At 40.4% G+C, this 132,673-nt stretch overlaps 6 protein-coding genes and 6 pseudogenes across 6 annotated transcripts; 11 read left to right on the top strand and 1 right to left on the bottom strand.

Moving 5' to 3' along the window:
• The first annotated feature begins 17,944 nt into the window (after positions 1–17,944).
• LOC116894587 (vomeronasal type-1 receptor 4-like) lies at positions 17,945–18,862 on the top strand. The gene has a single exon (XM_032896306.1). The coding sequence runs from the start codon at positions 17,945–17,947 to the stop codon at positions 18,860–18,862; it is 918 nt and encodes a 305-aa protein (XP_032752197.1).
• Positions 18,863–20,085: 1,223 nt separating this feature from the next.
• Positions 20,086–21,639, top strand: LOC116893475 (annotated as a pseudogene).
• Positions 21,640–24,570: 2,931 nt separating this feature from the next.
• On the top strand, positions 24,571–25,382 carry LOC116894586 (annotated as a pseudogene).
• A 15,965-nt stretch (positions 25,383–41,347) lies between these two features.
• On the top strand, positions 41,348–42,264 carry LOC116894585 (vomeronasal type-1 receptor 4-like). Its single transcript, XM_032896304.1, is given in 2 exon segments — positions 41,348–42,128; positions 42,131–42,264. Coding segments are annotated over 2 exon segments (915 nt in total).
• A 1,662-nt stretch (positions 42,265–43,926) lies between these two features.
• On the top strand, positions 43,927–45,595 carry LOC116894584 (annotated as a pseudogene).
• A 17,511-nt stretch (positions 45,596–63,106) lies between these two features.
• LOC116894582 (caspase-3-like) lies at positions 63,107–63,939 on the bottom strand. The gene is given in 2 exon segments (XM_032896303.1): positions 63,107–63,783; positions 63,786–63,939. Coding segments are annotated over 2 exon segments (831 nt in total).
• Positions 63,940–69,912: 5,973 nt separating this feature from the next.
• Positions 69,913–70,833, top strand: LOC116894581 (vomeronasal type-1 receptor 2-like). Its single transcript, XM_032896302.1, has one exon. It carries the CDS (start codon positions 69,913–69,915, stop codon positions 70,831–70,833), a length of 921 nt encoding a protein of 306 aa, XP_032752193.1.
• Positions 70,834–72,588: 1,755 nt separating this feature from the next.
• LOC116894580 lies at positions 72,589–74,131 on the top strand (annotated as a pseudogene).
• A 2,900-nt stretch (positions 74,132–77,031) lies between these two features.
• Positions 77,032–77,838, top strand: LOC116894579 (annotated as a pseudogene).
• Positions 77,839–87,621: 9,783 nt separating this feature from the next.
• Positions 87,622–100,854, top strand: LOC116893474 (annotated as a pseudogene).
• An 11,515-nt stretch (positions 100,855–112,369) lies between these two features.
• LOC116893473 (homeobox protein ceh-37-like) lies at positions 112,370–113,862 on the top strand. Its single transcript, XM_032895230.1, has 3 exons — positions 112,370–112,586; positions 112,713–112,912; positions 113,350–113,862. Exons 1-3 carry the CDS (start codon positions 112,370–112,372, stop codon positions 113,860–113,862), a joined length of 930 nt encoding a protein of 309 aa, XP_032751121.1.
• A 10,906-nt stretch (positions 113,863–124,768) lies between these two features.
• Positions 124,769–128,051, top strand: LOC116893472 (homeobox protein ceh-36-like). Its single transcript, XM_032895229.1, has 4 exons — positions 124,769–124,825; positions 126,517–126,769; positions 126,896–127,095; positions 127,533–128,051. The coding sequence occupies exons 1-4, from the start codon at positions 124,769–124,771 to the stop codon at positions 128,049–128,051; spliced, it is 1,029 nt and encodes a 342-aa protein (XP_032751120.1).
• Positions 128,052–132,673: the final 4,622 nt, after the last annotated feature.

Here is a 132,673-nt window from a genome sequence, read left to right as displayed (position 1 = left end):
ACTTATTTTCTTGAGTATGAGATGAGTGCGATTCTATGAACAGGCCTTCTTACGATCTAATGTTGTATGCAAGTGAAAAAGTAGAGCCACTGCAGTGTTCACTTTTATACAAATGCTTTATCATGTGCGAATTGCTGTCAGCTTGACTTTGCTATGGAAAATCTGGGAAGAGGAACTTAATAGGGTAAGTCGTATGAGCATCATGTGTGTGTTATGTCTGGGTACAAAGGTCAGCAGCTCTACTCTCACGTGTATGTGTGCAGGCTCGGAGTCCTTGGAGACAAGTGCATAGAGCTGTACTCCATGGTATCTACCTCAGTTCTTGCCTCACGTCCTGTCTTGAGTTCCTGCCTGACTTCGATCAGGCTGTGACTGAGAGTAAAAGCCAAATCAAACCCTTTCTTCCCCAAGTTGCATTTGTTTGTGGTGTTTGGAGTCCCAGCAGGAGAAAGCCATTAATACAGTGTGCAGAGCCAGTGAAGGATAGCAGTGTGCAGCCTGATGTAATTTAAAGGACTCCACCTAGTATTGCTAAAGTGGAAAGCGTCTTTATTGGGGTTTTGGATATGAACTAGAGAGGATCACGATGCTTGAACATTGGTCCCCTAGCGTAGCCCTGTTTGGAGAAAAGTTAGCAGAAAATCTGGCAAATGTAGCCTTGGCAGGTCTCCACTGTCCCACGGCCCAGCCTTTCCTGTCTTGAGGATAGAATGTGAAGGAATCAGTGGGTTGTGCCCTGCCATCATTGCTCCATTTCAGCTCTGACCTCGAGAGAGAACCATTGATGAGGTCACGGCTGCCCACTTACAGCTCTGGCCAAAGAGGCTGCTCTCTGTCCTCACAGTGAGTGCAGGTGCTGTTGGTTGGTTGGAGAGCATTTGGGTTTCTAGGCTGGTGAGCCACTGCGCTTGAGATCTTTCGTGAGTTGTTGAATCTGAACACAGTGAGGTTTTTCATGTACGTTCCTATGTTTCGTTTAGAAGGGTTTCTGTTTTCTGCTACCCAAAACTAGCATCTTCTAGTTCTTCGTTGAAATATGATTGGGAAATTTTTTATTGTCTTTGTTAATAGTGACTTTGCTTTAGAAAATGTCCTACTACATGGCTCTAGCTCCTTTAACTATTTTGGAACATTAGTTTACACAACATGCTCATTCTCACAATGATATTTCCATCACGTAGCATGAAGAACTTTGATTACTTTCCCTCCCTGATCACGCTCTGTTGCCTGCCTTCCAGAGTCAGTGTTTCCTTTTCTGTTCATACCCTTACTTTCCAAGTGCAGCCCTAGTTATCAAGTTCTCCTATTCACGGACTGACTGGCAATGTGTGCATGGTCTCTTTGAGGAAGGGCAACAATGTGTCTCTGTGCTTTAGCAGAAAGCTTCCTTCTAGCTGGTTATCTTAGGATCTTCCTGGCAGTTCATGTTGGAGTCACTGCACAATAAGCCCAAGATGCCTGGGACACCTGATAACAAGGAAGAAAACCCGCATCGTGTCTTGTTTTCGGGCACAGGGCCATGACACTCTTTTGGGGTCGAGTATGAGTGCTGAGGCTTCAGGGTCTGCTTCTTTGGTTCAGAGCACCTACATGTTGTCGATTCTGCAACTATTCTGAGGTGCCTATCATCCTCCTGTTTATTTACTGTTCCTTCTCTCCTCTTTCCTTGATTATACCAGTATTTGGTAACTGGGCAAGACTTAGTAGGAGCTTGCTTGATGTCCAGAAGCTAGATGGTACCAATAGTATTAAAGTGAAGGCTGTTCATGAGTTCAAGAGAAATGTATGTTACACTCAGTCGAGGTGAGAAATGAGGGGTAACCTAGAGCCGAGGGCAGAGATGAGTAAATCTGCAGCTGATCCTCCAGTCATAGTCTAAATTCTGTACTGTCAAAAACAGGACATATTACAAAACTGAGGATGGAATAGCATACATGAATATTTTCGCGAGAAAACTCGACAATGGGTTCCTTGGGTTTAGGGAAGGTGGTGGCATCCCCCTAGAAATTTTCCATACAGGTTAAGTAAGGATGTTTTTGTAGACAGGTGGGGTCCTCAAGACTGTAAGGTTAGCAGTATGACCTTATGTTTGCCCTTTTATGAAACCATACTGTCATATCTGAAACATGGTGACTCTGTAACCGCAATACTGCTGCCCCTGACCTAATTAGAGACTGGTGATTGAGAGATATAAAAACATTGTGCTTGCTACAAAACATTTATGTTTGAGATTGTATAGTTCCCTTTTTTTCAATTCTCAATCTGTACAATTCTGTATCATAAGAAAATGTTGACACAGGAAAATTGAGAAGCATTTACCCAACCCCTTATAAATTTTGTAACCCAGCTTCCTTGTGTGATTGCAATAAATTACTGGGGTTGAGTTAAATCTGTGTGAGCATTTCTGACTCTTGAGTTCAGAAGCTCTCATGGCTAAAAAGAACAGCCTGTTAGCATGTATATGTATATGTATATGTATATGTATATGTATATGTATGTATATTCTCAATTGTGTGTTTTCTTGTGCACTTCCACCAAGTATCCCTGGTCGTGACAACTGACTCATGTCAAGAGCTGGACCATGTGCACGTTCAAAAGCTCATGACGCCATGCAAGCGCCAAAGGAATGATCTGAGTCCCAGTCTGTTCATGCACTAATCGTGGAAGTGGGCAACTGAAACGAGCTTTAAGAGACAGAATAAATGTAAACTCTCTCTCCTCTCATTAACAAGTCTTGAGAGCCAGATTTGTGCTTCCTTGAAGAACTTTCCTGGCTGGCACATACCATAGTTTGTCCTTCAGCTACTTGGATCCAGGGTCATTCCTTGCAGTGTCTTCTGTCTTAAGGTGGGTGAATGTGGCATAAAGCTGGTGATTTACCAGGCCAGGAGATGCAAGGGCTGATAATTTTGAAGCAAAGGATCAAGCTTTCTTGCCCTTGAGGTTGTGCTGTCCAAAGAACTCAAAGAACATGTGAAGGAACAAAACCTGCCTAGTGCTGGAATAGTCTGTCTAGCACTTCACAGACTCCTTACAGACTCCTGGCCTTTCACTGGGAAAACAGAGAGGGAATTGTGGTGTCTCTGGATCCTGGGCTTTTTGGGAGATGTCTCAGGCCTCATGGAGAACATGGGATGGATGGTGTCATGTCTTCCTCCTCAGCCCACAGGTGTTAGTCTCAAACCCTGGGGTACCATGGCAAACAGTATTTTGTCTTGACTTCCAATGTAGTAAGTAGCTACCATCCTTTAGCACCCATCGAGTGTTTCGTTTACAAACTCAAATAATACTCAAATGAGATAATTGGGTACTTTGAGAGTGTAGACTGAGTTGCTACTAAAGTTTAATCATAAAGGCTGGGGTCGTTAGCTGAACACTGTCCATCTAGTAAACTACGAATCACCAGAGCTTAACTGAGGGAGGACCAAAAGGTCTGGAGCCCATCCATCATTCTCAGGATTCGTGCTATCAAGGAAAGTGTTCTTGTTAAAGTTAGAGTGTCAAAAGTTCACAGAGCAGTCAGAGTGTTTGAACATAGTTCCCACCAGAGTGCGTTTGGGAGGAAATTAAGGATCTTATGCAGTGGGCTCAACAGGAAGAAGTGGATCACTGGGCAGCATCTGGGACAGATATTTGAGTGTAAATCTCAGGCTCTCTGCTTCGCACTGACAAGATCATCTTCTGTCCTGTCCTTGAGACGAAATGTGAGGAAAACTCAGTGGGTTGCCCAGACACCATTGGTCCATTTCCTCGCTCTTGCTCTGTCCTCGCGAAACGCTGTGAATGACAGACACTCTGCCTCACTTAGAGCTCTGACTGAGAGCTGCCTCTTGCCATTACTGGGTTGGAAGCTGTGCTGATGGGAAAGCAACTGGAATTTGATGCTGCTACGCAGATTATGCTTGGACTGTGAGGCTTTGGATCCGTAGTGCTTCTTCTCTCACTAGACGATGGTGGTTTTGCTTTGTGTATTCTGCTAGCACTTGTTTTATGCACTATACTTTTCCATGCTCTTTATTATCTCTCATTTTACTTTTTATTGTTTTAAGTTATATTTGATAAGTTAGAACATTTTTATGTTTTCACTTTACGTGTAGGTGTATTTTTGCCTTCATGTGTGTCTGAGCACCATCTCCCTGGTCCCTGCTGTGGAGGTCAGAAGAGGGACTCAGATTTTCAGGAACCAGAATTACATTTGGTTGTGAGCCTCTTGTCATACACCTGGAATTAAAACAATAACATGTTCACATACTATAACTGGGTTTTAAAACAAACCAAAAGTCTCACTACAACTACCTGTAGTTCCATTTCCAGAGAATCTGATGCCCTCTTCGACCTTTAAAGGTCATAAATAACATTATTTAAAGACTTGTATTAGTATTCTAAGTGACATGTAGCGTCTGTGAGTGTGTTGTATTGGTCTCCTTAGAGGCCAGAGGTGTAAGATGTCCTAGAGCTGAACTTACAGCAGTTGTGGGCCACCTGACCTGGGTCCTGAGAACCAAATGCAGGTCCTCTGCAGGAGTAGCTGTCATTCTGGACTCCAGAAATAGCTCCCCAGCCTGGACACTGTGGTTTTTGGAGGGCCTGTTCTCCTATCTACTCTTCTTGAGCCTGATTTTCTTAGTGCATTGGCTCACAGTGAATGCTGAGGTCAGGGGGTAGGATGGTTGTCTTTTCCAATGAGCAGCTCTTACTGTCTTTGATCCTTTGTTTTGTTTTTTCAGTTTGCAGTTGATCCCTATTGACCTGATCCTTGTCATCTTGGCATCAGCAGAATCCAAATCTCTCACCAAAGCAAATACTGGATACCCAAACACACCAGAAAAGCAAGATTTAGATTTAAAATCGCATCTCAGGACTTGAAGAGGGACATAAATAACTCTCTTAAAGAAATAAAGTACAACGCAAGTAAACAAGTAGAAACCCTTAAAGATGAAACACAAAATCCCTTAAAGAATTACAGGAAAACACAACCAAACATGTGAAGGAATTGAACAAAATAATCTAGGGTTTAAAAATGGAAATAGAAACAAAGAAAGCACAAAGGGAGACAAGCCTGGAGATAGAAAACCTAGGAAAAAGATCAAGAGTCATAGATGCAAGCATCTATATCTTGTATCACAGAATACAAGATAGATGAGAGAATCTCAGGAGCAGAAGATACCATAGATAACATCAAAATAACTGTCAATGATAATATAAACTGCAAAGAGCTCCTCGCCCAAAGCATTCAGGAAATCTAGGACACAATGAGAATAATAAACCTAAGGACAATAGGTATAGATGAGAGTGAACTCAATATAAAGAACAGAGTTCATTCTTTCACAGAAGGACATCAACATTTTCTTATTATTTCCATTTAGCCTAGGGACAATCTGGGAGCAGAGACCTAGGCACCAGCACATCAAAACCATGAGCCATCTATGCAGGAGTCTTGGAGTATCTGTGTAGATACCACAGTGTGTATAAAGAGACTAAAAGGTCCTTTAGATAGTGTGGATGGCCCAGGATGGAGAAGGTGCTTGAATAAGGGGGCAAACAAAGTCGTTGTAGACTGAGCAGCATGTTGTCTTCTAAGGCAAGGGAGGTGCCTAGTATGAGGAATAATGGTAGCACCCATGGGAGGAGACTGAATAGAAATCTATTTCCTGAGAAAGTGACTTAAGGATGCAGCCCCAATGTCTTCTATGAAGAAGCTTCAAGAGACACAGACCAAGTTTTGCTTAAAATTCAATCTCCACACAAACCCATCATCACCCTGTAATTGTTCTGGAACAGTGATTAAATCTTGAACATTGTGTGGACCCACACCTGTAATTAGGACTCAGCAGGCCGATCCAAGGTCACCTCTAGAACAGGCTAGAATAATAGAAAAACCATGTCTCAAAACCCAAACAAAAGATAATAAACAGGAATAATTAAATCTACAAGCCTATGCCTACATGAGGTAAGGTTGAATCCTGAGTGGCACCAAAGTGTGGGTGAGCATAATGGATCTGAGCCTTGTCTATCAATTGAGTTAAAGGACAGCCAGGAAGGTTATACTATGAAACCTTTTCTCAAAAACCAAACAAGCAAAGAAACAAACAAAGGAGAAAGAAACCAAATTACACTACCCACAACTAAACGATTGGTATTTTCAACCTGGCCATACATAGTGGTGCCAGAGTGCCAGACAGGGAGAGTATTTGCTGGATATTAGGGAATGAAATTGGAGCTGCTGAGATGATCCTGGGTGAAGATTCAATTTCAGCTAAGTCCTCAGAGTAGTCATTCCTTACCAATAGGAATCTTCTTTAGATCCTCAGCAACAAAGATAGACTTTATCTCAAATTAAAGGCATTAAAACAGTTTTTCCAAGCAAAGGAACCACAAACGGTGCAGATATCATACTAATATCTAATAAAAGCGAGTCTTAATCATAAGTAATCAAAAGAGATGTAGAAAGATACCTCATACCCTTCACGAAACAATCCAACAAAATAACATTTAAACTCTAGACATCTATTTTCCAAAAGCATGTGTACCCATATTTCTATGTGAAAAATTACTAAAGATCAAATAATATATCAAACCCTAAGTATTAAGTTGATAGAAGACTTCAACACCCCAATATCATCAACGGATAGATTATCCAGACAGGAACTAAACAGAAGTCATGAAACTAATAGAGGTTATGAATCAAATAGTCCTAACACTTCTATAGAACATTGCAAACACATAAGAATGTATCTTATAAGCACTTCATGGAACTCTCTCTAAAATTGACCACATACTTGGTCACAAAGAAAGTTGGAACAGATACAAGAAATAACCCTTTGTATCATATCATATTTCCTTGTATTAAAGCTTGGCTTGACAAACCAGTAGCTAATATTAAACTAAATGGAGAGAAACTTGAAACAATCCCCCTAAAATCAGGGACTAGACAAGGCTGCCCACTCTCTCCCTACTTATTCAATATAGTTCTTGAAATTCTGGCCAGAGCAATCAGACAACAGATGGAAATCAACGGGATACAGATTGGAAAAGAAGAAGTCAAAATATCACTATTTGCAGATGATATGATAATATATTTGAGTGATCCCAAAAGTTCCACCAGAGAATTACTAAAGCTGATAAACACCATCAGCAAAGTGGCTGGGTATAAAATTACCTCAAATAAATCAGTAGCCTTCCTCTACAAAAAAGAGAAACAAGCCAAGAAAGAAATTAGGGAAACGACCCCCTTCATAATAGTCCCAAATAATATAAAAACCTCGGTGTGACTTTAACCAAGCAAGTGAAAGATCTGTATGATAAGAACTTCAAGCCTCTGAAGAAAGAAATTTAAGAAGATCTAAGAAGATGGAAAGATCTCCAATGCTCATGGATTGGTAGGGTTAATATAGTAAAAATGGCCATTTTACCAAATGGGATCTACAGATTCAATGCAACCCCCATCAAAATACCCATCCAATTCTTCAAAGAGTTAGACAGAACAATTTGCAAATTCATCTGGAATAACAAAAAACCCAGGATAGCTAAAACTACCCTCAACAATAAAAGGACTTCAGGGGGAATCACTATCCCTGAACTCAAGCAGTATTACAGAGCAATAGTGGTAAAAAACTGTATGGTATTGGTACAGAGACAGACAGATAGATGAGTGGAATAGAAATGAAGACCCAGAAATGAATCCACACACCTATGGGCACTTGATTTTTGACAAAGGAGCCAAAACCATCCAATGGAAAAAAGATAGCATTTTCAGCAAATGGTGCTGGTTCAACTGGAGGTCAACATGTAGAAGAATCCATGTAGAAGAATGGATCAATCCATTCTTATCACCCTGTACAATGGTTAACTCCAAGTGGATCAAGGTCCTCCACATCAAAACAGATACAGTCAAACTAATAGAAGAAAATGTGGGGAAGAATCTCGAACATATGGGCACTGGAGAAAATTTCCTGAACAAAACACCAATGGCTTATGCTCTAAGATCAAGAATCGACAAATGGGATCTCATAAAACTACAAAGCTTCTGTAAGGCAAAGGACACTCTTGTTAGGACAAAATGGCAGCAACCTATTGGGAAAAGATCTTTACCAATCCTTCAACTGATATAGGGCTCATATTGAAAATATACAAAGAACTCATGGAGTTAGATTGCAGGAAGTCAAATAACCCTATTAAAAATGGTGTTCAGAGTTAAACAAAGAATTCACAGCTGAGGAATGCTGAATGGCTGAGAAACACTCAAAGAAATGTTCAACATCTTTAGTCATAAGGGAAATGCAAATCAAAACAACCCTGCCATTCCACCTCACACCAGTGAGAATGGCTAAAATCAAAATCTCCAGCGACAGCAGATTCTGGTGAGGATGTGGAGAAAAAGGAACACTCCTCCATTGTTGGTTGGATTGCAGACTGGTACAATCATTTTGAAAATCAGTCTGGTGGTTCCTCAGAAAATTGGACATTGAACTACCTGAGGACCCAGCTATACCTCTCTCGGGCATATACCCAATAGATGCACCAACATATCACAAAGACACATGCTCCACTATGTTCATAGCAGCCTTATTTATAATAGCGAGAAGCTGGAAAGAACCCAGATGCTCTTTAACAGAGGAATGGGTACAGATAATGTGGTACATCTACACAATGGAATACTACTTCGCTATCAAAAACAATGACTTTATGAAATTCATAGGAACTGGAAAATATCATCCTGAGTGATGTAACCCAATCACAGAAAAACACTCATAGTATACACTCATTGATAAGTGGATATTAGCCCAAATGCTTGAATTACCCTTGATGCAGAGAACACGTGAAATTCAAGAAGGATGACCAAAATGTAAATTCTTCACTCCTTCTTTAACAGGGGAACAAGAAAACCCTTGGGAGGGAATAGGGAAGCAAAGTGTATAACAGAGGCTGAAGGAACGCCCATTTGGAGCTTACCCCACATGTGGCTCATATACATGCAGCCACCAAACTAGATAAGATGGATGAAGCAAAGAGGTGCAGGATGACAGAAAGAGGATGTAGATCTCTCCTGAGAGACACAGCCAGAATATGGCAAACACATAGGCGGATGCTAGAAGCAAACCACTGAACTGGGAAAGGGACCCCCGTTTTTAGGAATCTTAGAAAGGACTGAAAGAGCTTGAAGTGGCTTGAGACCCCATATGAACAACAATGCCAACCAACCAGAGCTTCCAGGGACTAAGCCACTACCTAAAGACTATACATGGACTGAACCTCGGCTCCAACTGCATAAGTAGCAATGAATAGCCTAGTAAGGGCACCAGTGGAAAGGGAAGCCCTTGGTCCTGCCAAGACTGAACCCCCAGTGAACAGAATTGTTGGGGGGAGTGTGGTAATGGAGGGTGGATGGGGAGGAGGACACCCATATAGAAGGGGAGGGATAGTGGTTAGGTGGATGTTGGCCTGGAAACTGGGAAAGGGAACTAACAATTGAAATGTAAATAAGAAATACCTAGTTTAATAAAGATGGAGAAAAAAATTTTAAAAAATGGGGGACAGAGCCAAACCAGTAATTCTCAACTGAGTAATCTCAAATGGCCAAGGAGCACCAAAAGAAATGTCCAACATCCTTAGTCATTATGGAAGTGCAAATCAAAATGACCCTGAAATTCCACCTCATATCAGTCAGAATGGCAAGACCAAAAACTCAGGTGACAGTAGATGCTGGTGAGAATGTGGAGAAAGGAAAACTCCTCCATTGCTGCTGGGATTTTAAGTTGGTACAGCCACTCTGGAAATCAATCTGATGGTTCCTTGGAATATTTGAAATAGTTCTACCTGAAGGCCTGCTCATACCACTCTTGGGCATATACTCATAAATTGCTTCAACATGTAGCAAGGACACATGCCCCACTATGTTTATAACAGCCTTATTTATAATAGTCAAAAGCTGGAAACAACCCAGATGTTCCTCATGTAGGAATAGATATAGAAAATATGATACCTTTACACAATGGAACATTATTCAGCTATTAAAAACAATGACTTCATAAAATACTTAGGCAAATGGGTGGAACTGATAAATAATCATTCTCAGTGAATTAACCCAGATTCAAATGAACACAGATACTATGTACACACTGACAAGTGGATATTAGCTCAAAATCTTGGAATAATCACAGTACAACTCACAGATCATTTGAAGTTTAAGAAGAAGACCAAAGTTTGGATGCTTCAATCCTACTTAGAAGGGGAACAAAATAATTGTGGGAGACAGAGTGAGAGAAAGATGTGGGAAGGATCGAGGAGGGGAACAGAAAATAGAGAAGCAGAAGCTGGCATTGGAAGAAGTACAGAGGCACAGTAAATTGAACAGAAATATGTACCAATGGGGGCTGAGGAATTGTAGGTAGCCACTAGAAAGTCCCAGATACCAGAGAAGCAAGAGGTTTCCATGATACAATAGGGATGACATTAGTGGAAGAATGCAAATCAGGGAAATGTAGATCAAAACAACCTTAAGATTCCACCTCAAACCAGTCAGAAAGGCTAAGATAAAAAACTCAGGTGACTGCAGATCCTGGCAAAGATGTGGAGAAAGAGGAACACTCCTCTATTGTTGGTGGGATTGCAGACTGGTACAACTACTCTGGGAATCAGTCTGGAGGTTCCTCAGAAAATTGGACATTGAACTGCCTGAGGATCCAGCTATACCTCTCCTGGGCATATACCCAAAAGATGCTCCAACATACAACAAAGACCCATGCTCCACTATTTTCATAGCAGCCTTATTTATAATAGCCAGTAGCTGGAAAGAACCCAGATGCTCTTCAACAGAGGAATGAATTAAAAAATGTGGTACATCCATCTGCACAGTGGAGTACTACTCAGCTATCACAAACAATGACTTCATAAAATTCATAGGCAAATGGAATGAACTAGAAAATATCATCCTGAATGAGGTAACTCAATCACAGAAAAGCATACTTGGTATGTACTCATCGATAAGTAGCTATTAACCAAAAAGTTCAATTTACCTAACATGTGATCCACAGACCACAGGAAGCTCAAGAAGAAGGATGACCTAAATGAAGATAATCCCACTACTTCTTAAAAGGGGAAAATATCCATTGGAGGAGATATGGAGGCAAAGTTTAGAGCAGCAACTGAAGGAACGGCCATTCATACCCTGGCCCACATGTGGCCCATATATATACAGCTACCAAAACTAGATAAGATTGATCAAGCTAAAAATGCATGCTGAAAGGGACAGGATATAGATCTCTCTTGAGAGACACATCCAGAGCATGCCCAATACAGAGGTCAATGCTAGCAGCAAACCACTGAACTGAGAACAGGACCCCCTTGTGGAAAATTAGAGGAAGAATTGAAAGAGTTGAAGGAGCTTTCAACCCCAGAAGAACAACAATGCCAACCAACTAGAGCTTCCAGGGACTAAACCACTAACAAAAGACTATACATGGACTGACCCAGGGCTCCAACTGCATATGTAGCAGAGAATAGCCTTGTTGGGGCACCAGTGGAAGGGGAAGCCCTTGGTCCTGCCAAGGTTGGACCCCCAGTGCAGGGGAATAGTGGGTGGGGGCAGTAAGGGGTATGGATGGGGGGAATACCCATAAGGGGGTAGGGGGATGGGGACTTATGGACAGGAAACCGGGAAAGGGAATAACATTTGAAATGCAAGTAAAGAAATATATCTAATAAAAAAAGAAGGTAGCGTACTAATGTAAATGAGAAAGTGGCATGTTCTATATTTTGAATCTAGAGTTTAAAACAGAATAAAAACAGAATTGAGACTGCCAATCAAAATGTTAATGAGTATAAAGGTTATTTAAATGATCTTTTTTTATTAATCAGAAGAGCTATTTCTGTGTTTTGCTTTAAAAGTTAATAAACCACTGATAAATGGGCCAAAAAAAAAAGAATGCTAATGTTGCTCTAGAATGTTGGAAAGAAAACTTGCATGCCATTCTCTCTCCATGTTATGAAAATCTTAATGAGTTATAAAAGGAACGTAAATGGTGAGATGCAAATATGACATCTGTGACCTTAAAATTTTAAGACCAAAGGTCAATACACTAAAACCAATGGAGTCTATCAATGTATTGTTCTGCCCTTGGCAACATCAGAAATTGCCAAAGAAAAAATTGTAAAGAACAAAATCTTTGTCTTATAAGGGTTGGCTTAAACCTGTTTTTTGCTCACAACAATTAAAAATATCAGAGTTGGCTGTAGAGATAGTTTGGCAGTCAGAACCTCTGCTTCAGGGTGGGAGAGATTGCTCAGTGGATAAAAGCACTGTCTGCTCTTCCAGAGACCCAAGTTCAATTTCTAGAGCCTACATGGCAGCTCACTGAACGCCAGTTCCAGGTTATCTGACAGTCCCTATAACATACATATGGAAGAAACACCGATGATTATAAAATAAAAAGAAATAAATCATCTCAAACAAGGAGATGAATGAAAATTCAAAATTTCTTTTTTCAAACAGGCACTTGAGGCTCAGAACCAGAGGTGGTTTCAGGTCCAGGGGATCTAAGGCATTCCTCTGACCTCTGAGGGTAGCAGGCATTTTTACAGTGCACTTTCTTACACATTCCTGGAAATATTCATACAAGAACTCATAGATTTGTTGTTAGTAAGGGAAGGCCTAATCAAATAATGTAAAATACCAGGATGAAAAAGGGAGGGATGACAGATGACGACATCATATGAGGACAGAGAGAGGGAGGGAGGGTCATTTTCTTCATGTTATGAGTGACACTCTGCCCATGACGTAGTGCCTGACCAGGCACCCACAACACTATGGAGAGCACTTGTTGAGTGTAAGGTTCTTTTTCAAAAGGGAACATGAAGTTAGAAACAGAGCCTGAAAGAACAGACACAGGACCTGCACATGTCTACATCAGGCCCTCTGTATCTCTTTTATGGCTTCCACTTTAATATTATTGGGATTTGTGAATATATACAAGTGAGTCTCTCATTCTAATTCCTTGTTTGGGGCCCTTTTCTTTTGTTTGTCAGTCTTGTACAACTTTGATGTGTTAGTTTTTGTTTTATTTTATTTATTTTGTTTTATTTTATTTATTTTGTTTTATTATATTTATTGCTTTATAAATATTTATTATTTCATTATCCCAAAGAAGTCTGTTTGTTTCTAATGAGAGACAGAGAGGGAGTGGATCTGAATGGAAGGGAAATTGATTGGAAAAAAAGAAGAAATTGTAGCCAGGATATACTGTGAGAAAAAAAATCAATTTTTATTAAAAAAATAAAAGAAGACTTGAAGTAGAACTTGAGATATACTGGAGAAACTACTCTCTAGAAATGGGGCAAAATGAGTGGTGTATGTATAGTTTAGATTCATTTTTTATAAATGTAAGATTTTCTAAGAATAGAAAACAAAACTTGTTCATTACGTCTCAACTTTATGAGTTAGAACCTTGCTGTGCAGCAGTGCCTGGAATCATAACACTTACTAATACACATGATAACCTTTCACCATACCTTTCACATACTAGTATTACAGTCATGTGGCATTGCCTAATTTTCTACACTTCTTTATATTATTAACTTTTGAATTTCATTAAATTTGGGGTCATACTCAATTCACTCATTAAACTCGTTGTACATCTACTCTCTCAGTTCTACCCACCCAACTTTTGATTGTCTTCTGTTTCCATCATATCCATTCCTCTTCAGAATATGACCTTTTCCACAATGCAGCTAACTTACCAGGGATCCATTTAAAAACTGAATTGTTTTATCATCAATTATCACTTCATATAGCAGCTCTCTCAAAGAAAACAGTGTATTTGTGCCCCATTTCATCTGACTATGCTGGGATATTGTTAGTGTCTTAGTTCATGTTACTTGCTGCATACTGCACCACGAGTAACACAACCAAGGAAGAAAGCATTTATTTGGTTTACAGGTTACATCAATAACCAGGGGACACCAAGGCGGGATGTCAGGACAGGAACCTGATTTCAGCAACTGAAGCAGTTAGAGAAGGTTGGCATATTGGCTTGTTCCACATGACTTGCTCAACATAGTTTTTTATGCTAACCAGACAACCTTTCCAGGGTGAGAACCTCCTCATTGACATAGGAACTACTGTACCAACTATTATTAAGAAAATGCCCTACAAACTTGACTATAGGTATGTTGATGAAAGGATTTTCCCAATTGAGGTTATTCTTCCAAGAATACTCTATCTTCTATCATTTTGACAAAGATCTACCAATAACATGTGGGTTGAATCATGCGCATGACTTGTGAATTCTGTTGCAATCCATGTGGATTAATATCTCTGTCCCTCCTCTGTTTTGTCTGGAAAGCATTGTTTCACTGATATTATCAAATACCTCTGGCTCTAAAACTCTGTTCATCCCATGTTGTATAAAGACACCTAAGCCTTGATGAGAGAGATATGATATGTACATTCTAGTTCTGAGTGAGCATACCAAACTCATATAACTGTACAATGACCAGTTGAGAGTTCCTCTGTTAAGTAACATCCAAGACACTTCTCTGATGGGGGCCAAGACATGCACTGACCTACAGGTATAGCATTAAGTCATCAATAAATGTTTCAATTCTTTGTCCCTTAAGGAGAACATTACTACTAGGTTCCCTTCTAGGACCTATCTGCCCACAGGAAATTAAAACAGTGCTGTAATGAGTTATAAGTTGTGGTCAGGTCCTTAGGTCAAATAAGAATGTAGTTGGTTTCTTCCATAACATTTATGTCACTCTTCAATCAATGGGTATTCATCGTTCAGCCTGTAATTGCTGTATGTGGCAGGGTTGATAGAATAATGTGATTTCTGACTACATTTCTCCACCAATACTGTAGGTAGCACCATTTAAGAAAGTGAAAACTATATTTTCCTCATGAATTTTTCATCATCATTTCTAATACCATCTGTGGACAAATGGGTGACATACAGATTTTGAAAGTAAGTTCTAGTTTGATTTCTGCATTTCTTTGTGTCCAGTATTTAGTGCCTTCAGCCACCAGGTTTTGGAGAATTACTAGCACTGTAGGTAAATAGCCTGTTTGCTTGGGGTTTGGGTGAATTGTGCTTGGAGATTTGTCAAACAGTTAGAAAAAGAAGTTACCTAATCCTGGAACAGAGATTTAAATTATTCAATATGAAGTGTCTACTTGAGGGACTGTCTACCTAATATAGTAGAGGTTTATTAAAGCCCATTTGAAATATGCATGTGAACATATTACAGGATGCCCCAATAGCACTATGTTTCTGTACAGATTTTTAAAAAGATTTCTTCATTTATTATATATAAGTACACTGTAGCTGTCTTCAGATACACCAGAAGAGGGCATCAGATCTCTTTACAGATGGTTGTGAGCCACCATGTGGTTGCTGGGAATTGAACTCGGGACCTCTGGAAGAGCAGTTGGGTGCTCTTAACCGCTGAGCCATCTCTCCAGCCCTCTGTACAGCTTTTTAAAAAATGCTTATTCCTCTCCATATTTTCTTGTCTATTTTTCCTCCACCATTCATGTGTAATTCTTCATGTTCCATGTTCACTCTTAAACTTTTCTAACACCATTCTATCACCTATTTTTAACATGCCATTACAATTACAAATTCCTGATGTTTAAGGTTATTCCACATTATATACGTAATTTTGAATTGGCCAACATAAATTTCACAGTTGAAATCATGGTTGTGAGCTTGCCCTAGGCAAACATAATGTATCTGTACTACCAATGACCGTTTATTCTTTCTTTTTGCTTATTTCCATATATATATAACCTTCTAAATGCTGGTATTTTCATTATTAAAAATATTGTACAATAATAGATTGTTTCTCACACATCTAAGTACATAGTATTTGACTGTGTGAAGACAATCTTACAACAGGTTTGAATATCAATAAAGGTTTAGAACATACTATTATTAGATTTATAAGATGAGGTTTTTGCCTTTCATCATTGAAAATTAAAACTAAGTCCCTAGTATTCTATTATACCTAGAAGAGAGATCAGTGTGGTTTGATCTATTTATTTCTTAATGATTGCTCAAAACATGTCTTTGTTCATTGCATATCCAGATTCCTTCTTTACAGAGCAGATTCTCAGATGTTAACAAAATATACTAGGCTTCTGATAAGAATTCATGAGTACATCAGAAAAGAAGGCACATTATACCTGAAAAAAAGTGGATTTTGGACTAATCCCAAGGTTCAGACAGGAAAGACCAGCTACAGTTAACAAAATTGTCAGAAGTATGTGTTTGGGACAAAAACGGGAAAAGTTCAAATGAAACAACTAATTGGGCAGTTGCAGAACGTGAATGAAATGGTGCTGCTTTTCTGGAAAGATTGGAATCAGCATAATTTTACAAGAGTGAGATAGTAGGGAGAAAAGTATTCTGTAGAAATGCACATAATGAGTCCCTTGTTCTACCCTTGAGTGCCCAATTAGCATCTGACTACAAGATCAAACCAGAACTTAGATTCTCCCAAAATAAACATGAAAACCCTTTCTTAACTTCTGTCCAAACACTCATTAAATTCGATCAAAGCCCTAGACATTATCATTAAGCACCAGAAAGTAAAATTGGAGATTGGCTCAAGGGATAAATGATTTTTCCTTCATCAGAGATATTCCCAAAACACCATGCAGACAAATGCACTGAACCCAGAGGTGACACAGCAATAAACTCTCTGAATGATGTCTTTTCCACATACCTTTTTATTTTATGAGAAGTGAAAGCTGGTCTCTGTTGGGTTACCTTCTCAGCATTGCATGGAGAATAAGAAACCAGTCTGAATTTCCTTGTGTTCTTTCTCATGCAGAGTCACACAGAGAACTTCTTAAATGTAACAGGCTCTATGAGATGTGCTTCTATAGGAGCTGTGCTTTGGAGTTGGCCTTCAGATGAGTATCTTCATCCTGACTCAGAAGGTGGAATTCTTCCATCAATAGACTTCTGCTTAAAATTCTCTTCTCCCTTCTTCAATATACATTGTCTTCTGAAGCCAAAATGAATCATTATTTCCTTTTGGAGGCTGCAGTTGAACTCAAATATGTTCATAATTTGCTGTCATCTCAATGAAATATCTGTTTTCTGTATTGGCATTCAGCAGAAAACAGACTTCAGTGTGACATCTGTATGTGAGATGTTGAATTTTATCTGGTTAATGGAGGCCCTCATGTTCCTTTAGAATACATATAAACAAGTACAGTGCATCAGCTTTCAAAGTGTATAATTGTGATTGTGTTAATAATTTTGGAGGGAAGCTGGATATGATGCAGGTAAGACCCTGGCACGAGAACTTTTAGACCAAAAATTATGATTTGGAAAAATATGAATTAGTGAAACTTGTTTGTAAGTGGGCTTTTCCATTGGGAGGATACATATATAAACCTATGTTAATCTGTGTGATCAAAACACAGGTGCCTTTATCAAAAATATTTGGCATTTTGTTGTGTGGATAAATAGCATAAAAATTTCTCAGAAGGCAACAACTTAATTTTCTACAACTGAATTCAGTTACACAACCTTATTGATTATTATATGTAAGAAAATTTTATTCTTTTATGTTGCATTTATGTTTGCTTTTGTTATACTAATCTCTTTCCTGACTTTATTCAAAGGCAAGAGACCATAGTGTGTTAAAATATGTGTTATTTTGTAGGATATTGAACTACATGACCATAAAGATGTAATTGCAATATAAAATTTATCTTGAGACAGGAGTAATTCAATAAGCATAAAATTTTATTCTAAGTTACTCTTCATGCATTGTTCTCTAGGCAAAGTCCCTGTATTGTGGATAGAATAGTATCTCACTGATCAAGAGAAGAAATTTTCCCAAATCAATTTGAAAGTATGGACAATAGAACAAAGTATTGAACACAGCAGTATTCCATCTAATCATTAGTCTAGCGTTGAGTAAAGCCCTTTCAATGCCTGCTCCTGATAAATCCTTGAAAACCATTGAGGAAGTGGCTCTTCAGATCCTCTTGCTTTGTCAGTTTGGGGTTGGGATTGTGGCCAATATTTTTCTGTTTATCCATAATTTCTCTCCAATCTTAACTGGTTCTCAACAGAGGGCCACACATACGATTTTAACAAACATAGCTGTGGCCAATGCTTTGATTCTCTTTATCACTGTCTTTCCAAACAACATGATGACTTTTGTTCAAAGAAGTCCTCTAACGGACCTCAAATGTAAATTTGAATTCTTCACTCGCCTGGTAGCAAGAAGCACCAACTTGTGTTCCACCTGTGTCCTGAGTATCCAACAGTTTCTTACTCTTGCTCCTGTTCATAGAGGTAAAGTTTTGCTTAGAGCAAATGTCCCAAATTTTGCTACTTACTCTTGTTGCAGTTGTTGGTTCTTCAGTGTTTTAAATAATATCTACATTCCAGTTATAGTCACTGGTCCTCAGATAACAGACAATAACACTGATTCAAAAAGAAAGTTGTTCTGTTCCACTTCTGGATTCACTGTAGGCATTGTCTTCTTGAGGTTTATCCATGATGCCACATTCATTAGCATCATGGTCTGGACCAGTGTCTCCATGGTGCTTCTCCTCCATAGACATCGCCAGCGAATGCAGCACATCCTTACTCCCAATCAGGACACCAGAGGTCAAGCTGAGACAAGAGCAACCCATACTATCCTGATGTTGGTGGTCACATTTGTTAGCTGTTATCTTTTACATTTTATTTGTATCATCTTTCACAACTTTTTTATAGATTCACGTCTCTTTGTGAGGCATGTCAGTGAAGCTTTGATCTTAGGCTTCCCCACAATTTCTCCCTTATTGTTGATCGTCAGAGATCCTAAGGATCCTTGTTCTGTGTTATTCAGCTATTGAAAACTTGAGTCACAAAGAATGTCAGATATAGAAGACAACTTTCTTAATACCATTAAAAATTTTATTCTATAAATATGTGTTCAATGTCTTTTGTAAGAACGTGTATATTGCACACTACTGCTTATTACATCAAGAGTAAAGAGGAAAATTTGCAAAGGCAGTTCATGCTCAGGAGCCTTAAGAGGTTTGTTGTATCAGGACCAAGAAAGCATACCAAGATCCAAACTGGACATCCTCTCCTGAAAGTCCTTGGCAAAGTCTTCACTCTGGGCCATAGTGAAACTGTTTTTCCAAACATCAGAAACACCCAACAGTCAGACAGGAGACAAGAGTAGGCAAAACTGTCATTCTGTCAGTGTCTTCCTTAGTTACAAAATTATTTTCTCAGAAGATTAAAATCAAGCATCCAACCTCAACAGTTTCCTCAAAATGATCACAGACAGTACAGTCCACAAGATAAATATCTCAAGTAGGTATAACTATCAGTGTGATGAAGGTTAAAATCTGAGTGGTGGAACTTACTATTGTGACCAAACAACTGTTTTAGCATTTATTTTGCTTATGTGTACTGGATGTGTATATATTTATGGGGATTTCCTTCCCTTAAGAAAAATTGGTGCCATACCCCTAGAACTGGTGTTACAAACAGAGGTAATCCTACAAATATAGATTCTAAGACTCAAACCCTGATCAAATGTTAATGTGTCCAGGGCTCTAAACTGCTGAGCCATCTCTCCATCCTCCTGAGAAATTTATCTGATTCATTTGACACTTCATTTCCAAATTGGTGGAAAAAATCACTAATAACAGCTATAGTGAATGATCTTTAAATAATAGAATAGGAAACAACAGTTTGTATATTATAATTTGAAGACTAGAATCACACTGAGTTACAAAATTAATGTTGAGGTCTCATATACATTTTCTCAGACTTGGACCACCATTAAAACTGACAGAAATATTTCACCAGTTCTTGATCATGACACTGGCCAGAATAAGAGGCAACAAGATAGTTCAGCATGTAAAGCACTCTCCACTTAGAATAGATCACCTGAGTTCCAGCCCCTGGGTCAAAACAGTGGAGAGAACAAACTCCTACAAGGTGTACTCTGACTTCCTCAAATCTATGCTGGAGCATGTCCACACACAGGAAAGAAATAAAGTATAGGAGAAGACCCGCGTAGAGCACGTTGTTCTTGGCCTCTCCCTGAGCTAGACCAGCCATGGTGGTGGTGAAGACCTTAAATCCTAAAACAGAGGTAGCCCGAGAGCAGGCAGCACTGGTGGTGAACAGTAGTTCAGCATTGGTCCTGTAGGATGTTCTGAGGACCAACTTGAGCCTAAAGACACCATGAAGAAGCTTGTATCTGGTGCCGAAGACATCAAACTTACTAAAGATGGCAATGTTATTCATGAAATGCAAATTCAACACCCAACAGCCTCTTTGATCCAAAAGTGGCTACAGCCCAGGATGGCATAACTGGTGATGGCACTATATCCAATGTCCTCATCATCAGGGAGCTGCTCAAACAAATGGACCTATATGTTTCTGAAGGTCTTCATCCCAGAATAATATCTGAAGGTTTTGAAGCTGCAAAGGAAAAAGCACTCCAGTTTTTGGAACAAGTTAAAGTAAGCAAAGAGATTGACAGAGAAACACTCATCGATATGGCCAGGGCATCTCTGCTGAAGTTCATGCTGAACTTGCTGTCTTGACAGAGGCTGTGGTGGACTCCATTTTGGCCATTAGGGAAGAAGATGAGCCCATTGACCTCTTCATGTAGAGATCATGAAGATGAACCATAAATCTGAAAGTGATACAGCTGAATCAGAAGGCTCGTTTTGGATCATGGGGTGTGGCATCCTGATATGAAGAAAAGAGTAGAAAGTGCCTACATGCTCACATGCAACGTGTCCTTGGAGTATGAGAAGACAGAAGGGAATTCTGGGTCTTTTACCAGAGAGAAACTAGTAAAGACTGAAGGAAAATTCATTGAAGATAGAGTTAAAAGAAATCATAGAACTGAAAGAGAAAGTTTGTGGTGATTCAGATAAAGGATTTGTTGTTATTAATCAAAAGGGGATTGACCCCTTTTCTTTAGATGCCCTTCCGAAAGAAGGTATCATAGCTCTATGTAGAGCCAAGATGAGAAACATGGAAAGGCTGACACTTGTGGAGGGTTAGCTATGAACTTGTCTGTTGACCTGAATCCTGACTGTTTGGGACATGCAGGTCTTGTCTATGAGTATACACTGGGTGAGGAAAAGTTCACCGTTATTAAGATATGTGACAATCTCCAGTCTGTCACTTTACTGGCTGAAGGACCAAATAAGCACACACTGACTCAGATCAAGGATGCAATCAGAGATGGCTTGAGGGCTATCATAATGTTATTGATGATGGCTGTGCTGTCGTGGATGCAGGTGAAGTAGAAGTGGCATTGGCAGAGGCTCTGATTAAATACAAGCCCAGTGTGAAGGGCAGAGCTCAACTTGGGGTCCAGACATTTTTAGATGCCTTGCACATCATTCCCAAGGTTCTTGTGCAGAAATCTGGTTTTGACCTTCAGGAAAAAAGAGTTAAAGTTAAAGCTGAACATTCAGAATCCTGTCAGCTTGTAGGGGTGGATCTGAACACAGGTGAGGCGATGGTGGCCATAGAATTGAGTGAGTGGGATAACTACTGTGTAAAGAAGCAGCTGCTTCACTCCTGTACTGTAATCGCCACCAACATTTTCCTGGTTGATGAGATCATGAGTGCTGGGATGTCCTTCTGAAGGGCTGAAGAAGTCTGCCTGTGATGCTACAGAATGTTGTGGGGGATAGTTATTTTTGTCCAAGCTTCAGGTGATTTGGAAAATAATTTTCTCTCCCTGATAGGAGAAAAGGAACAGGATATTTGGCACCTATTCAAATTATAATACTGTAAATTTTTATTGAGCTTTTTTTGCATTTAGTGAACACATTCAAAGCAAGTCTTTTTAAATCCACTGAACAAGATGTTTTTGTTATAGTGATACAAAATTACACAATAAGATAAGCGTTGTTGTCTACCTTGTTCCTTAAGTGTTCTTTGAAATTTTGTAATGGTTTTCTCCTAAATAAGGCATGGTGGTGCATGCATGTAAGCCTAGAACTTTGAAAATAAAGTCAGAGGTTCTGCACCAACTCAGGCTACAGCAAAAAAAAAAAAAAAAAAAAGAAACGAAGTATAGTTTCATAGTGTAATCAGTTCAGTGTAACCTGTATCACTGATCTCTGCCTCTTAATCTGTATATTCCCTTACCTCTAGTCATACCTAAGGGGTAATTTATTAGGTTATATTATCTACTACCCTTATAATACTTATTCCAACCCAATCTCTTCCAACCACCTAATACCTGGTAGTATAGAAAATATGTTAAAGAGGAAAAGGAGTGTAGATGTCTTAAGAATCTTTCAGGCTGAATAGAGTTATTGGGTTCGTTGGGGTAAATTCAATTTCTATCATCACTATATCTCCAACCAGCAGTCCAACAAAACAGCCAAACAGAAGTCAGGCAATAGCAAAATAAGCAAGAGGAACAGCAGCAAGATGAATTGGCAGCAGCAGGCAGAGCAGTAGCCACCACAGGCCCTCTTTGGGATCTCAAATTTATATCCTCTCAAGAGTCCCCAGAAATCCAAACTAAAACTATCTGCTTCTGGAAAAAAATCATTCCCCTCCTAAAGCATAAGACACCAACAGTGGCTGTGGGCAATCTGAAACAGCCCCATACCCCACATCTGGGATTAAAACAAAATCATATTTGCATAACTGGGTTTCTCAAGAAATGAAAATCATCACTGTATGTACAGATAACGTGCTACACAATGATCTCCCTGATGCTCACATATTTCAATTGTAATCATGCCAGCATGACCAAACACTTTGGCCCCTAGATACAGGAATCTGTTCTTCATCTCTGCTAATTTGCCAATTGATCATATGAAATAAATAGAGCCACACTCTGATTCTATTTGGTGTTGATTTGACTGACACATTGCAAAACCCATGAATAACAACCAGAATGCTACAGGCTAAGAAAGAATTTTCGTTCTGCATATAGATTAATCTAGTAGATAATTTTTGGGGACATAAGATATACAGTAAACACTAGTGATGATCATATGTGGCCAGAGTGTCTCTTTTAATCCCACAACTCTTAAAACTCGAGGTATCATTTAAGTAAAATTTCTTATGAACAAGGAAAGGCCACTTAGACAATATAGAAATACAAAGCAGGAGTGAAGAACGTATTTAATGTACTGGCAACAGCTTTTGGGTTTTGGGGATAGCCCCCATGCCAGTTGATTGGACCCATGTGAAGACCAAGGTTCACAATGCTACATATGTTCAGAGAGGCCTAATTATGGCCGGTTTATGTTCTTTACAGGGTGATTCAGAATCTAAGAGCCCCAAGGGTTCAGGTTAGTTGATTCTATTGGTCTTTCTGTTGACTTACCCTCTCCTTTGGAGCCAGCAATCCATTCTCCATTTCTCTCTTAAGAGTCCCTAAGTTCCATCCATTGTTTGTGGGTGTCTGTCTTGTCCAAGAGATGCAACCCACCTGACAAACCCCTGACAATTGCAGATTTCCATTCGTTTTCATGGCCATCTATCCATCTGCCCTGTCTTCCCCACACCTAATGCTGAACCCTCCATCCCCTCTTTCAGCAGGGTCCCTCCCTTCATTTGCCTCTTATTCCTCTTTCTAACTGAGAATCAATCATGCTAGATTTTTGCCTTCCTTCTTGCTTAGCTTCTTTGTGTCTGTGGAATGTCACAGGAGTATCCTGTATTTTACGACTAATATCCACTGATAAGTGAGTACCTACCTGCATTGCTGGTGGAAGTGCAATAGTGCACAACTATTTTGGAAATCAATTTGAAAGGTTCTCAGGAAACTGGGAGTAGTTGTAAATCAAGACCTAGCTATACATCTCCTGGACATATACCCAAAAGATGTGCCAACATCCCACAAAGATATTTTTTCCTTTACATTTTTATTGGATATTTTTTAATTAATTAAATTTTTTCTCCATCTTTTTTAACTTGGGTATTTCTTATTTCGATTGTTATTCCCTTTCCTGGTTTCAGGCCAACATCCCCCTAAGCCCTCCTCCCCCCTTCTCTATGGGTGTTCCCCTCCCCATCCTCCCCTTATTACTGCCCCCCCCCAACAATCCCATTCACTGGGGGTTCAACTTTGCAGGACCAAGGGATTCCCCTTCCACTGGTGCCCTTACTAGGCTATTCATTGCTACCTATGAGGTTGGAGCCCAGGGTCAGTCCATGTATAGTCTTTGGGTAGTGGCTTAGTCCCTGGAAGCTCTGGTTGGTTTGCATTGTTGTTCATATGGGGTCTCAAGCCCCTTCAAGCTCTTTCAGTCCTTTCTTTGATTCCTTCAACGGGGATTCCATTCTCAGTTCAGTGGTTTGGTGTTGGCATTCGCCTATGTATTTACTGTATTCTGGCTGTGTCTCTCAGGAGAGATCTACATCCAGTTCCTGTCAGCCTGCATTTCTTTGCTTCATCCATCTTATCTAGTTTGGTGGCTGTATATGTATGGGCCACATGTGGGACAAGCTCTGAATGGGTGTTCCTTCTGCTTCTGTTCTACACTTTGCCTCCCTATTCCCTCCCAAGGGTATTCTTGTTCCCTCTTTAAAGAAGGAGTGCTCTCTCCTCCAGCCAAGCAAGATGGCCAAAGGAAAGAAGGTCAAGGGGAAGAAGGTGGACCCGGCCTCCACCGTGGTCAAAACAAGAGCCAAAAAAGTGGTCAATCCTTTGTTTGAGAAAAGGCCTAAGAACTTCGGCATTGGCAGGACATCCAGCCCAAAGGAGTTCTCCTATGCTTCATTAAATGGCCCCACTACATAAGGCTGCAGCGGCAAAGAGCCATCCTCTATAAGTGGCTCAAAGTAACTCCTGCCATCAACCAGGTCACCCAGGCCCTGGAGAGGCAAACAGCGACTCAGCTGCTTAAGCTTGCCCACAAGTACAGGCCAGAGACAAAGCAGGAGAAGAAGCAGAGGATGCTGGCCGGCGCTGAGAAGAAAACTGCTGGCAAAGGGGACGTCCCAACTAAAAGACTGCCTGTCTTCTGAGCAGGGGTCAATACAGTCACCACCTTGGTGGAGAACAAAAAGGCTCAGCTGGTGGTGATTGCCGATGATGTAGACCCCATAGAGCTGGTGGTTTTCCTCCCTGCCCTTAGTCGAAAGATGGGGGTGCCCTACTGCATCACCAAGGGAAAGGCCAGGCTGGGGTGCCTGGTCCGCAGGAAGACATGCACCACTGTTGCCTTCACACAGGCTAACTCGGAAGACAAGGGTGCTCTAGCTAAGCTGGTGGAAGCTGTCAGGACCAATTATAATGACAGATATGACGAGATCCACCGCCACTGGGCAGGCAACATCCTGGGTCCTAAGTCTGTGGCTCGCATTGCCAAGCTGGAAAAGGCAAAGGCTAAAGAACTCGCCACTAAGCTGGGTTAAATGTACACTTAAGTTTTCTGTACATAAATATAATTACAAAAAAAAGGAGTGCACCCAAATCCCATGGGAGGGAAAGCTAGACCTTCAGAGGGGCAGACATGCCTGGGAAGCCACAAAGATACTTGATCAAGTATGTTTATAGCAGCTTTATTCATAATAGCCAGAAACTGGAAACAACCTAGCTGTTCCTCACCTGAGGAAAATGAAGAGCAAGTAGTACATCTACACAATGCAACACTATTCAGCTATTAAAAAGCAAGGCATTATGAATTTTGCAGAGAGATGGATGGAACTTGAGAATATCGTCATGAGTGAGGTAACCCAGTCCAAAAAAGACATTCATGGTTTTTTTTTCATTTTTTGAGACAGGATAAACAGTGTACCTTCAGTTGTCATTCAACTGACTCACTAAGCCAGACTGGCTGACTGACGAGCCACCTGCCTCTGCTTCTCCCTCCATAGTGATGAAATTCAATAAATGCATGAGAAATCACTGCCATACTCCAACTGATGTATTTGTACAAAATTGACATCTATATACTCAGCAATGATATACTCACCTTTTCTCAGTGGTGGTGTACAGACTGCTATGCCATTTATATTCTCTCTCTCTCTCTCTCTCTCTCTCTCTCTCTCTCTCTCTCTATCTCTCTCTTAGTTGAGTATTCTTCTGTCCTTTGACTGAAAAGGATCTGAGAATGAATTTCACTGTGGATGAATTCAACTCAGATTCTGTTTTGGCTTCAAATATTTGCAGAGTAGTTGACACATATTTTGCACACTTTCACTTGTGTTATTTTAGGGTGGTTAGGTATAAAGGAGTATTAAAACCTAGTGCTTAAGTTCTTGAAGAATTTAGGTGCTTCCAGGCTAATTGGGTTTCAATGCTTCTTGCCTATATGACCCTTGCCAACCCTTAAAGCTTTCAACCAAACCCAAGTGTCCACAGATAAAATGGATGTGATATAGTAACTAGTTCATACATCTGTTTTCTTTGCCTTTGGGTTTTTATTTTTGAATGTACATGTCAGTTTCTGACTACTAATCTTTACACATGAATGCAGTGCCTAAGAAGGTCAGAAGGGTGAGTTGAATCTTGTGGTGCTAGAGTCACAGATAGCTCTCAGCCAACTAACATTGGAAACCAAACCCGGGTCATCTAGAAGAGTAATACATGTCCTTAGCAGCTGGGCTATCTCCCTATCCTCAAGAATTTGGTACTCAGTAAGACGGCAATAGGTCTTTCTCATTACTCTTGGGCATATACCTAAAGGACATTTTATCCTAATACAAAGACATTGCTCAACCATGTATCATGTACATGGAGGGATCCATGGCACCAGAGACATAAGTAGCAGAGAACAGCCTTGTCTGACATCAATGGGAGGGGAGGTCCTTGGTTCTATTGATGTTTGATGTCCCAGGATAGGGGGATGGTTGAGGAGCCGGGCAGGAGAGGATGGGTAGGTGAGGGACTCATAGTGGCAAAAGGGAGGGAGGAGAGGGAGGTTGTGGGATGGGGGACTTGTGGAGGGGTAATCTGGAAGATGTACATTTGAGATGTAAATAAATAGAATGGTTAATTAAAAAAGAAGAAAAGAGGCATCATGAAGTTTGTAGTCAAATGATTAGAGTTAAAAAAAATTATCCTGAGTGAGGTTGTAAGACCCCGACTCTCAGTCAGTGGTACTTACTTCAAGATGCCCCGAAGACACCAAGAAACAGATAGATGCAAAAGCAGGAGGTTTATCTTCCAGCACAATGGCATCGACCCTCAATCAGTCCTTCAAGGCAAGTGACTAGAAGGCAACCCTGAATGTCTATTACAAGCAGTTTTTATACTTTTTAGGGGCACAGGTGACATCAGCAAGGTTACAGTTCAAACTTATTGGCTAAGCATATTGTCCTTTAAATCTATTGGCTAAGAAGCATCAGTCAGTATATTCAGAGAATTTTCTACTCCAGAATGTTCCTGTAAGTGGAGAATGGAACTTGGCCTAGCCTTAACCCAAGGCGAAAAGCTGGAACCTATCCTAGATTTGACTGGAGGCAGGTGAGTATATGGCTGGTGAAAGATCCTCGGGTCCTTCAAGGTAATCAAGACATAGAAAGATAAATATGGTATGTATTCACTTATACTTGCACAGTAGGCATTAAATAAATGATAAGCTACAAAGGAGATTGGTATATAGAAATGATCTATTGAGAAACACATGGATTTCCATTGAATGGAAGGGGGAAATAGCTATTCTGATCATCTACGGTTGTGGGGGAGTTGGAACAGGACCAGGAGTGCAAGGGACCATAGGGTTGAGAGAGGGCATTTGGGGAGAGAGAGCTAGAATTGTGTGGATGCATATGAAAGATGTTATGAAAACTTATGGCCGTGAAAATTTACTAACATATATGAAAATGATCCTACTGAAGTTTTCTATTAGGTGAGGATATAGAAGACCCAACTGACCAACTCTTATCATAAAACAAGTATAGGGACTCTATTGCGTTCAATGGAATTGTTGGTCAAAGTTGTCCCACAGAAATAAGTGCCTATATATCCCAGGCTATTGTTAAGACAATGGTTTGTTCTCCATAAACTGAAAGTGGGATACCCTTACCTAGGACAACACCCATATACTCATTCAAAATGGAGAAATTGAGCTAATGGAGCCTTCATTCCTATATCAAGTGTCTTTCGTATGGAAAAGTACTCGCAGGAGACATAAACACCAACTCAGCCACAAAACTTTTGGCCTACAATCTGTCCTGCATAAAAGATATGTTAGTTCAATGGTGGCACAGAACTCATGGGAGTAGCCAACTAATGTCTGATTTGTCATAAGGTCCCACAACTCAGACAGAACACATACTCAAGCATTGTCAGGTGACCAAAACCAGAAACCAGATAGTGTACCTGCCTATGGTAAGATCAAATACAACATGTTAAAAGAAAAGCATTGATAAAATGACTTCTAATGATATTTGCTATACTCAGAGATTAGTGTATTATTCAGTTATAATCAAAGAAGATTCTTCCTATGGCAGACAGAAACAGATGCAGAGATTCACAGCCAGACATCATGTGAATGGAGAGTCCTTAGAACACGCAGCTCTAAGTCAGATGTCTTCATCAAATCCCACCTCTCATAGCTCTGAAGAAGAGGAGTCCAGAGTATAAGAGCCATGGGAATGAAGCACACTAGGAGAACTAGACCCACTAAATCAACTGAGCAAACTGTATATGAGTACACAGAGACTGAAATATCAAGCACAGGGCTCACACGGGTCTGCATCAGATTTCCTGCACATATATTAATGTTTTCAGCTTAGTATTTCTATGGAACACATGAGTGTGGGGATGAATGGGTCTCTGATCACTATACCTTCTCTCAAGGTGCTTTTCCTTCTATTAAGTTGATTAGTCCAATTACAATGTGACCTATATTCTATTTTGTATCACTTGGTTGTTATCTCTTAGAAGGCCATTCTTTTCTTATGAAAGGTAGAAAGAGTGTGGATCTGGAGGGGGTGAAGGACTTGGATGAGTAAGGGGAGGGGAATTGTAATCAAGATATATTGCATGATATCAGAATGTTTTCAATAAAATAAAAATATTTTATTTGATGTGTATGAATATTTGCTTACATATACGTATTTGTACCACATTCATGACTGATACCCTTAGTGGTCTGAAGATGGCAGTGAATCCCTGAGAACTGCAAACACAGATGGCAGTAAATGTCATACAGAACCTAAAGAAGAAAATTCCAGCACATGCTGATATGCCCAGCAAAACTGTCAATGTAGATGGAGAAACCAAGATATTCCATCACAAATTAAAATTTAAACAGTATATTTTCACAAATCGAGCCCTTCCAAAGATAATGGAAGGAAAACTCCAACACAGGAAGAGCAAGTAACCCAAAGAAAAAGCAAGAAATTGATATTCTCACAACAATCCCAAGAGAGCCACACAAACAATTTCAGAAGAAAAATAACAGGAAGAAAAAAATCACTGGTTCCTAACATCTCTTAACATCAATGGACTCGATTCCTCAATAAAAAGAACTAAAATAACAGACTTAATACATAAACAGGACCTATTATTTGGCTGCATACACGAAACACACCTCAGTGGCAAAGACAGACACTACCTCAGAGTAAAACCCTGGCAAAATTCTTTCCAAGCAAACATCCTTAAGAAATAAGTTGGAGTTGCCATAATATTGACAAACATTGACTTTCAATGAAAAGTTATTAAAATAGGCAAGGAAGGATGCTTCATACTCATCAAGGAAAAACACATACCAAGAGGTACTCTCATTTCCAAATATCTATGCCCCAAATGCAAGGGCACCCATATTTGTAAAAAGAAACATTGATAAAGCTCAAAGCATACATTGAACCTCGCACAACAAGAGTGGGAGAATTCACAACATTGGACAGATCATGGATACAAAACTAAGCAGAGGCACAGTGAAACTAACAAAAGTTATGAACAAAATGGATTTAACATCTATCTACAGAGAACTTTATCCTAAAACTAAATAATATACCTTCTTCTCAGCACCTATGATAACTTCTTCAAAAATGATCATATAATCAGACATACTATCAGATCACTACAGACTAAAGCTGGTCTTTAATAACAACAAAAGCAACAGAAAGTCCACATACACCAGGAAGCCTAACAACACTCAACTGAATGATAACATAACAGGGAGGAAATAGAGAAAGAAATTAGAATTTATCCAAAATTAAGGCACAACGTACATAAAGCTATGGGACACAATGAAAGCAGTGCTAAGAGGAAAACTCATAGTTCTAAGTGCCTCCATAAAGAAATTGAAGAAAGCATGCACTAACAGCTAGAATGAACACCTGAAAGCTCTGGAACAAAAAGAAGTCAATACACCAAAGAGGAATAGACAGCAGGAAATAATCAAACTCAGGGCTGAAATCGACTGAGTAGAAGCATATAGATGTATACAAAGAATCAACAAAACCAGGAGCTGGTTCTTTGAGAAAATCAACAATAAAGATAAGCCTTTAGCCAGGCTAACCAGAGGACACAGAGACAGTATCCAAACTAACAAAATCAGAAATGAAAAGGGAGACATACCAACAGAAAATGAAGAAATTCAAAAAATCATCAGATACTACTACAAAAGACTATAATCATCACAACTAAAAAATCTGGGTGACATGTTATTCTTTTCTAGGTGTGTCATGAGAGGCTTAGAAACACCTGTAGCTACAAATCATGAAAATCTCACTCCCTTTTCTGACCTCCACAGCAGGGACCATGGAGGTGGTACTGGGACACACATCAAGGCAAATACACAAACCATAACCAAAAAATGCAAACATAGTCACCAAAGTGAAGAGAAACCCTCTTTCAGGATCCAAAGCTCTTGAAGTCCAAATATAATCTCTTAGCAGCATAAATTCCCGTTGCTTTCCAACCAACCTACAGGTTTTGTAGTGTAAGAACAGGAGGCAGCGTCACCAGAGCTGTAAGTAGACAGTGGTCTCTTGTGAGCTCAGAGCAAGAACTGAACCAATGGTATCTAGCCATAAACCACTCATTTTTCTCACATTCTCTCTCAAAGGACAGAAAGGAGAATCTTGTTCAGTGGGGCAGTAGAGGACTGGTTCCTCTCAAATTTCTGTCCCCAATGTTGCCCAGTGACCCACTTCTTCCTTCAAGGCCCAATGCTTAAGATCTATAGTTTCTCACAAACCTCACCACCTGGTGGAACAATGTTCAAACACTTGATGCTCAGTGGAACTTTTGATATCCTATATCTAACAAGTACTCATTCCTTGTTAACAAGGAACCCTAAAAATGATAATGGGTTCATCATTGATAATGGGTTCAAAATGATAATGGGCTACAGAGCTTCAGTCCTCCCTCAGTTAATGGACTTTGATATTCACTGAACTAAACAAACAGTGTTCAGCTTTTCATTGAGACCCCAGCACTTATGATAATTTTGTAATTACTCATATCTATACTCAGAGTATTCAATTATGTTTCAAACACATATTGATGGGTACTAAAGGATGGTAGCTATTCATTACATTTGTAGAAGGCAAAAAATACTGTTTGCCATGGTATACCAGTGTTTGAGACTAACACCTGTGGGGCGTAGAAAAAGATGACACTCATTCCATGTTCCACAGTAGGCCTGAGACTTCTCACCAAGCTGAGGATTCAGAGACAGTAACAAGAGCCTTCTCTTTTTCCAAGGCTACAGGAGGTAAGAGAGTTCTATGAGGTGCTAGAGAGACCATTACAATACCAGGCAGTTATTGTTCCTCTTTGGGTTATTTGGCCAACAGAACTCAAGGGTACAGGCTTGATTCATTGATTCAAAATCAGTATTGCTCCCACCTCCTGTGCCTGATAAAACACTAGCTTTTATACCAAATTCGCCCTTCTTAAGGCTGAGATACCCCATGGGATAACAGCTACGGACAGAGAGACACAAAGAAGTGGAGGAGCAAACAATGGTATGTGCCAGAAAGGAAAGTTCTTCAAGGAAGTACAAAAATGGTTCATTTTAGACTTACATTTATTCTGTCCTTGAACTCTTTTCAGTTGCCTACTTCCATAATTAACATCAAAAGAACAGCATCTGAGCATTGCCTTTGGCCCTTGCATGGATTCATGGCTTTTGAACTGCCAGGGAGATCCCAAGATAACCAACTAAGAGGAAGTTTTCTGCTAAAGAACAGAGACACATTGGTGCCCATTCTTAAGGGACCATACCACACTGCCTGTCAGTACTCTGACTAGAAGGACTTGATATAATTGTGCCTATACTTGGAAAGTAAGGGAATATGCAAAACAGGGGAACACTGAGGGACTTGGAAGGTGTGGGCAAGAGAAAAAGTCATCAAGGATTGGAAAGCGATCAAAGTTCTTCATGTACATGTGTGGAAATATTATTGGGAGAATGAGCACATTGTGTAAACTAATATTCCAAAATTGTGAAAGGAATAAAGCCATATAAAAGAGGACATTTTTTAAATAAAAACTCAAAAATCCAAGTAACAAAGAAAATAAAAAATTTCCTAATCATACTTCAAACAAAGAAAGGACAAGAAGAGGGAGTTATTTTAAAACCAGATAACAGATGCTCCAAATGGAAACATAGGAATATAGAAGAAAACTTTGTGTTCAGATTCAACAACTCACAAAGATCCAAGCACAGTGGCTCACCAGCCTAGAAACCCAAGTGCTCTCATTGTAAGGATAGGAGGCAGCCACAGTCAGAGCTGTAGGTGGTTCCTTTTGAGGTCAGAGCTGAAAATTACCAATGGTGACAGAAACCCAGTGGTTTCCTTCACATTCTGTCCTCAAAATAGGAAAGGCTGGTTAGTGGGCATTGGAGTCCTGAGGAAGATGATTACACCCAGTTAGCAGTCTCTAGATCCCCTATGACTAACTTGTATCTGCCAGGCTATATTTCCCAGATTTTCTACAACTGAGTCAAACAGGGCCACATGCCACAGGTCAATGTTCAAATACATGATTCTTTCATGCATAGTTGATATCCAAACTGCAACAAAGACTTGTTCCAATTTAATATTACTAGGTTGAATCATTTGATTTACAACACTTGCAGACTGCTATCCTTTACTGGGTATGCACACTGTATTAGTATACTTTCTCTTTCTGGGATTCAAAACATCACAACCAAATACAACTTGAGGAAGAAAAGGACTTTTCTGCTTTCACTTCCAAATTAGAGCCTACCATGAGTGAAATTAAAGGCAGGAACTTAAGATAGGACTCTTGAGGCAAGAAGAAAAACAGATGCCATGGAAGAAAGCTTCTTAGTGGCTTACTGTCTATGAATGAGCCTGCATATATAGGATCCTTCAGCTGAGAGGAGGAAACTTTGTCAAATTCTCACCAACAATTGTTCATCCATTTTTTTCTCACCAGACCAAAAGTTAAAATCCAGAAGATATTGTGTTGTTATGTTCAAAATGATAGAGGAAAAGAAATTGATCATTGGTCATCCTGGAATTCTCATCCCTGAATGAGAGGCAAACAGGGTATTGAAGAACCCTAGGGGCTTTTGCCAGCCTTACACCCACCACCTCAGGTCAAGATTAGGTGAAGTACCACCTTCCCACCTCCTGTCAAGGATAGGCCAAATTCCATTCTCCACTCACAGTTCTCTGGAGGAGCAGGGACATTCTTGATAAACCGCAGAATGTACTAATAGTCTGACCCTCTGGTCCCAGATAGAGTTTGAATGCAGGTCACATGCTTGCTAGCCAATAGATTCAAAGGTCAACGTGCTTAGCTAATAAGTTTAAACTGTAGCCTTGCTGATGTAACCTATACCCTTAAAAAAGTATGAAAACTTCTTGTTATAACCATACTGGGTCGACTTCTATTCACTCTCTGAGGGGCTAACTGCAGGTCGACCCTGACACCCAGGAAAATAAACCTCTTGCGTTTGCATCCAACTCTGTTCTCGTGTCTCACTTGGGGGGGTCTCATGGTAGTTAAGACTCACATCGAGCCTTACAGTATCTTCAATTAAACCTGCTCCTCCAAGATAACATTTTTGGGAAAGGAGAGCAAAAACACTCAAACCAAACCACAAGCACAAGAGTTGAAGACATAAATGAAGACTATTGCTTGCTTCTTTGCTCAGGCCACTCCTAAGTGGTTTCTCTGAATATCTTCAATAACTTTAGCTCTCCTGGCCATTTTTATGATTTAAATTCTATTTTTTGTCTTCAGTCCCTCTGAATTTTCAATCCAGGTACAGTTGGTGATTTCCTCATTCCAAGTCCTTAAGATCAAGGTACTGGTTCAGAATTACCAGGCATTGCCATCAGCATTGATGCCATCTCTCACGACTAGAGCTCTCATTGTTGTCATATCTGTCCCTCCAGTCCCTCACAGCCACTCTCTATCTTCTAATGTTTCTAACACCTGTTAGGTCCAAGTGTCTGAGGATCTGATGATCAAACAATAAGATCAGTTGTCCATCCCCAGCTCAAAGACAGCTCTGGAGGATGAGCTCTGACTTGTGTCAGTGCTTTGATCTTTCTTATCTGTCAGGGGTGATTTGTCATTTATACACCATGCTGTGATGGATGGCTCTAATGAGCCATCGTAGTTTAGGAATAAGGCTACGTTGATCTCAAGACAAGCTGGACTCACAGCAAATCCTGGCCATTTTCAAGCAGTACCGGAAAAGGATCATCTTTAAAAACCAGGGCTACAATCTGTCTAGGGTGGTATCACTCATGTCGATGATCAGACCTTCCTGAAACACTGGTCTTTATTATGATACCCAATGGAAGATTCACTCAAGGGACTGAGGCATGTGAGTGAACTAGTATCTTTACATCTTTCCTCAGATTTTTGTTGCTATGGTAACACCAGAACCAAAACTAACTCAGGAAGAAAGGGTTTCTTTCTTCTTACTTTTTACCTCCTATAAAAAGCAAAGCCACAGCACAGACCTGGAGGCAGGAACTGAATCAGAGACAACAGTGAAAGGTTCTCTCTGGCTTGCTCCCTCTCGCATTCTACCTTCCATATACAACACAAAACACAAAACAAAATAAAACAAGGAACCACCTGACCAGGGATCACATTACCCACAGGAATCAGGCAAGGTCATTCTACACCAATTAGCAACAAAGAAAGTTCCCTATTACAGACCTCCAGATCAATCTGGAATTGGCAAATTTTGATTGATTTTTCCCAGGTGTGTCTCTGTAACACCTCAATCTCCTATAGCAAGGTTATATTAACTTATTTTTGAGACAGTTAATCTTGTACCCAATGCTTGCCCCAAATTCAGTATTTAGCTATTGTTTTAAAAATAAGTTTCTTGTCATGCCTTCTTAACATTTGAAAACCAAATTCTCAATATTTGATTTTACCAAATGAAGACTCAGAAGTTGAATGCAATGATGAAAGCCTCCTAGTTCACATAGGCAAGAAAGCACTCAACTGATCTTCCTCAACCTAGGTCACAAGAGGGAAAACTCACTCAACTGAAAAGCCCTTCCAACAGAATGTCCCTACTTTATACTTCCTATGTGTCTCTCTATTCATTCTCTTGACTTCTCTCATTCTCTGTTTTTTTCCCTATGTTTGCTTCCTGTCAACTGGTTGATTTCTCCACCTCTTGACCTTTGACTGACTTTATTCAATATCGTTTCCAAGAAACCGAAAGTCATTCTGATTAAAGATGCTGGTAGTACTGAGACTCTACAGAATTACAAGCAGGTTTCTCAGGTACTCAACATTACTGTGTGTTCAAATATTCAGCAATACTCTTGGATTAAAGGTGTATGCTTGATTTGAGCCACACCACAAAGAGATATAAGTTTTTCCAGTATTCACTCTCACAATATGATTGAATATCTTGAAACTCATAATTGTCCTATCTATGCCCCTCAAAGAATAGAGTGACAGACATGTCCCACCAAGTTTAACTTAGAAATTTTCATCCATCTTCACAAATATATATTTTCATATTACTCCAAATGTAAGGTGGTCTGTAGTATATTGAACTCTCCCTTTTTTAAATGTTCACTTTGATTTATTTATTTATTTTTGCAGTGGTGCAAACCCCATTCTTAACTCACTGCTACAGCATCCACTTATTTATGGGATATCAAGCCTCCACACTAATAAGGGCCTCCCCTTCTACTGATGCCCCATTAGGCCATCCTCTGCTACAAATGTAGTTGGAGCCTATCTGCACCTGTATTACTCAGGTGCTGTCAGAACCTCTCATGGGACAGCTATACCAGGCATCTGTCAGCAAGCACTTCTTGGCATCTGCAATAGCATGTGGATTTGGTTTTTTTTAGGTAGGATGGATCCCTAGGCGTGGTGGATACTGGATACCCTTTCTGTAAATCTCTGTTCTATTTTTTGTCTCTATATTTCCTTTAGATAGGAACAATTCTGCCCATTGAAATTTTTGAGATGTGTTGGTATCTGAATTTTTCAACTGGGTCTGTGTCTACTGCTGGAGATGGTCTCTAGAGGTTCTTTCTCCCCTTTGTTGGTTATTTCCACTAATGTCATCACTATTGTATCCTGGAATCCTTTTGCTTCCCTGGGATCTGGGACTTTCTAGTGGCTACATGCAGTTCCTCAGCTCCCACTGGTACAAGATTTCTGTTCAATTTACTGTTCCTCTGTACTTCTTTCATGTCTCTTCCCATACCAGAGTCTGCTTCCCTATTTTCTGCTCCCCTCCTCAATCCCTGCTAGATCCCCTCTATCTCCCATGATTATTTTGTTCCCCTTTTAGGTAGGATCGAAGCACCCAAAGTTTGGTCTTTTTCTTAAGCTTCAAATGATCTGTGAGTTGTATGGTGATTATTCTGAGATTTTGAGCTAATATCCACTTGTCAGTGTACATAGTATCTGTTCTTTTGAGTATGGGTTAACTCACTTCCAATGATTATTTATCAGTTCCATCCATTTGCCTAAGAATTTTATGAAGTCTTACCTGACTTATAAAATTGTCACAGGGGAACATACTTTAAAATACCACCACATGCTGTATTTACTTAGAAAGAGTTAACAATAAATCCAGTCTAAACAAGAACCTACAATCAGTTATAATGTGAGTTCCTTCCCTTTTTGTGCAAAAAGGAAGCTTATGGGAAATGCTGGATCCATCAGGAAAGCCAGTGATGACTCAGCACCTCCATGATTAAGGAAGACTGGAGCACAGACCCCTTGATGGGGATGGACTCCAGTCTGCAGCTCCTCCATGTTGGCTGCAGGGCATATTGTTGAAAGCCTTCCAAGACCTGTGTGCCAGGGCCCTTTCATTTCTAATGACAATACAAATATCACCATTATTTTCCTTTCATTGTAAACTTCAACAGAAAAGTCAACATGCTACAGACTCTGTACATGGAGTTCAGTGAACTTTCTTGAGATGCTCAGCACTCTGGGAAAGCCCTTTTTGCAGAAGCTTCTGATCTGGTTCAATCTGATGTGGTAACTTGGACATCATCCACACAGAGGAGTACTCACAAGGTAGGTCCAACTAGCAGACCTTTTCTGAAGATGTGCCCATGGCTCTGTTCTGGCTCAAACCATCTTCTCTCCAATTACAGGAGATGCCATCTCTCCTTTCCTTACACCCTGTTTGACAACTGGTATTCCGGTATTTTCCTGTAGAATTCCTTTATTCCATTCTAACAGTCAACAATTTGAGGCTGTCGCGTGACCACTCGTTGGATATTTTGCTGGTCTATAAAACTAGGCTGATTTGTATAAGAATAAGTAAGAAACAAATGCTGGTGGATCACTTGATGGTAGAGGTATGATATGTCCATTCTTGTTCTGAGTGAGCATACCAAACTCATATAATTGCACAATGACCAGTTGAGAGTTCCTGTGTTAATTAACGTCCAAGAAGCTTCTCTGATGAGGGGCAAGACATGCACTGGCCTACAGGTAAAGCAGTAAGTCATCAAGAAATGTTTCAATTCTTTTTTCCTTAAGAAGATCATTACTACTAGGTTCCCTTCTAGGACTTATCTGCCAGCTGAAATTTAAAACAGTGCTTTTAATGAGTTATAACTTGTGGTCAGGTCCTCAGTTCAAATAAGAATGTAGTTAGTTTCTTCCATAACATAAATATCACTCTTAAATCAATGCGTATATATCATCCAGGTTGTAATTGCTGTATGTGGCAGTGTTCATAGAATAATGTGATTTCTGATTTTGTTTCTCCACAAGAACTATATGTAGCATCCTTTAAGAAAGTGAAAACTGGGTTTTCCACATGCATTTTTCATCATCATTGCTTATAGCATCTGTGGACACATGGGTGGCATACAAATCTTCAAAGTATGTTCCAGTTTGATTTCTGCACTTCCTTGTGTCCAGTACATAGTGTCTTCAGCTACCAAGTTTTGGAGAATTACCAGCACTGTAGGTAATAGCCTGTTTGCTTGGGGGTTGGGTGAATTCTGCTTTGAGATTTGTCAAACAGCTAGAAAAAGAAGTTACCTAATCCTGGAGCAGAAATTTATATTATACAGCAGGAAATGTCTAGTTGAGGGACTGTCTACCTAATATAGTAGAGGTTTATTAAAACTCATTTGAAATATGCATGTGAACATATTACAGGATGTCCCAATAGCACCATGTTTCTGTACAGTGTTTTTTAAAGATGCTCAGTATTACTTATTCCTCTCCATATTTTTTGGTCTATTTTTCCTCCATATGTAATTCATCATGTTCCATGTTCAATCTTAATCTTTTTTTTTTATTAACTTGAATATTTCTTATATACATTTCGAGTGTTATTCCCTTTCCCGGTTTCCCGGCAAACATCCCCCTCCCCCCTCCCCTTTTTATGGGTGTTCCCCTCCCACCTCCCCCCATTGCCGCCCTCCCCCCAACAATCACGTTCACTGGGGGTTCAGTCTTAGCAGGACCCAGGGCTTCCCCTTCCACTGGTGCCCTTAATAGGATATTCATTGCTACCTATGAGGTCAGGGCCCAGGGTCCTTCCATGTTAAGTCTTTAGGTAGTGGCTTAGTCCTGGAAGCTCTGGTTGCTTGGCATTGTTGTACATATGGGGTCTCGAGCCCCTTCAAGCTCTTCCAGTTCTTTCTCTGATTCCTTCAACGGGGGTCCTATTCTCAGTTCAGTGGTTTGCTGCTGACATCAATCTTAATCTTTTATAACGCCATTCTATCTCCAATTTTTCAACGAGCCGTGAGTTTTACAAATTCCTGATGTTTAAGGTTATTCCACATTATATACATAATTTTGAATTGGCCAACATAAATTTCACAGTTGAAATCATGGTTGTGAGCTTGCCCTAGACAAACATAAGGTATCTGAGCTATTAATGACAAGGCATTCTTTCTTTTTGACTTATTTCCACATATATACGTTCTAAATGCTGTTATTTTCATTGTTAAAAAATTGTAAAAAAAATAATTTGTTTCTCACACATCCAAGTACATGTTATTTGACAGGGTCTAAGACAATCTTGCAGCAGTTTTGAATATCTATAGAGGTTTAAAACATACTATTATTAGATTTATATCCTGAGATTTTGCCTTTCATCACTGAAAATCAAAACTAAGTTCCTAGTAGTCTATTATACCTAGAGCAGAAATGAGTGTGGTTTGATCTATTTATTACTTAATGATTGCTCAAAACATATCTTTGTTTGTTTATATCCAGATTCCTTCTTTATAGAGCAGATTCTCAGATGTTAGCAAAATATACTAGACTTCTGATAAGAATTCATGAGTACAAACGTGAGAAAAGTTCAGATGAAGCAGCTTACTGGGCAATTGCAGAACCTGAATGACATGTTGCTAGTTTTCTGGAAGGACTTGGTGTCAGCATAATTTTACAAGAGTGAGATAGTAGAGAGAAAAGTACTCTGTAGAAATGCACATAATGAGTCCCTTGTTCGACCCTTGAGTGCCCAATTAATATCTGACTACAAGATCAAACCAGAACTTAGATTCTCCCAAAAATGAAAACACTTTCTTAACTTCTGCCCAAATACTTATTAAAATAGATCAAACCCCTAGACATTATCATTAAGCATCAGAAAGTAAAATTGGAGATTGGCTCAAGGGGTAAATGATTTTTCCTTCATCAGAGATATTCCCAAAACACCATGCAGACAAATGCACTGAAGCCAGAGGTGACAAAGTAATAAACTCTCTGAATGATGTCTTTTCTGCATACATTTTTATTTTATGAGAAGTGAAAGCTGGTCTCCATTGAGTTACCTTCTCAGCATTGCATGGAGAATAAGAAACCAGTCTGAATTTCCGTGCATTCTTTTTCATGCAGTGTCACACAGAGAACTTCTTAAATGTAACAGGCTTTATGAGATGTGCTTCTATAGGAGTTGTGCTTTGGAGTTGGCTTTCAGATGAGTATCTTCATCCTGATTCAGAAGGTGGAATTCTTCCAACCATAGACTTCTGCGTAAAATTCTCTGCTCCCTTCTTCAATGTACATCATCTTCTGAAGCCAACATGAATCATTATTTCTTTTTGGAGGCTGCAGCTGAACTCAAATAGGTTCATATTTTGCTTTCATCTCAATGAAATATCTGTTTTCTGTATTGGCATTCAGCAGAAAACAGCCTTCAATGTGACATCTGTATGTGAGATGTTGAATTTTATCTGGTTAATGGAGGCCCTCATGTTCCTTTAGAATACATATAAGCAAGTACAATGCATCAGCTTTCAAAGTGTATAATAGTGATTGTGTTAATAATTTTGGAGGGAAGCTGGAGATGATGCAGGTAAGACCCTGGCACGAGAACTTTTAGACCCAAAATTATGATTTGGAAAAATATGAATAAGTGAAACTTGTTTGTAAGTGGGCTTTTTCACAGGGAGGATACAAATGTAAACCTATGTTAATCTGTGTGATCAAAACACAGGTGCCTTTATCAAAAATATTTGGTATTTTGTTGTGTGGATAAGTAGCATAAAAATTTCTCAGAAGGCAACAACTTAATTTTCTACAACTGAATTCAGTTACACAACCTTATTGATTATTATATGTAAGAAAATTTTATTCTTTTATGCTGCATTTATATTTGCTTTTGTTATACTAATCTCTTTCCTGTCTTTATTCAAAGGCAAGAGCCCATAGTTTGTTAAAATATGTGTTATTTTGTAGGATATTGAACTACATGACCATAAAGATATAATTGCAATATAAAATTTATCTTGAGACAGGAATAATTCAATAAGCATAAAATTTTATTCTGAGTTACTCTTCATGCATTGTTCTCTAGGCAAAGTCCCTGTACTTTGGATAGAATAGTATCTCACTGATCAAGAGAAGACATTTTCCCAAATCAATTTGAAAGCATGGACAATAGAACAAAGTATTGAACACAGCAGTATTCCATCTAATCATTAGTCTAACGTTGAGTAAAGCCCTCTCAATGCCTGCTCCTGATAAATCCTTGAAAACCACTGAGGAAGTGGCTCTTCAGATCCTCTTGCTTTGTCAGTTTGGGGTTGGGACTGTGGCCAATATTTTTCTGTTTATCCATAATTTCTCTCCAATCTTAACTGGTTCTCAACAGAGGGCCACACATATGATTTTAACAAACATAGCTGTGGCCAATGCTTTGATTCTCTTCATCACTGTCTTTCCAAAGAACATGATGACTTTTGTTCAAAGAAGTCCTCTAACTGACCTCAAATGTAAATTTGAATTCTTCACTCGCCTGGTAGCAAGAAGCACCAACTTGTGTTCCACCTGTGTCCTGAGTATCCAACAGTTTCTCACTCTTTCTCCTGTTCATAGAGGTAAAGTTTTGCTTAGAGCAAATGTCCCAAATTTTGCTACTTACTCTTGTTGCAGTTGTTGGTTCTTCAGTGTTTTAAATAATATCTACATTCCAGTTATTGTCACTGGTCCTCAGATAACAGACAATAACACTGATTCAAAAAGAAAGTTGTTCTGTTCCACTTCTGGATTCACTGTAGGCATTGTCTTCTTGAGGTTTATCCATGATGCCACATTCATTAGCATCATGGTCTGGACCAGTGTCTCCATGGTGCTTCTCCTCCATAGACATCGCCAGCGAATGCAGCACATCCTCACTCCCAATCAGGACACCAGAGGTAAAGCTGAGACAAGAGCAACCCATACTATCCTGATGTTGGTGGTCACATTTGTTAGCTGTTATCTTTTTACATTTTATTTTATCATCTTTCACAACTTTTTATAGATTCACGTCTCTTTGTGAGGCATGTCAGTGAAGCTTTGATCTTAGGCTTCCCCACAATTTCTCCCTTATTGTTGATCGTCAGAGATCCTAAGGATCCTTGTTCTGTGCTATTCAGCTATTGAAAACTTGAGTCACAAAGAATGTCAGATACAGAAGACAACTCCTTAATACCATTAAAAAATTATTCTATAAATATGTGTTCAATGTCTTTTGTAAGAACGTGCATATTGCACACTACTGCTTATTACATCAAGAGTAAAGAGGAAAATTTGCAAGGGCAGTTCATGCTCAGGAGCCTTAAGAGGTTTGATGTATCAGGACCAAGAAAGCATACCAAGATTCAAACTGGACATCCTCTCCTGAAAGTCCTTGGCAAAGTCTTCACTCTGGGCCATAGTGAAACTGTTTTTCCAAACATCAGAAACACCCAACAGTCAGACAGGAGACAAGAGTAGGCAAAACTGTCATTCTGTCAGTGTCTTCCTTAGTTACAAAATTATTTTCTCAGAAGATTAAAATCAAGCATCCAACCTCAACAGTTTCCTCAAAATGATCACAGACAGTACAGTCCACAAGATAAATATCTCAAGTAGGTATAACTATCAGTGTGGTGAAGGTTAAAACCTGAGTGGTGGAACTTACTATTGTGACCAAACAACTGTTTTAGCATTTATTTTGCTTATGTGTACTGGATGTGTATATATTTATGGGGATTTCCTTCCCTTAAGAAAAGTTGGTGCCATACCCCTAGAACTGGTGTTACAAACAGAGGTAATCCCACAAATATAGATTTTAAGACTCAAACCCTGATCCAATGTTAATGTGTCCAGGGCTCTAAACTGCTGAGCCATCTCTCCATCCTCCTGAGAAATTTATCTGATTCATTTGACACTTGATTTCCAAATTGGTGGAAAAAATCACTAATAACAGCTATAGTGAATGATCTTTAAATAATAGAATAGGAAAAAACAGTTTGTATATTATAATTTGAAGACTAGAATCACACTGAGTTACAAAATTAATGTTGAGGTCTCATATACATTTTCTCAGACTTGGACCATCATTAAAACTGACAGAAATATTTCACCAGTTCTTGATCATAACACTGGCCAGAATAAGAGGCAACAATATAGTTCAGCATGTAAAGCACTCTCCACTTAGAATAGATCACCTGAGTTCCAGCCCCTGGGTCAATACAGTGGAGAGAACAAACTCCTACAAGGTGTACTCTGACTTCCTCAAATCTGTGCTTGAGCATGTCCGCACACAGTAAAGAAATAAAGTATAGGAGAAGACCCGCGTAGAGCATGTTGTTCTTGGCCTCTCCCTGAGCTAGACCAGCCATGGTGGTGGTGAAGACCTTAAATAGGACCCCCATTGAAGGAATCAGAGAAAGAACTGGAAGAGTTTGAAGGGGCTCGAGACCCCATATGTACAACAATGCCAAGCAACCAGAGCTTCCAGGGACTAAGCCACTACCTAAAGACTATACATGGACTGACCCTGGACTCTGACCTCATAGGTAGCAATGAATATCCTAGTAAGAGCACCAGTGGTAGGAGAATCCCTGGGTCCTGCTAAGACTGAACCCCCAGTGAACTAGATTGTTGGGGGGAGGGTGGCAATGGGGGGATGATGGGGAGAGGAACACCCATAAAGAAGTGGAGGGGGGAGGGGGATGTTTGCCTGGAAACCGGGAAAGGGAATAACACTGGAAACGTATATAAGAAATACTCAAGTTAATAAAAAAAAAGAATAAAAAAAAATTCCAAAAAGGAGCCCGAGAGCAGGCAGCACTGGTGGTGAGCAGTAGTGCAGCACTGGTCCTGTAGGATGTTCTGAGGACCAACTTGAGCCTAAAGACACCATGAAGAAGCTTGTATCTGGTGCTGAAGACATCAAACTTACTAAAGATGGCAATGTGCTGATTCATGAAATGGAAATTCAACACCCAACAGCCTCTTTGATAGCAAAAGTGGCTACAGCCCAGGATGGCATAACTGGCGATGGCACTACATCCAATGTCCTCATCATCAGGGAGCTGCTGAAACAAATGGACCTCTATGTTTCTGAAGGTCTTCATACCAGAATAATATCTGAAGGTTTTGAAGCTGCAAAGGAAAAAGCACTCCAGTTTTGGAACAAGTTAAAGTAAGCAAAGAGATTGACAGAGAAACACTCATCGATATGGCCAGGGCATCTCTCCTGAAGTTCATGCTGAACTTGCTGTCTTGACAGAGGCTGTGGTGGACTCCATTTTGGCCATTAGGGAAGAAGATGAGCCCATTGACCTCTTCATGTTGAGATCATGAAGATGAACCATAAATCTGAAAGTGATACAGCTGAATCAGAGGGCTCGTTTTGGATCATGGGATGTGGCATCCTGATATGAAGAAAAGAGTAGAAAGTGCCTACATCCTCACATGCAACGTGTCCTTGGAGTATGAGAAAACAGCAGGGAATTCTGGGTCTTTTACCAGAGTGCATAAGAGAGAGAGAAACTAGTAAAGACTGAAGGAAAATTCATTGAAGATAGAGTTAAAAGAAATCATAGAACTGAAAAAGAAAGTTTGTGGTGATTCAGATAAAGGATTTTTTGTTATTAATCAAAAGGGGATTGACCCCTTTTCTTTAGATGCCCTTGCGAAAGAAGATATCATAGCTCTATGTAGAGCCAAGAGGAGAAACATGGAAAGGCTGACACTTGTGGTGGGATAGCTATGAACTTGTCTGTTGAACTGAATCCTGACTGTTTGGGACAAGCAGGTCTTTTCTATGAGAATACACTGGGTGAGGAAAAGTTCACCTTATTTAGAAATGTGACAATAAAAAAAAAAAAAAAGGGGGGGGGGTTGGGGATTTGGCTCAGGGGAAGAGCGCTTGCCAAGGAAGGCAAGGCCCTGGGTTCGGGCCCCAGCCCCGAAAAAAAAAAAAAAAAAGAAAAAAAAAGAAATATGACAATCTCCAGTCTGTCCTTTACTGGCTAAAGGACCAAATAAGGACACACTGACTCAGACCAAGGATGCAATCAGAGATGGCTTGAGGGTTGTCAAAATGTTATTGATGATGGCTGTTCTGTTGTGGGTGCAGGTGAAGTAGAAGTGGCACTAGCAGAGGCTCTGATTAAATACAAGCCCAGTATGTAGGGCAGAGCTCAGCTTGGGGTTCAGACATTTTTTAGATACCTTGCTCATCATTCCCAAGGTTCTTGTGCAGAAATCTGTTTTTGACTTTCAGGAAAAAAGAGTTAAAGTTAAAGCTGAACATTCAGAATCCTGTCAGCTTGTAGGGGTGGATCTGAACACAGGTGAGGCGATGGTGGCCACAGAAATGAGTGAGTGGGATAACTACTGTGTAAAGAAGCAGCTGCTTCACTCCTGTACTGTAATCGCCACCAACATTTTCCTGGTTGATGAGATCATGAGAGCTGGGATGTCCTCTCTGAAGGGCTGAAGAAGTCTGCCTTTGATGCTACAGAATGTTGTGGGGGATAGTTATTTTTGTCCAACCTACAAGTGATTTGGAAAATAATTTTCTCTCCCTGATAGGAAAAAGGACAGGATATTTGGCACCTATTCAAATGATAATACTGTAAATTTTTATTGAGCTTTTTTTTTGCATTTAGTGAACACATTCAAAGCAAGTCTTTTTAAATCCACTGAACAAGAAGTTTTTGTTATAGTGATACAAAATTACACAATAAGATAAGCGTTGTTGTCTACCTTGTTCCTTAAGTGTTCTTTGATATTTTACAATGGTTTTCTCCTAAATAAGGCATGGTGATGCATGCGTGTAAGCCTAGCACTTTGAAAATAAAGTCAGAGGTTCTGCACCAACTCAGGCTACAGGAAAAAAAAGAAACGAAGTATAGTTTCATAGTGTAATCAGTTCAGTGTACCCTGTATCACTGATCTCTGCCTCTTAACCTGTATATTCCCTTACTTCTAGTCATACCTAAGGGGTAATTTATTAGGTTATATTATCTACTACCCTTATAATACTTATTACAACCCAATCTCTTCCAACCACCTAATACCTGGTAGTATAGAAAATATGTTAAAGAGGAAAAGGTGTGTAGATGTCTTAAGAATCTTTTAGGCTGAATAGAGTTATTGGGTTCGTTGGGGTAAATTCAATTTCTATCATCAGTATATCTCCAACCAGCAGTCCAACATAACAGCCAAACAGCAGTCAGGCAATAGCAAAATAAGCAAGAGGAACAGCAGCAAGATGAATTGGCAGCAGCAGGCAGAGCAGTAGCCACCACAGGCCCTTTTTGGGATCTCAAATATATATCCTGTCAAGAGTCCCCAGAATTCCAAACTAAAACTATCTGCTTCTGGAAAAAATCATTTCCCTCCTAAAGCATAAGACACCAACAGTGGCTGTGGGCAATCTGAAACAGCCCCATACCCCACATCTGGGATTAAAACAAAATCATATTTGCATAACTGGGTTTCTCAAGAAATGAAAATTATCACTATAATAATCATCACTGTATGTACAGATAACCTGCTACACAATGATCTCCCCGATGCTCACATATTTCAGTTGTAATCATGCCAGCATGACCAAACACTTTGGCCCCTAGATACAGGAATCTGTTCTTCATCTCTGCTAATTTGCCAATTGATCATATGAAATAAATAGAGCCACACTCTGATTCTATTTGGTGTTGATTTGACTGACCCATTGCAAAACCCATGAATAACAACAACAATATTTGCTTACATATATGTATTTGTACCACATTCATAACTGACACCGTGAGTGGTCTGAAGATGGCAGTGAATCCCTGAGAACTGGAAACACAGATGGCAGTGAGCCATATGTAAGTGGTATCAAATGAATTTGGGTCCTCTGTAGGAAAAGCATGCACTATTAACTTCTCCAACCAAGTGTGATGTGAATAACCCCTGGGCGATATTTAGACAAACGTGTGGCTAAAGTTAACTTTTAAAATTTTATTTATTTATTCACTTTAAAACACAACATTAGCCCAACCTATCCTATCAGTACCTCCTCTTTCAAGTCCTCCCACCATTCTTTCTTCTTCTTCTTCTTCTTCTTCTTCTTCTTCTTCTTCTTCTTCTTCTTCTTCTTCTTCTTCTTCTTCTTCTTCTTCTTCTTCTTCTTCTTCTTCTTCTTCTTCTTCTTCTTCTTCTTCTTCTTCTTCTTCTTCTTCTTCTTCTTCTTCTTCTTCTTCTTCTTCTTCTTCTTCTTCTTCTTCTTCTTCTTCTTCTTCTTCTTCTTCTTCTTCTTCTTCTTCTTCTTCTTCTTCTTCTTCTTCTTCTTCTTCTTCTTCTTCTTCTTCTTCTTCTTCTTCTTCTTCTTCTTCTTCTTCTTCTTCTTCTCTCTTCTTCTTCTCCCCCCCTCCTCCTCCCCCCCTCCCTCCTCCTCCCCCTCGTCCTCTCCCCCTCCCTCCCCCCCCCCCTCCCCCTCCCCCTCCTCCCCTCCCCTCCTCCTCCTCCTCCTTCTCCTCCTCCTTTCCCTCCCCCCTCCCCCCTCCCTTCTCCCCTCCTCCTCCTCCCCTCTCCCCTCCTCCCCCTCCTCCCCCCTCCCCCTCCTTCCTCCCCTCCCCCTCCTCTCTCCTCCTCCCCTCTCCCTTTTTCCTTTTCCCCCTCTCCCCTCTCCCTCTTTCTTCTTCTTCTCCTTCGTCCTCTTCTCCTTCTTCTTCCTTCTTCTTTCCTCCTCCTCCTTCTTCTCCTTCTCCTTCTTCTTTTCCCCTCCTCCTCCTCCCCCTCCTTCTCCTCCTCCTCTTCCTCTCCTCCTCCTTCCTTCCTCCTCCTCCTCCTTCTCCTTCCTCCTCCTCCTCCTCCTTCTCCTCCTCCTCTCTCCCCTCTTCTTCTTCTTCTTCTTCTCTTCTTCTTCTTCTTCTTTTCTTCTTCTTCTTCTCCTCCTCCTCCTCCTTCTTTTCCTCCTCCTCCCCCTTCTTCTTCTTCCTCCCTCCTCCCCCCCTGCTCCCCCTCCTCCTTCTCCTCCTCCTCCTCCTTCTTCTCCTCCTCCTCCTTTTTCTTCTTCTTCTTCTTCTTCTTCTTCTTCTTCTTCTTCTTCTTCTTCTTCTCTTCTTCTCTTCTTCTTCTTCTCCTCCTCCTCCTCTTCCTTCCCCCCCTCCTCTTCCCTTCCTCCCCTCTCCTTCTCCCTCCTCCTCCCCCTCCTCCTCCCTCCCCCTCCTCCTCCTCCTCCTCCTCCTCCTCCTCTTCCTTCTTCTTCTTCTTCTTCTTCTTCTTCTTCTTCTTCTTCTTCTTCTTCTTCTTCTTCTTCTTCTTCTTCTTCTTCTTTTTTCTCCTCCTTCTTCTTCTTCTTCTTCTTCTTCTTCTTCTTCTTCTTCTTCTTCTTCTTCTTCTTCTTCTTCTTCTTCTTCTTCTTCTTTCTTCTTCTTCTTCTTCTTCCTCCTCCTTCTTCTCCTCCTCCTTCTCCTCCTCCTCCTCCTCTTTCTTCTTCTTCTTCTTCTTCTTCTTCTTCTTCTTCTTCTTCTTCTTCTTCTTCTTCTTCTTCTTCTTCTTCTTTCTTCTTCTTCTTCTTCTTCTTCTTCTTCTTCTTCTTCTTCTTCTTCTTCTTCTTCTTCTTCTTCTTCTTCTTCTTCTTCTTCTTCACTTTTGAGATGGGGAAGCCCCCTTCTGGGTGTCACCCTTCATGGAGCCCAGCCAACCCACCTTCTGCATGCCCCACAAAGACATAATAAGCCCCCTGAATCCCATAGCCACAACACATAGTCTCTGCTGGATTTAGCACATTATCTCCCCATGAGGCCAGGCATCATTGTCCATTCATTGTAAGCAGAGGTAGGAGGAGGTGTCCACAGACAGGCAGGCAATAGACTCAGGCACAGTCCCTACTCCAGTTGTTGGGAGATCCACATGAGGAACAAGCTGTTCATATACTAAATATGTGTAAAGGGGCTAGGTCAAGCCTGCCCTCAAATTTTGATAACTGATTCAGTCTTTGGGAACCCCAAAGGCCCAGGTTAATTGACTCTGTTGGGATTCCTGTAGAGTCCTTGACCTCTTCAGGGCCCTCAATCTTCTCCAAACTTTTTCAAAGGACTCCCTGAACTCCACCAAATGCTGCAGTGTTAGTCTCTATATCTCTTACCACTGGTTGGATTGGTGGAACCACTCAAAAGACAATTATGCTAAGTTCCTGTTTTCAAGCATAATAGAGCATTATGAATACTGTTAGAGATGATTTTTAGCCCATGGGATGGGTCTCAGTTTGGCTATTCCCTCAGTCATTGTTATGTATTTGTCCCTGCCCATATAGTAGTCAGGGTATATCTTGGGTCCACATTTTTGCAAATATGTTGCTGTCCTTATCCCTCCACTGGGTGCTCTGCTTGGCTACAGGACAAGTCCACTTAAGGATCCCCATATTCGCACTATTGGAGTCCCCACATGTGATCTGAAGCCTCTCCCCATCCCATGTCACTGTCACATTCTAGAAATTGTCCCTAAAATCACTGATCTCCAATACCTTTTCCCTACTGTGCATACATATGATCTTTGTGCCTCCTAACCTACTCCCCTCCGCACTCTGCCACTCAGGTCCCACCTTCAATCCACTTCTGATCTCCAGTTTTGAGCCTTCTAAGAAAGATACAGACATCCTCCCTCGGGGTCTCCTTTTTATTTGGCTACTTTGTTCTGTTAATTTTAATGTGGTTATCCTGTTCTTTATGGCTAATATCTACTTTTGAGTACATAACAAGGATGTCATTTTGGTTCTGGGTACCTCATTCCAGATATTTTCTAGATCCATCCTTTTGCCTAAGTAATTCATGATATCCTTGTTTTTAATAACTGAGTAGTACTACAATTTTTCAGTTGAGAAGCATCTAGGTTGTATTCTGTTTCTGGTTATTACGAATAAAGATGCTATGAACATAATTGAGCAAGTGGCCTTGTGGGATGCTGGAGAATCTTTTATGTATATGCCCTGGAGGGTATGGATGGATCCTGAGTTAGACCTATTCCCTGTCTTCTGAGAAACTTCCAAATTTATTTCCAGACTGAATGTACAACTTTGGTGGTTTCCCACCATCAAGGATGAGTGCTGCTCTTGTTCCACATATGTTCATCAGCATATGCTCTCCTTTGACTCTTTGATCTTAGCCATTTTGATGGCTGTAAAGTGTAATTTCAGAGTTGTGTTGATTTTCTTTTCCCTGATGACTAAGAAATCTGAACCTTTCTTTCTTGCACTACTTCTTGGCTATTCAAAATCCATCTGTTAAGAATTATCTGTTCAGTTCTGTACCCCACATTGTAACTGAGTTATATGGGTAGTTGGTATCTAACTTGTTGAATTCTTTATAATTTTTGATATTAGCCCTCTGTCAGATCTATGGTCTGTAAAGATCTTTTCCCAATATGTAGGCTACTATTTTTTCCTATTGACAGTTTCCTTTGCCTTACAGAATGTTTGCAGTTTCCTGAGGTCCCCTTTATCCCTTGTCGATATTAGAGATGAGCCATTGGTGTCCTGTACCAATGCGATCAAGGGTATTTCCCACTATCTCTTCAAGGAAATTCAGTGGAAATAAAACTAAATTTTAAAAACCTACTTTTAATAAAGTCTCTTAAATGATTTAATGTCCATTCTATCCCACCACCTACCAGAAGTATTGGACATATAGTTAATGGAGAAAAAGTGGATGAAGACCTGTTTAGAAATAATACTTTGGAGAAAATCCAATCAGTTTTGTGAGAATATTAGCAGTTCAGTTCACACAAATGAGCAGTACCTTTATCACACTCACCTGTTCCTCTCTTTATATCTTCCCTCAACCATTACAACCTTTTCGTTTGACAGAGAAAACAATTATCATGAAAGCTATGGTGAGCCACAATATGACCCAAAGTACTCGCTTTTGTCCATATTTCTTTGTTTTAAATGTTCATTGCAATGAGTCCTTGTTCTGTTATGAAGCCTCTAACTTCTGCTGTTCAATAAATATGGGAACCTCACTGAAACTGCTGCTGTTTCCCTGAGTCATGAAGATCCTGTAGTTTTGGTTCAATAGAACCAGGTCATTCATGCACTATAGCATGCACTCCACTGATGATGTAGATGTTGTTATAGACCAATTGGAAGCCCTAGATCAGGGCCTGAAAGGAATAAGAGATTGTTAGCCTGACAGATGCATGCTCTTATGACTTGGGGTCAGCTCACCTACAACACACACAACCAGTGCCAACTCTACCCTGTTGTCCTGGTGAGGTTTAGGACTGTTCTCCTGAATGCTGCAGCCAGTTACAGACATTGCCAATTCTCCACTCAGAATCCTGGCACCAGAGTTCCACCTGCCATAGATGGTGACAGAAGTGAGGAGAGTGTTTCTCCTTCTTACACACCAGTGCCCAGCAAACGAAAAAGCAGTTCGGGCTTACCTGCAAGCACCACGTTCAGGGCAACTCCCAAGGAGGTCAGATGCTATTAGAAGGCAGATGCATTGATTAAAATGATGACAATTAACACTACAGTAATTCTGGCCCTTAGACTGACAGATCCAGGATAACCACTCTACCAGAAGAACGTAAATATTTTAAGGAGGACATAACTAACATCAAAAGAAAACTGCCTGTGTCTCACAAACCTGGAGATTGGTGATTCACTGAAGATAGTAAATGATTCTGCCTTAGTATCTTACTAGGAAATTGCTCCAACATATCCACCACACTACCCTCCAGGGTACTAAAAAAATATAATTCTACATGCAGATTTAAAGATTGTTCACCTAAAATCTTTAGTAGCACAAAAGGCCTCCAAATGTTTCACCTGTAAACTTATAAACCACCAAAACAAAGAGTGAGGCTCCAGAGAGAGGCACAAGACCAGGTACCCATTGGGAAATGGACTTCACTAAAATAAAGCCAGGCAAATATAGCTCATTAATAGTATTTGTAGATACTTTTCCAGCGTTTTCCCCACTAAGGATGATATGACACAAACAGTGGTTTCAAAGATATTAGAAGAGTTCCTTCCAAAGTTTGGAATTCCAGTGCATTTGAGTTCTGATAATGGAACAGACATTACAGCTTTGGACAGGTAGAAGAAATAAAAAGAACCAACCTAAGACACGGGGCCCAGTGGCAATAGGGTAACCCAATGACGGATAATGCCGAGTCATCATCAGTAACGACCTAAGACAGGAGCAATGAAAAGATTGAGGTGACACCCAGATCTAGACCAGTCAGTTTATTAAACAAAAAAGGGGGAGATGTTGGGAGTTACATGGTAAAACAAAGATGGCGCCGACATCCAGTCCTAATGTCATCTAAATGACATATCGCGCATGCGCAGGCTTGTCCCCTTGCCAGGGCAGCTGTAGGATAATGAGGTGATCCAGCGCCCTCCTGTGGTGAACAATGGTACTGCGCATGTGTGGGTTTTGCACCTGGTGTCAATTGGCCGGGACGTTAATATGCTAATGAGGGATTCATACTCTGCCAATCCCTGAAGGACAATTAGCATAGCCTCACCCTGCTATGTATATAAGGCGAGTGCTTTTGCCGCTCGAGGTCCCCATATCAGCAAAGACGTGGTCTTGCAATAAAGGCTGTTGAGAAGAATCCAACCGTGTTGCGTCTTCCTTGCCGGCCGAGGTGGGCGCGACAGCCTGGGTTTAATTAAAGGTCATAGGATATAGTTCCTTCAGATTGACTTTGGTAAATAACAATCTTAGATGACAGTACCGCTAGAGTCAGACAGTCTTGAGCAGTTAGAGTGTGGGCAATAAACTTCTGAAGCACTTTACAGCATGCCTCTGAAGGACCCTAATTCTTACCGAAGTGTAAAAACTATTAGGAGGCTTGACCTGGTAGAAACTAGATAGTTTATGGAGTCCTTGTGAAGGACCCTAAGGCTTTCACTACATTTACACCCGCTGACTCAGGTCAAGATTAGGACAAGTAACAGCTTCCCGCCTAATGTCAAGGATGGGCCAAGTTCCATTCTCCACCCACAGATCTCAGGAGGAGCAGGGACATTCTTGAAAAACTGCAGAATGTACTGACTGATAGTCATCTGACTCTCTGGTCCCAGATAGAGTTTGAATGCATGTCCTATACTTGCTAGCCAATAGATTTAAAGGTCAATATGCTTAGCCAATAAGTTTAAATTGTAACCTTGCTGATGCAACCTGTACCCCTAAAAAGTATAAAAATGCTTGTAATAGCCATTCGGGGTTGCCCTCAAGTTACTCACCATGAGGGTCTAATTGAAAGTTGACCCCAAAGAGTCAGAAAATATCAAACTCCATTCTCATGTCTCACTTTAGGGATCTCCCGGTAGCTAAGACTCACTTCAAGCCTTACATTTCAGATATGGGAGAAAATAGGAGCCTCCATTTTCCATTTATTTACGGTAAAACGTCTAGGTACAACAAAATTATAGAAGAAAACTTCCCTAATGTAAAGAAAGAGATGCCCATAAACGTACAAGAAGCCTACAGATTGCCAAGTCAATTGGACCAGAAAAGAAATTCCTCCCATCACATAATAGTCAGCACACCAAATGCACAGAATAAAGAAAGAGTAAGGAAAAAGTTCAAGTAATGTATAAAGGCAGACCTTTCAGAATTAATACAGATTTCTCAGCAGAGATGCTAAAAGCAAGAATACCTTGGGTACATGTCATACAGAACTGAAAGAAGAAAATTCCAGCACATGCTGATATGCCCAGCAAAACTCTCAATGTAGATGGAGAAACTAAGATATTCATCACAAATTAAAATTTAAACAATATATTTCCACAAATCAAGCCCTACTAAAGATAACGGAAGGAAAACTCCAACACAAGAACAGAAACTAACCCAAAGGAAAAGCAAGAAATTAATATTCTCACGACAATCCCAAGAGAGCCACACACACATAATTTCACAAGAAAAATAACAAGAAGAAAAAAAAATCACTGGTTCTTAATATCTCTTAACATCAATGAACTCGATTTCCCAATGAATAGAACTAAAATAACAGACTTAATACATAAACAGGACCTATTATTTGGCTGCATACACGAAACACACCTCAGTGACAAAGACAGACACTATCTCAGAGTAAGACCTTGGCAAAATTCTTTCCAAGCAAACGTCCCTAAGAAACAAGTTGGAGTTGCCATAATATTGAGAAACATTGACTTTCAATGAAAAGTTATCAAAAGAGGCGAGGAAGGGATACTTCATACTCATCAAGGAAAAACACGTACCAAGAGGTACTCTCATTTCCAAACATCTATGCCCCAAATGCAAGGGCACCCATATTTGTGAAAAGAAACATTGATAAAGCTCAAAGCATACATTGAACCTCACACAATAATAGTGGGAGAATTCAACAACCCACCCACAACATTGGACAGATCATGGATACAAAAACTAAGCAGAGGCCAAGTGAAACTAACAAAAGTTATGAACAAAATGGATTTAACATCTATCTACAGAGAAATTTATCCTAAAACTAAAGAATATACCTTCTTCTCAGCACCTATGATAACTTCTTCAAAAATGATCATATAATCAGACATAAAACAAGCCATAAGTAGTATGAGACTGAAATATTTCTCTGCATACTATCAGATCACTACAGACTAAAGCTGGTCTTTAATAACAACAAAAGCAACAGAAAGTCCACATACACAAGGAAGTCTAGCAGTACTCAACCTAATGATAACATAATAGGGAGGAAATACAGAAAGAAATTAGAATTTATCTAAAATTAAGGCACAACATACATAAACCTATGGGACACAATGAAAGCAGTGCTAAGAGGAAAACTCATAGTTCTAAGTGCCTCCATAAAGAAATTGAAGAAAGCATGCAATAACAGCTAGACAGAACACCTGAAAGCTCTGGAACAAAATGAAATAATACACCAAAGAGGAATAGACAGCAGGAAATAATTAAACTCAGGGCTGAAATTGACCGAGTAGAAACATATAGATGTATACAAAGAATCAACAAAACCAGGAGTTGGTTCTTTGAGAAAATCAACAATACAGATAAGCCTTTAGCCAGGCTAAGCAGAGGGCACAGAGACAGTATCTAAATTAACAAAATCAGAAACAAAAAGGGAGATATAACAACAGAAAGTGAAGAAATTAAAAAAAATCATCAGATACTACTACAAAAGACTATAGTCATCACAACTGGAAAATCTGGATGAAATGAATGATTTTCTAGACAGTTATGGCATGTTAACATGTTATTCGTTTCTAGGTGTGTCACAAGAGGCTCAGAAACACCTGTAGCTCCACATCATGAGAATCTCACTCACTCTTCTGACCTCCACAGCAGGGACCATGGAGGTGGTACTGGGACACACACCGAGGCAAATACACAAACCATAACCAAAAAACACAAATTATATCACCAAAGTGAAGAGAAACTCTCTTTCAGGGTCCAAAGCTCTTGAAGTCCAAATATAATCTCTTAGCAGCATAAATTCCAGTTGCTTTCTGTAGTGTAGGAACAGGAGGCAGCCTCACCAGAGGTATAAGTAGAGAGTGGTCTCTTGTGAGGTCAGAGCAAGAACTGAACAAATGGTATCTAGCCATAAACCACTCATTTCCCTCAAATTCTCTCTCAAAGGAAAGAAAGGAGAATCTTGTTCAGTGGGGCAGTAGAGGACTGGTTCCTCTCAAATTTCTGTCCCCAATGTTGCCCAGTGACCCACTTCTTCCTTCAAGGCCCAATGCTTAAGATCTATAATTTCCCACAAATATCACCACCTGGTGGAACAATGTTCAAACACTTGATGCTCAGTGGAACTTTTGATATCCTATATCTAACAAGTACTCATTCCTTGTTAACAAGGAACCCTAAAAATGATAATGGGCTCCAGAGCTTCAGTCCTCCCTCAGTTAATGGACTTTGATATTCACTGAACTAAACGAACAGTGTTCAGCTTTTCACTTAGACCGCAGCACTTATGATAATTTTGTAATTACTCATATCTATACTCAGTGTATTCAATTATGTTTCAAACACATACTGATGGTTACTAAAGGATGGTAGCTATTCATTACATTTGTAGAAGGCAAAAAATACTGTTTGCCATGGTATACCAGTGTTTGAGACTAACACCTGTGGGGCATAGAAAAAGATGACACTCATTCCATGTTCAACATTAGGCCTGAGACTTCTCACCAAGCTGTGGATTCAGAGACAGTAACAAGAGCCTTCTCTTTTTCCAAAGCTACAGGATGTAAGGGAGTTCTATGAGGTGATAGACAGACCATTACAATACCAGGCAGTTATTGTTCCTCTTTGGGTTATTTGGCCAACAGAACTCAAGGGTACAGGCTTGATTCATTGATTCAAAATTGTTATTGCTCCCACTCCTGTGCCTGATAAAACACTAGCTTTTATACCAAATTCGCCCTTCTTAAGGCTGAGATACCCCATGGGATAACAGCTGTGGACAGAGAGACACAAAGAAGTGGAGGAGAAAGCAATGGTATGTGCCAGAAAGGAAAGTTCTTCAAGGAAGTACAATTCTGGTTCATTTTAGACTTACATTTATTCTGTCCTTGAACTCTTTTCAGTTGCCCACTTCCATAATTAGCATCAAAAGAACAGCATCTGAGCATTGCCTTTGGCCCTTGCATGGATTCATGGCTTTTGAACTGCCAGGGAGATCCCAAGATAACCATCTAAGAGGAAGTTTTCTGCTAAAGAACAGAGACACATTGGTGCCCATTCTTAAGGGACCATACCACACTGCCTGTTAGTACTCTGGCTAGAAGGACTTGATATAACTGTGCCTGTACTTGGAAAGTAAGGGTGTGAGCAAAACAGGGGAACACTGAGGGACTTGGAAGGTGTGGGCAAGAGAAAAAGTGATCAAGGATTGGAAAGCAATCAAAGTTCTTCATGTACATGTGTGGAAATATTATTGGGAGAATGAGCACATTGTGTAAACTAGTATTCACAAATTGTGAAAGGAATAAAGCCATATAAAAGGGGACATTTTTAAATAAAAACTCAAAAATCCAAGTAACAAAGAAAATAAAAATTTTCCTAATCATACTTCAAAGAAAGAAAGGACAAGAAGAGGGAGTTATTTTAAAACCAGATAACAGACGCTCCAAACGGAAACATAGGAATATAGAAGAACACTTTGTGTTCAGATTCAACAACTCACAAAGATCCAAGCACAGTGGCTCACCAGCCTAGAAACCCAAGTGCTCTCATTGTAAGGATAGGAGGCAGCCACAGTCAGAGCTGTAAGTGGTTCCTTTTGAGGTCAGAGCTGAAAGTTACCAATGGTGACAGAAACCCAGTGGTTTCCTTCACATTCTGTCCTCAAAATAGGAAAGGCTGGTTAGCGGGCATTGGAGTCCTGAGGAAAATGATTACACCCAGTTAGCAGTCTCTAGATCCCCTATGACTAACTTGTATCTGCCAGGCTATATTTCCCAGATTTTCTACAACTGAGTCAAACAGGGCCACATGCTAGAGGTCAATGTTCAAATACATGATTCTTTCATGCCTAGTTGATATCCAAACTGCAACAAAGACTTGTTCCAATTTAATATTATTAGGTTGAATCATTTGATTTACAACATGCTGCAGACTGCTATCCTTTACTGGGTATGCACACTGTATTAGTATACTTTCTCTTTCTGGGATTCAAAACATCACAACCAAATGCAACTTGAGGAAGAAAAGGATTTTTCTGCTTTCACTCCCAAATCAGAGCCTACCATGAGTGAAATTAAAGGCAGGAGCTTAAGATAGGATTCTTGAGGCAAGAAGAAAAACAGATGCCATGGAAGAAAACTGCTTAGTGGCTTACTGTCTATAAATGAGCCTGCATATATAGGATCCTTCAGCTGAGAGGTGGAAACTTTGTCAAATTCTCACCAACAATTGTTCATCCATTTTTTCTCACCAGACCAAAAGTTAAAGTCCAGAAGATATTGTGTTGTTATGTTCAAAATGATAGAGGAAAAGAAATTGATCAATGGTCATCCTGGAATCCTCATCCCTGAATGTGAGGAACACATGGTATTGAAGAACCCTAGGGAATTTTGCCAGCCTTACACCCACCACCTCAGGTCAAGATTAGGTGAAGTACCACCTTCCCACCTCCTGTCAAGAATAGGCCAAATTCCATTCTCCACCCACAGTTCTCTGGAGGAGCAGGGACATTCTTGATAAACCGCAGAATGACCTTCTGGTCCCAGATAGAGTTTGAATGCATGTCACATGCTTGCTAGCCAATAGATTCAAAGGTCAATATGTTTAGCCAATAAGTTTAAACTGTAGCCTTGCTGATGTAACCTATACCCTTAAAAAGAATAAAAACTTCTTGTTATAACCATTCTGGGTCGATTTCTATTCACTCTCTATAAGGGGCTAACTACAGGTCGACCCTGACACCCAGGAAAATAAACCTCTTGCGTTTGCATCCAACTCTGTTCTCGTGTCTCACTTGGGGGGGTCTCCTGGTAGTTAAGACTCACATCGAGGCTTACGATATCTTCAATTAAACCTGCTCCTCCAAGATAACATTTTTGGGAAAGGAGAGCAAAAACACTCAAACCAAACCGCAAGCACAAGAGTTGAACATATAAATGAAGACTATTGCTTGCTTCCTTGCTCAGGCCACTGCTAAGTGGTTTCTCTGAATATCTTCAATAACTTTAGCTCTCCTGGCCATTTTTATGATTTAAATTCTATTTTTTGTCTTCAGTCCCTCTGAATTTTCAATCCAGGTACAGTTGGTGATTTCCTCATTCCAAGTCCTTAAGATCAAGGTACTGGTTCAGAATTACCAGGCATTGCCATCAGCATTGATGCCATCTCTCACGACTAGAGCTCTCATTGTTGTCATATCTGTCCCTCCAGTCCCTCACAGCCACTCTCTATCTTCTAATGTTTCTAACACCTGTTAGGTCCAAGTGTCTGAGGATCTGATGATCAAACAATAAGATCAGTTGCCCATCCCCAGCTCGAAGACAGCTCTGGAGGATGAGCTCTGACTTGTGTCAGTGCTTTGATCTTTCTTATCTGTCAGGGGTGATTTGTCATTTATACACCATGCTGTGATGGATGGCTCTAATGAGCCATTCTAGTTTAGGAATAAGGCTACTTTGATCTCAAGACAAGCTGGACTCACAGCAAATCCTGGCCGTTTTCAAGCAGTACCGGAAAAGGTTCCTCTTTAAAAACAAGGGTTACAATCTGTCTAGGGTGGTATCACTCATGTTGAGGATCAGACCTTCCTGAAACACTGGTCTTTATTATGATACCCAATGGAAGATTCACTCAAGGGACTGAGGCATGTGAGTGAACTAGTATCTTTACACCTTTCCTCAGATTTTTGTTGCTATGATAAACACCAGAACCAAAACTAACTCAGGAAGAAAGGCTTTCTTTCTTCTTACTTTTTACCTCCTGTAAAAAGCAAATCCACAGCACAAACCTGGAGGCAGGAACTGAAGCAGAGACAACAGTGAAAGGTTCTCTCTGGCTTGCTCCCTCTTACATTCTACCTTCCATATTCAACACAAAACACAAAACAAAACAAAACAAGAAACCACCTGACAGGGATCACATTACCCACAGGAATCAGGCAAGGCCATTCTACACCAATTAGCCATAAAGAAAGTTCCCTATAGACAGACCTCCAGATCAATCTGGAACTGGCAAATTTTGATTGATATTTCCCAGGTGTGTCTCTGTAACACCTTAATCTCCTATAGCAAGGTCATATTGACTTATTTTTGAGACAGTTACTCTTGTACCTAATGCTTGCCCCAAATTCAGTATTTAGCTATTGTTTTAAAAACAAGTTTCCTGCCATGCCTTCTTAACACTTGAAAACCAAATTCTCAATATTTGATTTTACCAAATGAAGACTCAGGAACTGAATGCAATGATTAAAGCCTCCTAGTTCACATAGGCAAGAAAGCACCCAGCTGATCTTCTTCCTCAACCTAGGTCACAAGAGGGAAAACTCACTCAACTGAAAAATGCTTCTAACAGAATGTCCCTCCTTTATATTTCCTATGTTTCCCCCTAATCATTCTCCTGACTCCTCTCATTCTCTGTTTTTTCTCTATGTTCACTTCCTGTCAACTGTTTGATTTCTCTACCTCTTGACCTTTGATTGACTTTATTCAATATTGTATCCAAGAAACCGAAAGTCATTCTGATTAAAGATTCCTGGTAGTACTGAGACTCAACAGAATTAGAAGCAGGTTTCTCCAGTACTCAATCTTACTGTGTGTTCAAATATCCAGCAACACTCTTGGATTAAAGATGTATGCTTGATTTGAGTCATGCCACAAAGAGATATAAGTTTTTCCAGTATTCACTCTCATAGTATGATTAAATATCTTGAAACTTATAATTTTCCTATCTATGCCCCTCAAAGAATAGAGTTACAGAACATGTTCCACCAAGTTTAACTAGAAATTTTCATCCATCTTCACAAATATATATTTTCATATTATTCCAAATGTAGGGTGGTCTGTAGTACATTGAACTCTCCCTTTTTTAAATTTCACTTTGATTTATTTATTTATTTTTGCAGTGGTGCAAACCCCAGTCTTAACTCACTGCTGTAGTATCCAATTATTTATGGGATATCAAGTCTCCACACGAATAAGGGCCTCCCCTTCTACTGATGCCCCATTAGGCCATCCTCTGCTACAAATGTAGTTGAAGCCTATCTGCACCTGTATTACTCAGGTGCTGTCAGAACCTCTCATGGGACAGCTATACCAGGCATCTGTCAGCAAGCACTTCTTGGCATCAGCAATAGCATGTGGATTTGGTTTTTTTAGGTAGGATGTATCCCTAGGCGTGGCGGATACTGGATATCCTTTCTGTAAATCTCTGTTCTATTTTTGTCTCTGTATTTCCTTTAGATAGGAACAATTCTGCCCATTAAAATTTTTGAGATGCGTTGGTATCTGAATTTTTCAACTGGTTCTGTGTCTACTGCTGGAGATGGTCTCTAGAGGTTCTTTCTCCCCTTTGTTGGTTATTTCCACTAATGTCATCACTATTTTATCCTGGAAACCTTTTGCTTCTCTGGTATCTGGGACTTTCTAGTGGCTACATGCAGTTCCTCAGCTCCCATTGGTACATATTTCTGTTCAATTTACTGTTCCTCTGTACTTCTTTCCTGTCTCTTCCCATACCAGAGTCTGCTTCCCTATTTTCTGCTCCCCTCCTCAATCCCTGCTAGATCCCCTCTATCTCCCATGATTATTTTGTTCCCCCTTCTAAGTAGGATTGAAGCACCCAAAGTTTGGTCTTTTTCTTAAGCTTCAAATGATCTGTGAGTTGTATGGTGATTATTCTGAGATTTTGAGCTAATATCCACTTGTCAGTGTACATAGTATCTGTGTTCTTTTGAGCATGGGTTAACTCACTTCGAATGATTATTTATCAGTTCCATCCATTTGCCTAAGAATTTTATGAAGTCTTACCTGACTTATAAAATTGTCACAGGGGAACATACTTTAAAATACCACCACATACTGTATTTACTTAGAAAGATTTAACAATAAATCCAGTCTAAACAAGAACCTACAATCAGTTATAATGTGAGTTCCTTCCCTTTTTGTGCAAAAAGGAAGCTTATGGGAAATGCTGGATCCATCAGGAAAGCCAGTGATGACTCAGCACCTCCATGATTAAGGAAGACTGGAGCACAGAACCCCTGATGGGGATGGACTCCAGTCTGCAGCTCCTCCATGTTGGCTGCAGGGCATATTGTTGAATGCCTTCCAAGACCTGTGTGCTGGGGCCCTTTCATTTCTAATGACAATACAAATATCACCATTATTTTCCTTTCATTGTAAACTTCAACAGAAAAGTCAACATGCTACAGCCTCTGTACATGGAGTTCAGTGAACTTTCTTGAGATGCTCAGCACTCTGGGAAAGCCTTTTTTGCAGAAGCTTCTGATCTGGTTCAATCTCATGTGGTAACTTGGACATCATCCACACAGAGGAGTACTCACAAGGTGGGTCCAACTAGCAGGCATTTTCTGAAGATGTGCCCATGGCTCTGTTCTGGCTCAACCCATCTTCTCTCCAATTACAGGAGATGCCATCTCTCCTTTCCTTACACCCTGTTTGACAACTGGTATTCTGGTATTTTCCTGTAGAATTCCTTTATTCCATTCTAACCGTCAACAATTTGAGGCTGTCACGTGACCACTCGTTGGATATTTTGCTGGTCTATAAAACTAGGCTGATTTCTATAAGAATAAGTAAGAAACAAATGCTGGTGGATCATAGCACCCTGTCATCATGCTCACCACTTAAGGATGATACCCTTTCATCAACAAGCCAACCAAGTTTGCACATGGTTTTCTTCTCATATACTCAAGTTTTTTTGTTCCAATAATAAAACACGATTTAAAAAAAATAAGAAATATGTGTCCTGGACAACTGTCAGGAAACCCATAGCTATAATGTGTGCTACAGTCCTTCAACTCTTCTTTTCCACAGATCAGTCCAAAACCACGGTTCGAGTCTTTGACTCTGCTCATGAATTCAAGTTCTAAGACATACATTCCTACACTTAACAAAAACTAAAATGACATTCTTAATGTGAGGAGAGAGTATAAAATCATTACTGCTTCGGTATTACTTTCAAATTCATATTGGAACCAAATCTTGCTAATTACAAAAGTGTGACTTTGTAATTTCTTCTATGATGATAGTAAAATTATTGACCTTTATTTGTTCCTAATTAAATTTCAATTACCTGATATCAAAGCTGAGGTAGATGCATTGTGGCTGCATTGCAGGCAGTGGTATTGTTCAGACGACTTGGAACATGAGATTTGATTTAAATAAGAGGGAAAAAGTCTCCCTGATAGTTTTCTCATCTGCATTCAAACCAAAAAACAAAAACAAAAACAAAAAAACAAAAACAAAAACAAAAAACAAAACCAGAAACAGAAACAGAAACATGCCCCCATCCCACTCCCAACCATTCCTTTAGTGATAAAAGTACAGTTCTTTTGTGAGCCTTGACACAATACACGGGATCTGTTTCTTTGCATGGAAAGTGGCATCCAGGGAGAATGACTTAAATTCTGTGGCCACCTTCCAGTTAACACGGGTAAGGATGTGCATGAATTCCAACTTGTGCGCATACAGTTTCATCATGGCACAAAGTGACTGAATGAACCATGAACATTCCTTTGAATTTCTCCAGGAAGAGTAACCAGGTGCTGTAGAGTAAGCATGCAGGGAGTTGGCCTCCACTGGTATCTTCGGGCATGCCATATCATTGTCAATTCCACTGTCTGTCTCAATGCCACAGTCCAGCTCCATACACCAGCAGGTCTGAATGATGAAGAGTTTCAGCTTTCCACTCAGATTCCAGTAGTAGTAGTCTCTGAAGAAACTAGCTAGATTTTTCAGGTCAATAGGTCCGTTCGTTCCAAAAATTACTCTTTCACCGCCATGGCTTAGAATCACACACACACAACTGCTCCTTTTGCAGTGATCTTCCTTAGAAACACTATCCATCAATTCCAAAACTGCTTCATGAGTAAGGTCATTTTTATTCCTGACTTCATATTTCAGGCCCAAGAATGTCTCTCTGAGATTAGCTGCATCAACATCAGTACCAGAGCGAGATGTCATTCCAGTACTTTTATGGAAGTTCTATTATTAATTATTATACATAAACCCATTCCAGGATAGTCCATGTTATAACTACTGTCCAGATATATTCCGGAGTCCATTGACTTGCTTCCATGGATAGTCTTTACTTCAAAATTATTAATGGATTTTGAATACATCGAGGTTTTGTTGTTCTCCATGGTCACTTTTCTTCACGTACGTTCCAAGGTCCACCCAGCAGCATACCAATTGCTGTTTTTAAATGTAAAATGAAAAGTGGATCTGGGGAAGTGTGGAGTTGAGTGGTAGAACTTGGAGAATAAAGGAAAAGGAAACTAGTCAGAATGTAATACATGTGAGGAGAATTATTTTCAAGTTAAGAGTGCTGATATTGCTCTAGAATGTTGGAAAGAAAGCGTGCAAGCCATGCTCTCTCCACGTTATGAAAATTGTAATGAGTAATAAAAGGAATGTAAATGGTGAGATGAAAATATGACATGTGTGATCTTAAAATTTGTAAGACCAAAGGTCATTGCACTAAAACCAATTGAGTCTACCAATGTATTGATATGCCCTTGGCAATATCAAGAATTGCCAAAGAACAAATTGTAAAGAACAAAATATTTGTCTTATAAGGGTTGATTTAAACCTGTTTTTGCTCACAACAATTAAAAATACAGGAGTTGCCTGTAGAGATGGATCGACAGTCAGAACCTCTGCTTCAGGGTTGGAGAGATTGCTCAGTGGATAAAAGCACTGTCTGCTCTTCCAGAGGACCTAGGTTCAATTTCCAGAACCTACATGGCATCTCACTGGAACTCCAGTTCCTGGTGATCTGATAGCCCATAAAACATACATGTAGACAAAACACCAATGATTATAAAATAAAAAGAATTAAATCATTTCAAACAAGGATTTGAATGAAAAATCAAAATTTCTTTTTTCAAACAGGCTCTTGAGTCTAAGAAACAGAGGTGGCTTCATTTCCAGGGAATCCAATGCAGTCCTCTGACCTCTGAGGGTAGCAAACATGTTTTAGTGCACTTTCTTACACGTTCATGGAAATATACAAGAACTCATAGATTTGTTGTTTGTAAGGGAAGGCCTAATCTAACAGTATAAAATATAAGAATGAACAAGGGAGGGATGAAAGATGACATCATATGAGGACAGAAAGAGGGAGGGAGGGATGGTCATTTTCTTCATGTTATGAGTGAAACTCTGCCCATGACCTAGTGCCTAGCCAGTCACCCATAACACTATGGAGAGCACTTGTGGAGTGTAAGGGTACTTTTTTCAAAAGGGAACATGACGTTAGAAACAGAGCCTGAAAGAACAGACACAAGACCTGCACATGTCTACATCAGGCCCTCTGTGTCTCTTTTATGGCTCCCACTTTAGTGTTATTGGGATGTGTGAATATGTAAACAAATGAGTATCTCATTCTAATCCCTTGTTTGGGGCCCTTTTGTTTGTCAGTCTTGACCAACTTTTGTGTGTTAGCTTTGTTTTATCTTACATATTTTGTTTTATTATATTTATTGTTTTTGTTAATATTTATTATTTTATTATCTCATACAAGTCTGCTTGTTTCCTAATGAGAGACAGAGAGGGAGTGGATCTGAATGGGAGGGAAATTGATTGGAAAAGAAGAAGAAAGTGTAATAGAGAAATACTGAGAAAAAAATCAATTTTTAATAAAAAATAAAATTAAAAGAAGACCTGAAGTACAACTTGAGTTATACTGGAAAGAGTAGAGAAATGGGACAAAATGAGTGGTGTATGTATAGTTTAGATTCATTGTTTATATATGTGAGATTTTCTTAGAATAGAAAATAAAACTTGTTTATTACTTCTCAACTTTATGAGGTAGAAAGTTGCTGTGCAGCAGTGCCTTGAATCATAAGACTTACTGATAAGGGACAGGCTTCAAACACATAATAACCTTTCGCCATACCTTTCACATACTAGTAGCATGTGGCATTGTCTAAATTTCTACACTTGGTGAATTTCATTAAATGTTGGGGTCATACTCAACTCCCTCATTAAACTATTTGTACATCTACTCTCTCAGTTCTACACACCCAACTTTTATTGTCTTCTGTTTCCATCATATCCATTACTCTTCAGAATATGACCTTTTACACAATGTGGCTAACCTACCAGGGGTCAAATCATTTAAAAACTGAATTGTTTTATCATCAATTATCAATTACAATAGCAGCCCCCCAAAAGAAAAAAGTGGAATTTGTGCCTAACTTCATCTGACTATGCTGGGATATTTTTAGTGTCTTAGTCCATGTCACTTGCTGCATACAACACCATGAATAACACAACCAAGGAAGAAAGCATTTATTTGGTTTACAGGTTACATCAATGACCAGGGGACACCAAGGCAGGATATCAAGACAGGAACCTGATCTCAGCAACTGAAGCAGTTAGAGAAGGTTGCCATATTGGTTTGTTCCACTTGACTTGCTCAACATAGTTTTTTATGCTAGCCAGACCACCTTCCCAGGGTGAGAACTTTCCCATACACATAGGAACTACTGTACCAACTATTATCAAGAAAATGCCCTACAGACTTGACTATAGGTATGTTGACAAAAGCATTTTCCCAATTGAGGTTATTCTTCCCAGAATATTCTATCTTCTATTATTTTGACAAAGATCTAACAATAATATATGGGCTGAATCTTGCACAGGTCTTGTGAATTCTGTTGAAACACATGTGGTTTAATACCACTGTCCCTCCTCTGTTTTGTCCAGAAAGCATTGTTTCACTGATGTTATCAAATACCTCTGGGTCTAAAAATCTGTTCATCCCATGTTCTACAAAGACCCCTAAGACTGGATGGTAGAGGTATGATATGTACATTCTTGTTTTGAGTGAGCATACCAAACTCAAATAATTGCACAATGACCAGTTGAGAGTTCCTGTGTTAATTAACATCCAAGAAGCTTCTCCGATAAGGGGCAAGACATGCACTGGCCTACAGGTAAAGCATTAAGTCATCAAGAAATGTTTCAATTCTTTTTTCCTTACGAAGATCATTACTACTAGTTTCCCTTCTAGGACTTATCTGCTAGCTGAAATTTAAAACAGTGCTGTTAATGAGTTATAACTTGTGGTCAGGTCCTCAGGTCAAGTAAGAATGTAGTTAGTTTCTTCCATAACATAAATGTCACTCTTAAATCAATGCGTATATATCATCCAGGTTGTAATTGCTGTATGTGGCAGTGTTCATAGAATAATGTGATTTCTGATTATGTTTCTCCACAAGAACTATATGTAGCATCCTTTAAGAAAGTGAAAACTGGATTTTCCACATGAATTTTTCATCATCATTGCTTATAGCATCTGTGGACACATGGGTGGCATACAAATCTTCAAAGTAAGTTCCAGTTTGATTTCTGCACTTCCTTGTGTCCAAGTACATAGTGTCTTCAGCTACCAAGTTTTTGAGAATTACCAGCACTGTAGGTAATAGCCTGTTTGCTTGGGGTTTGGGTGAATTGTGCTTGGAGATTTGTCAAACAGTTAGAAAAAGAAGTTACCTAATCCTGGAACAGAGATTTAAATTATTCAATATGAAGTGTCTACTTGAGGGGCTGTCTACCTAATATAGTAGAGGTTTATTAAAACTCAGTTGAAATATGCGTGTGAACATATTACAGGATGTTCCAATAGCACCATGTTTCTGTACAGTTTTTTTTAAAAGATGCTCAGTATTACTTATTCCTCTCCATATTTTCTTGTCTATTTTTCCTCCAACATTCATATGTAATTCTTCATGTTCCATGTTCAATCTTAATCTTTTATAACGCCATTCTACCTCCAATATTTCAACAAGCTGTGAATTTTACAAATTCCTGATGTTTAAGGTTATTCCACATTATATACGTAATTTTGAATTGGCCAACATAAATTTCACAGTTGAAATCATGGTTGTGAGCTTGCCCTAGACTAAAATAAGGTATCTGAGCTATTAATGACAAGGCATTTATTCTTTTTGACTTATTTCCATATATATACCTTCAAAATGCTATTATTTTCATTGTTAAAAAATTGTAAAATAATAATCTGTTTCTCACACATCCAAGTACATGTTATTTGACAGGGTCTAAGACAATCTTGCAGCAGTTTTGAATATCTATAGAGGTTTAAAACATACTATTATTTGATTTATAACCTGAGATTTTGCCTTTCATCACTGAAAATCAAAACTAAGTCCCTAGTAGTCTATTATACCTAGAGCAGAAATGAGTGTGGTTTGGTCTATTTATTCCTTAATGATTGCTCAAAACATGTCTTTGTTTGTTTATATCCAGATTCCTTCTTTACAGAGCAGATTCTCAGATGTTAACAAAATATACTAGACTTCTGATAAGAATTCATGAGTACATCAGAAAACAAGGCACATTCTACCTGAAAAAAAAGTGGATTTTGGACTAATCCCAGGATTCAGACAGGAAAGACCAGCTACAGTTAACAAAATTGTCAGAAGTATGTGTCCTGGGACAAATATGAGAAAAGTTCAGATGAAACAGGTTCCTGGGCAATTGCAGAACCTGAATGACATGTTGCTGGTTTTCTGGAAGGACTTAGTGTCAGCATAATTTTACAAGAGTGAGATAGTAGAGAGAAAAGTACTCTGTAGAAATGCACATAATGAGTCCCTTGTTCGACCCTTGAGTGCCCAATTAACATCTGACTACAAGAACAAACCAGAACTTAGATTCTCCCAAAAATGAAAACACTTTCTTAACTTCTGCCCAAATACTTATTAGAATCGATCAAACCCCTAGACATTATCATTAAGCACCAGAAAGTAAAATTGGAGTTTGGCTCATGGGATAAATGATTTTTCCTTCATCAGAGATATTCCCAAAACACCATGCAGACAAATGCACTAAAGCCAGAAGTGACACAGTAATAAACTCTCTGAATGATGTCTTTTCCACATACCTTTTTATTTTATGAGAAGTGAAAGGTGGTCTCTGTTGGGTTACCTTCTCAGCATTGCATGGAGAATAAGAAACCAGTCTGAATTTCCATGCATTCTTTCTCATGCAGAGTCACACAGAGAACTTCTTAAATGTAACAGGCTCTATGAGATGTGCTTCTATAGGAGCTGTGCTTTGGAGTTGGCCTTCAGATGAGTATCTTCATCCTGACTTAGAAGGTGGAATTCTTCCATCAATAGACTTCTGCTTAAACTTCTCTGCTCCCTTCTTCAGTATACATCATCTTCTAAAGCCAACATGGATCATTTCTTTTTGGAGGCTGCAGTTGAACTTAAATATGTTCATATTTTATTTTCATCTAAATGAAATATCTGTTTTCTGTATTGGCATTCATCAGAAAACAGCCTTCAATGTGACATCTGTATGTGAGATGTTGAATTTTATCTGGTTAATGGAGGCCCTCATTTTCCTTTAGAATACATATAATCAAGTACAATGCATCAGCTTTCAAAGTGTATAATAGTGATTGTGTTAATAATTTTGGAGGGAAGCTGGAGAGGATGCAGGTAAGACACTGGCACGAGAACTTTTAGACCCAAAATTATGATTTGGAAAAATATGAATAAGTGAAACTTGTTTGTAAGTGGGCTTTTTCACCGGGAGGATACAAATGTAAACCTATGTTAATCTGTGTGATCAAAACACAGGTGACTTTATCAAAAATATTTGGTATTTTGTTGTGTGGATAAGTAGCATAAAACTTTCTCAGAAAGCAACAACTGAATTCAGTTATACAACCTTATTGATTATTATATGTAAGAAAATTTTATTCTTTTATGTTGCATTTATATTTGCTTTTGTTATACTAATCTCTTTCCTGTCTTTATTCAAAGGCAAGAGCCCATCGTGTTTTAAAATACGTGTTATTTTGTAGGATATTGAACTACATGACCATAAAGATGTAATTGCAATATAAAATTTATCTTGAGACAGGAGTAATTCAATAAGCATAAAATTTTATTCTGAGTTACTCTTCATGCATTGTTCTCTATGCAAAGTCCCTGTACTGTGGATAGAATAGTATCTCACTGATCAAGAGAAGACATTTTCCCAAATCAATTTGAAAGCATGGACAATAGAACAAAGTATTGAACACAGCAGTTTTCCATCTAATCATTAGTCTAGCGTTGAGTAAAGCCCTCTCAATGCCTGCTCCTGATAAATCCTTGAAAACCACTGAGGAAGTGGCTCTTCAGATCCTCTTGCTTTGTCAGTTTGGGGTTGGGACTGTGGCCAATATTTTTCTGTTTATCCATAATTTCTCTCCAATCTTAACTGGTTCTCAACAGAGGGCCACACATGTGATTTTAACAAACATAGCTGTGGCCAATGCTTTGATTCTCTTCATCACTGTCTTTCCAAAGAACATGATGACTTTTGCTCAAAGAAGTCCTCTAACTGACCTCAAATGTAAATTTGAATTCTTCACTCGCCTGGTAGCAAGAAGCACCAACTTGTGTTCCACCTGTGTCCTGAGTATCCAACAGTTTCTCACTCTTGCTCCTATAGGGCATAGAGGTAAAGTTTTGCTTAGAGCAAATGTCCCAAATTTTGCTACTTACTCTTGTTGCAGTTGTTGGTTCTTCAGTGTTTTAAATAATATCTACCTTCCAGTTATAGTCACTGGTCCTCAGATAACAGACAATAACACTGATTCAAAAAGAAAGTTGTTCTGTTCCACTTCTGGATTCACTGTAGGCATTGTCTTCTTGAGGTTTATCCATGATGCCACATTCATTAGCATCATGGTCTGGACCAGTGTCTCCATGGTGCTTCTCCTCCATAGACATCGCCAGCGAATGCAGCACATCCTCACTCCCAATCAGGACACCAGGGGTCAAGCTGAGACAAGAGCAACCCATACTATCCTGATGTTAGTGGTCACATTTGTTAGCTGTTATCTTCTACATTTTATTTGTATCATCTTTCACAACTTTTTTATAGATTCACGTCTCTTTGTGAGGCATGTCAGTGAAGCTTTGATATTAGGCTTCCCCACAATTTCTCCCTTATTGTTGATCGTCAGAGATCCTAAGAATCCTTGTTCTGTGCTATTCAGATATTGAAAACTTGAGTCACAAAGAATGTCAGATACAGAAGACAACTTTCTTAATACCATTAAAAATTTTGTTCTATAAATATTTGTTCAATGTCTTTTGGAAGAACGATTATATTGCACACTACTGCTTATTACATCAAGAGTAAAGAGGAAAATTTGCAAAGGCAGTTCATGCTCAGGAGCCTTAAGAGGTTTGATGTATCAGGACCAAGAAAGCATACCAAGATCCAAACTGGACATCCTCTCCTGAAAGTCCTTGGCAAAGTCTTCACTCTGGGCCATAGTGAAACTGTTTTTCCAAACATCAGAAACACCCAACAGTCAGACAGGAGACAAGAGTAGGCAAAACTGTCATTCTGTCAGTGTCTTCCTTAGTTACAAAATTATTTTCTCAGAAGATTAAAATCAAGCATCCAACCTCAACAGTTTTCTCAAAATGATAACAGACAGTACAGTCCACAAGATAAATATCTCAAGTAGGTATAACTATCAGTGTGATGAAGGTTAAAATCTGAATGGTGGAACTTACTATTGTGACCAAACAACTGTTTTAGCATTTATTTTGCTTATGTGTACTGGATGTGTATATATTTATGGGGATTTCCTTCCCTTAAGAAAAATTGGTGCCATACCCCTAGAACTGGTGTTACAAACAGAGGTAATCCTACAAATATAGATTCTAAGACTCAAACCCTGATCCAATGTTAATGTGTCCAGGGCTCTAAACTGCTGAGCCATCTCTCCATCCTCCTGAGAAATTTATCTAATTCATTTGACACTTCATTCCCAATGTGGTGGGAAAATCACTAATAACAGCTATAGTGAATGATCTTTAAATAATAGAATAGGAAACAACAGTTTGTATATTATAATTTGAAGACTAGAATCACACTGAGTTACAAAATTAATGTTGAGGTCTCATATACATTTTCTCAGACTTGGACCATCATTAAAACTGACAGAAATGTGGGTTGGGGATTTAGCTCAGTGGTAGAGCGCTCGCCTAGCGAGCGCAAGGCCCTGGGTTCGGTCCCCAGCTCCGGAAAAAAAAAACTGACAGAAATATTTCACCAGTTCTTGATCATAACACTGGCCAGAATAAGAGGCAACAAGGTAGTTCAGCATGTAAAGCACTCTCCACTTAGAATAGATCACCTGAGTTCCAGCCCCTGGGTCAATACAGTGGAGAGAACAAACTCCTACAAGGTGTACTCTGACTTCCTCAAATCTGTGCTTGAGCATGTCCACACACAGTAAAGAAATAAAGTATAGGAGAAGACCCGAGTAGAGCACGTTGTTCTTGGCCTCTCCCTGAGCTAGACCAGCCATGGTGGTGGTGAAGACCTTAAATAGGACCCATGTTGAAGGAATCAGAGAAAGAACTGGAAGAGTTTGAAGGGGCTCGAGACCCCATATGTACAACAATGCCAAGCAACCAGAGCTTCCAGGGACTAAGCCACTACCTAAAGACTATACATGGACTGACCCTGGACTCTGACGTCATAGGTAGCAATGAATATCCTAGTAAGAGCACCAGTGGAAGGGGAAGCCCTGGGTCCTGCTAAGACCGAACCCTCAGTGAACTAGATTGTTGGGGGGAGGGCGGTAATGGGGGGGGGGTGGGGGGGGGAACACCCATAAGGAAGGGGAGGGGGGATGGGGATGTTTGTCCGGAAACGGGGAAAGGGAATAACACTCGAAATGTATATAAGAAATACTCAAGTTAATAAAAAAAAAAGAATAAAAAAAAATCTAAAAAGTAGCCCGAAAGCAGGCAGCATTGGTGGTGAGCAGTAGTGCAGCACTGGTCCTGTAGGATGTTCTGAGGACCAACCTGAGCCTAAGGACATCATGAAGAAGCTTGTATCTGGTGCTGAAGACATCAAACTTACTAAAGATGTCAATGTGCTGATTCATGAAATGCAAATTCAATACCCAACAGCCTCTTTGATAGCAAAAGTGGCTACAGCCCAGGATTGCATAACTGGCGATGGCACTACATCCAATGTCCTCATCATCAGGGAGCTGCTCAAACAAATGGACCTATATGTTTCTGAAGGTCTTCATCCTAGAATAATATCTGAAGGTTTTGAAGCTGCAAAGGAAAAAGCACTCCAGTTTTTGGAACAAGTTAAAGTAAGCAAAGAGATTGACAGAGAAATACTCATTGATGTGGCCAGGGCATCTCTGCTGAAGTTCATGCTGAACTTGCTGTCTTGACAGAGGCTGTGGTGGACTCCATTTTGGCCATTAGGGAAGAAGATGAGCCCATTGACCTCTTCATGTTGAGATCATGAAGATGAACCATAAATCTGAAAGTGATACAACTGAATCAGAGGGCTTGTTTTGGATCATGGGGTGTGGCATCCTGATATGAAGAAAAGAGTAGAAAGTGCCTACATCCTCACATGCAACGTGTCCTTGGAGTATGAGAAGACAGAAGGGAATTCTTGGTCTTTTACCAGAGTGCAGAATAGAGAGAGAAACTAGTAAAGACTGAAGGAAAATTCATTGAAGATAGAGTTTAAAGAAATCATAGAACTGAAAAAGAAAGTTTGTGGTGATTCATATAAAGGATTTGTTGTTATTAATCAAAAGGGGATTGACCTCTTTTCTTTATACTCCCTTGCGAAAGAAGGTATCATAGCTCTATGTAGAGCCAAGAGGAGAAACATGGAAAGGCTGACACTTGTGCTGGGATAGCTATGAACTTGTCTGTTGACCTGAATCCTGACTGTTTGGGACATGCAGGTCTTGTCTATGAGTATACACTGGGTGAGGAAAAGTTCACCGTTATTAAGATATGTGACAATCTCCAGTCTGTCACTTTACTGGCTAAAGGACCAAATAAGCACACACTGACTCAGATCAAGGATGCAATCAGAGATGGCTTGAGGGCTGTCAAAATGTTATTGATGATGGCTGTGCTGTCGTGGATGCAGGTGAAGTAGAAGTGGCATTGGCAGAGGCTCTGATTAAATACAAGCCCAGTGTGTAGGGCAGAGCTCAGCTTGGGGTTCAGACATTTTTTACATGCCTTGCTCATCCTTCCCAAGGTTCTTGTGCAGAAATCTGGTTTTGACCTTCAGGAAAAAAGAGTTAAAGTTAAAGCTGAACATTCAGAATCCTGTCAGCTTGTAGGGGTGGATCTGAACACAGGTGAGGCGATGGTGGCCATAGAATTGAGTGAGTGGGATAACTACTGTGTAAAGAAGCAGCTGCTTCACTCCTGTACTGTAATCGCCACCAACATTCTCCTGGTTGATGAGATCATGAGAGCTGGGATGTCCTCTCTGAAGGGCTGAAGAAGTCTGCCTGTGATGCTACAGAATGTTGTGGGAGACAGTTATTTTTGTCCAAGCTTCAAGTGATTTGGAAAATAATTTTCTCTCCCTGATAGGAGAAAAGGACAGGATATTTGGCACCTATTCAAATGATAATACTGTAAATTTTTATTGAACTTTTTTTGCATTTAGTGAACACATTCAAAGCAAGTCTTTTTAAATCCACTGAACAAGATGTTTTTGTTATAGTGATACAAAATTACACAATAAGATAAGCGTTGTTGTCTACCTTGTTCCTTAAGTGTTCTTTGAAATTTTGTAATGGTTTTCTCCTAAATAAGGCATGGTGGTGCATGCGTGTAAGCCTAGCACTTTGAAAATAAAGTCAGAGGTTCTGCACCAACTCAGGCTACAGGAAAAAAAAAAGAAACGAAGTATAGTTTCATAGTTTAATCAGTTCAGTATACCCTGTATCAGTGATCTCTGCCTCTTAATCTGTATATTCCCTTACCTCTAGTCATACCTAAGGGGTAATTTATTAGGTTATATTATCTACTACCCTTATAATACTTATTCCAACCCAATCTCTTCCAACCACCTAATACCTGGTAGTATAGAAAATATGTTAAAGAGGAAAAGGAGTGTAGATGTCTTAAGAATCTTTCAGGCTGAATAGAGTTATTGGACTCCTTGGGGTAAATTCAATTTCTATCATCAATATATCTCCAACCGGCAGTCCAACAAAACAGCCAAACAGCAGTCAGGCAATAGCAAAATAAGCAAGAGGAACAGCAGCAAGATGAATTGGCAGCAGCAGGCAGAGCAGTAGCCACCACAGGCCCTCTTTGGGATCTCAAATATATATCCTCTCAAGAGTCTCCAGAATTCCAAACTAAAACTATCTGCTTCTGGAAAAAATCATTCCCCTCCTAAAGCATAAGACACCGACAGTGGCTGTGGGCAATCTGAAAAAGCCCCATACCACACGTCTGGGACTAAACCAAAATCATATTTGCATAACTGGGTTTCTCAAGAAATGAAAATCATCACTGTATGTACAGATAACGTGCTACACAATGATCTCCCTGATGCTCACATATTTCAGTTGTAATCATGCTAGCATGGCCAAACACTTTGGCCCCTAGATGCAGGAATCTGTTCTTCATCTCTGCTAATTTGCCAATTGATCATATGAAATAAATAGAGCCACACTCTGATTCTATTTGGTGTTGATTTGACTGACACATTGCAAAACCCATGAATAACAACCAGAATGCTACAGGCTAAGAAAGAATTTTCGTTCTGCATATAGATTAATCTAGTAGATAATTTTTGTGGACATAAGATATACAGTAAATACTAGTGATGATCATATGTGGCCAGAGTGTCTCTTTTAATCCCACAACTCTTAAAGATTAAAACTCGAGGTATCATTTAAGTAAAATTTCTTATGAACAAGGAAAGGCCACTTAGACAATATAGAAATACAAAGCAGGAGTGAAGAACGTATTTAATGTACTGGCAACAGCTTTTGGGTTTTGGGGATAGCCCCCATGCCAGTTGATTGGACCCATGTGAAGACCAAGGTTCACAATGCTACATATGTTCAGAGAGGCCTAATTATGGCGGTTTATGTTCTTTACAGGGTGATTCAGAATCTAAGAGCCCCAAGGGTTCAGGTTAGTTGATTCTATTGGTCTTTCTGTTGACTTACCCTCTCCTTGGAGCCAGCAATCCATTCTCCATTTCTCTTAAGAGTCCCTGTTCCATCCATTGTTTGTGGGTGTCTGTCTTGTCCAAGAGATGCAACCCACCTGACAAACCCCTGACAATTGCAGATTTCATTCGTTTTCATGGCCATCTATCCATCTGCCCTGTCTTCCCACACCTAATGCTGAACCTCCATCCCCTTTCAGCAGGGTCCTCCCTTCATTTGCCTCTTATTCCTCTTTTCTAACTGAGAATCAATCATGCTAGATTTTTGCCTTCCTTCTTGCTTAGCTTCTTTGTGTCTGTGGAATGTCACAGGAGTATCCTGTATTTTATGACTAATATCCACTGATAAGTGAGTACCTACCTGCATTGCTGGTGGAAGTGCAAAAGTGTACAACTATTTTGGAAATCAATTTGAAAGGTTCTCAGGAAACTGGGAGTAGTTGTAAATCAAGACCTAGCTATACATCTCCTGGACATATACCCAGAAGATGTGCCAACATCCCACAAAGATATTTTTTCCTTTACATTTTTATTGGATATTTTTTAATTACTTAATTTTTTCTCCATCTTTTTTAACTTGGGTATTTCTTATTTTGATTGTTATTCCCTTTCCTGGTTTCAGGCCAACATCCCCCTAAGCCCTCCTTCCCCCTTCTCTATGGGTGTTCCCCTCCACATCCTCCCCCTATTACTGTCCTTCCCCCAACAATCCCGTTCACTGGGGGTTCAACTTGGCAGGACCAAGGGCTTCCCCTTCCACTGATGATCTTACTAGGCTATTCATTGCTACCTATGAGGTTGGAGCCCAGGGTCAGTCCATGTATAGTCTTTGGGTAGTGGCTTAGTCCCTGGAAGCTCTGGTTGCTTGGCATTGTTGTTCATATGGGGTCTCAAGCCCCTTCAAGCTCTTTCAGTCCTTTCTTTGATTCCTTCAAGGCGGTTCCATTCTCAGTTCAGTGGTTTGTTACTGGCATTAGCCTATGTATTTGCTGTATTCTGACTGTGTCTCTCAGGAGAGATCTACATCCGGTTCCTGTCAGCCTGCATTTCTTTGCTTCATCCATCTTATCTAGCTTGGTGGCTGTATATGTATGGGCCACATGTGGGGCAGGCTCTGAATGGGTGTTCCTTCTGCTCTGTTCTACACTTTGCCTCCTATTCCCTCCCAAGGGTATTCTTGTTCCCCTTTTTAAAGAAGGAGTGCTCTCCTCCAGCCGAGCAAGATGCCCAAAGGAAAGGAGGCCAAGGGGAAGAAGGTGGCCCCGGCCTCCACCATGGTCAAGAAATAAGAGGCCAATCCTTTGTTTGAGAAAAGGCCTAAGAACTTCGGCATTGGGCAGGACATCCAGCCCAAAAGAGATCTCATACGCTTCATTAAATGGCCCCACTACATAAGGCTGCAGTGGCAAAGAGCCATCCTCTATAAGTGGCTCAAAATACCTCCTTCCATCAACCAGGTCACCCAGGCCCTGGAGAGGCAAACAGCGACTCAGCTGCTTAAGCTTGCCCACAAGTACAGGCCAGAGACAAAGCAGGAGAAGAAGCAGAGGCTGCTGGCCTGCGCTGAGAAGAAAACTGCTGGCAAAGGGGACGTCCCAACTAAGAGACTGCCTGTCCTCTGAGCAGGGGTCAATACAGTCACCACCTTGGTGGAGAACAAGAAGGCTCAGCTGGTGGTGATTGCCCATGATGTAGACCCCATAGAGCTGGTGGTTTTCATCCCTGCCCTTTGTCGAAAGATGGGGGTGTCCTACTGCATCATCAAGGGAAAGGCCAGGCTGGGGTTCCTGGTCTGCAGGAAGACATGCACCACTGTTGCCTTCATACAGGTTAACTCAGAAGACAAGGGTGCTCCGGCTAAGCTGGTGGAAGCTGTTAGGACCAATTATAATGACAGATATGACCAGATCTGCCACCACTTGGGAGGCAACATCTTGGGTCCTAAGTCCATGGCTCGCATTGCCAAGCTGGAAAAGGCAAAGGCTAAAGAACTGGCCACTAAGCTGGGTTAAATGTACACTTAAGTTTTTTGTACATAAATATAATTACAAAAAAAAGGAGTGCACCCAAATCCTGTGGGAGGTAGAGCTAGACCTTCAGAGGGGCAGACATGCCTGGGAAGCCACAAAGATACTTGATCTAGTATGTTTATAGCAGCTTTATTCATAATAGCCAGAAACTGGAAACAACCTAGCTGTTCCTCACCTGAGGTAAATGAAGAGCAAGTAGTACATCTACACAATGGAACACTATTCAGCTATTAAAAAGCAAGGCATTATGAATTTTGCAGAGAAATGGATGGAACTTGAGAATATCGTCATGAGTGAGGTAACCCAGTCCAATAAAGACATTCATGTGTTGGTTTTTTTTTTCATTTTTTGAGACAGGATAAATAATGTACCTTCAGTTGTCATTCAACTGACTCACTAAGCCAGACTGGCTGACTGACGAGCCACCTGCCTCTGCCTCTCCCTCCGTAGTGATGAAATTCAATAAATGCATGAGAAATCACTGCCCTACTCCAACTGATGTATTTGTACAAAATTGACATCTATATACTCAGCAATGATATACTCACTTTTTCTCAGTGGTGGTGTACAGACTGCTATGCCATTTATATTCCCTCTCTCTCTCTCTCTCTCTCTCTCTCTCTCTCTCTCTCTCTCTCTCTCTCTCTCTCTCTCTCTTAGTTGAGTATTCTGCTGTCCTTTGACTGAAAAGGACCTGTGAATGAATTTCACTGTGGATGAATTCAACTCAGATTCTGTTTTGGCTTCAAATATTTGCAAAGTAGTTGACACATATTTTGCACACTTTCACTTGTGTTATTTTAGGGTGGTTAGGTATAAAGGAGTATTAAAACCTAGCGCTTAAGTTCTTGAAAAATTTAGGTGCTTCCAGGCTAATTGGGTTTCAATGTTTTTGCCTATATGACCCTTGCCAACCCTTAAAGCTTTCAACCAAACCCCAGTGTTCACAGATAAAATGGATGTGATATAGTAACTAGTTCATACATCTGTTTTCTTTGCATTAGGGTTTTTATTTTTGAATGTACATGTCAGTTTCTGACTACTAATCTTTACACATGAATGCAGTGCCTAAGAAGGTCAGAAGGGTGAGTTGAATCTTGTGGTGCTAGAGTCACAGATAGCTCTCAGCCAACTAACATTGGTGCTGGAAACCAAACCCAGGTCATCTAGAAGAGTAATACATGTCCTTAGCAGCTGGGCTATCTCCCTATCCTCAAGAATTTGTTACTCAGTAAGAGGGCAATAGGTCTTTCTCATTACTCTTGGGCATATACCTAAAGGACATTTTATCCTAATACAAAGACATTGCTCAACCATGATTATTACTGCTGTATTCATTCATAATAGCCAGAAACAAGAAACAGCCTAGAAGTCATAACCAAAAAATGATAAAGAAAAGGTGTGACATTTGCACAATGGAGTAATGTTTTAAAAGAGGCATCATGTACATGGAGGGATCGATGGCTCCAGAGACATAAGTAGTAGAGAATGGCCTTGTCTGACATCAATGGGAGGGAGGTCCTTGGTTCTATTGAAGTTTGATACCCCAGGATAGGTCATGATGGAGGGACAGGGCAGGAGAGGGTGGGTAGGTGAGGGAACATACTCATAGAGGCAAAAGGGAGGGAGGACAGGGAGTTTGTGGGATGGGGGAATTGTGGAGGGGTAATCTGGAAGATGTACCTTTGAGATGTAAATAAATAGAATGGTTAATTAAAAAAGAAGAAAAGAGGCATCATGAAGTTTATAGTCAAATGATTAGAGTTAAAAAAAAAATTATCCTGAGAGAGGTTAAAGACCCTGACCCTCAGTCAGTGGTATTTACTTCGGAGATGCCCCGAAGACACCAAGAAACAGATAGATGGTAAAAGCAGGAGGTTTATTTTTCCAGCACAATGGCATCGATCCTCAATCAATCCTTCAAGGCAAGTGACTGAGAAGGCAACCTGAATGTCTATTACAAGCAGTTTTTATACTTTTTAGGGCTGGTGACTCAAGCAAGGTTACAGTTCAAACTTATTGGCTAAACATTGTCCTTTTTAAAACTATTGGCTAAGCATCAGTCAGTATATTCAGAGAATTTTCTACTCCAGAATGTTCCTGTAGGTGGAGAATGGAACTTGGGCCTGCCTTAACCCAAAGGCTAAAAGCTGAAACCTATCCTAGATTTGACTGGAGGCAGGTGAGTATGTGGCTGGTGAAGATCCTGAGTCCTTCAAGGAAATCAAGACATAGAAAAGATAAATATGGTATGTTCACTTATACTTGCACATTAGGCATTAAATAAAATGATAGCTAAAGGAGATTAGTATATAGAAATGATCTATTGAGAAACACATGGTTTTCCATTGAGAATGGAAGGGATATAGCTATTCTGGATCATCTATGGAAATTGGGGGAGAACAGGACCAGGAGTGCAAAGGACCATAGGGGTTTGAGAGGGCATTTGGGGAGAGAGACAGCTAGAATTATATACCCAGCAAAAATCTCAATGTAGATGGAAAAACCAAGATATTCTATGACAAATCAAAATTTAAAAAATATATTTCCACGAATCCAGCCCTACCAAAGATAATTGAAGGATAACTCCAACACAAGAAGAGAAACTAATCCCATGAAAAAGCAAGAAATTATTATTCTTACAACAAACCCAAAAGAGCCACACAAACATAATTCCACAAGAAAAATAACAGGAAGAAACAATCACTGGTTCTTAATATCTCTTAATATCAATGGACTCATTTCCCCAATTAAAAGAACTAAAATAACAGACTTAATACATAAACAGGACCTATTATTTAGCTGAATACAGAAACACACCTTAGTGACAAAGACAGATACTACCTCAGAGTGAAAGCCTGGGAAATTTTTTTCCAAGCAAATGTCCCTAGGAAACAAGCTGGAGTTGCCATTCTAATTTCAAATAACATTGACTTTCAATGAAAAGTTTTCAAAAGAGATGAGTTTTCATACTCATCAAAGGAAAAACATGTACCAAGTTCTACTCTCAATTCTGAATATCTATGCCCCAAATGCAAGGGCACCCACATTTGTAAAAAAGCACACGTTGAACCTCACACAATAATAGTTGGAGAATTAAAAAAACCCACCCACAACATTGGACAGATCATGGATACAAAAACTAAACAGAGACAACACAGTGAGATTAACAGAAGTTATGAACCAAATGGATTTAACATCTATCTACAGAGAATTTTATCCTAAAACTAAAGAATATACCTTCCTCTAAGCACCCTGATAACTTCTCCAAAAATGATGATATAATCGGACATAAAACAAGCCACAACTAGAATGAGACTGAGATATTTCAACACATCCTATCAGATCACTACAGACTAAAGCTGGTCTTTAATAACAACAAAAACAACAGAAAGCCTACATACACATGGAAGTCTAACAACATTCAACTGAATGATAACATAAAAAAGAAAAAAATAAGAATTTCTCCAAAAGTAAGGCACAACATACACAAAAATGGGACACAATGAAAGCAATTCTAAGAGGAAAACTCATAGCTCTAAGTGCCTACATAAAGAAATTGGAAAAAGCATACACTAATGGCTTGACAGAACACCTGAAAGCTCTGGAATAAAAAGAAGTAAATACACCAAAGAGGAGTAAACAGCAGGAAATAATCAAAGTCAGGGCTAAAATCAACCATATAGAAACATAAAGAAGTATACAAAGAATCAACAAAACCAGGAGCTGGTTCTTTGAGAAAATCAACAAGATAGATAAGCCTTTAGCCAACCTAACCAGAGGGCACAGAGGCAGTATCCAAATTAACAAAATCAGAAATGTAAATGGAGACATAACAACAGAAAGTGAAGAAATTAAAAAAATCATCAAATTCTACATCAAAAGACTATAATTAGCACAAGTGGAAAATCTGGGTGAAATGAACGATTTTCTAGACAGTTATGGCATGTTAACATGTTATTCTTTTCTAGGTGTGTCACGAGAGGCTCAGAAACACCTGTAGCTACAAATCATGAGAATCTCACTCCCTCTTCTGACCTCCACAGCAGGGACCATGGAGGAGGTACTGGGATACACATCAAGGCAAATACACAAACCATAACCAAAAAATGCAAACATAGTCACCAAAGTGAATAGAAACTCTCTTTCAGGGTCCAAAGCTCTTGAAGTCCAAATATAATCTCTTAGCAGCATAAATTCCAGTTGCTTTCTGTAGTGTAAGAACAGGAGACAGCCTCACCAGAGCTGTAAGTAGACAGTGGTCTCTTGTGAGGTCAGAGCAAGAACTGAACCAATGGTATCTAGCCATAAACCACTCATTTTCCTCACATTCTATCTCAAAGGAAAGAAAGGAGAATCTTGTTCAGTGGGGCAATAGAGGACTGGTTCCTCTCAAATTTCTGTCCCCAATGTTGCCCAGTGACCCACTTCTTCCTTCAAGGCCCAATGCTTAAGCTCTATAATTTCCCACAAACATCACCACCTGGTGGAACAATGTTCAAACACTTGATGCTCTGTGGATGCTCTTGTTAGATATCCTATATCTAACAAGTACTCATTCCTTGTTAACAAGGAACCCTAAAAATGATAATGGGCTCCAGAACTTCAGTCCTCCCTCAGTCAATGGACTTTGATATTCACTGGCTACTAAACGAACAGTGTTCAGATTTTCACTTAGACTCCAGCATTTACGATAATTTTGTAATTACTCATGTCTATACTCAATATATTCAATTATGTTTCAAACACATATTGATGGGTACTAAAGGATGGTAGCTATTCATTACATTGGTAGAAGGGAAAAATACTGTTTGCCATGGTACACAAGTGTTTGAGACTAACACCTGTGAGGCTTAGGGAGAGATGACATTCCCCATTAGGCCTGAGACTTCTCTCCAAACTGAGGATTCAGAGACTTGTTCCAATTTAATAATGTTAGGTTGAATCGTTTGATTTACAACATGCTGCAGACTGTTATTCTTTACTGGGTATGCACACTGTATTAATATGCTTTCTTTTTCTGGGATTCAAAAGATCATAACCAAATGCAACTTGAGGAAGAAAAGAAATTTTTTCCTTTTACTTCCCAATCACAGCCTACCATGAGTGGAAGTAAAGGCAGGAACTTAAGATAGGACTCTTGAGGCAAGAAGAAAAACAGATGCCATGGAAGAAAGCTGCTTAGTGGCTTACTGTTTATGAATGAGCCTGCATATATAGGATCCTTCAACTGAGAGTAGGAAACTTTGTCAAATTCTCACCAACAATTGTTCATCCACTTTTCTCACCAGACCAAAAGTTAAAGTCCAGAAGATATTGTGTAATTATGTTCAAAATGATAGAGAAAAAGAAATTGATCAGTGGTCATCCTGGAATCCTCGTCCCTGAAGGAGAGGCACACATGGTATTGAAGAACCCTAGGGGCTTTTGCCAGCCTTACACCCACCACCTCATGCCAAGATTAATCCAAGTACCAGCTTCCCACCTCAGGTCAAGACTAAGTCAAATTCCATTCTCCACCCACAGTTCTTGGGAGAAACAGAGACATTCTTGAAAAATTGCAGAATTTATTGATAGTCACCTGACCCTTTGGTCCCAGATAGAGTTAGAAAGCATATCATATGCTTGCTAGCCTATAGATTCAAAGGTAAATATGCTTAGCTAATAAGTTTAAACTGTAACCTTGCTGATGTAAACTGTACCCCTAAAAAGTATAAAAACACCTTGTTATAGTCATTCGGGATTGCCTTTCAGTCACTCGCCACAAAAGGCTGACTGAAGGTTGATCCCAACACATCGGAAAATAAACCTCTTGCATTTGCATCAAACTCTGTTCTCATGTCTCACTTTGGGGTTATGGAGTCTCACAGTAGTTAAGACTCACTTCCAGCCTTACATTTGGTACATGAACCAGGAAGCCAGACCCTGCCTATGATGTTTCTGGGAATGGTGGTCAGAGGAACAGCTCCAGCTTGATGCCAGGTACCACAGTTGCCTGTATCCATGTTGTCTGTATCTGTGTTGTCTGTATATGTTTTAACCTGTACCCATGTTGTCTGTTTCCATGTTGTTGCTTTTGGTTTGCTTGAGAGCATCCATAAGGCTTAGAAATCCTTTGGTTTTGTCTGGTTTGGAGGGAGTTGGGAGGACTCTGCTCCTTTTGGAATCTATTGGACTCAATACCAGCATAAACTGGCGGGTCACCTGATTACCTGGTTTCTGTGCCCATGAGAGGGGCAAACTGACTGTGTGTTGAATGTCTTTCTCTGTGTTCCTGGACTTGGACTTCAACTGACACTATTTTGGGGAATGGGACAAACTGAATCTACCCCATTAAACATCCTGGTTAATCACTGGAGGGAAGTTGGGAAAAGAGAAGAAAACTTGTCAATAGAAGTAAAGAAGGACAGGTTAGTTAATTTTAGTTAACTCTCTGAACCTATGAATGGCCCATCTTTGGAGTAGGGTGACCACCTGTAGGGACCCTTGATTTGCAGGTGATCAAAGAAATAAAGGAAAGAGTCTTTAGAACAGGATCTCTTGGGCACCCAGACCAAGTGCCCTATATATTTACCTGGAAGGATCTAGTGGAGGACTTCTCCCTCCCTTGAATAAAAGCTTTGTTATCTCCAAGACTCTCACAGGTCCTGGCCATGAAGGAGAATAACCCTGTAGATAACAACGAGTCTTAAAGAACAACCTCCAGAACCCGTCCACAGTGGCTCTGATACTGATGGATCCTCCACACCCCACCTTCTTCCATCCCCAGCAAGGGGGGAGGGTAGAGGGGGCCCTCAGAACAGAGACCAGCTATGGAGACCCAGAGCAAAAGGGCCACTTCACCTGATATAACAGTGGCCCTCCCCTTCTGAGCCTACAGGCCCATAGATTGCAATCCAGCCATGAAATATTGGCCTTTCTTTTCAGCCAACCTGTACAATTGGAAGGCCCAACACCCCCCTTGTCAGATAACACCAAGGAGATGATTAATCTCAGACTGTTTTATTTACTCATCAGCTCACCTGGTATGATATTCAACAACTCATGAGAGTCCTCCTCATGACAGGAGAGAAAGAGGGGATAATGCAGGAATCCAGAAAGGAAGTCCCCTGAGACATGAGGGCACCATTGAATGACCAGGCTGTCATCAAAAGCGAATTTTCCCTGACTAGATCTGACCGGGAATTTATGGAGAATCTTGGCTACAGCAGTTAGGGAAAGCAGAGAAGAGAAACTCCAACCAAAAGAGAGACAGAAAACTCCTTGAAAAGAACCATAGTGCATATTGCAAGGAGAAGGGCCGAGTGGCCCAAGGATGTCCCAACAAATGAAAGCCTGGGGCAGGAAATACCAGGCCTTGGGAAAAGCACTAACAAATGGTGAGCGTGTTAGCCCTGGGGGAAGATAGCAACTAAGGAACTTAGGAACTTAACTTGAAAAAAATTCTCATCACATATATTACATTCTGACTAGAGTTTCCTCTTGCTTTTTTTCTCCCGGTTCTACCCCTCAACTCCACACTTCCCCAGATCAACTTCTCATTTTCCATTTAAAAATAGCAATTAATTAATTAATTAATAGTGTTTTAATTGTTAATCATGTCTATTCTAGATAGCAGAACCCCTCCTTTTCTCAGTGTAAGTCATTCAGTGAGTCATCCTCCTGATTCCAGGTATAGGCTTGTGACTCAGTTTGATAAGTAGAATGCTCTATTTCTCTGGTCACAGTAATGGGTTTGAAAATGGAGACATAGATTCTAATCAAGCCAACAAAATTCATCCCAGGGGTACAGTTGGGAGCTGCAGGAAAATAGTTGTTTTTTTTAATCCTGGAACAATTTTCTAAAAATGATAGAAATTTAACAGAGACTGTTATTAGCCTATATTAGTCATAGCCTATATTAGTCAATGACTTAAGGCAATTTTCCCCTTAAATATATATGAAGAAATGTTTACCACTGTAAATAGAGCAACATGGTCTTGATCTCTTCTAATCCAGCCTTTATGCTATCAGTTTCTTTCATCATGTGTTGTTCTTCTATCAAATATGGCTAGCTAGAATATATAGCTTTCTTTAGTGTTCACCATTAAATTCCTCTGACTCTGTTTGCCAGTAGAACAGAGCCTAAATTCTAGAGTAACATACCAAAGTATAAATAAAAGCATTAATAACCACTATTATATATTTAAGGTCGTTTATGGCTTTTTAGACCTCATGTTTCTACCTGATCGCAAAACAAAATGTTTTACTACAATGTCATTGTCTAGTTATGGCTAACTTTGGCTAGTGGTGACCTCACTTTATTTCCCTCATCTCTCATCTTGAATTATTTTTTTTTTTTGAGCTGGGAACTGAACCCAGGGCCTTGAGCTTGCTAGGCAAGCGCTCTACCACTGAGCTAAATCCCCAACCCTCTTGAATTATTTTTAAATGCTAATTCAAATTTTCCATTTCAAGCAGTGCATCCCCAACATGTATAGAAGAATAAACTACTCTTTTTGTTAAGACATTCAGATGATAAGAACTAAACTATTAAGTCGAATGGGCTTTAATGAATAGAAAAACATGCTTGCAGAGAGGTTAGCTCAGTAGCTCTGTAACATCACCAAGATCAAGATTTCTGTCCATATCTTTCTCTGTTATCCTCATCATTTGGAGTTCTTCCCTAAGGGTTTACTGCACTTTTAATACTTTTTAAGTGTAAAGCCCAAGAACCCACAGGTAGTCAACATAAAGCAAATCTTCAAAGGAAAATATAAATATTTCTTTATAAATAAAACATTATCTTTGGGCATGTTTCCTGTTATATTCCATTAGCTAGAACTGAATCACATGTCAGAGGCTCAAGAATCAATGGAAAGGTCTTGTCAGTCTTGTCATAATAACCAATTAAAAGGTGTATCCCTGAAAAAGGCTAATTCCCCCTCTCTCAGCAAAAATTGGTTGTCTGTAATATTTTTTCAGGGATGAACCCTGTGAGCGTTTCTTTTTTTGTGTCAGCATGTCTATCAATATAATTATTTAGATCTTATTTGGGTAACAATGCTGTAGAGATATCATGACTATGTAGCTTCCCTGTCATTTGTTGGAGACAATCAAATAGGAAATTCCCTGGTCTTTTGTTTTTACAATCTGTCCATTCCCTCTTCCAAATATTTCCAGAGCCTTAGGTGCAGACATTGCATTGTAGATGTATCCTTTTGGGTCTGGGTTCCCATGGTCTTTTGATATCTGTACTTTGTTCTGTTGTTGTTTATAACACATTTTATTTGGTACAAAGAGATATTTCTTAAACTAGATATGCAAGCTATGCTTAGATTGACATAATTCCTAACTACATTCTAAAATTTAATCATTCACCCACAAATGGGCATTAAAGAGCAAGATGCACAAAAACAATGGGTGTGCCAAAATCTTGACAGATTTTTCTGCCATGCTCTCTCATGTGTGAAGTCACAAAACATTTCTTCACCTCTTGACCTTCTGAGAGTTCGTGATGACTACAAGAAAGAAAAAAGGAGTGAATTTAAGATTGGAGCCTTCATTACCGACTTTTTGTAGCTTTGTCTGCATTTATGCCTTTACTTAATTTTAATTTCTTTATATATCTATGTCTACATTAGTACTCTGAGATTATATAGGTTTGTGTAGATTCCATCGTATCTTTAAGACTTTAATTGTAAGATGAGAAAAAAAAGAAATGACCTTAAATAAGTGTATTTAGGATGTATTTAAGATAGAGTTGAACAAGATGAAGCTCTAACCATGGTTATCATATATTATGAAGTGACCCTGGGCCAGATGCATGAGCTGCTGGCAAGATGTAAGAATGGATACTATCATAGTACAAGATGATTCATTGATGTTTAGAGTTACAGTGATTTAGAGGACATCTTTCATTTGTGATATATTATAAACTGTGATGATGGGAGAGATTTTTTTGCATGAAATTTCTAAGTTAATATGACTTATTTCTTCTAAATGAAAAAGAAGAAATTGGAGAGATCACATATAGCAATTTAACAGCACATTTGAACGCTCCAGAACAAAATGAAGCAAATATACCCAAGAGGAGTAGACAAGAGTGAATAATCAAGTTCATCAAACACATCAAAATGATAATTCACCATAATCAAAGATGCTTAATCATAGGAGGGATGGTTCAATATAGGAAAATCCATCAATATAATCTACTAAATAAACAAACTCAAAGAAAAAACCACATGATCATCTCATGTGATGATGAAAAAGTCTTTGACAAAATACAAAACTAATGCATGTTAAAAATAATGGAAAGCTCAGGAATTCAAGGCACATACATAAAAGTAATAAAAGCAATATAAAACAAACTGATAGTCAACATCAAACTAAATGGAGAGAAAATTGAAGCAATCCCACTAAAATCAGGAACAAAACAAGGCTTCCCATTCTCTCCCTATTTATTCAATAGCATACTCAAAGTTTTATCCATCATAATTAGACAACAAATGAAGGTCAAAGAGATACAAATTTCAAAGAAAGATGTTAAGATATCACTATTTGAAGATGATGGAGAGTATATACAATTGACACCAAAAATTCTATCATTGAATACTTACAGCTGATAAACAACTTTAGCATATTAGCTGGGTATAAAGCTTCCTAAAATAAATCAAACGATAGCCTTTCTCTACTCAAAGGATAAACAATTTGAGAAACGAATTAGGGAAATTACATCCTTCACAAGAGTTACAATTAATATAAAGTATCTTGGTGTGACTTTAACCAAGCAAGTGAAAAACCTGTATGACAAGAAGTACAAGTCTTCGAAGAAAGAAATGGAAAACCTCAGAAGATGATAAGAACTCTCATGCTCATGGATTGGCTGGATTGACATAGTAAAAATGGCCATCATATCAAAAGCAATCTACAGATTCCCCACCAAAATTGTGACTCAATTCTTCACAAAGAGAGAGTAATTCTCAAATTCATATGGAATAACAAAAAACACAGGATAGTGAAAAAAATTCTCAACAATAAGAGAATTTCTAGGGGAAATCACCATTGGCAAAATCAAGCTGTACTACAGAGAAATAGTGATAAAAAGAGCATGATATTGGTACAGAAACAGACAGCTAAATCAATGGAATGGAATAGAATTGAAGACCAGGACATAAACCCATACAGTCTCCTGATCTTTGTCAAAGAAGCAAAAATCATCCAGTGGGAAAAAGACAGCATTCTCAACAAATGATGTTGATTCAAGTGTGACTCAGCATGTAGAAGAATGCAAATTGATCTATGCTTATCTTCTGTACATTGCTCAAGTCCAGGTGGATCAAGGACCTCCACATAAAGCCAGATACCCTAAATCTAACAGAAGAGAAAATGGAAAAGAGCCTAGAACACGTCGGAACAGGGGATATTTTCCTGATCAGAACACCAATGACTTAGGCTCTAAGATCAATTATTGACAAATGGGAATCTCATAAAAATGAAAATCTTCAGTAAGCAAAGGACACTGTCAATAGTACAAAATAGATACCAAAAGATTGGGAAAAGATGACTTCCAACACTGCATCTGATAGAGGGCTAATATGTAAAACATACAAAGAACTCAAGAAGATAGACTACAGAGAACCTAATAACCTTATTAAAAATGGGGGACATAGGGCATCTGGGAACAGGAAGATAGGGGCACTCAAGCTGCAGGTGCTCTGTGGTCCAGACTCTGCCTGGATCTGAAGGGACCTGGTCAAACAGCTCCCTGCACTGAAATTCCATGGGAGGGAGAGGCAGAACTTCAGAGAGGCAGACATGCCAGGGAAGCCAGAAAAGACTACACTCTGCCCACACTTCTGACTCTAGAGGAAAACGCCTAGTACTATCTGGGCCCACTGTGCACAGGGACCTGAGAGAAGGTGGGGCAGGCCCTTCTGGTTGCTGCCCTCACAGAGAGCTGAAACCCACTCCCAAGGAAAGACTTCAGGCCCGAGGCCAGAGGTAAGACCAACTTTTCTGCTCCAGGCGACCTGCCTGGTGGACTCAGGACATGGGCCCACAGGAACACCTGAAGACCAATAGATAGGAAAGACTACACGCCTGAAAGTAGAACACTCTGTTCCCATAACTGGCTGAAAGAAAACAGGAAAGCAGGTCTACAGCACTCCTGACACGCAGGCCTATAGGACACTCTAGCCACTGTAAGAAATAGCAGAAAAAGGTAACACCAGAGACAACCTGATGGCGAGAGGCAAGCGCAGGAACCCAAGCAACAAAAACCAAGACTGCATTGCATCCTTGTAGACCAATTCTCCCACCAAAGCAAACACTGAATATCCAAACACAGCAGAAAAGCAAGATCTAGATTTTAAATCACATTTGATCATGAAGATGGAGGACCTCAAGAAAGATATAAAGAACTCCCTTAGGGAAATGCAGGAAAACAAGAATAAACAAGTAGAAGCCTATGGAGAGGAAACACAAATATCCCTGAAAGAATTACAGGAAAACACAATAAAACAGGTGAAGGAATTAAAAATGGAAATAGAAGCAATGAAGAAAGAACAAAGGAAGACAACTCTGGATATAGAAAACCAAAGGAAGAGACAAGGACCCATAGATATAAGCATCACCAACAAAATATAAGAGATAGAAGAGAGAATCGCAGAAACAGAAGATTCCATAGAAATCATCCACACAACTGTCAAAGATAATGGAAAATGGAAAAAAGCTACTGGCCAAAAACATACAGGAAATCCAGGACACAATGAAAAGATCAAACCTAAGGATAATAGATATAGAAGAGAATGAAGACTCCCAGCTCACAGGACTCGTAAATATCTTCAACAAAATCATAGAAGAAAACTTCCCTAACCTAAAGAAAGAGATGCCCATAAACATACAAGAAGTCTACAGAACTGCAAATAGATTGGACCAGAAAAGGAACTCCTCCCATCACATAATAGTCAAAACAACAAATGAACAAAACAAAGAAAGAATATTAAAAGCAGTAAGAGAAATAGGTCAAGTAACATATAAAGGCAGACCTATCAGAATTACGCCAGACTTCTCACCAGAGACTATGAAAGCCAGAAGATCCTGGACAGATGTCATACAGACCCTCAGATGCCAGCCCAGGTTTTATGTCCAGCAAAACTATCAATTAACATAGATGGAGATACCAGTATATTCCACAACAAAACCAAATTTACACAATATCTTTCTACAAATCCAGGCTTACAAAGGATAATGAATGGTAAAGCCCAACATAAGGAGGCAAGCTACACCCTAGAAAAAGCAAGCAACTAATCATCTTGCAACAAAACAAAGAGAAGACAAGCACACAAACATAATCTCACATCCAAACACGAATATAACAGGAAGGAACAATCACTATTCCTTAATATCTCTCAACATCAATGGACTCAATTCCACAATAAAAAGACACAGATTAACAAACTGGGTATGCAATGAGGACCCAGCATTCTGCTGCCTACAGGAAAGACACCTCAGAGACAAAGACAGATTTACATCAGAGTAAAAGGTTGGAAAACAACTTTCCAAGCAAATGGTCTGAAGAAACAAGCTGGAGTAGCCATTCTAATATAGAATAAAATCTATTTTCAACCAAAAGTCATCAAAAAAGATAAGGAAGGACACTTCATACTCATCAAAGGAAAAATCTACCAAGATGAAATCTCAATCCTAAATACATATGCTCCAAATACAAGGGCACCTACATACATAAAAGAAACCTTACTAAAACTCAAAGCACACATTGCTCCTCACACAGTAATAGTAGGAGATTTCAACACTCCACTCTCATCAGTGGACAGATGATGGAAACAGAAATTAAGCAGAGACATAGACTAAGAGAAGTCATGAACAAAATGGACTTAACAGATATTTATAGAACAAAACAAAAGGATATACCTTCTTCTAACCACCTCATGGTACTTTCTCCAAAACTGACCATATAATCAGTCATAAAACAGGCCTCAACAGATACAGAAAGGTAGAAATAATCCTGTGTGTCCTATCAGACCACCACAGGCTAAAACTGGTTTTCAATAACAATAAGGAGAGAATGCCCACATATACATGGAAGTTGAACAGTGCTCTACTCAATGATAACCTGGTCAAGGAAGAAATAAAGAAAGACATTAAAGACTTCTTAGAATTTAATGAAAATGAAGGTACAACATACACAAACTTATGGGACACAATGAAAGCTGTGCTAAGAGGAAAACTCATAGCTCTGACTGCCTACAGAAAGAAACAGGAGAGAGCATATGTCACCAGCTTGACAGCACACCTAAAAGCTCTAGAACAAAAAGAAGCAAATACACCCAGGAGGAGTAGAAGTCAGGAAATAATCAAACTCAGAGCTGAAATCAACCAAGTAGAAACAAAAAGGACCATACAAAGAATCAACAGAACCAAAAGTTGGTTCTTTGAGAAAATCAACAAGATAGATAAACCCTTAGCCAGACTAACCAGAGAACACAGAGAGTGTGTCCAAATTAACAAAATCAGAAATGAAAAGGGAGACATAACTACAGAATGAGAGGAAATTAAAAAAATCATCAGACCCTACTACAAAAGCCTATATTCAACAAATCTTGAAAATCTGCAGGAAATGGACAATTTCCTAGACAGATACCAGGTACCGAAGTTAAATCAGGAACAGATAAACCATTTAAATACCTCCTAAAGTAATAGAAGCAGTCATTAAAAATTTCCCAACCCAAAAGAACCCAGGTACAGATGGGTTCAGTGCAGAATTCTATCAGACCTTCCTAGAAGACCCCATACCAGTACTATCCAAACTATTCCACAAAATTGAAGCAGATGGCGTGCTACCAAATTCCTTCTATGAAGCCACAATTACTCTTATACCTAAACCACACAAAGACCCAACAAAGAAAGAACTTCAGACCAATCTCCCTTATTAATATCAATGCAAAAATACTCAATAAAATTCTTGAACATTTTTGGGTTAAGATTTGACTAAGTGTTCTCCTCTTGGCCCCATAGATAGTAGTCATTTACCCTGGAGTGTCCTGGGAAACAGAGCATTGTGTCACAGCATCCTAGTGTCAGTCAGGAGCTACCATTTTATTCTTTTTACTTCAAACCTAAAATAGGGAACTTATTTTCTTGAGTATGAATGAGGCAGGTTCTATGAACCAGCACTTACTATACAATGTTTATGTCCAAGTGAAAAGTGAGCCATGATCTTCACTTTTATACAAATGCTAACATGTGCGAATTGCTTTTTTTTTTTTGTCAACTTGACACAGCTAGGAAAATCTGGGGAAGAAGAGGGAACTTAATAGGTAAGTCTATGGGGGAGCATTATGTCTGATTTATGTCCCTGGGTACAAGGTCATGGCTCTATATACGTATATATGTGCAGGCTCAGTCATGGAGAGCAAGCCCATAAGAAGCTGTACTCCATGGTATCTACCTCAGTTCTTGCCTCACGTCCTGTCTTGAGTTCCTGCCCTGACTTCCAATCAGGCTGTGACTGGGAAGTAAAAGCCAAATAAACCCTTTCTTCCCCAAGTTGCATTTGTTTGTGGTGTTTGGAGTCCCAGCAGGAGAAAGCATATTAATACAGTGTGCAGAGCCAGTGAAGGATAGCAGTGTGCAGCCTGATGTAATTTAAAGGACTCCACCTAGTATTGCTAAAGTGGAAAGCGTCTTTATTGGGGTTTGGATATGAACTAAGAGAGGATCACGTGCTTGAACATTGGTCCCTAGCGTGTGGCCCTGTTTGGAAAAGTTGTAGAAAATCTGGCAAATGTAGCCTTGGCAGGTCTCCACTGTCCCACGGCCCAGCCTTTCCTGTCTTGAGGATAGAATGTGAAGGAATCAGTGGGTTGTGCCCTGCCATCATTGCTCCATTTCAGCTCTGACCTCAAAGAGAACCATTGTGAGGTCATTGCCCACTTACAGCTCTGGCCGAGGCTGCCTCTGTCCTCACAGTGAGTGCAGGTGCTGTTGGTTGGTTGGAGAGCATTTGGGTTTCTAGGCTGGTGAGCCACTGCGCTTGGATCTTTGTGAGTTGTTGAATCTGAACACAGTGAGTTTTCTTGTACGTTCCTATGTTTCAGTTTAGAGGTTTCTGTTTTCTGCTTTTAAACTAACTCTTCTAGTTCTTCGTTGAAATATGATTGGGAAATTCTTTATTGTCTTTGTTAATAGTTTTTTTACTTTGCTTTAAAAATGTCCTATTTTACATGGCTCTATTCCTTTAACTATTTTGGAACATTAGTTTACACAACATGCTCATTCTCACAATGATATTTCCATACACGTACATGAAGAACTTTGATTACTTTCCCTCCCTGATCACACTTTCTATTGCCTGCCCCTTCCAAGTCCCCCAGTGTTTCCTTTTCTGTTCATACCCTTACTTTCCAAGTACAGGCCTAGTTATCAAGTTCTCCTATTCACAGGACTGACTGGCAATATTGCATGGTCTCTTAAGGAAGGGCAACAATGTGTCTCTGTGCTTTAGCAGAAAGCTTCCTTCTAGCTGGTTATCTTAGGATCTTCCTGGCAGTTCATGTTGGAGTCACTGCACAATAAGCCCAAGATGCCTGGGACACCTGATAACAAGGAAGAAAACCCTGCTTGGTGTCTTGTTTCAGGGCACAGGGCCATGACCTCTTTTGGGGTCCAGTATGAGTACTGAGGCTTCAGGGTCTGCTTCTTTGGTTCAGGCACCTCATGTTGTCAATTCTGCAACTATTCTGGGTACTTATCATCCTCCTGTTTATTTACTGTTCCTTCTCTTTCCTCTTTCCTTGATTATACCAGTATTTGGTAACTGGGCAAGACTTAGTAGGAGCTTGCTTGATGTCCAGAAGCTAGATGGTACCAATAGTATTAAAGTGAAGGCTGTTCATGAGTTCAAGAGAAATGTATGTTACACTCAGTCGAGGTGAAAATGAGAGTAACCTAGAGCCGAGGGCAGAGATGAGTAAATCTGCAGCTGATCCTCCAGTCATAGTCTAAATTCTGTACAATAAAAACAGGACATTTTTATTACAAAACTGAGGATGGAATAGCATACAGATATTTCCCAGAAAATCGACAATGGGTTCCTTGGGTTTAGGGAAGGTGGTGGCATCCCCCTAGAAATTCTCCATACAGGTTAAGTAAGGATGTTTTCGTAGACAGGTGGGGTCCTCAAGACTGTAAGGTTAGCAGTATGACCTTATGTTTGCCCTTTTATGAAAACCACACTGTCATATGTGAAAGATGGTGACTCTGTAACCGCAATACTGCTGCCCCTGACCTAATTAGAGACTGGTGATTGAGAGATATAAAAAATGTGCTTGCTACAAAACATTTATGTTTGAGATTGTATAGTTCCCTTTTTTTCTCTTCTCAATCTGTACAGTTCTGTATCATAAGAAAATGTTGACACAGGAAAATTGAGAAGCATTTACCCAACCCCTTATAAATTTTGTAACCCAACTTCCTTGTATGATTGCAATAAGTTACTGGGGTTGAGTTAAATCTATGTGAGCATTTCTGACTCTTGAGTTCAGAAGCTCTCATGGATAAAAAGAACAGCCTTTTAGCATATATATGTGTATATGTATATGTATATGTATATGTATATGTATATGTATATGTATATGTATATGTATATGTATATGTATATGTATATGTATGTATATTCTCAATTGTGTATTTTCTTATTCGCCTACCAAGTATCCCTAGTCTGTGACAACCCCAGACTCATGTCAAGGCTGGACCATGGCAAGTTCAAAAGTCATGACGCCATGCAAGGGCCAAAGGAATGATCAGATCCCATTCTGTTCATGCTAATTATGGAAGTGGGCAACTGAAACGACTTTAAGAACAGAATAAATGTAAATCTTTTTTTCTCCCTCCCCCCTAAATGTAAGTCTTAAGAGGGCCAGATTTGTGCTTCCTTGAAGAACTTTCCTGGCTGGCACATACCATAGTTTGTCCCTCCAACTACTTGGATCACGGTCATTCCTTGCGGTATCTTCTGTCTTAAGGTGGGTGAATGTTGTACAAAAGCTAGTGATTTACAAGGCACAGGAGAGGGGTCAATAATAATTTTGAAGCAAAGGATCAAGCTCATGCCCTTGAGTTGTGCTGTCCAAAGAACTCAAAGAACATGTGAAGGAACAAAACCTGCCTAGTGCTGGAATAGTCTGTCTAGCACTTCACAGACTCCCTTACAAACTCCTGTCCCTTTGGGAAAACAGAAGGGAATTGTTAGTGTCTCTGGATCCTGGGCTTTTGTGAGATGTCTTAGGTCTCATGGAGAACATGGGATGGATGGTGTCATCTTCCTCTCAGCCCCACAGGTGTTAGTCTCAAACCCTGGGGTACCATGGCAAACAGTATTTTGTCTTGACTTCCAATGTAGTAAGTAGCTACCATCCTTTAGCACCCATCAATGTTCATTTACAAACTCAAATAATACTCAAATAATAATTGAGTACTTTGAGAGTGTAGACCTGAGTTACTACAAAGTTATTATAAAGGCTGGGGTCAAAGCAGAACACTGTCCATCTAGAAACCAAGGAATACCAGAACCCATAACTGAGGGAGGACCAAAAATCTGGAGCCCATCCATCATTCTCAGGATTCTGTGTTAACAAGGAAATTGTTCTTGTTAAAGTTAGAGTGTCAAAAGTTCCACAGAGTGTCAAGTGTTTGAACATAGTTCCCACCAGGGGGTGCCGTTTGGGAGAAATTAAGGATCTTAAGCAGTGGGCCTAACAGGAAGAAGTGGATCACGGGCAACATTTGGGACAGATATTTGAGTGTAACCAGCTCTCTACTGCCCCACTGACCAAGATCATTCTTCCTGTCCTTTGAGACAGAATGTGAGGAAACTCAGTGGGTTGTGCCTAGACACCATTGGTCTATTTCCTGCTCTGATCTCACCAGGAACCATTGTTGGGAATGATAGACACCTGCTCACTTAGAGCTCTGACTGAGGCTGCCTCTTGCCATTACAGGTTTGAAGCTGTAGGTTGTTTGGAAACCAACTGGAATTTGATGCTGTTAAGTGATTATACTTGGACTTTGTGAGCTTTGAATCCCGAAGTAGTTTCTCTCCACTATGACAAGGTTTTTTGGTTTCGGTTTGTGTATTTGCTTGCTTGTTTTATGCATATACTTTTCCATGCTCTTTATTATCTCTCATTTTACTTTTTATTGTTTTAAGTTATATTTGATAAGTTAGAACATTTTATGTTTTCATTTACGTGTAGGTATATTTTTGCCTTCATGTGTGTCTGAGCACCATCTCCCTGGTCCCTGCTGTGGAGGTCAGAAGAGGGACTCAGATTTTCAGGAACCAGAATTACATTTGGTTGTGAGCCTCTTGTCATACACCTGGAATTAAAACAATAACATGTTCACATACTATAACTGGGTTTTAAAACAAACCAAAAGTCTCACTACAACTACCTGTAGTTCCATTTCCAGAGAATCTGATGCCCTCTTCGACCTTTAAAGGTCATAAATAACATTATTTAAAGACTTGTATTAGTATTCTAAGTGACATGTAGCGTCTGTGAGTGTGTTGTATTGGTCTCCTTAGAGGCCAGAGGTGTAAGATGTCCTAGAGCTGAACTTACAGCAGTTTGGGCCACCTGACCTGGGTCCTGAGAACCAAATGCAGGTCCTCTGCAGGAGTAGCTGTCATTCTGGACTCCAGAAATAGCTCCCCAGCCTGGACACTGTGGTTTTGGAGGGCCTGTTCTCCTATCTACTCTTCTTGAGCCTGATTTTCTTAGTGCATTGGCTCACAGTGAATGCTGAGGTCAGGGGGTAGGATGGTTGTCTTTTCCAATGAGCAGCTCTTACTGTCTTTGATCCTTTGTTTTGTTTTTTCAGTTTGCAGTTGATCCCTATTGACCTGATCCTTGTCATAGTTGTATCTACTGCTTTAGAAGGTGATTTGTTCTTCTCTTTCCAAGCATTTAAAGTATCTGACTAGGTTGTCTGACATATTTCTGACCCTTTTTTGATAAGAAATAATTTGTAGTTGTAAACATTACCTTGGGCCTGATTTTAAAACTTTTTTTTAAAAAAAATTTCTCCTTAGAGCTTGGTTCTAGTCAAGTCATGAGAGCCTGATGATGCAGCAGGATCTGAAGGTCTGCTACTGGAGAAGAGGAAAACTTCTCCACTGGGTGAAAGAAACTTTTCAGTGGTGAAACAGACCTTCCATATCACCACATTGACCTCTGTGTCTGTAAAAATTCTTCGAAACACCAAGAAGTACGCCTCACTGATCTGCAGGGAAGCCAGGATTATGAAATCCCTTAGCCATTCTAACATTATCAAGCTGTTTCATGTGGTCCAGAGAAGAGAGATCATTTACATGGTGATGGAGTGTGCCCCAGAGGGAGAGCTACTAGATCTCATCATTGAAGGTGGTCTTTAGAGGAGAGCTAGCCTTGGAGAATGTTTGTTCAGATAGTACATGCTGTGCAGTACTGCCACAACAATCACATTGACCATCGAGACATAAAGGACAGCTATTTTGACTGATTACAGGGGCAAACCCAAGATGTCTGATTTTGGCCTTGCTGCTAATGTAATTCCTAGGCAGAAACTGGCAAATTTCTGTGGCACACTGCCCTACTGTGCCTCAGAACTCTTGTAAGTAGAGGTAGATGAGGGCTACCCAGTGGATATCTGTAGTTTAGTGGTCCTCCTTTTCCTCATGTTGTCTGGGAGCCTGCCTTTCTAAGGCAGGTCTTTTGAGGAGGTGATCATTGCTGCAAACTTCAGCATACCTCCTCATGTTTCCATTGATATTTTCAATGTCGTCATTGAAATGCTAATGATAAATCCCAGCAAGAGGCTCAACATTCACCAAATCAAGACACACCCCATGATCAGGGACTGTGCGTCATGTTTACCACCTACTTCTACACAGGTTTTTCCAGACAGCCTGAGCCCTAGTGTTGTCAGGAGCATGAGAGTCATTGAATATAAGCCTGACAGGAATATGTCCTCCTGCAGACCCAGGAGGAACTCTGTGGATCCCTGCAAGTGCCCAAGATTGTAACCCTCACAGGCTTCTCCTCTGGGTATACTTTGGAGAAAGATGCCCTCATGGAGGAAAAGAACCTCACCCAGGAAGATGCCATCAAACAGGAAGAGGCTCCTTCAGAATGTCTCCATCATTTAGGAAGAGCTCATTACTGATGTCCATCCTCAGGATGTGGGCTGAACTTGCCCTCATTCCTGGCAACACCACTGGATGGGGGTGAGGAAGACAATCATGAACTCTCTCAAATCTGTGCTGTTGCTGCCACAACCAAAAAGAAGTCGTTTCCCATAAGAACCTGGCTCTGAGGAAAGGAGATCTTGGGGTCATCTTCAAGACCAGGTGGGCACAAGTCCTCATTCTTCTTATCCATATTCCCTCTTGACTTTGTGACAAATGAAGCAAGTGCCCACTTATGGCACATTTAGGAACTTGATATGTCACTTCAGAAAGACCAATTCAATAGAAACCCCTGAAAGACCACCTCATGCCTGCTGAGCCAGAATTGGATAGCAGAGATGCTGATTAAAGCATGGAGAGAGGAGGGTGGGGGTATGTCCAAAGGAAGCAGAGAGTCATTGGCAAAACAGTGAGGTGTTATGGCTCTGCAGGGCCAGCCCTGTATGCTCCCTGTGTATCCAAGTTACTAAGAGCCTCTCTCCTGTTTCTTTCTGCTTTTAACTCTGGAAGAGGACTAACCTCATTTCCATGGCTTGTGAGCCATGTGTTGGTGGTTGGCTTGGCTGAGAATCAGACAGCCTTTCAGGGGATCCAGGTGTCCAGAAGCCAGTGCGTTCACAGTCCCCTCTGCTCCTGGGGACAGAAAGAGATGTCCACAGCAGCACAGATCTGTCCAGATAAAATCCCAGGCAGGAAGGGCTAGCTTTTCACTGGGTTTTGCTCAGAGGAGAGAGCTAAGGTACAAAAGTGCTCCAAAGTTGTATATGGAACAGTAGCCCTGTGACCTCTTCTCCAGCCTCCTCATCAGAAATTGTTCTATAGGAAGTGGCTGTTCTTTGCTCTCTGTTTCTTGCAGGGAACATGGTTTTCTTCATGAGGTAGAATTCTCTCTCTAGAGAAGTCTCCCTACCCAGTCTGTCCCACCTGACCCCAAATGGGTTCCCAGGTTGAGAATGTGGCCTGAAAGTGTCTCTGTGAGTCCTCTAGGGGGCAGCCTCCTATCAACCTTTTACAACCCCCAACCCAGCCTTATGCCCCTGCAAAAGCCATCACAGGTTACCTTGCTGGAGTCTTCAGAACCAACTCAGAGCAAAGCTTATGTAAAACACAACTGTGGAGTGACTCCAGAGGCAGCTTTGCCCTTTCTCCCCACCAATTCTGTCCTCTAGTTCCTCACCTCCTGCCTCTCTATACTTCTATGTTTTAGTCCATCATTTGCCTTGTAAACAGGGTTCAGACTCAGCACCAAGTTCCACACTGTGTGGGACCAGGTGTTGTGACCAGGGTCAAACTAGAAACCCTTATGATCGGGCAGCAATCTGCTGTGCTGCTGTGGCCCTGCCTTATGCCAGCTTCAGGCCTCTACCTGGAGTCTGCACCCAGCTGGACATATCTGCAATGTTGCTTCCATTTCTACGAGTATTTGCACATTGCTTGTACTTGCCCAGGTAAGCATCCTTGCATGTCCTTTGAGATGGCTTCTGGGAAGCTTTCCTGTCCCTTTCACTTTGACATTGGTAAGATGTCATCTCCTGTGTTCTTTCTCTCTAGACTGTGCCAATATCACTCAAAGCATGAGGCACATAGAAACCTGGGTTACTGACATGGATGGTCCCTCCAACAAAATGTCTGCCATCATTTTGAACACAAGACCACAAGGCTCCTGGCATAGTATTCCTGCTGGAATTCCTGCTGAATTCAGCCGCATGTCCCTACAGCATTCTACTGTTGTAAAACACAATCTTATTAGTACCTTCATGGTCCTCTGAGCAACTCTAAACTCTTGTAGGACAGATATCTGCACTCACCCCAATCTGAAAAGAGAGGGGTGTCTTATTCCTCTCTGTGGCAGGAAGAGCACCATTGGACCCTATGCTCCCCAATCCACAATGAACAACTCTGGGAAAGTTTATTTCACAAGTTCTGTGCTGGCCTTAGCTACCGGAACAGACTGAGCTACTCAGAGAAAACCAAGGAGGACTTCTCAGCAACTCTGGTCAGACTGGCTGGAATCATCATTTTTCCTTGCCATCCATGCACTTGAACTGGTGACCCCTGGTGAGTCCATGTCTCTCTCTGTGTCTCTGTTCCTGTCCCGTCTTGTACATGAACAACTTCCAGGCAGGCAGGTCTCGAGTGCTCTTTCATAAAATGGACCCCTAGGGAATTGTGAAACCCTAGAGATGGCTGTAAGTGTCAAACACAAAACACAAACATAGCATTTAAAATCACAATTGATGGAAAGAGATAAAAGAAATTAAAACCAACAGATAAACAGCCCTAACAACAACAGCAGCAGCAGCAGAAACAACAACAACAACCGTAAGAACAACAACAACAAAAACATCCATCAAAATGTCACTCTTAATAATAGACTCACAGAACCATGCCAAGGGAACATATTCCACATACAACAAAAGATAGAAATTGATTTTTATTCCCTGATATGTTCAGATGTCTGAGGCACACTTCCATTTTATATTTTGACATTTGGTTCTTTCTACTTTGGTTAGAAAGAATAGTATTTCTATGGTGGTTTTAGTGTTCACATTGTCTCATCTATAACTCAAATGGAATGGAACTCAGGACATAACCCAGATTGGCTTTTAGTTCCTGTGGATCCTGCTGCCTCAGTTCCTCCTTAGGTGCACTGTAATGATGTTAGCATTTGCGGTTTACTTAGGGTCTCATATGTCCCAACAGGCTACCATGTAGCCAAAGATGACCTTGAGCAGGATCCTCATCTTCCTGTCTCTGTATTGCCAGTGTAGAGATATTAGCTTTGAGCACTCTGCCCTGTCAAGTATCAAAAGTTCAAGGCCAGGGGTTGGGGATTTAGCTCAGTGGTAGAGCGCTTGCCTAGGAAGCGCAAGGCCCTGGGTTCGATCCCCAGCTCCGAAAAAAAGAACCAAAAAAAAAAAAGTTCAAGGCCAGTGTAGGTAAAAGTGACTTAAAGGTTGAGTGGTATCCTGTTTGAAAAGGACATGCACACTCTAAATATGTAGAACTACCATATTTAATGTCTGGGACTTGGGAGATGTGTATGGGTAAAGTGTCACATTGCAACAAAAGGACCCTGCAAAAACCAGACATGGGTCCCTAGAACTGACCCAGTGCCACAGCTCTCTGTGCCTGAATTCCACTGGGAGAGAGTTGGTCTCCCAGGAGTGCTGACATACCTGAGAGCCGAGGAACCTGCCTGGATCCCTCAGGACATGAGATCCAAGAAGCAGACTGGGATGAGACCCTGGTTTCCCTCTGTGCCTGGAGCTGATCCTGTGCCATATTTCTCTATACCCAGATCGCACGAGGAGAGACAGCTGACACACAGATTTACAGGAGGGTCAAGCCACTGTCAGAGACAGTAAGACCAGAGATATCCAGATGGCAAGAGGCAAGTGCCAGAACCTAAGCAACAGAAACCAAGGCAACTTGGGATTTTCAGAAGCCAGTTCCCACACCACAGCAAGTCCAGGATACCTCAACACACCGGAAAAGCAAGATCATGATTTAAAGTCACATCTCATGATGATGGTAGAGGACATTAAGAAGGACATAAATAACTTCCTTAAATAAATAAGGACATGGTTTCTGCCTGTTCCAGGAACTGAACTGAACCAGTCCCACAGCTCCCTGCACCCAAATCCCATGGGGGAGAGAGCTGGACCCTCAGAAGGGCAGACAATTCTGAGGCCTCAGGGAAGACAACTACTTCTGCCCACATTCCTGACCCAAGAGGAACCTGTCTAAGTGCTCTCTGTGCTTTCTGGGCACAGGAACCAAGGAACACTCAGGGGCAGAGACCTTCTGGGATTCTGCATATGCTAAGAGCTGAAAGCCAGTCTCCAGGAGCATCTACAAATCTGAGAGTAGAGGTAAGACCAACTCTTCTGTGCATAGCAACCCATCTGGGAGGCTTCAGGTCACATAAACCCAGTAGCAGCTCTCTGCTACCACATCCAGCAGAAAGACAACAGGAGTGCTGACACAGGCTTACAGGAGGGTCAAGCCACTGTCAGAGACAGCAAGACAAGCTAACACTAGAGACAACCTGATGGCAAGAGGCAAGCACAGGAACCTAAGCAACAGAAAACCAGATTACCTGGCATCAGCAGAATCCAAATCTCTCACCAAAGCAAATACTGGATACCCAAACACACCAGAAAAGCAAGATTTGGATTTAAAAAATCACATCTCATGATGATGATAGAGGACTTTAAGATGGACATAAATAACTCTTAAAGAAATATAGGACCACACAGGTAAACAAGTAGAAACCCTTAAAGATGAAACACAAAATCCCTTAAAGAATTACAGGAAAACACAACCAAACATGTGAAGGAATTGGACAAAATAATCTAGGATTTAAAAATGGAAATAGAAACAATAAGGGAAGCACAAAGGGAGACAACCCTGGAGATAGAAAACCTAGGAAAAAGATCAAGAGTCATAGATGCAAACATCTATGTCTTGTATCACAGAATACAAGAGATAAAAGAGAATCTCAGGAGCAGAAGACACCATAGAAAACATCGAAACAACTGTCAAAGATAATATAAAATGCAAAAAGCTCCTCACCCAAAACATTCAGGAAATCTAGGACACAAGAGAAAAACAATCCTAAGGACAATAGGTATAGATGAGAGTGAAGATTCCCAATATAAAGGGCCAATAGATATCTTCGACAAAATAATAGAAGAAAACATCCCTAACCTAAGGGAAGAGGATGCCCTTATGTCCTTCTTAAAGTCCTCTGTTATCATTATGTGATGTGATTTTAATTAAATCAAAATCTTGCTTTTCATGTGTGTTTGGATACCCAGTATTTGCTTTGGTGGCAAAACTGGGCTCTGATGATGCCAAGTAGTCTTGTTTTCTGTTGCTTAGGTTACTGTGCTTGTCTCTTGCCATCAGGTGGTCTCTAGTGTTAGTTTGTTTTGCTGTCTCTGACAGTGGCTTGATCCTTTTGTAAACCTGTGTGTCAGCACTCTATAGACCTGTTTTATTTCAAGCTGGGTCTGGGAACAGAGAGATGCTCTTTGATTTTTGTATCCTGAAGCCTCCAGGTGGATCATATGGAGCAGAAGAGTTGGTCTTTCCTTTGTTCTCAGGTGTGTTATCACTCCTGATGACTGGCTATTAGTTCTTGGCAGAAACAGAAACCAGAGGGTTCCTGATGCTGACTGCTTCTGTGTTCCTATATTCGGAGGGGACTAGGCAGGTTATTCTTAGGCTAGGAATAGGAGCAGAAGTGGTGGTCACCTCTCAGCTCTAAGGATTGTCTGCATTTCTGAGGGCCCAGCTCTCTCCCCCATGGAATTTGGGTACAGAGAGCTGTGGGACCAGTTCAGTTCTGGGCCCAGGCAGAAACCTGCTACATGTTATTTTCTAGCATACACATGTGAACCCTGATAAGATAAAGACCAAAATAATACACAAAATGAGACATGGCATAACATTTTTCAATCTATTTCCTATTTTTATTTATCACACAATATTGAGGGTTGTTCCCAGGATGTCAAACAAAATTAGAACAATGCTCTGACAAAAAGCCTCACCTGGTCCTTATTTGTAGAATTTACAACTTCTTTTGTGATTAGTTTTAATCCCCTGTAGATGTGAAGAAAGTTTCCCAGGGTTTAATCCAGTAACCTAAGGTTCATCCCTAAACAATTTTTTGAGAATAAGTTCTCTATCACCATTATGTGATGTGATTTTAATTAATTCCTTATCTTGCTATTCAGGTGTGTATGGATATCCATTATTTGCATTGGTGGTAGAACTGGGCTCTGAAGATGCCAAGCAGTCTTGCTCTCTGTTGTTTAGTTTCCTGTGTTTTCTTCTCGCCATAATGTTGTCTCTGGTATTAGCTTGTTTTGCTGTCTCTGACAGTGGCTTGACCCTCCTGTAAGCCTGTGTGTCAGCACTCCTGTAGACCTGTTTTCTTTCAGCTGGATCTGGGTACAGAGATCTGCTCTAAGGTTTGTGTGTGCTGATGCCTCGATGTGGTTTGCTTGGAGCAGAAGAGTTGGTCTTTCCTTTGTTCTCATGTGTGTCATAGCTCCTTTCTGTTCTGGGCATAGGCAGCAACCTGAAGGGTCCTGCCCCTGACTGCTCCTAAGTTCCTTTTTGCAGAGGGCAGAGAGGGCACTAGGCAGGTTCCTGTGGGGTCAAGAATGTGAACAGAAGTAGTTGTCTACGCTGAGCTCTCAGAATTGTCCTCATTTCTGAGAGTCCAGCTCTCTTCCACATCGAATTTGGGTACAGAGAGCTGTGAGACCAGTTCAGTTCTGGGTGCAGGCAGAAACCAGCTCCATGCTCTTTTCTAACATTCATATGTGGACCCTGATAAGGTAAGTCTAAAATCATAAGACATGGAATAACAATTTCAATCCATTTCCTTTTTGTATATACCAGATGATACTGAGATTTGTCCCCAGGATCTCACAAGAATGTAGAACAATACTCTGACAAAAATCTCACCTGGTCCTTATTTGTAGAATTTACAGCTGCTTTTGTGATTAGTTTTAATCCTCTCTAAATGTGAAGAAAGCTTCCCACGGTTTGATCTAGTAACCTAAGTTTCATTCATAAAACAGTTCTTGAGAATAAGTAAAGGACCCTCAGAGATTCCCTTTTCCTGCATTGATAGTGGCTAAACATCTGAGATGCAAGCTGAGGTTCCTAGGTATTAATTATAAACAGTTCATTTTTTCAAAAAAAGATATAAGTATTTTCTAATTAATTCCATTTAGCCTAGGGACAACCTGGGAGCAGAGACCCAGGCAGCAGCATATCAAAACCCTGAGCCATCTATGCAGGAGTCTTGGAGTATCTGTGTAGATACCACAATGTGTATAAAGAGATTGAAGTGTCCTTTAGACAGTGTGGATGGTCCAGGATGGAGAAGGTGCTTGAATAAGGGGGCAAACAAAGTGGTTGTAGACTGAGCAGGATGTTGTCCTCTAAGGCAAGGGAGGTACCTTGTATGAGGAATAATGGTAGCACCCATGGAAGGAGACTGAATAGAAATCTATTTCCTGAGAAAGTGACTTACAGATGCAGCCCCAATGTCTTCTAAGAAGAAGCTTCATGAGACAAAGGCCAATTTTTCCTTAAAATTCAATCTCCACACAAACCCATCATCACCCTGTAATTGTTCTGGAGCAATGATTAAATCTTGAACATTGTGTGGATCCACACCTGTAATTAGGACTCAGGAGGCCGATTCAAGGTCACCTCTAGAAGAGACTAGAATAATAGAAAAACCTTGTCTCAAAACACAAGCAAAAGACAATAAACAGGAATAATTAAATCTACAAGACTATGATTACATGAGGTAAGGTTGAATCCTGAGTGGCACCAAAGTGTGGGTGAGCATAATGGATCTGAGTTTCTGTGGAGTGGGTGGATAGGAAGATTGGGAGGAAATCTAAGTTTCAAGTTTGTAGAGAGATGTAAGTGCAGGTCCTGGGTGTAGAGGTCAATCAGACAGAGGATTGGGCAAGCTTCAGCAGCCTGCTGGATTCCTGGTGAGTTGGTGGTTACATAAACTGCTTAGAAGGAAGGAAACAATTAGGAAGTGCTACAAGCATGCAGGAAACCCCTGCACAACAAAATGAGAAGACCCTTATTTCTTGATATGTTTACTGATTAGGGAAGGCCAAATTTCCAGTGTACTGGAGTCCCAAAGTACAAGAGACTCCAAGTGATGGGGCTAAGGCTATGATAATTTCTCAGAATATAAACAAACCTTGATTTGAATATATCTGCTTAGTTAAGAATGATGTGCTCAAAGTCTGGCATGGTAGCCCACACCTTTTCTCCAGCTCTGTGTATTTAGAGGCTGGTAGATCTTTTTTGAGTTCCCTGTCAGCCTTGTCTATCAATTGAATTAAAGGACAGCCAGGGAGGTTATATTATGAAACCTTTTCTCAAAAACCAAACAAGCAAAGAAACAAAGAAAGAAAAAAGAAATGAAATTACACCACCAACAACTAAACGTTTGGTGTCTTCAACCTGGCCATACCTAGTGGTTCCAGAGTGCGGGACAGGGAGAGCATTTGCTGGATATGAGGGAATGAAATTGGAGCTGCTGAGATGATCCTGGGTGAAGATTCAATTTCAGCTAAGTCCTCAAAGTAGACATTCCATACCAATAGGAATCTTCTTAAGATCCTCAGCAACAAAGATAGACTTTATCTCAAATTAAAGGAATTAGAACAGTTTTTCCAAGCAAAGGAACCAAAAATGGTGCAGATATCATACTAATATCAAAAAAGAGAGTTTTAATCATAAGTAATCAAAAGAGATGTAGAAAGATACCTCATATACCTTAAGAAACAATCCAACAAAATAACACTTAAAATCTAGACATCTATTTTCAAAAGCATGTGTACCCACATTTCTTTCTTTTTTAAAAATCTTTATTAACTTGAGTATTTCTTATTAACGTTTTGATTATTATTCCCCTTCCCAGTTTCCTGGCCAACATCCCCCTACTCCCTCCCCCTCCCCTTCTATATGGACTTTCCCCTCCCCATCCTCTGCCCATTACCACCCTCCCCCCAACAATCACATTTACTGGGTGTTCAGTCTTGGCAGGACCAAGGGCTTCCCCTTCCACTGGTGCTCTTACTAGGCTATACATTGCTACCTATGAGGTTAGAGTACAGGGTCAGTCCATGTATAGTCTTTGGGTACTGGCTTAGTCCCTCAAAGCTCTGGTTGGTTGGCATTTTGTTCATATGAGGTCTCAAGCCCTTCAAGCTCTTCCAGCCTTTTTTGATTCCTTTAACAGGTGTACACATTTCTATGTGAAAAATTACTATAGATCAAATAATATATCAAACCCTAAGTATTGATAGTAGAAGACTTCAACAGCCCGATCTCATCAACAGATAGATTATCCAGACAGAAACTAAACAGAATTAATGAAACTAATAGAGGTTATGAATCAAATAGTCCTAACACTTCTATAGAACATTGCAAACACATCAGAATGTATCTTATAAGCACTTCATGGAACTCTCTAAAATTGACCACATATTTGGTCACAAAGCAAGTCGGAACAGATTCAAGAAATAACCCTTTGTTTCTTATCAGATTTCCTTAGATTAAAGCTTGGCTTGAACAACAGAAGCAAAAGAAAACCTACATACTCATGTAAACTGAAAAACTGTCTAATCAATGGTCATTAGGTAAGGCAAGAAGTAAAGAAATTGAAGCCTTTTAAAATTCAAATAAAACAATCTCACAACGTCCCCAAACTTATGGGAAACAGTAAAGCAGTGCTAGGAGAAAAGTTCATAGCACTAAATGCCTTCCTTAAGAAATTAAAGAGTTCTCATACTAACAATTTAAAAGTATATGTGAAAGCACTAGTAAGAAAAGAGGGACACCAAAAAGAAGTAATTGGCAGGATATAATCAAACTCAGGACTGTTTCCAGTCAATCAAGTTGAAAGAAAGAGAATAATACAAAGAACCAAGAAAAATAGGTTCTTTCAGAAAACAGACAAGATAAGCAAATGCTTGGCCATGGTAGACAATACACAGATCAAGAAAACCATAAATGAATCATGAGGGAATGTAATGGACACTGAAGAAATTCTGAGAATCATTAGATCTTGCTTGAAAGCCTATGATCCACAACATGTGAAAATCTACAAAAAAATGGATTATTTTCTAAACAGATACCACTTACTAATGATAAGTCGAGAACATGTAATCTATCTGACCAGTCCTATATACCCTTGGGAAAAAGAAGCAGACCTTTAAAGTCACCCAAATGAAACAAAATCTCAGGGCAAGATGGTTTTTGCACAGATTTCTACCAGGTTGTCAAAGAACAGCTGATACCAATGCTTCCAAGGGTATCGCATACAAAAGAAGGAGAGGGAACAGTGCCAAATTCATTCTGTGAGGGCTCTGTCACCTTGATTAGCAAACTACACACAGATTCAACAAAGAGTTTCACATCCTTTCTCTTATGAACACGGATGCAGACATACTCAGCAAAATACAGTCAGACACCAAATCACAGAAGACATCAAAGAATTCCTCAACCATGATCAAGTACTTTTCAACCCAGGCTTGAAAGGTTGCTTCAATACAAGAAAATCCATCCTTGTAATTCACCATATGAACAAATGAGAGAAAAATATCACTTGATCCTCTCATTAGTTGCTAAAAAAGTCATTGACAAAATCCAACTGCCCTTCAAGTTAAAAGTCTTGGTGAGAGAAGAGATACAAGGTACCTGGCTGAACTCTGAGTCTTATTGGGGTTTCTTAGATGTTGTTCTAGTCTGGGAATAACAACCTAACACTCAGGTGGGACATGTGGTCAGAGGGACAGTTTTTGGTTTGTGTAGACTCCATTATTTTGTGTCGTGTATGCTATTTGCATGGAGTTTAATTTACCTTTTAAAATTTTTTTATGAAAGAGAATAAATTTGAAATATGATGGTTATAGATGTTGATAAGAGTTTGGGGAGGAGAATTGATAGCATATATATTCATATATCCAGATGCATATTTTCATTTTGAGGATATTTTCTGTGTAGCTCTATGTGTTCTCTTAAGTGGTATGTAGAGAAAGACAGCTTGGAACTGATAGAGATGCACCATTCTCTGTTTCCTGAGTCCTTTGAAGTGAGGTAGACACCCATCCAGGATCATGAAATGTATTGCAGTAAGATTTTTCCTAAAAACCCAAGAATTGTTTTTGTGGGTAGAACTAGATCACTTAGAAGCTTGTGAAGAAAAGAGCTTTGTGCAATGACAGACCCTGACTCAAAAATAAAACAAAAGAATTGTGATTCAATCAAAGACAAGGACTCTCTAGGGTGGGGCTGAAATCGCGTTGACAGCAAATGGTGTGTTTATCCAATGAATTTGAAGATCCGGGGAGTGGGAGGAGCCAAAGAGTGGGTGGAGCTTTGACTATCGTGCCTGGAGAAGATATTTAAGGCCTGGTTCTGGAAGAACTGGTAAAACACAGTGAAGAATCGAAACAAGGTACAGCGACCTACTGTTTTTCAGGTGAGTGTGTGTCCAGAATACATTTTGTAAATGATGTATATTTTGTGGGTGGTTACCCTCGAGAAAGAGAGAGGGAGCTAGAAGATGAAGAGCTTTGGGGGGCGTTAGCAGGTGGTGTATGTGTTTGGAGGTTGAGGTCCACCAAATCTCCAGAGTTGGGTAGGTAGTCCTGAGGAATGGCAGGGGCAGCGCACTTGTTTCTCCATAGGTGTTAACACTTGGACAGAAGTGTGCATTGCTCCTGGAACACAGACCAAGAGGTCTAGTAAGACCCAATGCTGCTGGCCCATTTACTGTGCTTTTGTGTAGTTACCAAGGCCGAGACCTGAGCCCTTTGTTGTTCAGTAAGCCTAGATCAGACTGGTCTAATAGGGAGGCTGTGAATCAAAACCCAAACAAGAGACAATAAAACAAGCAGAGTTAAGCCAACAGAATAGAGCTCTAGGCGGTTATTATGAAGCCAGTGTGTCATCAAAGGTGGGTGAAGATAACGGACTTGAATGTCTGTAAGGTATGAGGAACCAAAGAGATATATAAGTGCAAGTTATATATTGTAGAATTTACATAATAGAAGTCAAACAGAGGTTTGGGCAAGCAGCAAGAGCCCACAGGATTCCTGTCCAGTTGGTGGGCTGCATGAAATGCTTAAGGTTGCTGGGTGAAGGGGGCATCCTGGTGGGGAATTCTGGGAGTTAGTGGAGGAAGAACTTTGATAATATCCTGTGTTTTGTATGGATGTTTGATCGGTAAAGTCTAATATATATCTTGTAGAGAGGCAGAAGATATTAAATAAAATAGGAGCTCTTTCCATGTGAATGCTGGGAATCATTTTGGTGCCGGGATTGGAGCAGTCTGTGAATAAGCATTAAGGAGACCCCTAGGTGCTCTGTTCTCCATTCTAGGCACTATCTTGAGCATTGTGTTGTATGTGAAGCCTAATTCAATAGATGGAGAGTCTTGACTATAGGGGATATGTATCCTTCGATTTCTCTGATTTATTTCCTGTTAAACCTGCATGCAGGACTAGGATAAACTCACAACGAGGTCTCCAGTGACATTGGGACCAAAGTGTGGGTTGGGCTGGCCAAGATAGGCCAAGGTTGTGATATTTTGGCTCAAAAGTATGCCACCTAGAGAGGTTTATGGCTGAGTAGACATTCATTCAACAAGAAGAGACAACCACAATTCCAGTTCTCAGGAGCCATTGGCTGTGGGTCTTTGTGATAATAAGGCCTGGATTGTCTGTAGAATGAGATCCAGGAACACATGTGCATTTACAAGGAAAGGAAGGAAGGAAGAAAGAAACATTGAAAGAAAAGGGAATTACCAGGTGACAGAAGAGAGCAGGAATGAACAGGTACCTTGGGCAGCAGCATGCTAAGAGACCCATTTCTCGAGATGGTCACAGAAGAGGGAAGGAAAGATTTCTTGTGTATGGAACCCAAAGGACAGGAGACCCAAAAGAATGTCACCATTGTGGTGTTTCATACCTTTAATTCAGGCACTGGATTGGGTTTGGTAACAGGCAGGTGGATCTCTGAGTTCAAGTTCAGCCTTGTCTTCAGATGGAGTTATAGGTCAATGTCAAGGTCATACAGACAAAACTTGTCTCAAAAAAGGTGTCTTCCACCTGGTCAAGTTTCCATAAGATGTGGCTGCAGACTGAGTGTGGTCATAAGTGGGAATGTCTGCTGGATGTGAGTGGATGAAAGGAGGAGCATATGGGAGGGTCGTGGGTGACAATTAAAGCAATGTCTTGGAGTAGAGTTTCAATATGAGGTGGATCTGTGTTAGGAGTGAGAGCCTTATGATGTATGTGGTAATTAGATCATTAATGCTCTTGTGTATGAGATGAAGGTGGGATGAGATCATTCAGATGCTGCAAATTCCATGGCCCCTTCACTGCTTGTTTGGAGAGAGCATCAGCAGAAATGAGGAGGATCTGTGACTTTTAAACCTTTGGGCAGGACATCCAATTGGCCTCCTCCCTGGGCTGACAATGTGATATGAACACAGGAGCTAGTTGCAAGTTTATTGAAGGATTGAGAATACTAATCAGTTTTGGAACCAGGCAGTTAGTTGGGCAGAGGTCTGAGTGATTTCTGCTCTATAAGAAGAGCAAAGTAAATGCTGGGTATTCGTGATGGGTTGATGGATGCTCTCTGGAGGTTTTCTGATGTATGTCCTTTTTCCATGTTCTCTAGTACAGGAACATACTCCAGTCAGTTCAGAACACAGATATGGTCGTAAGTCCCTCCTTTCATCCCGAATTCCAAATGTCTTCATACACCCCCATGGACACCAGTTCCCAATTGCCTCAAGAGCCTGCATGGAACTTAGCTTTTCAAATGGTCCAGAGTCCCCTTGTGACCTCAAGAACTCCAATGCAATCAAGTCCTCCAGTCCCTGAACAGAACCTAAATTGGCAAGAGTCCCAAGGGTCATCAAGAGAATCAAGTATCCAGATGCAACCAGGTCCTGTAATGGACCCAGGTTTACCAGCTCTGAGAAGACCCTCAGGGCATCCAAGTCATCAGAGACCTTCAAGACCCTCATCAAGATCTGGTTTCCATGTTCCCATAGAACCTATGGCAATGTCAGATAAATATGGCGGTAAACAAACTGGCCCCGTGGCTCCAAGGAAGCGGCGAAAGGAACGCACTCAGTACTCCGAAAAACAAAAGTCCATGCTGCAAGAACATTTTGCTGAGTGCCAGTACCCAGACAAGAAACAGTGTTTGGAGCTGGCATCCATGGTTGGTGTGACAGAGAAGGAGATCAAGGTTTGTTTCTCTCTTTACCCTCAGTCCCATAGCAAAAATATCCCCTTTCCGATCAGGTACCTGAATTTTGTGCTTCTTAAATGCATAGGGCAGGGTGGACAGTTTGGGTGGTGGATATTCATTCATGCATCCAATGCTGTGCCTCACATTCTCCATCAACTGGATACCAATAGGGATGAAAATGATTCCCCTCCAGGGTCCCAGAGGTTTAGACATCAGAACTTGTACTAAAACATAAGAGACACAAACCCACTCTCTCCAGTCTTTGGTCATACACATTCTATCATGCTACCTTCTCCTAGGGATCTTGAATCTCAGGCTTCTCTGTTGCTGCCTCATGAAGTATTGCTATAGAAAAACCTTACATTCAATTGTTTTACCTTGTGGTCCAGTTAGGGGAAAATGGGCATTCCTCTGATCTTTCCTTTGTCTTTCAGGTCTGGTTCAAGAACAACCGGGCTAAGTGCAAACAGAAGAATGTTCCAGAAGCACTGCCAGAGACAAATGGAGGCTCTGAAGCTGTTTCAACCAATTTTCCTGGTTCCATAGCTGTTGTTGGTAGTGACCAGGGAGAGCCCATGGCCACAGCCACGTTGGATGTGGATTCCACTCCCAAACTGAACTGCAGCCAGGAGTCTTCTCTGGATGGCAATTGGACCTATGATAGTGCCATGTGTTGTCTGCAAGAAGACGTGCTTGATGGTAATGCCCCTGTTACTGCTGGAGACTCTGGTGAATCAGCACCAGTTGAAGCCCAGGCTGACCTTGCAGCAGCTGGAGCTCCAGTTGCCATGACAGTTGACACCCCAAACCCTGAGGAGTGTGAGGATTTACCTCCATTGGACGAAGGGGTCTGGCAATGGATGCTTGAAGACTTTAACCAATTGGAAGACTGGTTTACCAAGAACTGCATTGAGAGTCCCAGCAGTACTTCTCACCCCCTTGACTAGAAAAACGTTTACATCTTTGAAGAAGCATGTTAATGGACACCCTTAACCCCTGAATTTGGGGAAATTTCCCAAGTCTATATGCATTAGTTTCATGCCATTGTGATTATAATGTGAGGTCATTTCAAAAGCCATTGAAAATGTGCATTCCTTATTGTTGGATTATATGTTCTCTAATAAAGCAAGCATTACTGCAAAACTGAAAAGACTGTTTTTGTCAGAGTTTTCCAATGCATGCATGCAAATGTCTTGGTACTTGGAGCTGGAAAAGACTGTATGGTGTCCTGGAGTAAAATTGTAGACAGTCAAGGTTTTATGTGTGTGTTCAGAAATGAACTCAGGTCCTCTGTAAAATTTTCCTGATTCAGGTTAGTCTTCCCAGAAAACTCTATCTTCTACCATTTTGTCAAAGAATTAACAGTAATAGTTGGGCTTAATCTTATACTGGTTGTCTGAATTCTGTGTTAATCCCCATAGCTCTATATCTCTGTTCCTGTCCTGTTTTTTGTCAATAAAATATTGTTTCATTGATATTATCAACTACCTTTGGCTCAAAAACTCTGCTCACCCCAAATTCTATGAAGACCCTTAAGCCATCATAGGAGAGGTCTGATATATCCAATCTAGTCCTGTGTGAGCACACCCAACTCCTATCACTGCACAGTGACTATTTGAGATTTCCTGTGTTATTAGCATTCCTGAATCCTCTCTGATGAGGGCTGAGAGATGGACTGATCTACAGGTGTAGCAATCAGTCAGCAAGAAATGTTTCAATCCTGTGTTCTTTCCTTGATGGGCTTATTTTCCTTAAACATTAGTATTAAGAAAAAACACTAGGAAAAGGCAAGTTTCTGAAAAAAAAGTAAGCATAGAGAGTCATTTTTGCATATCTCTCTCTCTCTCTCTCTCTTTTTTTTTTACCACATTTCCCCTTCTGTCTGTCATCTTCTGCTGGGGTCAGACTGCCTGGTAGTCTGCTCCCCTGAAGAAACCACAGCCTGAGGCATCCTAGGAGATCACACACGGCAAGTGGACAACTGACTCCACAGTCTGAAGGCCTCCCAGAAGCTCTTCAGCATGCAGGGCCACTGAGCCAACAGTTTGAAAGCCTCCATGGAGTTCTGCTGCACAGAGGGAAACAGAAACCACAGTCTATAGTCCCCCCTGGAGAACATCTTCACACAGAAGAGCAGCTTGACTGCTCCCCTGAAGACACAACAGTCTGAAGGCCTCCCAGGAGATCTACTGCAGGCAGGGCAATAGATCAGCAGCTTCTCTCCCCCTTGGAAGAACCCACAGTTGGAAGTCCCCACAGGAGGCCTACCAGGAGACCTGAAGCAGCCCAGGGACAAAGGAGGCAGGCTCCAGAGATAAGAAATTTTGAAGGAAGGAAGGAAGGAAGGAAGGAAGCAAAGAAGGAAGGAAGGAAGGCAGGCCGAATTGAGGATTCTTCAATGCCACATAGAAGGAGGAGCTAAATAATCACAGCCAGCAGAGGCAGGGAGGGAAATTGGTGGGAGAGTGAAGGTGGGACCAGGGAGGGATCCCCTATGGTGAGAGACAGGAGAAAAGCCCAGTGGGACAGAAGGAGGAATTGAAATATTCAGTTGCAGATACATGGTATTGGGTGGCACCTCTAGAAAGTGCCAGAGCCCTGGGATGTGAGAGGCTCCCAGGCCTCAGTGGGGATGACCTTTAGCAGAAATGAGCAGCAGTGGTGAGATGGAACCTGAATGACCAACTCCAGACAGGGAGACTAAGTCACCAACCCAAAAGGATCCATGGGCTGCTCCTTGGCCCCTAGCAGATATGTAGCAAAGGACTGCTCTGTCGTCAGTGGTAGAGGATCTTCCTAATCCTGTAGAGCACTGATGCCTCAGGGAAGGGTAATGTGGGAGGGCTGTGGAATGTTATAGGTAAGAAGGAGTGATGGGTGGGGGCAGGTGGAGAGTCAAGGATAGAGGAGCACCCTCTGGAGCCAAAGGGAGTGGTGATGATGTGAAGAAACCAGGAGGGGTACCAGCACATATGTGTGTGTGTGTGTGTGTGTGTGTGTGTGTGTGTGTGTGTGTGTGTGTGTGTGACCATTTGAATGTAAATAAAGCAAATGAGTTTTGAGACAGAGACAGACAGTGAAAGACAGAGAGACAGAGAGGTGGACAAGGCAACTGACACTGCATTGACAGAATATGGGTAGATCTGGGGATTGGATCTAATATAATATTTTCTTTCTTTTTCATTAATTAATTCATTTATTCTCTTTTCACCCCAATATCAGCACCCTCACCTTCCATTCTCCACACATCCCATAACTCATCTTCCCATCCTCCCTTCTAGTCTCTTCTGGGAACAGGGAGTCTCAGTTGGGGCTCTCTTCATCCTGGTACATCAAATTTCTGCAGGACTAGGTGCATCCTTTTTCACTGAGGCCAAGTAAGCCATCCCTGGTAAGAAAATGAGATCCATAGACAGAACACAGCTTGAAGGACAGCCTCCCCTTCATTTGTTTGGGACCATGCATGAAGATCAAGGTGTCCATCTGGTACATATGTACAGAGCCTAGGTCTATCTTATGGTAGCTCTGGTTTTGTGGTTCAGTCTTTGGTAGCTCCAAATTGTCCAGGTTGTTGACTCTGTTGGTTTTCCTCTGGAGCTCCTATCCCATTCAAAGCATTCAATTTTTCCCAGCTTTTCTCGAAGAGTCTCTGAGTTCTGTCCAATGTTTGCTTCTGGGTCTCTGCATCTGTTTCAGCTCCTCGGTGGGGTCTCTCTGAGCACAGTTGTGCTAAGATTCTGAGTGCAAGGACAATAGCATGAGAGATTTGAGCTTGCCATGAGTCTCACATTGGACTGCTTTGGCTATCTGGTCTATCTGCTTCTTGAGTTGCTTTTAGACTGGCCAAATTTTGGGTTAAAAACTCTATGGGAGGTTTAGTGTCCTTATTCCTCCACTGGGCGTCCCTCAGCAAATCCACCAAAACAAAAGTGTTTTGTTGGAGCTCAGTGTGCAGAATGGGCACCATCCTCACTACCAAATCTACTGTGTGGTAGGAAATGCTGAGAATCCTGGTTCCTGAAGGTCATCACCAACTACCCAGCAAGTTGGAGGCCAATTTAGGATATAAAAGAATGAACATGAAACAAAAGTATTGATAAGTAAGTTTTCAATAGAAACTGCAATAGTCAAGTCTTCCACAATGGAAATGCTTTCTTCTCTCTCTGGCTTATACCAAGAGCACCTGCAGGACCAGTATCTTTGCAGAGGCCAAAGAATCTGGATAAAATTGGGCAGTGGAGGCTCAGGACCATACTCCCAGCTCTTGAGAGGCAAAGGCAGAGGAGGCAGAGGCAGAGGCAGAGGCAGAGGAAGAGGCAGAGGCAGAGGCAGAGGCAGAGGCAGAGGCAGAGGCAGAGGCAGAGGCAGAGGCAGAGGCAGAGGCAGAGGCAGAGGCAGAGGCAGAGGCACTGGCAGGGACTGGCAGGGACTGGGAGCAGGGGCAGGGGCAGGGGCAGGGGCAGGGGCAGGGGCAGGGGCAGGGGCAGGGTTAGAGGCAGAGGCAGGGCCTGGGCCAGGGGCAGGGGCAGGGGCAGGTGGAGAGGGAGAGGGAGAGGGAGAGGCAGAGGGAGAGGCAGAGGCAGAGGGCAGGTCTGTGTATATAAGTTTGAGACCAGCTTTGTCTACAGAGGCAGTTCTTGGAAATCCGGGCTACACAGAGAAATGCTTCCCCATAAAATTAAAATGCACACACACATGCACACACATACACACACACACACACACACACACACACACACACACACACACACACACACACACACACACAGAGAGAGAGAGAGAGAGAGAGAGAGAGAGAGAGAGAGAGAGAGAGAGAGAGAGAGAGAGAGAGCAAGGGGGACAAATTCTCCCCTGAGGATACAAATTTTCTAAACATAAACATGCATTAAGGGCAGAATATTATTGTGAAATATTCAACATTAGCCAAAGTGTTTTTATAAAGGCTCACACAAGAGACCTTGGCCTCTACTGGCAACATTTGTTCAAGCAGTTAACTGAGAAATGCAGTCATACAGTGAGTTTGAGTTCAATCTGAAAATTAAAAAAAAAATCTGAGACTTGTGTGAGAGGTCAACCAACCACTGTGTCATCAAGACTGAGTTTTGTTTTCACATAGTGGATAGGCAAAACCAGTTTCTAAATGTTCTTTTCTTCCCTTTCTTGAATGTATTTTATTTACATTTCAAATGTTATTCCCTTTACAGGCTCCCATGCGTGAGCCCCCTATATTCTCCCCCTGCCCTTATTCTATAAGGGTGTTCTCCCTCCCCAACCACCCTTCCCTTCCCAACTCTGCACCCAGACATTTCCTTATACTGGGGTTGAGGGGGTTATAGCCTTTTCAGAACCAAGGACTTCTCTTCTCATTTTTTGCCCAACAGGCCATCCTCTGGTACATATGCAGCTGGAGCTAGGGGTCTGTCCCTGTATACCCTGTGGGTAGTGGTTTAGTACCTGGGAGCTCTGGTTGGTTGGTATTGATGTTCTTCTGGGTTTGCAAGACACTTCGGTTCCTTCAGTCCTTTTAATCTTCTAATGGGGACTCCTTCTCAGTTCAATGGTTTACTGCTAGCATTGGCCTCTGTATCTGACAAAATTTGGCTAAGCCTCTCAGGGGACAGCTATATCAGGCTCCTGTCAGCATTATTGTCTATTTTGGTCTATATATATATATATATATATATATATTGTCTATTATTGTCTATTATTTGTCTATATATATATATATATCTCTGGGTCCCCAGGTTTTGCAGGCCTGAATGACCATTCCTTCAGTCTCTGATCCAAGTTTGTCTCCATATGTCCTCCTATGAATACTTTTGTTCCCCCTTTTAAATAGGACTGAAGCACTCACACTTTGGTCGTTCATCTTCTCCTTCATGTTGTGTGTCGATTGTATCTTGGGTAATTGGAGGTTTTGGGCTAATATTAACTTATCAGTGAGTGTATACCATGTGCATTTTTTGTGATTGGTTACCTCACTCAGGATGATATTTTCTATTTCCATCCATTTGCTCATGATTTTCATGAAGTCATTGTTTTGGATATTCTGTTGTGTATATATACCACATTATCTGTATCCATTCCTCTGTTGTCGGGCATCTTCATAGTATAAATAAGGCTGATATGAACATAGTGGAGCATATGTCTTTGTTGTATGTTGGAGCTTCATTTGGGTATATGCCGAAGAGTGGTATAGCTTGTATTCTGTTGATGATGCTTGTGCCTATTACTCCTGATCTCTTTCCTAAGATTTTTCTTTCCAGGGCTATCTCCCTTGTGATATTTTATATTTTCTATTTCCATTTTGAAATCCTGGATGGGTTTGTTCAATCTCTTCACCGGTTTGGTGTCTTTTTCTACAATTCTCTAAGGGATTTTTGTGTTTCGCCTTGAAGTGCTTCTGCTTGTTTAACTGTGCTGTCCTCTAATTCTTTAAGGGTGTTATTTATGTCCTTCTTAAAGTTCTCTATAAGGATTATGTGATGTGATTTTAATTAATTCCTTATCTTGCTTTTCAGGTATGTATGGACATCCACTCTTTGCATTGATGGTTGAACTGGGCTCTTAGGATACCAAGCAGTCTTGCTTTCTGTTGTTTAGTTTCCTGTGTTTTCCTCTAGCCATAATGTTGTCTCTGGTGTTAGTTTGTTTTGCTGTCTCTGACAGTGGCTTGACCCTTCTGTGAGCCTGTGTGTCAGCCCTCCTGTAGACCTCTTTTCTTTCAGCTGGACCTGGTTATAGAGATCTGCTCCAAGGTTTGTGTGTCCTGATGCCTCCAGGTGGTTAGCTTGGAGCAGAAGTGTTGGTCTTTCCTTTGTTGTAATGTGTGTCATATCTCCTTTCTGTTCTGGGCATAGGCAGCAACCTGAAGGGTCCTGCCCCTGACTGCCCCTATGTTTCTTTTGCAGAGGGCAGAGAGGGCACTAGGCATGTTCCTCTGGGGTCAGGAATGTGAGCACATGCAGTTGTCTCCTCTGAGCTCTCAGAATTGTTCTCACTTCTGAGAGTCCAGCTCTCTTCTCCATCGAATTTGGGTACAGAGAGCTGTGGGACTGGTTCAGTTCTGGGTGCAGGCAGAAACCAGCTCCATGCTCTTTTCTAACATTTACATGTGGACCCTGATGAGATAAGACTAAAATAATATACAACATAAGACATGGAAAAACAATTTCAATCTATTTCCTTTTTTATATACCAGGTGATACTGAGATTTGTCCCCCAGGATCTCAGAAGAATGTAGAACAAGACTCTGACAAAAATCTCACCTGGTCCTTATTTGTAGAGTTTACAGCTGCTTTTGTGATTAGTTTTAATCCTCTCTAAATGTGAAGGAAGCTTCCCAGGTTTTGATCTAATAACCGAAGATTCATTCCTAAAACAGTTCTTGAGAATAAGTAAAGGACCAGCTGGAGGTTCCGTTTTCCTGCATTGAAAGTAGCTAAACATCTGAGCTGAGGTTCCTAGGTATTGATTATAAACAGTTCATTCTTTCCCAAAAGGACATCAGCATTTTTTATTTTTTCCATTTAGCCTAGGGACAATCTGGGAGCAGAGACCCAGGCACCAGCACATCAAAACCCTGAGCCATCTATGCAGGAGTCTTGGAGTATCTGTGTAGATACCACAGTGTGTATAAAGAGATTGAAGGGTCCTTTAGACATTGTGGATGGCCCAGGACAGAGAAGGTGCTTGAATAAAGGGGCAAAAAATGTGGTTGTAAACTGAACAGGATGTTGTCTCCTTAGGCAAGGGAGGTGCCTAGTCTGAGGTATAATGGTAGTACTCATGGAAGTAGACTGAATAGAAATCTATTTCCTGAGAAAGTGACTTACAGATGCAACCCCAATGTCTTCTAAAAAGCTTTATGAGACAAAGGCCAAGTTTTCCTTAAAATTCAAACTCCACACAAAGCCATCATCACCCTGAGATTGTTCTGGAACTATGATTAAATCTTGAACATTGTGCAGATCCACACCTGTGATTAGGACTTAGCAGGCACATCCAAGGTCACCTCTAGAACAGGCTAGAACAATAGAAAATACACGTCTCAAAACCCAAACAAAAGATAATAAACAGGAGTAATTAAATCTATGCCTACATGAGGTAAGGTTGAATCCTGAGTGGCACCAAAGTGTGGGTGAGCATAATGGATTTGAGGTTCTGTGGAGTGGGTGGAAAGAAAGATTGGGAGGAAAACTAAGTTTCAAGTTTGTAGAGAGATGTAAGTGCAGGTCCTGGGAGTAGAGGTCAATCAGACAGAGGATTGGGCAAGCTGCAGCAGCCTGCTGGTTTCCTGGTGAGTTGGTGGTTCCATAAATTGCTTAGAAGGAAGGAAACAATTAGGAGGTGCTACCAGCGGGCAGGAAATCCCTGCACAACAGAATGAGAAGACCCTTATTTCTTGATATGGTTACTGATTAGGGAAGGCCAAATTTCCAGTGTACTGGAGTCCCAAAGTACAAGAGAGCCCAAGTGATGGGGCTAAGGCTGTGATAATTTCTCAGAATGTAAACAAACCATGATTTGAATATATCTGCTGAGTTAAGAATGATGTACTCAAAGACTGGTGTGGTAGTCCACACCTTTTCTCCAGCTCTGGGTAATTAGAGGAAGGTAGATCTTTTCTGAGTTGCCTGTCAGCCTTGTCTATCAGTTGAGTTAAAGGACAGCCAGGGAGGTTATGCTATGAAACCTTTTCTCAAAAACCAAACAAGCAAAGAAACAAACAAAGAAAAAAGAAATCAAATTACACCACCAACAACTAAACATTGGTGTCTTCCACTTGGCCATACTTAGTGGTGCCAGAGGGCGGGACAGGGAGAGTATTTGTTCGATATGAGGGAAAGAAATTGGAGCTGCTGAGATGATCCTGGGTGAAGATTCACTTTCAGCCAAGTCCTTGAAGTAGACATTCCATACCAATAGGAATCTTCTTTAGAACCTCAGCAACAAAGATAGAGTTTTTCTCAAATTAAAGGAATTGAAACAGTTTTTCCAAGCAAAGGAACCAAAAAGGTGCAGATGTCATACTAATATCTAATAAAATAGAGTTTCAATCATAAGTAATCAAAAGAGATGTTAGAAAGATACCTCATACACTTCAAGAAACAATCCAACAGAGTAAGATTTAAATTCTAGACATCTATCTTCCAAAAGCATGTGTACCCTCATTTCTATGTGAAAAATTACTAAAGATCAAATAATATATCAAACCATAACTATTGATAGTAGAAAACTTCAACAGCCCGATCTCAGCAACAGATAGATTATCTAGACAGAAACTAAACAGAATTAATGAAACTAATAGAGGTTATGAATCAAATAGTCCTACCACTTGTATAGAACATTGCAAACACATCAGAATATATCTTATAAGCACTTCATCGAACTCTCTCTAAAACTGACCACATACTTGGTCACAAAGCAAGCCAGAACAGATACAAGACATAACCCTTTGTATCTTATCAGATTTCCCTGGATTAAAGCTTGGCTTGAACAACAGAAGCAAAAGAAAACCTACATACTCACGTAAACTGAAAAACTGTCTAATCAATGGTGGTTAGGTCAGGCAAGAAGTAAAGAAATTGAAGCCTTTTAAAATTCAAATAAAATGAGCTCACAACTACCTCAAACTTATGGGAAACAGCAAAGCCAGGCTAGGAGAAAAGTTCATAGCACTAAATGCCCTCTTTCAGAAATTAAAGAGTTCTCATACTAACAATTTAAAAGTATATGTGAAAGCGCTAGTAAGAAAAGAGGGACACCAAAAAGAAGTAATTGGCAGGATATAATCAAACTCAGGACTGTTCCTAATCAATCAATTAGAAACAAAGAGAATAATGCAAGGAATCAAGAAAAACAGGTTCTTTCAGAAAACATACAAGATAAGCAAATGCTTGGCCATGGTAGACAATACACAGATCAAAAAAATCATAAATGAAACATGAGGGAATGTAATGGACACTGAAGAAATTCTGGGAATCATTAGACCTTGCTTCAAAAGCCTATGCTCCACAACCTGTCAAAATCTAAAACAATGGATGATTTTCTAAACAGATGTCACTTATTAATGATAAGTCGAGAACATGTAATCTTTCTGACCAGTCCTATATACCCTTGGGAAAAATAAGCAGACCTTGAAAGTCACCCAAATGAAACAAGATCTCAGGGCAAGATGGTTTTTGGACAGATTTCTACCAGGTTGTCAAAGAACAGCTGATACCAATTCTTCCAAGACTATTGCATACAAAAGTCACTTGTATAGAATTTGGCACAGAATGAATGCCAAATTCATTCTGTGAGGGCTCTGTCACCTTGATTAGCAAACTACACACAGATTCAACAAAGAGTTTCACATCCTTTCTCTTATGAACACGGATGCAGAAGTACTCAACAATATACTCAGACACCAAATCACAGAAGACATCAAAGAAGTCATCAACCATGATCAAGAAGTTTTCAACCCAGGGTTGAAAGGGTGCTTCAATACAAGAACATCCATCCCTGTAATTCACCATATGAACAAATGAGAGAAAAATATCACTTGATCCTCTCATTAGTTGCTAAAAAAGCCTTTGACAAAATCCAACTGCCCTTCAAGTTAGAAGTCTTGGTGAGATAAGGGATACAAGGTACCTAGCTGAACTCTGAGTTTTATTGGGTTATTTAGATGTTGTTCTAGTCTGGGAATAACAATCTAACACTCAGGTAGGACATGTGGTCAGAGGAACAGTTTTTGATTTGTGTAGACTCCATTAGTTTGTGTGGAGTTTAATTTACCTTTTAAAATTTTTTATGAAAGAGAATGAATTTGAAGTATGATGGGTATTGATGTGGATAAGAACTTGGGGAGGAGACTTGATAGCATACATATTCATATATTTAGATGCATATTTTCATTTTGAGGATATTTTCTGTGTAGTTCTATCTATCCTGTAAAGTGGTATGTAGAGAAAGACAGCTTGGAACTGACAGAGATGCACCATTCTCTGTCTCCTGAGTCCTTTGAAGTGATGTAGACACTCATCCATCATGAAATGTAGTGAAGTAAGATTTTTCCTAAAAACCCAGGAATTGTTTTTGTGGGTAGAACTAGATCACTTAGAAGCTTGTGAAGAAAAGGGCTTTGTGCAAAGACACACCCGGACTCAAAAATAAAAGAATTGTGATTCAATCAAAGACAAGGACTCTCTAGGGTGGGGCTGAAATCGAGTTGACAACAAATGGTGTGTTTATCCAATGAATTTGAAGATCCAGGGAGTGGGAGGAGCCAAAGAGTGGGTGGAGCATTGAGTATGGTGCCTGGAGAAGATATTTAAGGCCTGGTTCTGGAAGAACTGGTAAAACACAGTGAAGAATCGAAACAAGGTAAAGCGATCTACTGTTTTTCAGGTGAGTGCGTGTCCAGAATACATTTTGTAAATGATGTATATTTTGAGGGTGCTTACCCTCATGGAAGAGAGAGAGGGCTAGAAGTTGAAGAGCTTTGTGGGGCATTCTGCAGCTGGTGTTTGTGTTTGGAGGTTGAGGTCCACCAAATTGCCAGAGTTGGTAGGTAGGTAGTCCTGAGGAAAGGCAGGGGTAGTGTACTTGTTTCCCCATAGGTATTAACACTTGGAAAGAAGTGGGCAGTGCTCCTGTGACACAGACCAAGAGGGCTAGTAAGACCCAATGTTGCTGGCCCATCTACTGTGCTTTTGTGTAGTTACCAAGCCCGAGGCCTGAGCCCTTTGTTGTTCAGTAAGCCTAGATCAGCCTGGTCTAATAGGGAGGCTTTGACTCAAAACCCAAACAAGAAACAATAAAATAAGCAGAATTAAACCCCAAAGAATAGAGCTCTAGGCCGTTATTATGAAGCCAGTGTGCCATAAAAGGTGGGTGAAGATAACGGATTTGAATGTGTGTAAGGTATGAGGAACCAAAGAGATATATAAGTGCAAGTTATATATTGTAGAATTTACATAATAGAAGTCAAACAGAGGTTTGGGCAAGCAGCAAGAGTCCACAGGATTCCTGTCCAGTTGGTGGGCTGCATAAAATGCTTAAGGTTGCTGGGTGAAGGGGGCATCATGGTGGGGAATTCTGGGAGTTAGTGAAGGAAGAACTTTCATAATATCCTGTGTTTTCTATGGGTGTTTGATTAGTAAAGTCTAACATATGTTTTGTAGAGAGGCAGAAGATATTAAGGAAAATAGGAGCTTTTTCCATGTGAACGCTGTGAATCATTAATTGCAGGGATTGGAACAGTCTGTGAGTAAGCATTAAGGAGACCCCTAGGTGCTCTGTTCTCCATTCTAGGCACTATCCTGAGCACTGTGTTGTATATGAAGCCTAATTCAATAGATGGAGAGTCTTGACTATTGGAGAGATGTATCGTTTGATTTCTCTGATTTATTTCCTGTTAAACGTGCATGCAGGACTAGGATAAACATACAATGAGCTCTACAGTGTCCTTGGGACCAAAGTGTGGTCTGGGCTGGCCAAGATAGGCCAAGGTTGTGATATTTTGGCTCAAAAGTATGCCACCTAGAGAGGTTTATGTCTGAGTAGACATTCATACAACAAGAAGAGACAACCACAATTCCATTTCTCAGGAGTCATTGGCTGTGGGTCTTTGTGATAATAAGGCCTGGATTGACTGTAGAATGAGATCCAGGAAGACATGTGCATTTACAAGGAAAGGAAGGAAGGAAGGAAGAGAGAAACATTGAAAGAAGAGGGAATTACCAGGTGACTGAACTGAGCAGGAATGAACAGGTCCCTTGGGCAGCTGTATGAGAAGAGACCCATTTCTAGAGATGGTCACAGAAGAGGGAAGGAAAGATTTCTTCTGTATGGAACACAAAGGACAGGAGACCCAAAAGAATGTCACCATTTTGGTGTTTCATACCTTTAATTCAGGCACTGGATTGGGTTTGGTAACAGGCAGGTGAATCTCTGAGTTCAATTCAGCCTTGTCTTCAGATGGAGGTATAGGATAGCCAAGGTCATACAGATAAAACTTGCCTCAAGAAAGGTGTCTTTCACCTGGTCAAGTTTCCATAAGATGTGGCTGCAGACTGAGTGTGGTCATAGGGTGGGAATGTCTGCTGGATGTGAGTGGATGAAAGGAGGATCATATGGGAGGGTCGTGGGTGGCAATTAAAGCAATGTCTTGGAGTAGAGTTTCTATATGGTGGATCTGTGTGACCAGTAAGAGCCCAATGATATATGTGGTAATTAGATCATAATGCTCTTGTGTATGAGATGAGGGTGGGATGTGATCATTGAGCTGCTACAAATTCCATGGCCCCTTCACACCTTGTTTGGAGAGAGGACCAGCAGAAATGAGGAGGATCTGTGACTTTTAAACCTTTGGGCAGGACATTCAATTGCCCTCCTCCCTGGCCTGACAGTCTGATATTAACACAGGAGCTAGCTGCAGGTTTATTGAAGTATTGAGACTACTAATAAGCTTGGGAACCAGGCGGTTAGTTGGTCAGAAGGTCTGAGTGAGTTCTGCTCTATAAGAAGTGCAAAGTAAATGCTGGGTAGACATGATGGGTAGAGGGTGCTCTCTGGAGCTTTTCTGATGTATGTCCTTTTTCCATGTTCTCTAGTACAGGAACATGCTCCAGTCAGTTCAGAACACAGATATAGCCGAAGGTCCCTCCTTTCATCCCAAATTCCAAATGTCTTCATATACCCGCATAGACACCAGTTCCCAATTGCCTCAAGAGCCTGCATGGAACTTAGCTTTTCAAATGGGCCAGAGTCCCCTTGTGACCTCAAGAACTCCAATGCAATCAAGTCCTTCAGTCCCTGAACAGAACCTAAATTGGCAAGAGTCCCAAGGGTCATCAAGAGAATCAAGTATCCAGATGCAACCAGGACCTGTAATGGACCCAGGTTTACCAACTCCAAGAAGACCCTCAGGGCATCCAAGTCATCAGAGACCTTCAAGACCCTCATCGAGATCTGGTTTCCATGTTCCCATAGAACCTATGGCAATGTCAGATAAATATGGCGGTAAACAAACTGGCCCTGTGGTTCCAAGGAAGGGACGAAAGGAACGGACTCAGTACTCTGCAAAACAAAAGTCCATGCTGCAAGAACATTTTGCTGAGTGCCAGTACCCAGACCAGAAACAGTGTTTGGAGCTGGCATCCGTGGTTGGTGTGACAGAGAAGGAGATCAAGGTTTGTCTCTCTCTTTACCCTCAGTCCCATAGCAAAAATATCCCCTTTCCGATCAGGTACCTTAATTTTGTGCTTCTTAAATGCATGGGGCAGTGTGGACAGTTTGGGTGGTGGATATTCATTCATGCATCCAATGCTGTGCCTCACTTTCTCCATCAACTGGATACCAATAGGGATGAAAATGATTCCCCTCCAGGGTCCTAGAGGTTAGACATCAGAACTTGTACTAAAACATAAGAAATACAAATACACTCTCTCCAGTCCTTTGGTCATACACAATCTATCATGCTGCAATCTCCTAGGGATCTTGAATCTCAGGCTTCTCTGTTGCTGCCTCATGAAGTATTGCTATAGAAAAACCTTACACTCAATTGTTTTACCTTGTGGTCCAGTTAGGGGAAAATGGGCATTCCTCTGATCTTTCCTTTGTCTTTCAGGTCTGGTTCAAGAACAACCGGGCTAAGTGCAAGCAGAAGAATGTTCCAGAAGCACTGCCAGAGACAAACGGAGGCTCTGAAGCTGATTCTGGGTCAACCAATTTTCCTGGTTCCATAGCTGTTGTTGGTTTTGACCAGGGAGAGCCCATGACCACAGCCACATTTGATGTGGATTCCACTCCCATACTGAACTGCAACCAGGAGTCTTCTCTGGATGGCAATTCGACCTGTGATGGTGCCATGTGTTGTCTGCAAGAAGACGTGCTTGATGGTAATGCCCCTGTTACTGCTGGAGACTCTGGTGAATCAGCACCAGTTGAAGCCCAGGCTGACCTTGCAGCAGCTGGAGCTCCAGTTGCCATGGCAGTTGACACTCCAAACCCAGAGGATTGTGAGGATTTACCTCCATTGGACGAAGGGGTCTGGCAATGGATGCTTGAAGACTTTCACCAATTGGAAGACTGGTTTACCAAGAACTACATTGAGAGTCCTAGCAGTACTTCTCACCCATTTGACTAGTCTAGACCTTTACATCCATGAAGAATCATGTTAATGGACACCCTTAACCCCTGAATTTGGGGAAATTTCCCAAGTCTATATGCATTAGTTTTATGCCACTGTGATTATAATGTGAGGTCATGTCAAAAGCAATTGAAAATGTGCATTCCTTATTGTTGGATTATATGTTCTCTAATAAAGCAAACATTACTGCAAAATTGAAAAAATTGTTTTTGTCAGAGTTTTCCAATGCATACATGCAAATGTCTTGGTACTTGGAGCTGGAAAAGACTGTATGGTCTCCTGGAATAAAATTGTAGACAGTCAAGGTTTTATGTGTGTGTTTGGAAATGAACTCAGGTCCTTTGTAAAATTTTCCTGATTCAGTTTATTCTTCCCAGAATACTCTACCTTCTACCATTTTTAGAAAGAATTAACAGTAATAGTTGGGCTCTAATCTTATACTGGTTGTCTGAATTCTGTGTTAATCCCCATAGCTCAATATCTCTGTTCCTGTCCTGTTTTTTGTCAAGAAAATATTGTTTCATTGATATTATCAACTAGCTTTGGCTCAAAAACTCTGCTCACCCCAAATTCTATGAAGACCCTTAAGCCGTCATAGGAGAGGTCTGATATATCCATTCTAGTCCTGTGTGAGCACACCCAACTCATATCACTGCACAGTGACCGGTTGAGATTTCCTGTGTTATTAGCACACCTGAATCCTCTCTGATGAGGGCTGAGATCTACAGGTGTAGCAATCAGTCAGCAAGAAATGTTTCAATCCTCTGTCCATTCCTTGATGCACTTATTTTCCTTAAACATTAGTATTAAGAAAAAACACTAGGAAAAGGGAAGTTTCTGAAACAAAAGTAAGCATAGAGAGTGTTCTTTGCATATCTCTCTCTCTCTCTCTCTCTCTCTCTCTCTCTCTCTCTTTTACCACATTTCCCCTTCTGTCTGTCATCTTCTGCTGGGGGCAGACTGCCTGGTAGTCTGCTCCCCTGAAGAAACCACAGCCTGAGGCATCCTAGGAGATCCACACAAGGCAAGTGGACAACTGACTCCACAGTCTGAAGGCCTCCCAGGAGCTCTTCAGCATGCAGCGCCACTGAGCCAACAGTTTGAAAGCCTACATGGAGTTCTGCTGCACAGAGGGAAACAGAAACCACAGTCTGTAAGCCCTATATCCTTTTTTTATTTAGCATATGATATTGAGGTTTGGTCCTAGGACCTCACACAACTGTAGAACAATAGTCTACAAAATACAAAAAGCCTCACTTCGTCCTTATTTGTAGAATTTACAACTCCTTTTGATTAATTTTAATCATTTGTAGTTGTGAATAAAGCTTCCCAGGCTTTGATCTGGTTACCTAATGTTCACCTCTAAAACAGTTTTTGAGATTATGTAAAGGACTAGCTGGAGATTCTCTTTTCCTGCATTGACAGTTGGTAAACATCTGAGATGAAAGCTGAGGTTCCTAGGTATTAATTAAAAAATAGTTCATTCCTGCTGGAAAGAACCCAGATGCCCTTCAACAGAGGAATGGATACAGAAAATGTGGTACATTTACACAATGGAATATTACTCAGCTATCAAAAACAATGCCTTTGTGAAATTCATAGGCAAATGGTTGGAACTGGAAAATATCATCCTGAGTGAGGTAACCCAATCACAGAAAAACACACATGGTATGCACTCATTGATTCGTGGTAGTAGCCCAAATGCTTGAATTACCCTAGATGCCTAGAACACATGAAACTCAAGACGGATGATCAAAATGTGATTGCTTCACTCCTTCTTTAAAAGGGGAACAAGAATACCCTTGGCAGGGAATAGAGAGGCAAAGATTAAAACAGAGACAGAAGGAACACCCATTCAGAGCCTGCCCCACATGTGGTCCATACATATACAGCCTCCCAATTAGACAAGATGGATGAAGCAAAGAAGTGCAGGCCGACAGGAGCCGGATGTAGATCTCTCCTGAGAGACACAGCCAGAATACAGCAAATACAGAGGCGAATGCCAGCAGCAAACCACTGAACTGAGAACAGGACCCCCATTGAAGGAATCAGAGAAAGAACTGGAAGAGCTTGAAGAGGCTCGAGACCCCTTATGAACAACAATGCCAAGCAACCAGAGCTTCCAGGGACTAAGCCAATACCTAAAGACTATACATGTACTGACCCTCATAGGTAGCAATGAATATCCTAGTAAGATCACCAGTGTAAGGGGAAGCCCTGGGTCCTGCTAAGACTGAACCCCCAGTGAATGTGGTTGTTGGGCGGAGGGGGAAGGGTTAGGGGGATGTTTTCCCGGAAACCGGGAAAGGGAATAACACTCGAAATGTAAATAAGAAATACTCAAGTTAATAAAAAAAATAGTTCGTTCCTTTATTAAAGGAGACCAGCATTTTCTAATTAATACCATTTATCTTAGGGTCAATCTGGGAGCAGAGACCCAGGCACCAGCACATCAAAACCTTGATCCCTCTATGCACTACTCTTAAAGTATCTGTGTAGATACCACAGAGGGATTTAAGGGCCGTTTTGATATTGTGGATGATCCAGGATGGTGATGGTGCTTGAGTAAGGGAGCAAACAAGGTGTTTGTAGACTGAGCAGGATGTTGGTTTCTAAGGCAAGGGAGATGCCTAGTATGAGGAATAATGCTAGGAACCATGGAAGTAGACTGAATAGAAATCTATTTCCTGAGAAAGTGACTTATAGATGCAGCCCCAATGTCTTCTAAGAAGAAGCTTCATGAGGCAAAGGCCAATTTTCCTTAATTTTCAATCTCCACACAAACCCATCATCACCCTTTAGTTGTTCTGGAACAATGATTAAATCTTGAACATTGTGTTGACCCACACTTGTAATTAGGACTTAGGAGTCTGAATCAAGTTCATCTATAGAACAGGCTAGAATAATAGAAAAACCTTGTCTCAAATCCTAAACAATAGACAATAATCAGTAATAATTAAATCTACAAGACTATGCCTGCATGAGGTATGGTTCAGTCCTGAGTGGTGACAAAGTGTGGGTGAGCATAATGGATCTGTGGAGTGGGTAGATAGAAAGATTGGGAGGAAAACTAAGTTTCAAATTTGTAGAGAGATGTAAGTTCAGGTCCTGGGAGTAGTGGTCAATCAGACAGAGGATTGGGCAAGCTGCAGCAGCCTGCTGGTTTTCTGGTGAGTTGGTGGTTCCATAAATTGCTTAGAAGGAAGGAAAGAATTAGGAGGTGCTACCAGCGGGCAGGAAACCCCTGCACAACAAAATGAGAAGACCCTTATTTCTTGATATGGTTACTGATTAGGGAAGTCCAAATTTCCACTATAGTGGAGTCTCAAAGTACAAAAGATCCCAATGATGGGGCTAAGGCTGTGATAATATCTCAGAATGTAAACAAACCATGATTTGAATATACTGCTGAGTTAAGAATGATGTGCTCAAAGTCTGGCATGGTAGCCCACACCTTTTCTCCAGCTCTGGGTAATTAGAGGCAGGTAGATCTTTTTTGAGTTCCCTGTCAGCCTTGTCTATCAATTGAGTTAAAGGACAGCCAGGGAGGTTATACTATGAAACCTTTTCTCAAAAACCAAACAAGCAAAGACACAAACAAAGAAAAAAGAAACCAAATTACACCACCACCAACTAAACGTTTGGTGTCTTCCACCTGGCCATACTTAGTGGTGCCAGAGGGCGGGACAGGGAGAGTATTTGCTGGATATGAGGGACTGAAATTGTAGCTGCTGAGATGATCCTGGGTGAGGACTCAATTTCAGCTAAGTCCTCAAAGTAGACATTCCATACCAATAGGAATCTTCTTTAGATCCTCAGCAACAAAGATAGACTTCATCTCAGAATAAAGAAATTAAAGAGGTTTTTCCAAGCAAAGCAACCAAAAAGGTGTAGATAACATACTAATATGTAATAAAATTGATTTTCAATCATAAGTAATCAAAAGAAATGGAGAAAGATACCTCATACACCACAAGAAAAAATTCAACAAGATAAGATTTAAATTCTAGACATCTATCTTCCAAAAGCATGTGTAACCACATTTCTAAGTGAATAATTACTAAAGATTAAATAATACATCAAGCCCTAAACATTAATTGTGGAAGATTTCAACACCCCAATCTCAAAAACAAATTATCCAAATAGAAACTAAACAGAAATAATGAATCCAACAGAGGTTATGAATCACGTACTCCTAACACTTCTATAGAACGTCTCAAGGAAACACAAAAGAATATACCTTCTTTTAAGCACTTCATGGAACTGTCTCTAAAATTGACCACTTGCTTTGTTACAAAGCAAGCCGGAACAGATACAAGAAATAACTCCTTTTATCTTATCAGATTTCCTTTGTTTGAAGATTGGCTTGAACAACAGAAACAAAAGAAAATATACATACTCATGTAAACTGAAAAATTGTGTAATCAATGGTCACTGGGTCAGGCTAGAGGAAATTGAAGATGTTTTAGAAATCAATAAAAATGAGCTCACAACATCCTCAAATTTATGTGAAACATTTAAGCAGTGCTAAGAGAAAAGTTTATAGCACTACATTCCTTTATGAAGAAATTAAATAGTCTTCATACTAACAATTTAAAAGTATATGTGGAAGGACTTGT

Source organism: Rattus rattus, chromosome 2, assembly GCF_011064425.1.
Source record: "Rattus rattus isolate New Zealand chromosome 2, Rrattus_CSIRO_v1, whole genome shotgun sequence".
NCBI classification, from domain to species: Eukaryota; Metazoa; Chordata; class Mammalia; order Rodentia; family Muridae; genus Rattus; species Rattus rattus.
The sequence above is the reverse complement of the archived record's forward strand: the minus strand, read 5'-3'. Positions and strand labels throughout refer to the sequence as shown.

Coding starts and splice junctions, on each gene's coding strand:
- LOC116893473 (XM_032895230.1), top strand. CDS start 112,370: ATGGTCGTAAGTCCCTCCTTTCATCCCGAATTCCAAATGTCTTCATAC. Junction 112,587..112,712: donor AGGGTCATCAAGAGAATCAA/GTATCCAGATGC, acceptor ATGTTCCCATAG/AACCTATGGCAATGTCAGAT. Junction 112,913..113,349: donor TGACAGAGAAGGAGATCAAG/GTTTGTTTCTCT, acceptor TTTGTCTTTCAG/GTCTGGTTCAAGAACAACCG.
- LOC116894581 (XM_032896302.1), top strand. CDS start 69,913: ATGCCTGCTCCTGATAAATCCTTGAAAACCACTGAGGAAGTGGCTCTT.
- LOC116893472 (XM_032895229.1), top strand. CDS start 124,769: ATGAAGCCAGTGTGCCATAAAAGGTGGGTGAAGATAACGGATTTGAAT. Junction 126,770..126,895: donor AGGGTCATCAAGAGAATCAA/GTATCCAGATGC, acceptor ATGTTCCCATAG/AACCTATGGCAATGTCAGAT. Junction 127,096..127,532: donor TGACAGAGAAGGAGATCAAG/GTTTGTCTCTCT, acceptor TTTGTCTTTCAG/GTCTGGTTCAAGAACAACCG.
- LOC116894587 (XM_032896306.1), top strand. CDS start 17,945: ATGCCTGCTCCTGATAAATCCTTGAAAACCATTGAGGAAGTGGCTCTT.